The sequence below is a fragment of the Gymnodraco acuticeps genome, unplaced genomic scaffold, assembly GCF_902827175.1.
Source record: "Gymnodraco acuticeps unplaced genomic scaffold, fGymAcu1.1, whole genome shotgun sequence".
Lineage (NCBI taxonomy): Eukaryota > Metazoa > Chordata > Actinopteri > Perciformes > Bathydraconidae > Gymnodraco > Gymnodraco acuticeps.
This window is the reverse complement of record NW_022990943.1, coordinates 822,929-967,107: the sequence shown is the minus strand read 5'-3', so window position 1 is coordinate 967,107 and position 144,179 is coordinate 822,929. Positions and strand designations below refer to the sequence as shown.

The 144,179-nt window shown below is 41.6% G+C and overlaps 2 protein-coding genes across 4 annotated transcripts; both read right to left on the bottom strand.

Moving 5' to 3' along the window:
* Positions 1 to 41,169: 41,169 nt before the first annotated feature.
* Positions 41,170 to 103,021, bottom strand: LOC117558516 (calpain-2 catalytic subunit-like). 2 transcript variants are annotated; one of them, XM_034234763.1, is made up of 21 exons: positions 102,719 to 103,021; positions 67,411 to 67,480; positions 67,205 to 67,323; positions 66,801 to 66,934; positions 66,538 to 66,712; positions 65,772 to 65,846; positions 53,902 to 53,987; positions 53,342 to 53,416; positions 52,989 to 53,149; positions 51,867 to 52,024; positions 50,106 to 50,117; positions 49,797 to 50,005; positions 49,672 to 49,711; positions 49,475 to 49,549; positions 48,396 to 48,453; positions 48,182 to 48,243; positions 46,004 to 46,072; positions 45,792 to 45,870; positions 42,353 to 42,469; positions 42,191 to 42,243; positions 41,170 to 41,750 (listed from the first exon to the last, which is right to left on the bottom strand). In XM_034234763.1, exons 1-21 carry the CDS (start codon positions 103,016 to 103,018, stop codon positions 41,724 to 41,726), a joined length of 2,154 nt encoding a protein of 717 aa, XP_034090654.1. In that variant the 5' UTR covers positions 103,019 to 103,021; the 3' UTR covers positions 41,170 to 41,723. The 2 variants fall into 2 exon arrangements, 1 of the variants encoding a protein (XP_034090654.1); XR_004570842.1 differs by lacking the exons at positions 41,170 to 41,750; positions 42,191 to 42,243; positions 48,182 to 48,243.
* A 2,919-nt stretch (positions 103,022 to 105,940) lies between these two features.
* On the bottom strand, positions 105,941 to 110,307 carry LOC117558522. 2 transcript variants are annotated; one of them, XM_034234773.1, is made up of 3 exons: positions 107,437 to 110,307; positions 107,249 to 107,328; positions 105,941 to 106,594 (listed from the first exon to the last, which is right to left on the bottom strand). In XM_034234773.1, the coding sequence occupies exon 1, from the start codon at positions 109,570 to 109,572 to the stop codon at positions 107,797 to 107,799; it is 1,776 nt and encodes a 591-aa protein (XP_034090664.1). In that variant the 5' UTR covers positions 109,573 to 110,307; the 3' UTR covers positions 105,941 to 106,594; positions 107,249 to 107,328; positions 107,437 to 107,796. The 2 variants fall into 2 exon arrangements, with proteins under 2 accessions (XP_034090664.1, XP_034090663.1); XM_034234772.1 differs by having other exon boundaries at positions 107,249 to 110,307.
* Between the last annotated feature and the right edge of the window lie 33,872 nt (positions 110,308 to 144,179).

The window sequence follows — 144,179 nt, the reverse complement described above, 5'->3', positions numbered from 1 at the left end:
ACAAGTTTCTGAATTAGATCTGTTAGACATTGTACTAATGATTAGGTGTAAATGAATGGCAGTAGTTGTTAGAACGGGGTACAACAATACTGGACTCAAATGCGACGGCTCAGATTTTAATGAAAAAATAAAACGAAGTTTTAACAAAAATTCACTCATGCGAGGACAAAACAAAACTTCTCGATTTCAAACAAACAAAACTCTCCTCTCTGGTTTTAACGCTGGGTCTCTGGACATAGAAGCACACTGAAACAAGACGAACTGGCACAAGACAAAGGGAGACAAGGACTATTTATACATGAGGGAATAGGGACCAGGTGGAAACAATCAGGGGCGGACAGACGCTGACGATGACGGAAAATCACCCAAAGTGAGGAATTAACAGGACCTGAAAGGAAAGACCAGAGGTAAGTACAAAATAAAACAGGAAATGGGAAAACGAGACATGACATGAAATAGGCAGACAAGACATGAAGTAACGAGAAAACCTGACTCTACATAGAAACCTGACTAGACTTGGAATTACATACCTGACTAAACATGAAGTGACAGACATAAAACAAACACGACTAACACAATTGACGAGACACCACAGTACACCCCCCTCTAGGGACTGCTCCGGAAGTCCCAGACCCTCCTGGATGATCCTGATAAAAGTCAGTGATCAAACTCCGATCTACAATGAAGCTTGCAGGGACCCATTGTCTTTCTTCGAGACCGTAACCAACCCAGTCCACGAGGAATTGTTTCCCTCGACCACGGTTACGGACTCCAAGCAGTTTCTTAACAGTGTAGACAGGACCACCATCAACCATCCGGGGAGGCGGTGGGGGCTTAGAGGCGGGCACCAGAGGACTCTCTCTTACAGGCTTGACCTTCCCCACATGAAACGTCGGATGGACCTTGAGCGATCTGGGTAGACGTAAGCGCACAGACACTGGGTTAATCACCTTAGACACCTGGAAAGGACCCACGAACCTTGGGGCTAGCTTTCTGGACATGACATGAAGGGGTAAGTCTTTGGTAGCCAGCCAAACGCTTTGTCCAGGCCTATAGGATGGAGCAGGTCTGCGATGCCAATCCACCACCTTCTTCATCTGGCTGGCACTGCACAGGAGAGCACGACGAGCACCTGCCCAGATCCGGCGGCACCGACGGACCATGGCGTGTGCCGACGGGACCGTGACCTCACCTTCATTGGCAGGGAACAAGGGTGGCTGATACCCATAAACACACTGGAAAGGAGTAAGTCTAGTAGCTGCGGTGGGCAGTGTGTTGTGAGCATACTCGACCCACACCAGGTGCTTGCTCCACGATGCCTGGTTCTGGGAAACGAGACACCGCAAACAGGTCTCCAGCTCCTGGTTGATCCGCTCTGATTGGCCATTGGACTGCGGGTGGTAACCCGAAGACAAGCTGACGGTGGCACCCAGGAGATGGCAGAACTCCTTCCAAAAACCTGAGATGAACTGGGGGCCTCGGTCCGATACAATGTCCCTGGGAAAACCATGAATGCGGAAAACTTCACGTAACATGACCTCTGCCATTTCTTTGGCAGAGGGGAGCTTGGGTAATGCAATGAAATGTGCCATCTTACTGAATCTTTCCACCACCGTCAGGATGGTGGTGTTTCCCTCGGAAACGGGTAATCCAGTGACGAAGTCCATGGAGAGGTGTGACCATGGACGATGTGGAACAGGAAAAGGCTGCAGCAGACCCATCTGAGCTTGTTTGGAGGTCTTGTTTCTGGCACAAACGGTGCAGGCTGCCACATACTCTGCCACCTGTTTCTCCATAGCCGGCCACCAGAAACGTTGCTTTATCATAAAGATTGTGCGTTTAACCCCCGGATGACAGGTGAGCAAAGACGTGTGAGCCCAGTGAATTACCTGGGAGCGAACTGAAACAGGTACAAACAACCTATTTTGCGGGCAACCACTAGGAGCCGGGCTCTAACCATGTGCTTGCTTCACCACAGATTATTTTTGCCATGACACTGCCCCAACCACACAATGAAGTGGAAGGATGCTTTCAGGTCTTTTGGAAGCAGGTTCAGGCTCGTACATGCGTGACAAAGCATCTGGTTTCACATTTTGAGAGCCTGGTCTGTATGACAAGGTGAAATTAAAGCGACTAAAAAACAATGACCATCTAGCCTGGCGTGGGTTTAGTCTTTTGGATTTTCTAATGAATTCCAGGTTCTTGTGATCAGTCCATACTATAAATGGTTGTTCCGCCCCTTCTAACCAATGACGCCAGTCTTCTAAGGCTATCTTTACTGCCAAAAGTTCCTTGTTCCCCACATCGTAATTCCTCTCTGCGTCTGTCAACTTCTTTGACAAGAAAGCACAAGGATGGAGCTTGTTGTCCAGAGCAGATCTTTGGGAGAGCACCGCTCCGACGCCTTCGTTCGAGGCATCCACCTCCACAATGAATTGACTCTGCGGGTCAGGCACTGTGAGGATTGGAGCGGTTGTGAACAACGTCTTAAGTCTTTGAAAGGCTTTCTCCGCCTCAGTGTTCCACTTAAAAACAACATGAGAAGAGGTTAGTGCATGTAATGGCGCCACAATGGTGCTAAAGTTTCTTATGAACCTTCTGTAGAAATTGGCAAAGCCTAAGAATTGTTGGATCTGTTTCCTGTTTGTGGGAGTTGGCCAATCTTCCACAGCACTAACCTTTACTGGATCCATCTGAACATGGTTAGCGGTGACGATATAACCCAGGAAGGAGACCGTCTTGACATGAAACTCACATTTCTCAGCTTTGCAGTACAGTTGATTCTCCAACAGTTTCTGGAGTACTTGGCGGACATGTTGAATGTGAGTTTCCTCATCCGGTGAGAAAATTAAGATGTCGTCAAGGTAGACAAAGACAAACTTGTTGAGAAAGTTCCTCAACACATCATTGATCATACCCTGAAAAACACCTGGAGCATTGCATAAACCAAAAGGCATAACAAGATATTCGTAGTGGCCACTCGAGTGTTGAACCCTGTTTTCCACTCATCCCCCTCCAGAATTCTGACGAGATGATAGGCGTTTCTGAGGTCCAGTTTGGTGAATACTTGGGCATCCTGCAACAGTTCAAACGCTGTAGACATTAGTGGAAGGGGGTATCTATTCTTGACCGTTATTGCATTGAGTGGACTATAGTCTATGCATGGACGGAGGGAACCATCTTTCTTGCCCACAAAGAAAAAGCCTGCAGCCGCAGGTGATGATGACGGTCTAATGAGTCCAGACTTAAGGGAAGAGTCAATATACGTCTTCATGGCCCCTCTTTCTGGTGCAGAGATGGAGTAAAGCCGACCTCTAGGGATCGGAGCTCCAGGCAAAAGGTCAATAGGGCAGTCATAAGGTCGATGAGGTGGTAGCGAAGTAGCCTTACGGCCCGTCTACACTACAGGCATCGAAAAAGCTTGAAGCTGGGCGTGTCTGAGGCTTGGCCATTTCTCGCGCCCAAGGCGACCAACAACCAATCACATGAATCTCCCGCCCCCGACATACAAAGCAATAGCAATGTTAAAACGAAGTAAACTGGATATAAAATCCCCAAACAGGCGAAAACCTACCAGTTTCACCCACTGTCTCTGCCACCTCCCTCCATGCCTGGTTCCTCCGGTTTGTATCCCGGTAAATAGTTCTGGTCGGAAAGAACCGGGTGATTTGCTACCGTAATTTCTCGTTTGGAATATGAGGAAATGAACTGCGGTCTGGCTCTCCCAGCTTGCACGCGGTTTGATTGGCTTGCGCTTGTACTGGCGGGAATTGCAAAAACGGGATTTGATTGGCTGACGCCAGCTTCGAGCAAGCATCGAGCCTCAAAAGTTGAACATTGTTCAACTTTTGACGCCGATAGACGCTCGCGATGCTTGCAACGCCTTGCCATGCTACCCACAATGCAGTTCGGCGAAGTTTGAAAATATCCTACGTCACTCCATTCAAATGAATGGGCAAAGCGTTGAAAGCATTTTTTGACGCCTGTAGTGTAGACGGGCCGTTAGTCTTGTCAAAAACCTCTTTTAAGTCCAGATAACATGCAGGCACTCTGGACAGGTCAGCATACTCTGACTTGATGTCAGTGGTAACTCTATTGGGGATGTCTGTCTGATTAACAGACTGTCTGGAGTTCCCAGGGGAGGCTAAGCAGGTTACTTTACAATCAGAGCCCCAGTTCTTAATGTTTCCCGACCGCCAGTCAATATTCGGATTGTGCCTGAGGAGCCATGGAAGTCCCAAAACTATAGGGTGAAGTGCAGAGTCAAATAAGTGGAATCTTAATGTTTCTGTGTGAATGTTGTAGGAGCAAACACAATAGTGTTGGCTTAAAGCCCACCTCTGCTCCGCGCCGTCCTTTAGATGAGCCTGGTCAGATTGATAAAAGAGGGAGTTCAACACACCGGCATAAAAGTTATAACAATAATCTGATTTTAATGGTAAAAAACACCAATACAAGTTTACAGAGTACTCCGGACTCCCAGTTCTACTGCCGTGCGATACAGGTATCGGGACCAGCCAGTCAGAAACAGGGGGCCTTTTGCATGACTACACAACAGTATATATGGATATATTTTTGAGGTGGACAGCCACTTCTTATCTTCCACCGGACCCAACTCCTTTAATTTCCCAGGGAAGGTTTCACACAAACTATTCTTTTAAAACAATCAAACATTGTACACAGATATATTGGTGCTTGGGATTATTCCCAGCAAGGACCTTGGAAAAAGAACATGTGTGTGTGTTAGTGAGGGAAAGTGTATGTGTGTGTGTGTGCATGCTGATAAGCAGAGGCGTATGTGTGTGTGTGTTGCTGATATCTGGGTTAAGGAGTTTATGTGTGTGTGCTGCATGCAGACAGGAGGTGTATGTGTGTGTGCCAGGGTCTCTGGGTCATGGAGTGTAAGTAAGAAGGTTTAGATATATAGGATTACTTTAAACAGTCCCAAATAATACATGTTCACTTCAATACAGTTCAAGATAATACCTGTTTACTTTAATACAGTTTAGAACAATATCTGGGTGCTTTAATTATATTCAGTTATATGGGTTACTCTGAATAACAGCTTGCCATCTAAGGCACTGGCATCTACAGGAGAAGTCAAAGGAACAGTAGTAATGCCCAGTCTTTTAACAAGACCCCAGTCCATCAGACTTTTGTCCGCTCCTGAATCCACTAGTACCCCCTGAGTCATGGTGTGGTCACGTAACTGTAATTTTACCTTGGTCAATGAACGTGGAGGAAAGTCAGCTGCAGAAAATCGGCTCACCAGCGCCCTCCGTCGCGCCGATGAGCCTGTCCTTTTAACGGGCAGGAAGATGCAGCATGGCCATGTTGTCCACAGTAGAAGCAGCATCCTTCACGGAAACGGCGCTGTCGTTCCTCTGCCGTGATCCTGGCTCCGCCCAGCTGCATTGGTTCCTCGGATGATGTTGTCAGAGGTGTATTGTTTATCCATGGGCGTTGTGGGGCAGATGGGCGCACGCTGGTCCTTAACTTTTCACTGTTCCTTTCATTAAGTCTAATATCAATGCGGGTAGACATTGCAATGATAGAGTTAAGATCTGTTGGTAGCTCCAGGGGTGCTAATTGATCCTTAATAGAATCCTTTAATCCATTCATAAAGGCATCAATAAGGGCTGGGGTGTTCCACCCGCTATCTGCTGCTAAAGTGCGAAATTGTATCGCATAATCTGCCACTCTTGTGGATCCCTGTTTAATCTGCATTAACACTCAGCTGGCCTCTCTGGCTGGTGAAGAGTGATCAAAAACACGCTTTAGAGTCTCTGAGAACATGTTCACTGACTGGCACACTGGAGAATTAGAGGACCATTCGGCCGTAGCCCAGGCGGCAGCTCGCCCGGTTAAATGGGACAGCATAAAGGCTACTCTAGCTTGGTCTGAGATAAAGGCTGAGGGGTTATGGGTGAAATGCAGTTCACACTGTACCAGAAAGGGGCGACAGTCCCCAGAGTCCCCGGAAAACTTTTCTGGAGATGCAAGGCGAAGCGACGTTCCAGAAGAGGGAATGTGGTCTGCAGCAGCACCAGCGGATGCAACGGATGGGCTTGGCATAGTAGCAGACCGTGTAGATGATCCAGCTTCGAGCTGGGCAAGAGCTCTGTGCACTTGAACCGCCAGGTGATTAACTTGATTCGTTACAGCCTCCTGGAATTCTGCTTGGCGATCAGTGAGGTTACCAACTCCTCTGTTAATGGAGACCAGCTGTGCAGCATGGTGAGCAAGCTCTGCTCTCTGTCCTTCGACATTCGCTTTAATTCTTTCTGAGTCGGCTGAGTCCATGTTGGCCAGTTCGTTCTGTTAGAACGGGGTACAAAAATACTGGACTCAAATGCGACGGCTCAGATTTTAATGAAAAAATAAAACAAAGTTTTAACAAAAATTCACTCATGCGAGGACAAAACAAAACTTCTCGATTTCAAACAAACAAAACTCTCCTCTCTGGTTTTAACGCTGGGTCTCTGGACATGGAAGCACACTGAAACAAGACGAACTGGCACAAGACAAAGGGAGACAAGGACTATTTATACATGAGGGAATAGGGACCAGGTGGAAACAATCAGGGGCGGGACGGACGCTGACGATGACGGAAAATCACCCAAAGTGAGGAATTAACAGGACCTGAAAGGAAAGACCAGAGGTAAGTACAAAATAAAACAGGAAATGGGAAAACGAGACATGACATGAAATAGGCAGACAAGACATGAAGTAACAAGAAAACCTGACTCTACATAGAAACCTGACTAGACTTGGAATTACATACCTGACTAAACATGAAGTGACAGACATAAAACAAACACGACTAACACAATTGACGAGACACCACAGTAGTAGTACTATAAGGAAGTGAGTTTTGTACCAAGTCGCAGGAAATGTGGGAAACAGCTGTTCCGATGAAAAGTTAGAGATATCTTGAACATTATAGTTGTAATCGTGAATTAATAAATGATGGCGCTCCATATATGACAGATTTTTGTAGACAAAGGATACTGGCCTATGCTGACATATAAAAGTCTCTGCAGAGCACGACACATGGCCAAAAAGACTGAGATCAAATTACCTTTGACCCTGACCGACAGTGTTACTTGAGAAAGGCACTGTCAATGACTGACTCTCGGGTGAACCTGACCAAACTTCCCTTTACAACCTGACAGTGTGAGTGTGAATGTGAGTGTATATCTGCATGTGATCAGTGTAACTGCATGATTTAAAACAATGACTAATCAAGCATGCTTTTGGACTAACACATTATTCTGGGGCTCTGTGGGAAATGAGAGGTTTCCTAACATTCCAACAGAATTGGAAAACCGCATTTGTGACCCGTTTCTAATCTACTTGATATTTCACTCCCACAAGAGGTGGCGGTTTGCAAAATGTGAAGCTCAAACTATAACATGAAGATTCTGTTTCTTTTAGGACTGAAAGATGGAGAGAAACACTTAATTTCACTGGAGTGTTTACTGTGGGAAATGATGGATGTACATTTGTGAATGATGTTTGGTATTTTCTTATAATCAATGGTTACCTGAAGGTTTTCTTCCCATACAGGATTTTGTTACACATGAGTTCATGTGTAAAAAGGGGGAGTGTAAACTTCACAATCTACATTTTTCATTTAGGGACTGAAAGGAACCTGCTGCCCCAACTCGAATGTTCAATCTGACCATTGATTGACGGTTTTAGAATTAACCTGCTCCATATCTGGGGATAAGATACTGTTTGATGGATGTTGACATGTTTCTAATATTGATTGAGTTATAACAGGTAACACAGATGCAGAATCAGTGGCCAAGGGGCTACTGTGAGAGATGTAATTCCAGAATGGAATACTGAAGAAGTTGACCTGTGAGTAATGTTTCAACAGGTATAAAAATAACTGAGGTTTGAAATGTAGAAAGAACATATTACAGTTAAAACTAAAACATAGTAATGTAATGAGACAGAATTTAATTTAGACAACATCATGTAACTAGCCTGGTAAAGAAGTAAAAGCCATAGACTTTATTGTTTAGGTCATTATGGGGATATACATTTCATCTAAATTCATAATAGAAAGACATTTGATGACAGTTTGTTGGAATTCTGTATTCATTTTTTCAGCTTGGTAATATCTAAGCACTGACAGGTAAAAGCAGTATCACCAGGAAATCATTCACTTTGGTAGTATCGTGATTTTGGTTGTTTTTGAATCCATAACATTAGTGTGTTTCTTTACCAGAAACATTAGCAGTTCATATTATATTTGGATTTTAAATAGGATCTCAAGGATTTCATTTAAAAATAACACAGATGCTTGTCAGAAATTCAGAGCTATTGAAATATGTTATTTAGTTCACCTAAAGATGTTGGGGTTTTATTTAGTTGGCACAGTCCAAGTATTAAGATTCTGAAGCTGCACTGGCAGATAGGAGGTCTAAAATTAATTTAGAAAACCTGTTCACAGACGGCTGTTGTTTTAAGACACCCCACCAACAGGCTCCAAGCGGCCTACGCAGTGGTGGGTCAAACAGCTGAGGGCCCAGGAGCCCTGAGCGTAGGCTTAAGGGATAGGTATCAGATTTCTCCACACAGGTCGCTGACGCCAAAGGGGGACCCAGGAGGCCGACACAGCGGAGTTCGTCTGGCTGAAGGTCATCAGGCCAAAGTGGCTCAACCCCAGGGTCTCCGGCCCCGACCGAGTGACCCAGCGGATCTCTCATGCCGTCCGCCTAGGAGGAAAGGGGGACAGCTCGTACCACTGGAGCCAGTGTGCGGCAGGGAAACCACCTGCTAGGACAGTGGACGACATCAGGACGGACTTGGTCCTCAGCGAAGAGGTCGACTCGGAAGCAGCCATCAGTGGACTGGAGGAGCAGGATCCTGAAGACATCCCTACAGCAGACGACTCGGAAGCGGCTGTCAGCGGGCTGGGGGACTTGTCGAGGCAGCAGAGGAGTCTACTTCTCTCTGATCAGTTCCACCCGTGAAGGGAAAGCCGCATCTCCCCCTCCCTATCAGCTGCCCTTGTTGGCGTATTCCTCTGAGGGGGGGGGGCTGATGATTCACCACACAAGGAGACTGCTTTCTAGCACTCAGGTTGCCCCACTAATGATTCCTTCACTGCCATGGAAAGTTGTGTTCTGTTCCCAAAGGTTTCAAGTACTCTAGGTCTCAGTTTCTGATAGATTCATACAATGTTGGGGGACGAACACAGTGGAAAAGAATGACAGTGGTTATGTTTCGAAATGCCTTGTGTAAGTTTATCTCTGGAGAAAGAGATAAAAAGGGGGAATTGTGAGAAAATTGAAGTAACTTCATACCGCGAAAAGTTTAATACAGCGTATTTTTGGTATATTCATTTTAATGTCCCTTGATATATAAGAAGTGTGTTTTTATATATTCATGTGTGTACTTAATTACTTTGTATTTAATAGTAGCAGTTTATATGAACAAAAAGCTGGAGAGAGGAGAAGTGGAGGGGACAGAGACATATGCTATAGACAGCAGAGAGTAGAATGTGTGTGTGTTGCAGTAGCCATAGGCTGTATAATAACTGCTCAATTATACTGGTGCTTGTGTTTTTATTAGGGCTGTCAAACGATTAACATTTTTAATCAGATTAATCACAGCTTAAAAATTAATTAATCATGATTAATCACCATTCGAACTATGTCCAAAATATGCCATTTATTTATGTAGGCCTATATTGTTGTGGGAATGGAAAGATAAATGAAAGAAGTCGGATATATCCATTTAACATACAGTAGCCTATCTATGTTTATTATAACATTGTTCTGCGTGTCAAAATGAAAGACAACCCACACACCTATCAATCATCAAACCGTGGGGTCTTAATTCATTACGTGTTGATTTTTTAATCAACGTGGGAGTACTTCAGGAAAGTCGACAGAGACAGGGGGGGTGGGCGGCTAGTGGAGTACTTCGTGACCACAGAGTGTGATAGTTGTGATCAGCTGTTTTAGCGCAGTTCTCCAGTGAAGGGGGGGAGTCTCCCTCCGCAGCCGGTTGGCGTAGTTTTGGCACAATTCCGTTGTACAGACCGACGTTAACAGCAGCCCTGTCTGTGCACACGGAGACCGACTCTGTCGTCCGGTGATCTAACCGCCTTCTGGAAAAGCTTCACAAGTACGTCGGTACGCAAATGCGCTTTGTGACACAAGTGACGGTACGCATTTCAGATTACGCACATAACCTGCGTACCAGTTATGTGCACCCCTGTACTACAACACAATTATTCTCCGTCGGGACTTCCTGCAACACCACCACGCCGTTATCAAAGATGTTCTATTGAGAAGACGATCACTACGTGACAAAAGTTTTCAAAACCGTGGCTACTGAAATCAATCTTACTAACTGCTGTCTGTGCAATTGACTCCGCGCGAGTTGGCAGACTTTATTTTGCTTACTTTAACATCATTTTTCATGGTGGGGCTAAGCCATTTCTTGGTATGGGTGTAGCCTACCCCAGCCATACCCTGGCGCTGCCACTGGTGGCACGTATGGGGCGGGCCATTCTGCACATGCGTTAAATGCGTTAAATATTTTAACGCAATTAATTCAAAAAATTAATTACCGCCGTTAACGCGATAATTTTGACAGCACTAGTTTTTATTGATTTCTTTCCGTTTTATTCTTTCAGGTTGTGAGTACTAAATTGCCACAACATTGTGAAGTAGTTGGCTTAAATGTGCTTAATTACTCTGTGTGAAATAAGGAGCAGGTTTGCATGACAGGAGACTAAAGATGTGGGGAGAGGAAACATTCTTATCTAAACACAGCAGGCCAAGTAGCTGGAACGATACATGTCTAAAATATATGTGTGTGTTTAATTACTTTGTATCAATAATGGTAGTCTGTGTAACAAAAAGTTGGAAATATGAAGAGTAAAACCATTGTATTTGGAGTAAGATGTGAGCAAGGGAATGTCCTTATTTGAAGATAGCTCAGATCTCTGGAATGAGTGTGCGTTACACATGCTAAGGAAAATGAGTGTGCGTTCTCTGTATATGTTTATGTAGGGTTCTGCTGTTTCGCTGTTTGGGAGCAGAGGTAATGTTTTCCTCGTTATTATTGATATTAAGGTAACTGATATGTATTGCTTGTATTAGTCAACTATAAACAAACTATATCTTGGACATATCTTTAAGATACCAAAAGTATGTGAAACTGTGTGTATATTGAACTAATAGGAGAGGGGGCCACATAGAGGGAAGTCTCTGCAAAATGTGTGGGTGTGTAGAGGTTTCCACAAGATGACAAGCTTGTTATAATGGAAGGTTCGTGCGGGACACCCAATGCGTCTGTTTTACCTTAAATGGTAAAAGACTCTTCCTCGGCTGGCTCGCGCTGATGCGCTACGACACGCCATCGTTTTGCATCTCCCAATGAGATGACCTGAAAAGAGGAGCATCTGACCCAGCTCCTCCTGTTTTGTTCTTGTATGTAAGCCTGTTCTGTCTTTGGTTCGTTCTCTCTTCCTTTCATTTCATTTCAAACCTTTATTTAGACAGATAAATCCCATTGAGATCATTGATCTTTTTTCAAGGGAGACCTGCTCAAGTCCACATGAAACATAAAAACATAAATAGAGCAGGTTTCCTCCTGCTGACAAGACAAGTAAGTTGATCTCCCAGCGGGAAGAACCAGAGCCGGAGTAATCCGGATTACTTCATGATTGTGTTGTATTTTACCATTAAAGCAGATTATTGTTTAACCCTTATCCTGGCTGCTTTGAGTTTTCCTTCTTTTAAAACAAACTCATATAGGAACGGCGCGGAGCAGAGGTTTCTGCCCCAACAAGATGAACCTTCAAATGACGTAATGTGGATCGTATAATTTCCAAGTGAAAACTAGTGACCAATAGTATTAGCTTTTTATCTTAATTCTTGCAGAGCATCATTATTCCGTCCGGAACAAACTCGGGGCATAGCGGAGTGTCAAACCTAGTGAAATTACAGTGCGTTCTTCATCAGTAACGCCAGGATATATCCAGAGGCTTGAAGCGTTGAAGTCGGTACAAACCATAGTTCAAGTTGTACAGTCAGTATAGGAACAAAAAAACAAAACAAAAATGCTCCGCTGGATGATCCAAATTATGTAAACTCACCACATCTAGCCGTTGTCTGTATCCTTTCCATCTCGAAGAAATGACTCAACCTCTTCAGGGGTATTGAACACACGTCTTTTCTCGTTGTGCAGCATGTACATCCTGGCAGGGAAAATAAGGCCGAATTGTATTCCCCGGGTACGGAGCTGTTGCTTCACTTCGCCATACTTCATACGCCGCTTCGTCACCTCTGCTGAGAAGAAGGGGAAAAACATGATATGGCGAGTCCCGTATATCACCTTTCCTTTGGCTCGTGCCGCCTGCATCACCCTGACTTTATCCCTAAAGTTTAACAACTTTACGATGAGAGGTCTCGGGGGAAGAGGGGAGTTGGGCTTCGGTCTGCCACCCGGGATTCTGTGAGCTCGCTCGATTACCAACGGTGTTGGGAAGTTTTCGGGACCGAGTACTTCTGGTATCCATTTCTCCAAAAACGATTCCATGTCTCTACCTTCGGAGTTTTCTGGGAGACCAATAACACGTAGATTTGACCTCCTATCGCGATTCTCAAGATCGTCTACTTTCTCGGTGAGTTCTGTAATCACCTTCTCCATCCCGTTCACTGTGTTATGAAGCACCGTCACATTATCCTCTGTCTCACCAATGTGATCCTCGGCCTGTGTTAATCTTCCCGAGTAGGAGCTGAGATCCGTTTTAATTTCCGAGATTGCAGCCAGAATCTCATCATTACGGGTGGTAACGTCTGCTCTTAGGGAGTGGATTGCTTCTAATATTTTGCCGTTAGATTCAGCTGGCTCCACCGACATTGGCATTAGCCGTGTCCATCTTTAGCTTAGCTTGCCTGGTTGTTGGTGGTGTCCTTCGTGTTCTGGAACAATTCGGCTTCAGCTTTGGTATTTTTTGGGGCATATCAGATTGCCATTGCTTTATGTCTCAAACTGTGGGTTTTTATGATTATTTAACTGGTCAGTATTAGGTAAAAGGATGGAATTGATCGGAGAGTCGGGGCTCGTCACCTGTTCAGCCATCCGCCATTACCGGAACCCCCGTTCGCAATAGACCTTTAGCATGTAAGGGCGGTAACACGAGCAATTTGTCCAAACATTTAGCTAAAGTCCACCACATCCAGATGGAGAAATGCACCGTTTTCTACAGCCTTCCCGTTGCCCCATCCACGAGTAACGTTTCCACATCAGGTATGTTATGTTATGCAATTTACACACGGCATCTATTGCACGTCTGTCCGTCCTGGGAGAGGGATCCCTCCTCTGTTGCTCTCCCTGAGGTTTCTCCCATTTTTCCCTTTAAACTGTGGGTTTTCTCCGGAAGTTTTTCCTTGTACGATGTGAGGGTCTAAGGACAGAGGGTGTCGTATTGTCATACTGATATTTTGTACAAACTGTAAAGTCCACTGAGACAAATGTAACATTTGTGATATTGGGCTATATAAATAAACATTGATTGATTGATTGATTGATTATGTATGTTAGCAGCAACACACTGAGTTAACTAAATTATACAAACATGGGTTAATGATTAGAGGTAACTGAGTTATTTATTTTGTTAAAGCTTCAGCTACAATGAAACAACCCACCATCAGTGGTCCAAGCCAAATACAAGCCCAAACCCCGTTCATGTTAGCACTAGCAGCTAGTGGGAGGATGACTGAGGAGAGTCTGAATGCTTGCCACTTGGCCGTGACCACGTTCATAGTGAAAGGCCTACACCCCTTTGCAACAGGTCCTCAACATTAAAGAATATCTAAGTCAGTTTAAGAACCCATTCAACATCATAGTAATATCAGAGACCTGGATCAGTACTGAGAAAGGTGTGGACTTTGAGATGGATGGCTCCGAACTGAATTATACAAACAGAAGGAATAAGAGTGGAGGGGGTGTGGCAATCCATGTGGATAAAGGAATGAACTATAAGGTTGTGGAGAGCATGACAACAGCTGTTGACGATTTGTTTGAATGTGTTACAGTAGAAATTTGTATGGAAAAGTCTAAAAATGTTATTGTGAGTTGTATATACAGAGCTCCTGGAACCTGTATTGACACATTTACAGATAGGGTAGAAAACATGTTTACTAAATCATTACAAACAATGTTTATCTGTGGGGATTACAATATTGACCTGTTGAATCCAAATAAGCATAAAATGACAGAACACTTCATCAATACATTGTAAAGTATGGGTTTGTATCCTAAAATTACCAGACCTAATAGAATCACTTCTCATTCTGCTACATTAATAGACAACATATTCACAAACATTATGGAAAACAATACAGTAGGCGGACTATTATATAGTGACATACCTGTTTTTATTGTCTATCACTGCAGTTCTAAGAAACCGAAAGTCGCCAGCCATTTCAAATACAAAAGATTGAGAACTGAAGATAACATAATTGCATTTAAGAATGATTTACTAAAGCAGAATTGGAGGGTAGTATATGAGAGAGACGATATTGACAAGGCCTATGATGAATTTCTAAACATCTTTAAAGCACTTTGACAAAAACTGTCCTGTGAAACAATGCAGAGAGAGACACAAACAAACTCACAGTGCATGGATCACTAATGGCCTCAACAATGCCTGCAAAAAGAAAAATACACTATATAGACAATTCATAAAATATAGAACTTCAGAAGCAGAAAATAAATATAAAAGATATAAGAATAAATTAACCCATATTCTGAGGATATGTAAAAAAGAATACTATAATAAAATATTAGAGAATAATAAGAATAAAATGAAAGGTTTATGGAAAGTATTAAATAGTGTCATTAGAAATGGAGCAAAAAGCTCTGGTTACCCTGAGTTTTTTGTGGACAAAAATAATGTTATTAATAATACAGAAGATGTGGTTAATGGTTTTAATGAATTATTTGTAAATGTGGGGCCAGATCTGGCAGAAAAAATGTAAACCGTAGAAACAACTAAAGGGGAAGATATGGACCTTTGGAATGAAAACAATAGCTCTTTCTTCCTCACACCAGTCGAAGAAAAAGAAATCATCGATACTGTGCGAAAATGTAAAAGCAAATCCTCGACCGATTGGAATAATATTGATATGATTATAGTAAAAAACATTATTGAAGAAATTGCAGAACCATTGACTCATCTCTTTAACTTGTCTTTTCAATCTGGTATATTCCTAAATAAAATGAAAATAGCAAAACTTATACCATTATATAAAACTGGGGATAAACACCATTACTGTCACGATCACAGGTACAGATCAGAACCCAATAGCACGACTCAGATACAACCAGTGTAGCAATGTTCAGTTTATTCAGGTCAGGGACAGGCAGGGTGAAAACCAGAAAATCCGTCAGACAGGCAACCAAAACCAGACAGGGAGCAGGCAGGAACTCGAGATCCGTAAACAGGCAGGCAGGGGTCAAAAACCGGGCAGGACAAAAATCTAGGCTAGAGCACAACACTCACTGGAGAGCTTGGCGGAAACGACAAGACAATCTGGCAAAGGACAAGTGATAGTGAGGTGGTATAAATACTGTGGAGTGATGAGGGAATGAGTAACAGGTGAGGGGAAGGGCTGGGGAGACCAGGTGAGGGAAGTGAGCTGATTACAAGGGCCTGGAGGAAGGCGGGATCTGAAATGACAGGAGAGTTTAGTTGAGCCACCAAACAAACAATAGAAGTGTCTAACTTGTGACAGAACCCCCCCCTCTATGGACGGCTCCTGACGTCCCACGTGGTTGATCGGGATGAGCCTGGTGAAAGTCAGTAATGAGAGATGGGTCAAAGATACTGCGAGCAGGCACCCATGAACGCTCTTCAGGGCCATAACCCTCCCAGTGTACCAGGTACTGCAACCCTCTACCACGTCGCCGGGACTTGATGAAGCGACGGACAGTGTAAACAGTCTCCCCGTCGATAGTACAGGGTGGTGGTGGGGGTCTAGAGGGGGGCTGAAGAGGGCTCACATTAACTGGTTTGATCTTGGACACATGGAAGGTAGGATGAATCCTCATAGAAGGGGCAGACGCAGGCGAACAGCTGCAGGATTGATGACCCTAGCTATGGGAAATGGGCCTACAAAACGGGGAGACAACTTCTTTGACTCAACTCTGAGAGGGAGATCCCGTGTGGAGAGCCAGACACGTTGCCCTGGGGAGTACTGTGGAGCTGGCTTGCGACGGCGATTGGCGGTCCGTTGATAACGGTCGGAAGAGCGCAGGAGCGCGGAGCGGGCCTTTAACCACATGCGTCGACATCGGCTTACAAACGCCTGTGCAGATGGGACGCTGGCCTCACGTTCCTGTGCCGGGAAAAGGGGTGGCTGGTATCCGCGGGAGCATTGGAATGGAGAAAGACCAGTAGCAGAACTAGGAAGGGTGTTGTGGGCATACTCAACCCATAGAAGCTGTCTCGACCAGGAGGAGGGAGTGGAGGAGGCTAGACAGTGTAAGGCAGTCTCCATCTCCTGGTTAATTCGCTCTGCTTGACCATTGGACTGGGGATGAAATCCGGACGAGAGACTGACACTGGCTCCCAGCAGCCTGCAAAACTCGGACCAAAAACGAGAAGTAAATTGTGGTCCCCGATCAGAGACAACGTCACTGGGGAGACCATGCAGCCTGAACACATGTTGTAGCATGATTTCAGCCGTTTCCTTGGCAGTAGGTAATTTGGTTAATGGAATAAGCAGAGCAGACTTGGAAAACAGGTCTATGACTGTGAGTATGACTGTGTTACCGTCTGAGGGTGGTAGTCCAGTGACAAAATCCAAGGAGATGTGGGACCAGGGACGATGAGGGATAGGCAAGGGATGAAGAAGACCGGAGGGAGCTTGGCGTGAGGTCTTATTTTGGGAGCAGACTAGGCAAGCAGCAATGAATTCCTTGGTATCCTTCTCCATGGAAGACCACCAAAATCGCTGTCGAATCAGGGCTAGGCACCGTCTCACTCCTGAGTGACAAGCCAGGCGAGAATTATGACCCCACTGGAGAACCTGGGTACGGAGAGTGGCAGGAACAAACAGACGGTTAACAGGACAGGCACTTGGGGCTGGGTGTTCAGCATGAGCGCTTGACCTTATCCTCCACCTCCCAGGTCACCAGACCAATGACACATGTAGAAGCGATGATATTGTCAGTATGAGATGGAGAGCTCTCTGGCTGGAACTGGCGAGACAGGGTGTCAGGTTTGATGTTCTTAGAACCAGGTCTGTATGAAAGAGAAAAATCAAAGCGTGTGAAAAACAGAGCCCACCTGGCTTGACGAGAGTTCAGCCGCTTAGCTGAACGGATGTACTCCAAATTGTTGTGGTCAGTCCAGACCACAAAAGTCTGCTCTGCTCCCTCCAACCAGTGTCTCCATTCTTCCAGGGCAAGTTTCACTGCCAACAGTTCTCGATGTCCAATGTCATAATTCCTTTCTGCTGGGGACAGCTTTTGAGAGAATAAGGCACACGGGTGCATCTTCTGATCCTCGGCCGAGCGTTGAGAAAGAACTGCCCCAACTCCAGTGTCCGACGCATCTACCTCTACAGTAAACTGCCGAGTAGAATCTGGAAAAATCTAAATAGGAGCAGAGGTGAAGCGTGACTTTAACTCACCAAAAGCCTCTTCGGCCACCGAGGACCACCGGAAGGGAATGTTCTGAGAGGTGAGAGCTGTGAGAGGAGCGGCCACCAAACTGTAGTTTCGAATAAACCTCCGGTAGAAGTTGGCAAAACCCAGAAAGCGTTGGAGCTCCTTGCGTGTTGAAGGGCGTGGCCAGTCAGTCACCGCCTTGGTCTTTTCAGGATCCATCTTGATGTTTCCGGTGGAGACCACAACTCCCAGGAACGGGACTTCTGTGGTGTGGAACACACACTTCTCGGCCTTGACAAAGAGGTGGTTCTCCAAGAGCCTCTGGAGGACTAGGCGAACATGGACCACATGCTCCTGTTTTGACTTGGAAAAAATCTAAATGTCATCCAGGTATACAAAAACACAGATATTGAGAAGATCCCGCAGAACATCATTCACCAACCCCTGGAAAACTGCAGGTGCATTGGTAAGTCCAAAAGGCATGACTAAATACTCATAATGTCCACTAGGAGTGTTAAATCCCGTCTTCCACACGTCCCCCTCCCTGATTCTCACCAAATGGTATGCGTTACGTAGGTCCAGCTTGGTAAAAATAGTAGCGCCTTGTAACAGTTCAAATGCAGAGGAAACAAGTGGAAGGGGGTACCTGTTCTTGACAGTGATGTTATTGAGTCCTCTGTAGTCAATGCATGGGCGCAGAGTCTTATCCTTCTTACCCACGAAGAAAAAACCTGCACCAGCAGGAGATGATGAAGGCCGGATAAGCCCTGCATCCAAAGAGTCATTGATATACTTCTCCATTGACTTAGTTTCAGGAGCCGATAAAGAAAAAAGTCGACCTCTAGGAGGAGAAGTACCAGGTAACAGGTCAATAGGACAGTCATTAGCACGATGAGGCGGGAGTGAGGTGGCCCGAACCTTGTTAAAGGCCTCTTTAAGGTCCCAGTAATCCTTGGGAACACCGGAAAGGTCTTGACACTCAGAGATAATCGGCTGACTGGAATCAATTGAGGAACTAGATCTTAAGCAGACAGCATGACAATGAGCACTCCACTCTCTAATAGTCCCTGAAGCCCAATCTATATGAGGATTATGCCTCCTTAACCAAGGAAACCCCAAAATGACAGGCTGATGTGGTGCATGGATAAGGTGAAAAGAGTGTTTCGCTGTGATTACCTGACATGCTCATTTGAACTGGAGTTGAACGGTGTGTCACTCTGCAGAGAAGACGACCATCTAGGGCTGTAGCATTGATGGGCTTCTCCAAAACCTCCCGACCAAGTCCCATCTGAAAGGCCAGTGTTATATCCAAAAGACTGGCATCAGCACCAGAGTCAATAAGAACAGCCACAGTGTGCATTTTCCCCAAGCAGCTCAGCTGAGCATGGGTTAGGGGTCGAGAGGGCATTTCTAAATTCATAATTCGGCTCACCAGCGCCCTCTGGATGACTGGTGAGCCCTGCCTTTTACAGGACAAGAGAAGGCAAGATGACCCTCCTGGCCGCAGTAAAGACAGCAGTTGTCCCGCAGGCGACGCTGTCGTTCTGCCTCTGAAAGCCGGGTCCGCCCCAGCTGCATTGGTTCAGAAGAGTTAGAAAATCCTCCTCTCACCTGTTCAGTAGCATGCGCTGACCGGAGAGGCGGAGCGACGGAGAAAACCCTCTCTTTCCTCCGCTCCCGCAGACGGCCGTCAATGCGGATGGAGAGAGCCACCAGCTCATCTAAATCAGCAGGAAGGTCCCGAGCTGCCAGTTCCTTTTTAAGGCGATCCGACAGACCGTTGTAGAAGGCATCGAGAAGTGAAGAAGCATTCCAGTTACTCTCGGCGGCTATGGTACGAAACTCGATGGAGTAATCGGACACAGATCTCCCTCCTTGCGTCAGGTTAAACAGTCCCCGAGCGACCTCTCTTCCGGGTGTAGCGTGATCAAAGACTTTACGCAGTTCATCGGAGAATAAGCTTACAGACGAGCAGGCAGAGGATTGTCTCTCCCATTCGGCGGTACCCCAGTCTTTAGCTTTGCCCGTGAGAAGAGAGACAATATACGCCACCCGGGATCTTTCTGTTGGGAAGGCGGAAGGCTGAAGCTCGAAGGAGAGGGAACATTGGACCAGGAATGGTCTGCACGAACCTGGGGCTCCAGAGTAGCGTTCCGGAAGAGGCAGGCGTGCATCCGATGCCGGAGGACTCTGGATTCGAACAGCGGAAGCTGGAGTTAGTTCCGGACTTTGGACCGTAGCAGGAAGGTTCTGAAGATGATCACGGAGATTCACAAAGGTCAGTTCGTGACGAGCGGCCATCTCCTGCATTGCTTCAGCCATGAAGGTAAGCTGCTGCTCGTGGCGTTGTAACACGATATCGTGCGTAGGCGGTTCTGTCGCTGAGTCGGCTGGGTTCATGTTGGCCAGATTGTACTGTCACGATCACAGGTACAGATCAGAACCCAATAGCACGACTCAGATACAACCAGTGTAGCAATGTTCAGTTTATTCAGGTCAGGGACAGGCAGGGTCAAAACCAGGAAATCCGTCAGACAGGCAACCAAAACCAGACAGGGAGCAGGCAGGAACTCGAGATCCGTAAACAGGCAGGCAGGGGTCAAAAACCGGGCAGGACAAAAATCTAGGCTAGAGCACAACACTCACTGGAGAGCTTGGCGGAAACGACAAGACAATCTGGCAAAGGACAAGTGATAGTGAGGTGGTATAAATACTGTGGAGTGATGAGGGAATGAGTAACAGGTGAGGGGAAGGGCTGGGGAGACCAGGTGAGGGAAGTGAGCTGATTACAAGGGCCTGGAGGAAGGCGGGATCTGAAATGACAGGAGAGTTTAGTTGAGCCACCAAACAAACAATAATAGAAGTGTCTAACTTGTGACAATTACACAAATTACAGACCTGTTTCATTGCTCTCTCAGTTATCCAAAATCCTTGAAAAGCTTTTTACAAAAAGACTTGACAGTTTCATGGAAACACATCAGCTTTTGGATGACAGTCAATATGGATTCAGGAAAGAAAGATCAACATCTATGGCACTAATGGAATTAAGTGAGGAAATAGCAAACTGCATGGACAATAAAAAACAAGCAGTGGGAATATTTATAGACTTACAAAAAGCATTTGACACCATAGATCACAATATTTTACTGATAAAACTGGAACGGTATGTCATCAGAGGGGTGGGATTAAACTGGGTGAGAGATTATTTAAGCAACAGACAACAATTTGTTGAAATTGGTGAACATAAATCAGAATACATGAACATAACTTGTGGAGTACCTCAAGGGTCCGTGTTGGGTCCAAAGTTGTTCATAATATACATCAATGACATTTGCAGAGTATCAAATATATTGAAATGTATTTTATTTGCAGATGACACTAATATTTTTTGTTCCGGTGACAATTTGAAAAAGCTAATGGAAGTGATAACAGCATAAATTATTAAAGTAAAACATTGGTTTGACACAAACAAATTATCATTAAATATAAGCAAAACAAAGATTATGTTATTTGGAAAACATAAAACAAATCCACAGATACAATAATACTAGATAACATACACATAGAAAGAGTATATGAAATTAAGTTCCTTGGTGTGGTTTTAGACCACAAAATCAGCTGGAAACCTCATATCACTCATGTAAAAGCAAAACTGGCTAAAACTATCGCAATATTGGGAAAAGCCGGATACATTCTGGACCACAACTCATTGCATACTCTATATAATACACTAATATTGCTGATATCTGATTTACTGTGTGGAGATTTGGGGAAACACGTAGAAAACCAACCTACAGCCGTTATGCACATTACAAAAAAGGGCTATAAGAGTTATCAATAATGTTGGATATCTTGAACACACTAATGTATTATTTTTGAAGTCACACATATTGAAGTTCATTGATCTGGTTACATTTAAAACGGCACAAATCATGTACAGAGCCAGACATAATCTACTTCCTAGGAAATTAAAAACATTGTTCGTAGACAGAGAGGGTGGGTATCATTTGAGAGGAAATCTACATTTTAAACAACTCAAGGTCAGAACAACTCTGAGAAGTATGAGTTTAACAATCTGTGGGGTGATTTTATGGAATGGTTTGGAGCAGGAGTTAAAACAAAGCACAAGCATAATTCAGTTTGAAAGGATGTACAGAAACACTTTTTTGGAAAAAATATGAGAATGAAGAAAGGTGATTGAAGATGAGAAATTATTGTATATGTATGTATAAATGTAAATGTATGTAGGAATAACTTGCATAATGATTTAAAGGACAATCATTGATCAAGTAAGGGGTGGGAATTAATAAGCATTTGCTTCCTCCTACTCCCTTTTGGACACATATGATTTATTATTATTATTAATATGAAGACTTTTTTTTCTTTTTTTGTTGAATATACAAATATTACCATGAATGTGGATAAATACTGTATTATAACAATACAGTATTCTGTTTTTCACATTTGTTATTTGTTATTTTTTAATCTGTTCGAAATAAAGACTGAAAGAAACAGTGGATTCCAAGGGCTTCAGGTAACAGTTTGTCAAAATTGAGTTGTATTAATTATTAGGATAAAGTAGTAGTATAAAAGGGTTGTATGTTATTCGCATCACTCTAAACACAATAAATCAATAATAGACTGATTCATTTTTTTGTAACAAAATAAGTTACCATAGCTATGCAGATGACACACAAATTTACGTAACAATTTCACCAGGAGACTATGCTCCAATTTAAACACTGAGTAAGTGCATTGAACACATCAATGACTGGATGTGTCAGAACTTTCTCCAATTAAACAAAGATAAAACTGAGGTAATGGTTTTTGGAGCCAAGGCAGAACGTATAAAAGTTAGCGCTGAGCTTCAGTCTGCAATGTTCAAAACAACAGATAAAGCCAGAAATCTAGGTGTAGTCATGGACTCTGACCTGAGTTTCAACAGTCACATTAAAACAGTTACTAAATCAGCCTACTATCACCTAAAGAATATATCTAGGATTAAAAGACTAATGTCACAGCAGGATTTGGAAAAACTTGTTCATGTTTTTATCTTCAGTAGACTGGACTACTGCAATGGTGTCTTCACAGGTCTCACTAACAAATCTATTAGGAAGCTGCAGCTGATTCAGAACGCCGCTGCTCGAGTCCTCACTAACACTAAGAAAGTGGATCACATCACTCCTGTTCTGAAGTCTTTACACTGGCTTCCTGTGTGTCAAAGAATAGATTTCAAAATACTGCTGCTGGTTTATAAAGCACTGAATGGTTTAGGCCCAAAATACATTTCTGACCTCCTGCTAAATTATGAACCATCCAGATCTCTCAGGTCTTCAGGGACTGGTCAGCTTTCTGTCCCCAGAGTCAGAACTAAACATGGTAAAGCAGCGTTCAGTTATTATGCTCCAAATATCTGGAACAAACTCCCAGAAACCTGCAGGTCCGCTACAACTCTGACTACTTTTAAATCCAGGCTGAAGACTTTTCTTTTTGTCGCTGCTTTTAATTGAACTATTCATATCTTAGACTGCACTGTAACTTTTATCCATGTACTTTTTTCTTTTAATGTTTAATTGACTGCCATGTATTTTTTTCTTTTAATGTTTATTTTATTAGCTTTTCTTTTTAATGACTGATTTTAAATGCCATTTTCTTAATCTCTTTCATTTTTTGTAAAGCACTTTGAATTGCCTTGTGTTGAAAAGTGCTATATAAATAAACTTGCCTTGCCTTGCCTTGCCTTGAACACTTTCTATATGTAAATTCTTCAAAATACAAAGTTGTGCTTTTCTTACACACAGTATAAATAATAGTAGACAAAGAAACATTCCTTATATGCCTTTAATCCAAAAGCATTTTTACTTCCTTTACTGCAGGGAAATGTGCAAGGCACCTCAGTGACACATTAATTCCTACCTGGTATGGTATAGAAAAGGCCAATGTGATCAGTGAGATAAAGGACGTGCCAAAGCTTGCCATCCCATCCGATGGGTGGACCAGTCTCAGTCAGGAGCACTACCTCACTATAACAGTGCACTACACAATCCAGGGCATCTTAAAACAGAAGGTCCTCCACACAAGAGCAGTGTACAAATCACAAACAGGTGAAGTAGTTGCAGAGGAGATCTCTGACATCCTGGAAGATTTAGCGATAGAACCAAGCAAGATTGTAGCTGTGACTGTTGACAATGCTAGTAATATGGATGTTGCCAAGAAGAAGCTGCACATCCTAAAAATAGGATGCTTTGCGCATACCTTATACAGTGGCTGCTATTGATAAATGGGCAGCCAGAATCAGAGCAGTGGTTGTCTGGTTCAAGAGATCCTCGATGTCAGCTACCATCTTGAAGGAAAAGCAGCAGCTCCTTGGTAAGAAACTATTATTTAGAAATTCCCAAATGTAACAATTTAATTCAATTTTCAAATGTATGTATGTATGTATGTATGTATGTATGTATGTATGTATGTATGTATGTATGTATGTATGTATGTATGTATGTATGTATGTATGTATGTATGTATGTATGTATGTATGTATGTATGTATGTATGTATGTATGTATGTATGTATGTATGTATGTACAGATGAAGCACTCCAGATCAGACTCAGATGGGTGTGTCCTAGTCAAAAGCCCAGCGGATGCCAGTGGCTGGCGGTGTTGCCAAATTGCTAGAGGGCGTTGCCCAATTTCCCCATTTGTTCAATTACAGGATTTAACCATAAGATGGCGCTTCATTCACAAAATACACAAAGACAACTGGGTGTTGATGAACTTAGTCTGTTTGCAATGATAAAAATAATAATAATGAGAAACTATGAAATAAGAAATGAATAAAACTAAAATGTAATTATCATATCATATATTATAATGTATTGTATTATTAAGTAATATCATACATTAACCCCATTATAGCAGATGCCACATTGAATGGATGAACACATGTATGCATCAATAATTACAACAGAGTATTTCTAAATACAAGTTGTAAAAATACTTATATGTATTTAATATTAACCCTTTGGAGTCGACCGTCACGCCGGCGTGATCAGATCACATGACCTGTTCAAGCCGGTGCCGCATAAAAACAACAGTCCGGACAACATTGCCGTGTGTTTCTGTCAAAAGTACTGGCTTGAAACTATATCCCAGTCTTTGTTTCATGCAAAAAGACCCAGTAAACACGGAGATACGATGATATAAAGTTAATACATTTCAAAAGTATGAAAAATGGAAGCACATATTTTAATATCTTCGCCGTAATTGATCATTTTACGAAACGGAAAATACTGGAAACTGTAGATCCTGCTCAACAGGATGTATATGTGTATTTCTATCGAAAGTACTGGCTTGAAACTATATGCCAGTCTTTGTTTCATGCAAAAAGACCCAATAAACACGGACATACGATGATATCAAGTTAATACAGATATATTTCAGAAGTATGAATAATGGAAGCACATATTTTAATATCTTCGCCATATTTGATAATTTTACGAAACGGAAAATACTGGAAACTGTAGATTCTGCTCAACAGGATGTATTTACCAGGGAGGGGGTGAGGTAATCAGGTAAACGGAGTGATACGAAACGAGACGAAGAGAGACGGCGGGAGACTGCGATTGAAGTAAAGTGACAGACAAACATTGAGAATTTAGATATAGTTAGATAGATTTAGAGTTTTGAAGATTCAACTATGATGAAGAGAACTCTGAACGTGAGTCAAGCTTTAAGCTTGTTTTTTGACATGGAGGAGGAGGAACCTGTGATGTTGCCCTCTGTGTCGTATTGACAGAAACCTCTTTGAAGCGCGGCACAGATAAAGACAGAAAAAACTGATGTTTGTACATAATGTGTATATATATATTTGTATTATATTTATAATAACACTTTTGCCTTATCAGAATGAAATCCCATGCTACCTCAAGCAAACTTTCACATTATCATAGTGACATCCCATGTATATATTTCCAGCTTTTAAATGGTTTCGTTGTGTATGTTTGTGTTACATATGAAAAATAATATCATTTTCAAAATCTGTTTTTACGTTTTTTTTTGTGATTTTGGGTCCAAAATGTTCATATAGTAGAAGATCACTGCTCTAAACAAAGTCAAAAATCCTACATCCAAACGAAATAAATATAATTAATTATGATGAATACTGGGATGAGGATCAGCACCTCCAAATCTGAGGCCATGGTTCTCAGCAGGAAACCGATGGACTGTCCACTCCAGGTAGGGAATGAGTCCTTACCCCAAGTGAAGGAGTTCAAGTATCTCGGGGTCTTGTTCTCGAGTGAGGGAACAATGGAGCGTGAGATGGGCCGGAGAATCGGAGCAGCGGGAGCGGTACTGCAGTCGCTTTACCGCACCGTTGTGACGAAAAGGGAGCTGAGCCAGAAGGCAAAGCTCTCGGTCTTCCGGGCCATTTTCGTTCCTACCCTCACCTATGGTCATGAAGGATGGGTCATGACCGAAAGAACGAGATCGCGGATACAAGCGGCCGAGATGGGTTTTCTCCGCAGGGTGGCTGGTGTCTCCCTTAGGGATAAGGTGAGAAGTTCGGTCATCAGGGAGGGACTCGGAGTTGAGCCGCTCCTCCTTCGCGTCGAAAGGAGCCAGTTGAGGTGGTTCGGGCACCTAGTTAGGATGCCACCTGGGCGCCTCCCTAGGGAGGTGTTCCAGGCACGTCCAGCTGGGAAGAGACCAAGGGGTAGACCTAGGACCAGGTGGAGGGATTATATCTCTTCGCTGGCCTGGGAGCGCCTTGGGATCCCCCAGTCAGAGCTGGTTGATGTCGCCAGGGAAAAGAAAGTTTGGGGCTCTCTGCTGGAACTGCTACCCCCGCGACCCGACCACGGATAAGCGGGAGAAGATGGATGGATGGATGGATGGATGATGAATACGTTAAGTCTTGTTCATTGTTTTTCACTTTTATTAAATGTTTGATATTTCCGGTGGAAATGGTGGACTATCGGACATTCAAAATGCAGCATATTTTCACTCTTACACACATATATTATCCTTTTACATACATACATTTTCACTCTTACACACATATATTCTCCTTTTACATACATACATTTTCACTCTTACACATATATATTCTCCTTTTACATACATACATTTTTACTCTCACACACGTATATATTTACACTCACACATTCATACATTTTGCTCTCATATTATCATATTTCAATGCACACATTCATATATTGTCACTCACACATTCATGCATTTTGTTCTCATGCGAAATCTACTAAAACAAAGTACGTCATGGTAGTGGTCAGCTGTTAAACACAAAAGTGTATCTTAAGGGCTGTAAATATAATAAGCCTGTTGTCAATTTTAGACACAGGCTTATTATATTTACAGCCCTTAATAACATTCATTTTCTGGACTCAATGTGTGTCTTGGCCGTTTTCTTTGTTCCAAGCAAACGAGTGCTTTTTGTTTTGAAATCACTTCCGCGAGTTTCGCGGGCCGCCCCCCTCGCTCCACTGACCATTAGACCATTTAGGAAGGTAACAAGCAAAAGGGCAAAAACGCCTCTCAGACGCTCTTCCGTTTACTTTTTTAATAAAGAAAAACAAATGGTCCGTAGATACACGGACTCATATAGCCTATGTATGTATACTGTAAGGAGAATGTATGTGCGTGAGAGGACCAGTATGAATTACGGGATAGAAATATGCAAACACAAACCTACAGACTGGGGGATGGGAGATCACAGGAGTGTGGGGGGGGGGGGGGGGGGGGGAGCTGTGGAATGTGACCCTTGGGAGAATTCCTCCACACATTCCGATGGCCAATTCGTTTTAAACAAAGAGTTCGCAACACAGGACAGCATAGGCAACATGGGGGGTGAGGGCTGGTGAACGGTCTGGGTCAATGTTTGTAAACACAATCCCCAGGATGTGTCCTAATCAGGAGCCGGGTAAATGAGAGACTGAGGAGCCCCCGAAAAACAGATCCCGAAATAGCTCGTCCTCGTTTCCGCAGCAGATAGGCCTACAGTATGGTGTCCGTTATGTCAGTTATTTTAAATAAAACGTTGAAAACTGAACTTGAAAATGGTTTCCTCTTTTTATTTTATTTATCATTTTCGGGACGGGGAGACGTGTGTGATTAAAAATTAATTTGCAGAAATGTAAAGTGATCTAACTAAATTCTATTCATATTCTTGACGGGAAGAGCAGTGTAAATGGGTGGCCATATGCATTTGAAAAGCAATATAAATCACACAGTTATTATACAATAGGCTATAAAAGCACCATCGATAACCATTACCTTTATCCAATTCAAACTTTGGACGGGAAAAAAGGAAGGTGTACATGGTTGGGCTATACTGTAGGCCCAGGGGCGGCGGGTGCTGTAGGCTAGGGAAGGCTAAGCCTTCCCAAATATTTGTGTAACTGCATCCTGGTAATATACAAATATAATGTCTTTGACATTAGCGCTGCTATGCAGCCACCTGTGCCCTGTACTACGAAGCCAGTTCAACAGACCCTGGATATGCTTGAGTTATCTTAACTAACCCTAACAAACGAGATCTCGCTAAACGGTCCTACGGCGCTGGTTATCAACTCGGTAAATCAAGCCAGGGTTTCTCTCTCCAGCTGAGAATGCGTTCACGTGAAAGGGGCGGGGTTAGCTACATTTGACCAATCACAAACAGGGACAAGTGTACTGACAGCGCAACATCATACTTCATTAATGAAAAGTAAACTAATATTAGACAAATATGAACATCCATGATGACTTAAACATATAATCCAGGATACAAGCCACATAGTTGCACCTGCAAGGAGAATACAGAACAACTCGTTAAAAAATAAACTACCGAGTGTTTGAAAGCGTACAACAGTTTTATGATACTGCCCCATCTAAAACACTTTATTACATTTGAGTTGAGTGTTTCGTCAACTTAATGTGTTGCTTAAAATAATACGTCTGCATACAGTATATGTGACAATGTAACTAAGTGTTGCACGGCCAGATACGGCTCGAGAAGCTGACTCAGATAAGGAAATATTGTGATATCGATGTGAGATCGATGATCTGATTGATGATGTGATGTCAGTGTGATATGAATGATAAGTGCGACACGTCGGCGTCTTCTCTGCATACGGCAGTTTAAACTGCATTTCCTTTTTCCTGTAATATGACTTGATAGATTTAAACTCCGCACACTGAGCTCTGATCGGTCAGCAGATGGTGCTTTCACTGAGTTGATCTCTTTTCTATAGACGCCGGAGGAGGGCAGCGTAAAATGAAAAAAAAAGTTATTTAGCCTTCCCAAACCTGAGCCTCACGCGCCGCCTATGTGTAGGCCTACTGTATACATACAAAGGCCATTCAAGCTAGAGTTCTTCTGGAAATGTTCACATCAGGCACCTTCAAGTTAAACAATACTAAACAATTAACACAGTAGGCCTAAATTATGTGGATTAAACCACATTTATTTCGTTAAAAATAAACGAAATATGATTTTGTTTGAATGATTCAATGTCATCAGGCACCTTCAAGTTAAACAATCAGGTGCACACTTTAATGTGCCGCCACCTCCGGACTCGGCTTGACTCGGTTTTAAGAATGCACAAATGTGTTTAATCGTTTATGTCAGATATGTACTAAGTAGCCTAAATACATTTGTTCCTGCTCAAGATTAGATTCAACTTTATTGTTATTGCACATATTGCAGGTACTGAGACAACGAAATGCAGTTTAGCTTCTAACCAGGGGTTCGACAAGCAGCGAAAAAGTAATGTGCACAATACTACAGTAAACAATTAACACAGTAAATTATGTGGATTAAACCACATTTATTTCTTTAAAAATAAACGAAATATGATTTTGTATGAATGATTAAATGTAGGGTGAATTGCCCTAATGTGGGACATTTTTGCATTTCAGACTTCGGGAATATATTGCGATATGAAGCCGATACAATAAATCAAAATCCAGTACCATTCCGAAATCCCCAGTAATATTAGACACTAATAATACAGTAAACTATTAACACTGTACATATTATTGTTTGCCCGTGGGATTAGGATGATCGGTAGTGAGACCCGTGCTGCATTTTCCTCCGGTCGGATGTGATATAAAAACAAAGCGATTACTTTTGTTGTTGTAAACTCACGTGGATTAAATTGAGTGCATTAATTTCAACTCGCTAACATATGATACATTAAATGATCGTGAGGATGATGATTGCAAATCGTTTGTTTGAGCCTGGATGCATTTCCTGATCTAAAAACATAGCGATGGTTTTGTACTTACGCCAACGTGAATTAAACATTAAATAAAAACATGGGGATGTTTAGTAAATGATTACATGTCTCTTATTTAGCACAGAATATGATCCTATCCGTGACATATGGATCTTAACAAATATCCGCTATATCAGATACCTGTAGATCAGCTGTTTATTTCACATGAGTTCCAGTGTGGCAGCTTTTTAATCACGGCTCCCCCTGGTGGATCCATTATCCATTGCAGCTGGTTTCATTATAATTAAATGTATTTATCAAGGGAGCGTTTCAAGTCCTGCGGGGGGGTTTTCCTTTTCAGCAGGGGCCCACCCCGTGCCGATCACGGACCCGCACGGCTAGGCGTCTGAAATGGAGCGCTCCATCTGTATGTATGTATGTATCAGTAGCGTGGCGTGGGGAAAAATGTAGGGGAAGCCCATTTTTTGGGTCGGGGGGTGGTCAATAACGTAACCAGATGAGTGATTACAGCGCCCGGTATCATTTGACACACATTTGTATCACACAGATGCAGGACTTGCACACGCCTGTTATCTAACCGACAGGTCCGCACGCACTCTCCAGCTGAAACTCTCTCCTTATTAATTTAAGCATTTTACTTATTAATGTATGCAGACAATCACACAATCTATGTGATTTTTGGATTTACCGTGCCTCTCAATTGCCCGTGACAGGTTGGCAAGGTCGATGAATCCTGAAGTTGCCCAAGGATTGTTCAGGGAGCACGAATCCTTGTCAAAAAGAAGACATGGCCAGCAAATTAGACGCTGAAGTTTAGCGCTTCCAGTTAGCCACTCCGTGCGGACATAATTGTCCTCATTGAACGTCCGATTCTCTCCCTTTTTCCTCTGCGTACACACAGCTCGAGTGCGGGCATTGGCCTGTCATCTGATTTAATTTGTAGTTGCTGCTGTAGCGGAAGTTTAGTAAAGTTATGTTTGATTAAGTACGCCAAATCTCCTTCCTCCATAATGCTTCATTTGCTTGATAATTTCTAACGGCGGTGATGACAGTTACAGTATTAAAACTGATGTTGATGTGATTTGATTGGATGGCAGTGTCCAATCAAATCGCCAGCCGCCAGCCGCCTCTGAAGGGAAGCAAGAGGCGGCTAGCTTCCCTTGGCATGGCCCTGACCAATCACAGGTTGGCAGGGGCATCACGTGGGCCTCATCTGATTGGTCAATCCCTCCATTTTTTTTCACCAAGGGAAGCTAGATTCGGCTGGCCTCCTCTCGCAACAGGGAGTGCAATCTACTGTTTCACCATAACATCTAGAGGGGCGCTGTTTGTTTCACTCTTTGTAAAATACTCAATGAGAATGGGGGAGAGACGGGCCGGCAGCAACACACAGCAAAGGAGAATTATCGAAACAAAACAAAGTGTTTGTATTTATTTATTTAAATTATAACTACAATCCGAAAAAACAGGGGAAGCCTGGCTTCCCTTGGCCTCCGGGAGAAAACGCCACTGGTATGTATGTATGTATGTATGTATGTATGTATGTATGTATGTATGTATGTATGTTGTTTTTGTTTCAGGCCTTCCACAAGATTCCTTGATCCTGGATGTCAAGACCAGGTGGAATTCCCTCTATTGATGATGATAGAGAGATGTGTGGAGCAGTTTCCAGCGATCCAGGCTGCAGCCTTGGATCCACGACCGCGAAAGGCTATGACAAAGGACAACCTGGCCCGCCTGAAGGATGAGTACTTTCATAAGGCTGAGGAGTTTGTCAAGCTCATGAAGATCCTGTATACATCCACACTTTGTGTGTCATGAAAAAGATGCCACCTGTGGACAAATGATACCCTTCCTCCAAAAACTTGAGGACCACTTCACTTTGAAACATGAGGACACAACCTTTGTTTCAAGCATCAAAGAGAAGGTATGGGGAAACCTCTCCGGACGATATCAGGGGGAGGATATTCAAGCCTTTCTGCATGAGGCCACAGCAATGGACCCCAGATTTAAAGCAAGGCTGGTGAGTGATGCCACCTGGGACAGGCTAAGGAGGAAGGCAACTGTTGAGGCCAATGTGACAGAAGCAACACCATGGCAGACAGACACAGAGCAGGAGGAGCAGTCTGAGGCTGCGTCTCAGGTCGACTATTTTCATTTCCTCGGTCGTCGGTCCTCTGTATCACCGGAAGTTGATTTGTCCACGCCATCTTGAGTAGCGTCCCATGTAGGGTTGGGTACCAAAATCCGGTTCCGGTTCGGAACCGTGTCCAACATTTCGATTCCATCGGTATCGTTTAGAAATGTTAGTTTCGGTTCTGCTTATCGATTCCTAAGGAAATGCATCTCGCCACTTTCTGTACAGTTAGACGGGGGCGGGGCGTGTAGCGAGCACAGTGTCAGGTTTGGGAAGCAAAACTCGGTTCAGACTAGTAAGAACAAATAACAATTGTTCGGTACCAGGATTTATAAGAGTTGTGAGGACAGGAGGACCGCAGCTCTCTCTCTCTGCTCCGGGTCAGCTGATCGCTGCACGGTGCAGCTCAGCGTCTCTCTCTCTCTCTCTCTCTCTCTCTCTCTCTCTCTCTCTCTCTCTCTCTCTCTCTCTCTCTCTCTCTCTCTCTCTCTCTCTCTCTCTCTCTCTCTCTCTCTCTCTCTCTCACACACAGCGGCTCCGCTTCCCGTTTAACAGCCTCATCTTTGACAACCTTTCTTATGTTATTTCTCTAACACGTAATGAAGGTTATTAAGCGTTTTAGCTCCTTTGTTATTAATATTGACCGCCATTTCCTTTATGAAGTAAAGCATACTCCCTGTCTGTGTCCTCGCGCTGTCCTCACATCCCCGGACCCCCAGACTCGGAGGAGCACAGGGATGTCAGTATTGTTTATGAAGTAGGGTATAGAAAATACATTATTGAAATGAAAATACAATGTATGTACTTTTACAAACTGTGAGTAGCTGGGCAGCTGCAGCATGTGTATTGCAGGACATGTGTTGGACACACAGACTGTGTGGTTGGACTCTGTCTCACAGGCAGGTTGCAGTGTAACATCAGAGGAGACTGGGCTAATTGTATATTCTCAAACTGCACCACTTATAACTAACTAAACAATGCAGAGATTATTTTTAATATAATTGTATTCAATAACCGTAACAAAATGAAACAGTATTACGTGATTTGTAAATAGGAATACAGATATGACTTAATGTTTTCATAAATATATTTTTCTGCCAGTGAAAATGGAATGGGACTTATTTTTACCCTCTCAAAGAACCGGAATCGAGAACCGAAAAGAACCGGAATCGAAAAGCAGAACCGGAATCAGAACCGGAATCGTTAAAATTCAAACGATACCCAACCCTAGTCCCATGGCTCTTATTTCTGCCGGAGGAGCGAGGATCAAGGTGCGATAATGGAGGAGCGATAACCGAGGAACCACCAGACCATCCTCCGATTAAATCCTCAGATACTCGCCCCGCCCCCTTACTGTGTATCACTCACTGATTGGACGATGCAGCGCATGCACTGATCTGATGCTTCTTGACATGAGAGCAGTTTCCCAGCGGAGTGAAGAAAACACATGAAACTCACGAGAGTCACTCCTCAGTTTATACCGTGTTTTGTTTAAATTAATGTATCATTTAGTGACAAATATGTGATATATCTGAACAACAAAGTGGTCAAAAATCATTTTATTCATTTATTGGAAACATATCTTCCCTTCTAAAAGGGTTCAATTAATAATCTTTTTTCTCAAAGTAATGATAAACCTGTGAGTTGGATGTAAAAAAGTCCGAATCAATATAGATGTTTTTTATTTTAAAGAAAATTCAGATTGAACATAATAAAAAACTGTAAATTATAGTGTCTGTCCAAAAATTATTTTTTACTTATAGTGAAAACTACCCTTGGATGATGGTAAGGTAGACTAAAAGCTTTAGGAATCCAAAGTAAAACATATAATAAGTACCCTGTATCAAGATTGATGCAAAAACAAGTGACATTTGACCTTTTTAGACAGATTTAGCAAAAAAAACTCCACCCCTGAGGTGATTTGGGTGGAAATGGGGATTTTACCGTTTCTCTGGAACCCATTGGTCGATTTTGGTGATTGACATCTCTTTCTGACCGTTAGAGCCAATAGAATCACACACAGTCTAAAACAAAAAGGTGGGGGCTTCGTGCACCCACCAGAGTGAAGCTGTCTCTAGGTCTGACTTCCAGAAACGGAAAAGCAGGTTTATTGCTTATGGATTATCAGAAATAATTTAAAAGGGACACAGACACATTGGATTAACCTATGGATTAACTTTTTATCGTTTTAATGCCATTAAAGACCACTTTTGACCAGACTACGACACAGGTGAGCCATGTTAGCGTTTTTAGCTACCTAGCGCCACATGTTTTGATGTCTGTTCTTGTTATTATCTCCAATAGTTCGTATAATTGAGTGATAATGAGGGTACCCTTCGATTCTGTGTCACCTCACGATGTGAAACGATGGGTTGAATGTGCAGCAAAGATAAATAATAAGGTTTTGTGAGTTAATTTCGGTGAAGTCATCTGTTAGCATTTTTCGCTCGTTGCTAATTCAGAGGCTCAGCGTTAGCATTATGTTTTTAAAAAAAATAAAAATAAAAATGATCAGTTTGATGAGTTTCTTCCCGTTACTTAGATATAATACATTCATAGTTTATTAAATGAACATGCCCTCAGACACTGTTTCCTGCAAGATGTTGCGGCAGTACCCCGGTACCCAACCCAGTCTCACGGCATTTCGTGTTCACCAACACGATTTTTAATCTATTGATTCGTGTTCACCAACACGATTTGCCCTTTTTTTTCGTGTTGCACAGCACGATTTTAAAAGCAATGTATTTCTACTGCCTGCAGCACGTCTTTTTCTCTCCGGTCGGGTCGAGGAAGACCGGAAGCTGTGTGGTTCATAAAAACATGTTCTTACTCAATATCAAGCCACAGTTATTGCTTTTATTTGAAATCGTATAATTTCGGACTTTTGTTGCCGTCTGTGAGGAAAATAAATGGGGCTCAGAGCCTCAGAATACGGAAATCTGTATTTTTAAATATTTGTTTCCTTCTAATTCAATATTCTTTTCAAAATAACACACTGTTATTTACTCACCAATAACACACAATTATCCTTGCTTTTATTTATTGGTTTAATTCCATAATCTCTGGCTTTATTGGCGTCCGTCAGGAACTGAATTTCAAAATAAAAATAACCGGAAACAGACGTAGGCCTATAAGGGACATTTCGAGCATCATTGCGATTGTCAACATTTCTGAGTTTAGGATGGCCGAAGACACTACACTACCCATAATCCCCAGCTATCGTTTAGGACTACAGTCCCGTAAGGTTACGCATAGCGTCAAACAGCTGTGTGAAATGGAACTAAACCACGCCAGACTATCCAAAACTGGAATCGAACGCCCCCCCAGAACTACACATGCTGGCTATTGTGTTTCGCAAAATGTTCTATGGGACGTCTCTACTGAACGTTTTCGTTTTTCCCACAATTAGAAGTTGCCAGTATTAAACACATTGGTGTTATCAAATGTAAAACATATAATTAATAAATGGGTGAAAATCGCTTGTGTCCATAATGCGCAGCATTAATACCCACATGACAGCTCATTGTTACTTTGTAATTCTACTCCACTACAATTCAGAGGTTAACCTGGTATTTTTACTCCACTGCATTTATTTGAGTTACTTTGCAGATTCTGATTAATTATGTGAAATATAAACAACCCTTAAATCAGACTTTAGTTACACCTGAGTAAAATTCAGGTAAGGTGATTGTCAAGTGCCAACAATCAGGAGAGATATTTGATAGTTGGTGCTTGAGAAGATTAAACATGTATCTGCAATTGACATGAATGGAAACGAGTAATAAAGTATATTCATTACTCGTTATTCTCTACTAATAGTTAATTAAAGACTGTATATTATGGCTATTTTGAACATCCCTTTCAAGATTTTCAAAGGTGTATTGACATATCATATACACAACTACGGTGTAGTTATGCAATGAATGAAACACTTGGGTCACAGGTTCCTCAACAGTGCATTACAAGACATCTATCAATATGTGTGTACCTCCACCATTAAACTGTCATATTCTGCACATTTATTATTCTATCTACATACATAAGAGTATAATTCATATGTATAATATCAGTTAAAATAAGTGCTTCAACATAGTTAACATTGCAGGAAAGCAATATATTAGACGTTAAGTACTTTGTCAGGCTTAATATTTATCTGTAGATAGATACCCCCAAAGTTTTTTTCTTATTTAAAAGAAGACCTTAATCTGTTATTTAATGTTTAAATAAAGGTTAATTCGTTTTTCTGTTTTGCACCTCCTCCTATTAATATCTTTGTACATTCTGCACTAAACTGTTTTATTGTAGAGATCACTTATAGTATCTTCTTGATTTTTTATATTCTATATTTATACTTTCCCCCTATGAAAGTATGTACTCTTAATATTTTTAATAAATAAAACACAATAATTCAATAACGTGCTTTAACCACTAGGCGGTGCACACAAGGTACACACAGCCATAATAACTTTGTATTATTAGTGTAGGACACTTTTGTTTTCTGAAAATGTGTAGTTGTATGCATGCTTTCACATAATTTTACAGCATATTGCTATACTATTTCAGACTCAGTATTTACATTCTTACATTCAAAGAAAATCAGTAATATCTTTAAAAACTACAGTCCTTTTATATCAGCTGTGCACCGTTATGGTGTAAATATAACCTATCTGTGAATTAGATCAAATGTAAAAGTCAGCCGAATTAGTGTTGATACTGCAAGGAGACGTATTGTGTGAAGAGAAATTGAAGATGTTGTTTAATTGTTGAATATATTTATGATCCACGTCAAGTATTCAGTTTCGGCGGCATTTTCTCAGTTTTTCCAAAGGTCTTCTCATCAGGGCTCTATAAATAAAGAACTACGGCAGATCTGTAATATACAATGCAGCCGAACCGTGTATTACAATGCCGTTATGTGATGACTTTCAAAGAGAAAAGCAAGAGCGCTCGGAATTAAGTATTATTTTATTCTTTTAAAATGTTTTCCGGATTTCATATCATATAAACAAAAAATCCCAGCATGCATTGCGGCTAAAACATCCAATAAACAAGCTTAAAACCATAGCTGAGGATCTTGGGTAATCGCTCGAAATGCCTACGTCTGTTTCCGGTTATTTTTATTTTGAAATTCAGTTCCTGACGGACGCCAAAAAAGCCTGAGATTATGGAATTAAACCAATAAATAAAAGCAAGGATAATTGTGTGTTATTGGTGAGTAAATAACAGTGTGTTATTTTGAAAAGAATAACAAATTAGAAGGAACAAAAGATTTAAAAAATACAGATTTCAGTATCCTGAGGCTCTGAGCCCCATTTATTTTCCTCACAGACGGCAACAAAAGTCCGAAATTACACGATTTCAAATAAAAGCAATAACTGTGGCTTGATATTGAGTAAGAACATGCTTTTATGAACCACACAGCTTCCGGTCTTCCTCGACCCGACCGGAGAAAAAGACGTGCTGCAGGCAGTAGAAATACATTGCTTTTAAAATCGTGCTGTGCAACACGAAAAAAAGGGGCAAATCGTGTTGGTGAACACGAATCAATAGATAAAAAATCGTGTTGGTGAACACGAAATGCCGTGAGACTGGGTTGCGGTAACGGGGTCTCTTGGGCTTAACAGGTTAAAACATTGTTATTTCTTTTGATGTGAAATATTATGTATTTAATTTAAATAAAAAGCAATGCTAATTTTGTTCACAATTTGTTTAATTAATTTACCTCTTTTTTTCCCCCAAAAGAACCGATAAGCATACCGTTAAAAGACCGGACCGATAAGCGGTATCGATAAAAGTAGTAGTACCGTTAAAAGCTTAACGATAGCCATCCCTACCTCTGTATGTAGAAGAAGGCGCCTGTAATCAGCATCCATGTCCTTGCACAATAATTCAAACACCCTCAAATTCAGGGCATGGGCTTTGATGAACATGGTTAATGAACCTTATTGCATCATTCAGGACCGTGTAGAGTTCAGAGGACCTGTTCTTGCTTGTCAGAATCTTGCGGTGTATCATGCAGTGAGTTGCCTCGCATTCCGGTGCCACTTCTTTCACCCTGGCAGTGAACCCCGATAACCGGCCAGTCATCGCAGCAGCCCAATCAGTGCAGACCGCGACACAAAACGCCTTTTGCAGCATGCACCTGTATGCCCCACCAATCCAGTCTGCCTGCAATGTATTCATTAACCACTCTGAATATTTCGGAGGCGGTGGTTGAGCTTGGAAGTGAAAGACAACAGAGCAAATCTTCCTGCACCTCGTCTTGATGCACATAGCGCACATAAACTAACACAACTGCCTTATTTTCCACATCAGTGGATTCGTCCACTTGAATTGCGTACCATTGAGATGCTTTTATTCTGTCCAACAATTGCCCTTCAATATCCTCTGCAATATCATCGATCCTCCTGGCAACAGTATTGTCCGAGAGTGGAACATGTCCTACCATCCCAGCTGCTTTTTCTCCAAAAAGTTCACGGCAGATGTCTTTGGCAGCGGGCAGTATCAGCTCCTCTCCTATTGTAAAGGGCTTTTTAGCTTTGGCTATTCGGTGAGCAACCAGATATGAAGCCCTTGTTGCAGCGACGCTCGTTGATGTTGTGGACTTTAACACTTGCTTCTGCCCATCCAACTCGCGTTTTTTTCCTTTAAAAAAACTCAACTGGTTTGTCAATCAGAAAAGGATGTTTGGTTGTCAAGTCCTGTTGAAGTTTTGATGGCTTCATTGCTTCATTACAAAGCATTTCGGCACACACAACACACCATTTTTTTATCTTTTTGGTAGCATTTTCGGGTTGTGCCTCACCATCTCTTTTATTGGAATAGCCCGCAAAGAAGCGGTTCATGGAAGTTTACTGAGGTCCACTCATCTCTGCACCTGCGCTCACCTCTACACTCACTGACACCAGCACCCTGACACTGACAGCGCTGTCCAGTCCGGTCGGGTGCTTGTGTCCGGAATAGTTCGCTTGACAGATCATTAGTTCCGGCGGAACTGATCCGTCAAGCGATCACAGGGCTTCCGAATCCGTGCATGGTTCGTTTTTTGGTTTTTCCGTTTCACAACCGAATAAGAAAAACTAAAAAACAGTTCTGTTTTTTAGTTTTTCTGTTTTAAAACCAAAACGTAAAAACAAAGTTATTCTGTTTTTAAACCAACACGGGAAAACAGATAAAGCAACGCTTTGGTTTTGTTTGTATGGTTTATGAATAATCCAGAGAATGCTGCGAAAACGAGGAGAAGGAGATTAAACTTCTTTTGGGAACACCCACATATACCTATGGAGTTGGCCAGATGTGTGTAAATTACTGTTCATGGTCAGTTGAAAACAAATGCCGTTGTTGGACACACACAAACACACCGAACATACACACACACAGCGGAACTGAGCAGAGCACATACACACACACACACACATCATGCGCCTTTGTGACCGGACATTTCCTTCAACGACGACTGCAGAGGGATGTAGATTCGGCTGTTTTTTCCCCATAATGACCGCCTCGCTGCACATTATCCCTTGCATACACTTTGGAAATAAACATTCTGGTCACCTCAACATCAAGGATCTTATCAATTAAACTCCTTCTGAATCAAACCGTCACAGTAGCATACTGATCCCTCGTAAAATAGAAAAAAACATGTTACTTTACCAGCAGAGAGAAAATGGATTATTAAATTATTAATATGACTAATAAAGAGCAGTTTGATTATTAAGTATTATTCTGTTGATGGATGTCATTACATTTGGTGAAAAGCACATAATGACTTGTTTAAGACTCGGTTTATCAAAGTTTAGGACTTGGACTTGACTTGAACTTGCCCATCCTGACTTGAGACTTGACTCGGACTTGAGCGTAAAGACTTGAGACTTAATTGTGACTTGAGTGCAAAGACTTAGTCCCACCTCTGGTATCAAGTGCTGTGTGCCTTTGAGCAAGCCCTGCGTTGTAATATGACATATGTTTTGAGTTTGTGTATAAGTTTGCTTACATTTTGGTAGAGCCCCCCTGGAGAAAAATGCACCAGCCGCCACTGCCTGTGCCCCATTATCATCATCTCCCTGTGTATTTAGTTCGTCTTTGTACCTCCGAGTCAAGCGTTCGAGCGCTTTTTATTCCCAGTGTTTAGTGTTTGTGTACCTGCTTTGCCTACTTCTCGTGTGTTGTGGTTGCCTGTCTGAGTGATCCGGCATGTACCGACGTTTTGCAAAAACGACTGCCTTTGTCTCTGAGAGCTGTTGAGTCTGTTGCCTGTGTTCACTGCAGTCATTACATAACTGTTACAAAATCCAATTTACCCCGGGCATATATACAATTTTCAGATTCTGATTAAACTATATGTTGGATGTATTTCTTCTTCATCTGAAAATCTCCTTCCAGCCTATCAATTCCTGTCAATATCTTGTTGCAAATGTTCCTGAACAAGTAGATAGATTTGTGAGAGAAACAAACCGCACACTAATGGACTAAGCCCAGTAGGACTCAACATGTATTTCTGTTTGTGCAGTGAGTGGTTTGTACCCTGTGCTGTCATCAGCCACCAGAGGGCAGAAGTGCAACAGTAATCTGTGAACTTTTGGGTGGGAGAACAGGTAATAACCCAGACACAACATTCTCCCACATCCCTCTAGGAGGCGCTACATAAAACTAATCCAGAGCAATGACAGTCAAGTTTCACAAAGACAGCAAGCTAACAGTGTCAGTAACACTCTTTCTTCATACAACGAACATCTCTGTACCTGTACATTTTATATATTATACCTTAAATACACGTTTCAACATGTAAATATCATCTTTGTTTAAAAAAAAGAGCTTGCTTTATAAACTGTATTGTCCATCTACCTCATTGGTTAACTCTGTTGTGGGGTCAACTGCTTGTTTGTTTAGCGTCCGAGAAGATAACTTCTCATACTTCTCAATGGGCCCTTTGCTGAATGATCCAATTATTTGTATGCAGTTCAATTGAATAATCACTTTACACAATTTTTTTGTATTGTTCCTGTAACTGTCAAGTCATCAAATGCAACTGTATATTTAAATCAGTAAGCTGGACCAATGACAAAAAAGCTCTTTCTTTTCTTTAATGGTTTTGAAATGTCATTAGAAGTAAAACAGTTCTTATGCAATACAAATACAGGAAAATCCAAATTTTTATCCAAGACAAATGAAATTTGCAGATGACCGACAGTGAGCATGCTAAACGAGGCCAGCCCGAAACCCATTCCAACACTTTACACATATTCTCACAGAATTGACATCTTTATTGTTTGATTAAAGTTGTCAAAAATGGGTAAAGGATTTTGCAGTTAAAAAGTACTTAATATTATGTCATATAATATCCAAAAAGTGATTAGACAAACGCTTGTAAGATTTCATTATAATTCTAATAAAACTACAAAAATAAGTTCAGTAACTAAGTCTGTTATTATTATAACTTTCCATCTTATTATCACATCTTACATTAAGTCTACGTGGTGCTACAGATTCATGTTATAGGATTGGTTATTTAGCGTTTTTCTCATTAATGTGTATTGCAATGCAACATTGTTAGAGTAGTAAAAAAAGAATGCCCTTTAGCTAAACTAAAGTATTTATTATGTATTGGCTCATTATGTAATATGACAAATCAAAGAAAACACTTTGAAATAACTACTCCTGTATTTCTTGAAGAATTGTTCCGTCCATCTCCCTTGTTGGGTTAAGTGTACATGGAAATGTACATCCACTGAAAATACAGAACAGACATGTTTTGCTATAATGAATCATTATGAAGTAAATGTTGATTGTTGGCTGCATTATCAGAATTAAAATCAGAATTAGAAAACAATTTATTTATTGACATTTACATTTATATAAGTCAGAATGTGTAATAAAAAGACAAAATAGAGTAAATATATTCATATAAACCTGAGTAGTAAAATCCAATAAAAGACTAAATAAAATGGAATACAAATGTAAGAATAATGACACCATCAGCATTTCACTTGGTTTCTTCACTACATTTGGGGTATTAACAAAAGTTGGTCTATTGCCACTTTTAATAACATTATGTCCATTTTTATCCGAGACAAATATGTATTTCTTCTGTCTTCTAGTCTATCCCAAAAATGGTGGTATGTAAAACAATCTTAAATGACCTTCTAAAAGAAGAATACATTTCATTACCTCCGACTCCTGAAGAGTGATGGCTTGTCCCCCAGACAATTGTTTAAAGATTTCTGTTGAGTAATACACGCTTCGTAAATCAATTGTCATAAGTCATATGTATTCTAAATATTTCTTCATCAACATGTTTAGAAAGCAAGAATGGATGTCTCCGGTACTTACTGTACATGCATTCGAAGCGGAGGATGAGACTGATGAAGCTCTCCAGAGTCAGGTGTCCAGTGGAGGCTCCGTAGCGCAGCGCCATCAAACTCAGCATGTCATCCTTGACATTAATGCCTGTTCAACATACACACAGCAAGATGTAGAAGGAGTTTTGGCATTTAGTTATTTTGAGGATATTCAACCCAGTCTCATAAAAAAACGTGTAATAACTACGTTGGTCCACAACGTAGGACGTAGTATTTCTACAAAAACGCCTCTGAAATGGTAAGATCCCTACGTCTTTTTTCACCATTCATTCCAATGGCTGGCGTCTATGTCACGTGATCTTCACATTTCTCCCTGCAGAAAAAAAAAACATGGCCGAACTTACTCTCGGTGTAAAATGCCTATTTTAAAGTTAGTTTGGCCATTAAAATGCGTTTTGATGTCATTTGATGCGAGAAATATGAGTTGTTATTTCAGATTATGTGTGCAGTGGATGTACATGATCTTTAGTTTGCTAGTTATTACGAAGATTACCTCAGGAAATTGTGTCGATACAACGTTTTCATTGTTACCAAGGTGGTTGCTAGGGACGCTACTATCGATATTGTTTCTGTTATGTTGTGTAACAGTTTAATGGTGTAATCTTTATTGCTACCCCCTTCCCCGTCAATGTATAGTGTTGGTCCACAGCGCAAACGTATTAGTTTAACAAAATCCGCATCTAAAGATACGTTATTTTCCCCTGTGCAATTCCAGTCTCACATCTCACATCACATCGTCATAAACAAATACCGGAAACAGACCGAAAACACTTTATTCCGAGTGTGCTTGCTTTTCTCTTTGAAAGTCATCACATAACGGCATTGTAATACACGGTTTGGCTGCATTACATATTACATATCTGCCGTAGTTCTCTATTTATAGAGCCTTGATGAGAAGACTTCTAGACAAACATGAGGAACTGCCGCCAACACTGAAAACGTGACATGGATCATAAATATATCAGGAATTAAAAACATCTTACATTTCTTTTCACACAATACGTCTCCTTGCAGTATCAACACTAATCCGGCTGACTTTTATATTTGATCCAATTGGTAGATAGGCTGTATTTACACCATAAAGGTGCACAGCTGATATAAAGGGACACCTAGTGGTTAAAGCATGTTATTGAATTTCATTATTTGTATTATTAGATATTAATAGGATCCCTATAAAGTATATTCATTACTCGTTATTCTCTACTAATAGATAATTAAAGACTGTATATAATGACTATTTTGCACATCCCTTTCAAGATTTCAAGATTTTCTAAGGTTTATTGACATATCATATTCACAAACGGTGTAGTTATGCAATGAATGAAAAACTTTGTGTATACCTCCAGCAATGTTAACTATGTTGAAGCCCTTATTTTAACTGATATTATACATATGTATTATACTCTTATAAGATGTATGTAGATAGTATAAAAAATGTGCAGAATACGACAGTTTAATGGTGGAGGTATACACACATATTGATAGATGTCACTGTTGAGGAACATGCGACCAAAGTTTTTCATCTCCGGCCTTGTCAGGTATTGAACAATCAATAAATAAAGAACACAGAATTATTAAATATAAAACACAGAATTTGTGTGATTATAGTAAATGATTTACAAATAAACACCACTGCCTATTTACAACTGTTACACATGCTGATGTAATGCAAATGTTTCCAACTTGGGATCAATAAAGTATATCTTATCTTAAGATGATCGATGGCTACTGCCATATTTGAAAAATGTGCCTCTGAACCTTGACAAGTGCATGTTTCAGGCTCATCAATTAACAACAGGAGGGGTCACAAACATAAGACCAGCTGTTAAATAAAGCTCTTCTGACCTTAGCTGGCATGTGGGTATATATATTAATGCTGCCCATTATGGGCACAAGCAATTTTCACCCATTTATTAATTATATGTTTTAAATTTGAGTGTTCCTATCCCCTAAACCTCCAGGGATGTACACAGTTTAATACTGCCAACTTCTTATTATGGGAAATATGAAAACGTCTTTTAAAACTACAACTCCCAGTAGAGACGTACCATAGATAGAGAACATGTTGCGAAACACAATAGCCAGCATGTGTAGTTCTGGGGACGGGGTGGGGGAGGGGGGGACGCGGTGGACCCGTTCAAATCCAGTTTTGGACAGTCTGCCGTGGGTCCATCCCATTTCAAGTGCTGTGGTCGACGCTCGGCGTAACCCTCGGAGCACACTCTCCAATCACAGAGCTTGAGGACTATCACGGGGTTTGTCAAGCGAAGCGGAGAGAATACTTACTTCCCGGGGTAATATTCTCTAAAGCAAATTAGCTGCTCCGACCCTCAGTCCTGACGGACTCCAACGTGTGTTTATTAATCAAACAAATAAATAAACACAAGGATAATTATGTGTTATTGTTGAGTAAATGGAGAATTGCACAGGGGAAAATAACGTATCTATGCCACAATTTTAGATGCGGATTTTGTTAAACTAATACGTTTAGGCTGTGGACCAACACTATACATTGACGGGGAAGGGGGTAGCAATAAAGATAACACCATTAAACAGTTACACAACATAACAGAAATAATATCGATAGCAGCATCCCTAGCAACCACCTTGGTGACAATGAAAACGTTGTATAGACACAATTTCCTGAAGTAATCTTCGTAATAACTAGCAAACTAAAGATCATGTACATCCACTGCACACATAATCTGAAATAATAACTCATATTTCTCGCATCAAATGACATCAAAACGCATTTTAATGGCCAAACTAACTTTAAAATAGGCATTTTACACCGAGAATTAAACGAAGTTCGCCCATGTTTTTTTTTTCTGCAGGGAGAAATGTGAAGATCACGTGACATAGACGCCAGCCATTGGAATGAATGGTGAAAAAAACGTAGGGATCTTACAATTTCAGAGAAGTTTTTGTAGAAATACTACGTCCTACGTTGTGGACCAACGTAGTTATTACACGTTTTTTTGTGAGACTGGGTTGGGATATTACATGTTTTGCACAAGCCACATTTTCACTTGCACTACTTGACCACACTGAATAAATTGAAACGTTGACTTTAATTAAATATGGAAAATAAAAACCATTAGGTTCAAGATGATATTATTGCTTCCAACTGACCTAATACAATTATGTGGAACCCGTTGATGTAATACATTTAATTAAAGTCAACTTTTACTTTGAACAGGTTTGCCCTTGTTTGTATCATTTATTTTGTCTTTTCCCAGCAATTCTTTCAAGAAATAGCAATTATGATTGAAAAACATACACTCCTGCACACTGCCCTTTTTTCATGCTTTAATATTAATGTTTCTGTAGAGACTTTTAACCGATTATTTATCATTAATAACAGAGGAAGGTCTGTCTATCGAATGAATTTTCGAATTTAAGCTTTGTACCTAAAGCTAGGAAAGCGTTCCTCAGCTCGTTCATTGACAGTGTTCCAGTTCGTGAAACGTCAGTGCGGAAGAAAATGTCCTGGTAAAAGAAGAAAGCACCATCAATGATCATCCCATATCTGTATTTAAATGTCCTACGGTAGAATAAAGAGACTACTATATAGCAATTCCAAAATATATTATACCATTTTTTTTTACAACACTCCTTTTACCTTGTACATGAGGACCTTCTTCCACAGACGAACAAATTCCTCCCCATTCAGTTTGCCGGTGATTGATGTCTAAACAAACAGTAAAGGTCACCTACAGTATCATGCCATTTTTAGGCATTAGCATAGGTCTCAGATATATAAAAATGTATAAAAAACATGTCTATGAAGGGGGCGGGGCTTATGCCTGTTCATGCGGGACCCGGAAGATAAAATAAATGCTGCGGTGATGAAATGCCAAAACCACATCCAGGATAATTTCTGAAACAGTATTGAGCTCAAAGGCTTTCTCTCTTGCAGGTTTACCACAAGGTGAGTTCCTTTATATTTCCTGCTTCTTCACACATGCAGGGGCGGATCTAGACAAATATTCATGGGGTGGCAAGAGGGTGGCAGGAGAATTTCAGGGGTGGCATCCCCTGCTGATTTAATCACAGTCATATCAATCAATGTTGACGTGGAAAGCCACAATATTAATATTTTAACTCAATAACATTAGGTGACATTATTGTGGCACATCAGTAAAGCCTTACATAGAAATATATAAGGTGGCAGACATCATTTAGTGAATTTTAACTGAACAATAACTGAATGAGTTTGTTTCACTCTTAGACCAGCAGGGGTACCAAATCTATGCAGACTGCTGCAATAAGTACAATAATTAACTGTCTCATCGATGTTTGTCTGAATTAATATGATACTATTAACAATCATATTACTCCTATCAGCTGTCAATCACTGTTATGATTCACATATTCATTTATTATTGAATAAACTATATTTTTTGGAGGAGTTAATGATGAATGTTCCTCAAGATGCTTGCTCACCCTCCTTCAAATTTGAAAGACAAGTAATTATATCATGTATCAAAATTCAAAATATTCAAAGGAACAGTTCAGCGCCCCACGACTTTACTGCAAACAGTTACAACACTACAACATCAGAAAGAACAAACATTAAAGAAGTGACTAACTGCATCAGTTAGGGTTAAAAAAACAAAACGTGTATTCAGCTAAAACATACAGTACATCGCTGCAGTTATTATCCAGTGGAAATTCCTTACCTACTCGCCTAGTTATATGAAAGTGGTTACTTTTTTTTGGCTGGGCAGCGTAGTTTTACACACCGTCTTATTTGACTTTCTCAAAGAAATAAATATATACACACATACAAGGTCATCATCTTAACATGCTTTGTTATGCTCATCGAGTCATCCGTGAGCAGAGCATCAAGTTGGTATGCCTATAACAGCTGAATGAGGCGATTACCATTTTGTTCAGCAAAACGCCTCACAAACTTATTAAGATCAACAGCTTTAGTGCGTTTTGATTCAATGCTGAGTACAGCCAAACTGACAGTCTCTTCTCTGTCATTGTATACCGCAAATACCTCATTCCTTCAGTACTTGGGTCCGAATGCTTCTCGTTTTGCGCCCTCCCCCTGTTCAAATGAAATAGCCACCAATCATATTTCCAAGCTCGCGCCAGGGGGGTTACAAGACTCGCCTCTTGTACTGCATTCACTTGCACTCGGACATTAGAGGTTTTCTCTCATAAATGTCCGATGAGCCACAACTTTTCTTTCAAAACATAGATGCCAACTGGGGTGACAGCTGGGGCGGCAAGGCTATTTTTTAGGGTGGCGGTTGCCACCCCGGTAGATCCACCCCTGCACACATGTGCTCTCCAGTACAGCTTAGCTCTGAGTGTTGGCATGCTTGCAAATGTAAACAAAGACCATATTACATCCAAAACACGTCGGGCATTGATTCTGATAGCGAGTTTCTAATAGGGCCGTGGGTCCACCACGTTGGTGCCATCCGATATGAGGTAAATAATATCAATGGCAAATCTGGATCAGCTCGTTGTAGCCCCGTTTTCAGAGATTTGCACACGGAGGAAAAGAGAGAGGGTTTTATTTTCTGACACTATGTGAGTTCCCTGACACGCCGGGGACACATATGTATAAAAGACATAAAAAGGTGCATTTTGCATGATAGGTCCCCTTTAAGGTATTAAGAGCTGTAGCCTATATGATGTTTCATGTTTTAGCCTTTTATTTAATATGTTTATTAGAGGTAAATAAAAAAAAGTATACATCTTTACTTTATTATTAATTTAAATTAATTTGGTATCAATACCGAAATCAACATCAATGTTATCAAATGCATCAACAGGATACATCCATCAGAGCGACCATGCTGCGACAGGCATCAATGGTAAAGCCTCCAGATTTCAAATCTCCTAAAGAAGAAGAGCATCATTAGGCATGGTTACTATGGCCTTTACTCTGCAATAGCAGTGCCCATTTCACTTTAGATAATGACCATACTGTATATTAAGACTCTTGTTTTGTTTTTTTATAAAACCTGCTCATATGATTTTACAGTTCAAACCTTTCAGCACGTTTTCATTCAGAAGCCTCTGCAGCTGCTCAGCATCCACCTCTTCGTACTGGAAATGGATGAAAGCAAGATTAAATAGACTGATGTAAACTTGTCCAAATATTTTGTAAGTGAGTATGCTGTTAGCCACAAGCTAAAAGAAAACAAGATAGACCTGTCCATACGTCCAGCTAGCGAATACTGTTACCGTATTTGGCTAACATTTGTCTTGCTGCAATCACAAAAATCAGGCTAAATCAGCAGGACATGTTAGCCTCTTAGCTAAAGGCCAAATCATTCAGTTGCTTTTGCTGCTGTGGTGCAAATTACATTATCCGCCATGTCAGCAAAAGAAGTGTTCAGTTAGCATGTGCTTTGACTACACGTATGCTGACGTTTAGTTCCACAGTCCAGTACCGTTCGTGTTGCAAGTTCCTTAAGCTGGTTTGCCAAGAAGAAGATAACAAAACGAACGATTGTTTTCAAAACAATGTCGGACAGCGTAATCTTCTCTGGTCCCCTCCCCAATCTGATCAATGACGACATGTATAGCCGCATGTCAGAAATGATCACACTCCTGTAACATGCTGCAGACTGAGGTTAGGACCGCCCACTTTATTAGCATATGGACACAGAAATACATAAATAAATAAATGTAAGTGACCGTAAATGTAGAAATATATTAAAGATATATAATAACGTGTGTTCTGTTTTATTTTGAACTTTATTTATACATTCATGTATTTATTTCCATATTTATTTATTTGTGTATTTATTTCCTCATTTATTTATTTGTGTATTTATTTCCACATTTATTTATTTCCGTATTTATTTATTTCCGTATTTATTTATTTATTCCTGTATTTCTTCATACATTTATTTACACATTTATTTATTTATACTTATGTCATGTTCCGTCCTCCATACACCTGATGAATGGACCTATGTGGACTGTTTAATCAAAACAATGAGCTGAAAAACACAAAAATGCTAAAAGGGAACTGCAGTAATCACATGTTCAAAGAATTAATCAATGACAATTCAATTTTTCAATTAGGTATTTAGCTAGGCAGTGAGAATGAAAATATTACCTTGTCGGAGTTTTGGCGGAAAAAGGATATCTTGTTCTCGTCGTCCTGTTCATTTTTGACTTGTTTGATGTTGAACTTAAATAAAGATAAAGTGCAAGAGATGAATTTTACCCCAAATGACATTTATAAAAAGTTATAGTTAAGGACATAGAATCAGAATAATAAACAACAATGGAATATCATTATATCTTACACACCCTTTCAGTTGGCTCATCTTGAGGGTCACCAGAGTTCTCACTGTCAGGAAATAATTAGATTTAGCAGGTTTTATTGTTTGATGTACAAAGAGAGTTGGTTAATGGTAGTAGAGAGAGGGACTTACTAGACCATGGCCTCTGCCTTGGACATGATGGTCAGGATGAAGGAGGCCTTCTCATTGGCATTGAAGGTGGACGGTACGATGAGGTACTCACCAGGCCTCAGCATCAGGAACTCCATCACCTCACGTGCATTAATGTAGGTTTTACTTTGGGCAACTGGTGCGTGGCTACTGAAGAAGGAGGCTGGGAACTTCCCCTTCTGCGCCTTGCACTGTAGTCATAAATAAAGAGGGTTAACCCTAACCCTCTTTAAATCAGTCACATGAGCTGCAAAATGTGGACGGAGGTTTAAAAAGGGAAACATTTCTTACCTTGTCTTTCACCTTGAGGGAAATCAGTAGAGTTCATGTTGGCGACAAAAAGGAATTCATTTAATATATTAGCGTCAAATGTTCAATTAAATTATTGTATTTTTCTAACAAGCATATGCATTCACACACATAGAAAGCAGACACTGCCTAAGCCTTAGATCTACCTCACTAACCAACTCTTGTGTAACCCACAAACAGGTTGTATGGACTTTTACTGTTGTCCTCAGGTTACTGTGGTTACATTTGATTTACTGTGACCCTCTGATTCCTTTGACCAGGCATGTGCACACATAGACATCAAAGTGGGCTTGAGCCCCTGCCCTTTTTCTTCCTCCAGAGAAAGTGCCTTTTTTGTATTTTTTATAAATGAATATATATCTACTGCTGTTTGCTGTGCGCAAACATTTCCAAAAATATATTGATTGAATACAAAATGAAAAGATCAGGTCGGGAGATTAGACTGTGAAGTTCCGATGCTCTCTCTCTACCCTCCCTCCATGTCTCGCGCACAGAGGTGTGGACCTCGGCAGTCCCTTCAGACAGACAGGTAGCAGCACCTCCCACTTTACCATGTATTCTTGGCTTGTTTGAAGGTGAGTGGTGATGAACAAATTACTAAACGGCCAATGCCTCAAGTTTACAGCTAATTAGCTAAAAGAAAATAACAAATATAATTAACTAAGGTAGGCTACTAGCTAATGGATAAGTTAGCTCAAGGTTTAGGCGATGTATCATGGGCATACAGGCTAATGTACTGTACTTAAGGGGAGACACAGGTGAATACAGTAAAATGTGTATCTAATTATTAGATACACATTTTTTGCATATCAATGTGGCGATTGTGATGACGTTATTATCGCCACATTGATATGCAAATTAGGCGTTAACTAGGCCTAATTAAAATGCGCTAATTTGCATGCAGTTACCAGGACATTACAGGTGAAAAGGATAAAACTAAAAAACACATCACCTCACAACTTCCCCAGATAGTTACGTACGTCAAGTCAGTATTTTCCCCTTAAATGTTATGTTTAAATGCAGATTAGCTTTAAATCTATAGATGATTTCAGACATGGTAAAACGAACACCATTTATGTGTTTCTTGGAAGTTTTCTTTCCATTAGAGTGAAAGAAAACATGGAAGCAAAATAGACCAAAATGTACAGTACATGAGAAAACGATCTTTTAGCCGTAATGTCCTTAAACAGTAACTTCATCATTTTGATTGTTGGCTGCTCATTTAATAACTATTAATTGTACTAGTTTGTTGTCTGCTCTTGTGCTTAGTGAATACTAAAGAAGACCATTGTCTCTGTGTTAGCTGATTATTTTGTAGAATTCTGTTTAGTATTAAACAATTGCGTGAGTGTGAGGGTATTAAAATAAATTGGTCAGTAAGTCAGAGATGCGCAACTATATTTAACTTTTGGTTTTAAAATATTTTTTTATAAATGATTATGGGAAGTGCTCTTTTTCTCACTTGAGCACCCGCCCCACAAAATGTCTGTGCACGTCCCTGCCTTTGACTTTCATTGAGATGTTCTATCAATTGATAAACGTTGAAAGTATTCTAAACCTGATTAAGATATTTATTCCTTTACTCATTAATTCTCTCTATGGACGCTCTATGGACTTCAGCAAGACGTTATTGTTGTTTTCACTTAATCTGACAACCTCAGCTGCCTTCCAAATCTACTGATTGTATATCCATAATAGTCCTTGTACTTTGACAACAAAAGCAAAAGGAACAACAGTATTTACCTCAAATACACAGAGACCAATGTGGAGGCTTTGAACCAGGTGTCTGTTTCTCTTGTCAGGCTTTTGCATGAGAGACACCAGCACATTTTTCTCTCCATTGTTCTCCGGACTTTGACCGCCAATGTTGACCCGATACTGTGGATTGGTCCAGTAACTGTCTGCAAGACAAAGAGAGTATTGAGAATTATTTTATTTTTATTTTTTTTGTACTTTGTTATAATTATTCATTTGAGTGAGAAAAAAAAAGGAAAAAAATAAAATATATATATATATTATTGTTGTATGTTTTTGTTTCTGACATGTTCAATACATTGACAAAAAAAAAGAAAAAAGTATGATTTATTTGCATGTATAATTTTGTAAATAGTCTGATATGTGGTTTGATATATTATCAAGATAACATTAAAACCTTTTAGAGTTTACTGATGAACAAAAAAATGGAGTAACAAGGCAAATTGAAGTTTAAATGGTCAACTATCTATTACTGAATCTACATTATCATAGCTTGTGGAAACAAAGAAATGTGAATTGTTTGGTTATTCTGTGCTTTACAAGATTCTAAGTCAAGCTTTCCCATGAAGAACAGAACATAACTCTTTATTTATCACACACAAATTGAAATGTGATCCCTGCATTTGAACCAATCTAGTAATAGGACTGGACATATATTGTACAGTGCTCAGGGAGCAGTAGGGACGGTCTGGTGCATTGCTCAAAAGGCACCACAGGGGGGTGGTTGTGCTGGATGTGTTGGGGGGCATGTCTCTTCTACCTGGGGAACCCAGAGTGTCTTGCAGCGCCACTGCCGGCGACCCTCTGATTCCCAGCCAAGCCATTATTGATTCAGGTACTGCCGCCCCAGAATGCTCCAATGCTCTTACATAAAAGTTAGGGTTGGGGCTAAGATTAAGACTAACCCTAGTCTTGTTTAGTCACTTCCTAGACAAAAGGGACATTAAAAAAAACTAAGTAGGAAAAAGGAGTGTGACCTCTGTTGTCAAATTATGTTATCTGGTGATTTGACAGGTGTCATTTCCTAGTCCTTTAAAGAGTAATCGATCACATAATATGGCACATTTTATCCAGCCTTATTCATTGTAAGTCCAGATATTCTTTAAGTACTTCTATTATTCATGCATCCTCCAGCAGTTGTTCCTGCAACCCATCGGCCATCATTCATGTAGGTCTTCCAGTGACAGGACGAGTTTCCATCAAGGTAGTCTGGACTCAGGGAGCAGATGTCCAGATCTGTGTAGAACTCACACAAGTCTTCCAGGCTCATCCTGTGGAGATTCATTTGACATGATATATTTGCCCTCTGGATATGATGCTGGAATTATGAAACCCTAACCTGACATATTTTCAATAGCTACAGATTAATTATCTTTCTTTCCAAAGTGTTTTGAAGTAGTTGCTATTGTATATTAAAATCCAGGTGCATAGAAAGGTTTCAACATTCAATTGAATTGGCTTACCAAAACTCTCCATCATCAGCCACTGAAAGGCACATTTCCCGATCTTTGGAACTCACGGTTTGCCACAGAGGAGACCTTAAAGAGGGACAATATTGTATTTCAGTTGATTCTAGACATTCAGGGGCATGTTATTACAGAAACATAATATGTCCTGGAGATTAGAACATTAGGCCTCTCCCCATGTTCTGTTTATATGCAAATACAGTGGCACAGTACAAAGCTTAGGTTTTAAATGACAGAACTACTTTATAATATCCATAACCAAATGACCGTTTCAAGTCCTTAATAGGTTTCCTATGGGAATGTACAGAAAAGGTAACATAAGTGATTTGATATAAAAATAAAAAAGGATCCTGGCTCTCACGCTTCATTCTTGAAAGACATTTTTAATCCTTCTAAATACTACCTTTAGGAATGTACCATAAAGGCCATTGCATTGCGTATATTCCAATACAGAAAAAGACCCATGGCTGCTGCCAATCTTTATTTATATTATCATATGGAAAACAATCTCAATATGTCTTCAAATAAGAGCCATGTCTCTCTGAAGTTGTTCTCACCGATCGCTCCAGTCTCTGTTCCACTCTCCTGTGCCCCAGGGGTTCCACAAACGCACCAGGTTTATTTGTTTCCCTCGGCTCATCATCTGAACAGTCATCATGGCAGACAGCACCACAATTATGTAACGTATGCTCATCAAAATGCAATAAATGATTTCAAATGATTCATGCAAAGGCAGTAAGAGCTTAAAATCCTATTTAATAGCTGTTGTTTATGTTATCTTGTGCAATGTCTTACACTGTAAAAATAAACCTGTAAAAAAACGGTAAAAAGTCTGGCAGCTGTGATTCCAAACACTTACCGTCAAATTACAGTGTACCCTAATTACAATCATTTAAAAATAGCGTAAATTCACAGTAAATATAATTAATTTCCTTTACAGAGAAACACTGTTATTTTACAGGTATCTTCCCTTATTTATTACGGACATAATTTAGAGCATGTAAATACTGTTATTTTACAGTTTTATCCTAAATTATTACGGTCAAACACCTTCAATAAAGTGACAGAACTTAAAGTTCAGCAGTGAAACACTGTTATTTTACAGGTTTATCTGCTCTTCATACAGTCAATAACCTTTAATAAAAGTACAGCACTAAAACTTCTACGGGCAAAAAACCCGTAAAAAAACGGTCAAATGACTGGCAGCAGCAGGCTGCCAAACAAAAACCATAAAATTAAAGTAAAAATACTTTAACTGAAATAAAGTGCAAAAGCAATTAATATACAGGAATTGTCCTTAAAGATTTTACAGGAAAACACTTTCCTCTCTTTTCAAAATCCATTGTCTTAAAATGTTACATTCAAATACCTTAAATAAAGTTCTGATGAGAAAAACAGTTTTTTACATTTTTTTTTTTATTAGATTTGTATGATCAAACACTAAAATAAATACAGAACTTAAAGTTCTACAGGGAGAATACTGTTATTTTACAGCTTTTTTCTAACATTTTCCAATCGAACAGGTTCAACAAAATGACATCACAAAATGTTCTGTAGGAAACAATTACTCTGAAAACTTAAAATATAAAAATATTTGTAGAATTATAGTACAACTAATGAATACAGCATTTCATATTTAAACATCTACTTATAAACAGTATAAACAAAAAGTAAGTTTAATTTTTTAAGATTACTTTGAAACATTCTCAACTGAAAATAACAGGAATTACAAAATGGTTCACATTGTCAATTTGTAGGAGCAGTGTGCAGGATTTAGTAAGTCTAACATTGTAGGTTCCAACCAATGGATAACTTGTTCACTCACCCTCCTATCCCAAGTTTGTAGGAGAATGTATGTTGGCTGCAAAAAACTTGAGGCCCAATCATGTTTCCTCTGTCCATTCTGCGCTACTGTAGACGTGGCAGTGCAACCTAGAGGACAAAAATATCAGAATCAGAAACAGGTTTATTGCCAGGTAGGTTCACACGTATCAGGAATTTGACTAGGTGTCGTGGTGCATACAAATAAAAAAATAAAATAAAAAAAGTACTATATTAAGAACACTAATACAAATATAGTAAGATAGCAATACAATAAAGCAGAATGCAATAAATTATAGAATATAAAATATGTGCAGTAAGCAATATTTAAACATTGCATTATTTACCATCCTGTGATCTCCATTATGTAATGCATAGAGTCTGCGTTGTGGCTGAGGTAAAGTGTCAGTGGGGGGGGGCGGGCCTTGTTGAGGTGGCGAGAGGTTTTTGCGGCTCCAGACAAAAAAATGTTTTGGAAAAAGGAGCAAAATGGCTCTTTTGGTCAAAAAGGTTGCAGACCCCTGGTATAGGCAGATGTATCAGGGGCGTGGCCTTTTTAGAATAACCAGGAAATACACATTTCGATCGCTTCTTCTGTCGTTTACATAGATCTGTTGGTATATTTGGCTCCATAGGAACACTTTGATGCACATTCAGTATCAGTGTGTGAGATTGTAGTTGCGATGCCGATATGCGGACGCGTACAGCGAGGACTACAAAAAGACACATGAGGTGACTGTCACTGGGGATGTGTGTTCAAAACATTGCAAGCTTGAATAAATCATTAAAACCATTTATTTTTGCCAGACTTATTACTGAATATCATTCTTAATGTGATACCAAGTCCATCTGAGACCGGTGTATACCTTCAGACAGCCTACAAGGGAACCACACGTTGTTTACTCACAGTTTGAAAGCAGCGTGGAGAAGTCTTCAGCTGTGGAGCTGTGATCCGCCCAGGATAAACTGTGATACGACTTATGTGGCTTGTTCTTGTTGTCAGTCTTATATTTGTATCATGTATCGTTATTAATATGATGTTGATTTGATTTGAGACCCGTTTATACTTTCATACCGTCTGTTAGTGAAACATACAGTCTGTCTGAGTTGTTTACACCCATCTCCAACGCAGCGTGGAGAGCTGTGGTAAACAGTGATCCGCTCAGATTAAACTGTGATACGACTTCTGTGGCTATCAACCAGCGATCATGTTTAAACCCCAAGGTCCCCGTCGGCAGGGACCCTGTTTTTTTTTTCACGACACTGTGTCTCAGGGGATCTTAATATTTAAGAACCTATTAATGTGTTATACCAGATTAACGGCAATAATCTCAGCTAACTGACGATACAAACCATTGTTACCAAAACAAAACACAAGTCTCATAAGAAGCATCTAAATGACCCCTTAGCGAAAAATGCTAACGGACATTGGCACAGAACTCAAGATAAAAGTACCCTTATTACTTATCGTAGCTACACATACAAGATATCCGATTAAAGCTGAGGTTCCACAGATTATTTAGATATAGTATCATCACTGAGTGATCCGAACTCGCGACAGGGGAAGCAAACACAGACATCACAACACGTACCTTTACGGAGCTTCTAGGAAGATCGTCTCACCGTAGCTGTCAATCTGATCAAAAGACGTGTTCAATGGCATTAAAACGAGAAAAAACGCGACTAAATCGGTTAATCCATAGGTTTTTAACGTCTCTGTATAAAAAATTGTTTTCATTTATAATCCATAATTCCATTTTTATGTAAAAATCGCAGAGCAAAAGTTAGCTGCTAATGGTAGCTACCAGAGTGGCTGCTGCTTCCGTTCTTGGCCATGCAGCAGTCTAATACACACATTACCAAATAAGGACTAGGTGGGAGTTCCCCTCGATTCCATTGGCTTTTACGGTCAGAAAGAGATGTCACATGTCAAAATCCAGCAAGGGGGGCCAGAGATATGGAAAATCCACCCAAATGGCCCCAGAAGAGGTTTTTTTGTGCTAAATCTGTCTTAAAAAGGTCAAATATCACTTGTTTTGCATCAATCTTGATACAGGGTACTTATTATATGTTGTACTTTGGATTCCTAAAGCTTTTAGTCTACTAACCCATCATCCAAGGTTAGTTTTCACTATAAGTACAAAATATTTCTTGGACGGACACTATAATTTACAGTTTTTTACCATGTTCTATCTGAATTTTCTTTAAAATAAAAAACATTTATATTTATTCTGACTTTTCTACATCCAACTCACAGGTTTATCATTACTTTGAGAAAAAATATTATTAATTGAACCCTTTTAGAAGGGAAGATATGGTCATTTGTTCTGGGAATGTCATTTTCGAGCCTGAAACCTGAAAAACAGGCTCGGGGTTTAGACTACAAACATGTATCCCTTATCAAAACGGTATTCTGCACATTGCCGCACTTATCCAGATCAAATTTGACTGTTTACTCGTTTTGCAAAGATAGAAGCAGAAATGTCATTGCTACATTTGCAGGGATATTTAGAATTTAAAATGCTGCTTGATCGTTAATTTTGTTCTCGGCAAACAATATTATGAATCCTCTATTCAAAAATATTATTCAGTGTCCATCGACATGAAAATAACAAAAAAGTTCATGCTGGACTCAAACCCGAGTCCCAATAGTAAAAATCCCTCGTGCCATGCGCGTTATGAGTGAGCCACGGATCAATACGATGTATAATATCATCACAGGTTATTTTCTCACATTAACATTGTTAAAAGAGTCAGAGCAATTCAACCCGACCATCTTTTATAATGTGAGCGAATGTATGTACACTTTAAGCCATATAATATAAATATTATAGTAGGCATTTGCTTTGAAATAGTATACTGACTGAGCATCATTAAGACCCACCGAGATCAGATATCCTAGTTCATCAGCCTGCGAGCCTACATTACGTTGTGATAAGTGGTCATTTTACGTATTATTCTAGAACACACTAAGTTCACATATGCAAATCAGGCCATGTGTTTCGTTATGTAGTAGCTATAATCATCACCTGTCATGGAAATACAACAATAACAAGGAATTAATATTAATATTACCAAGTTACACAGAAATAGATAAAACACATGAGAACAAAGACCACATAGATAAACGCATAAACGTTAAGTTAGAAACGAAAACATGTTAACAACAGTGTGAAAAAGTATGAATGTGTTTCTAGTTCTCAACGTAGCCTATGTGTGAGTACCCTCGTCATTCGGTGTCGCTGTATCGAAATGTAACCAAGTAAACAGTCACATCTTATCTGGATAAGTGCGGCAAAGTGGAGAATACCGTTTTGATAAGGGATCAATGTGTGTAGTCTTTAATATTAAAGATGATCGCTGGTTGATAACCACAGAACTCATATCACAGTTTAATCTGAGCGGATCACTGTTTACCACAGCTCTCCACGCTGCGTGTAAACAACTCAGACAGACTGTATGTTTCACTAACAGACGGTATGAAAGTATAAACGGGTCTCAAATCAACTCGACATCATATTAATAACGATACATGATACACATATAAGACTGACAACAAGAACAAGCCACAGAAGTCGTATCACAGTTTATCCTGGGCGGAGCTCTCCACAGCTGAAGACTTCTCCACGCTGCTTTCAAACTGTGAGTAAACAACGTGTGCTTCCCTTGTAGGCTGTCTGAAGGTATACACCGGTCTCAGATTGACTTGGTATCACATTAAGAATGATATTCAGTAATAAGTCTGGCAAAAATAAATGGTTTAAATGATTTATTCAAGCTTGCAATGTTTTGAACACACATCCCCAGTCACCTCGTGTGTTTTTTTGTAGTCCTCGCTGTACGCGTCCGCATATCGGCATCGCAACCACAACCTCACACACTGGTACTGAATGTGCATCAAAGTGTTCCTATGGAGCCAAATATACCAAAAGATGTATGTAAACGACAGAAGAAGCGATCGAAATGTGTATTTCCTGGTTATTCGACAAAGGCCACGCCCCTGATACATCTGCCTATACCGTTATATAATATCACCAGTTGTTCGGCCCACATCTTATTCGGTAACAGCGGCAGCAGTGCAATAAGCTGTAAGCTAACGTTAGCAGCCACCTTGATAACCTGTAAAGCCCGATTGTCCCGCCGGTGGGACATCATGCAAGAAACAGCATCTCAGGACTTCTTAAAATGTAACAACCTATTAATGATGCTTAACCACTTAACGATAAGAAATTCAGCTTACTAACGATATTAACCATTTTTAACTAAACGAAACACAAGTATAACACCAAGCAAATCAGCACTTAGTGAAAACAGCTAACGGGGCTAACGCTACTTTAGCACATAACTGGCAAAAGCGATCTTTTCTACTTAATGCTATCTGCACAAACGTAACATATGAAAGCTGAGATTCCACAGATTCCCTTAAAGTATATGTCTCATCACTCAAAACTCACTGAACTAGAAGAAGAAACATAACCTTAAATACACAATTAAACATTCACAAACTAAGGATTATCTAAATACATGTTTAACTCCATTACAGTTGCAGGACTCACCAGATCTCAAGTCTTCTGTTCTCTGTTGACTAGTGATGTGTCGGTCGCGAACGAGCCGGCTCTTTTAAGTGAACGACGCGAGCCGGCTCGGCCCACGAACGAGCCATTTTTTTATTTTTTTTGTTAAGTAATACAAGACAGAATGATATGATGATCTCCGCGCTACAGCTGCTCCGTGCATGCATGCAGTGACATGTAATATCCAAGGATTAGAGACTGTTGGATGCTGCTGTTTTGAGCATTGCAATATATTTATTTTCACTATGTTATTTATTTATGATTATCCTTAGGCTCAGCAAAGATTTGATGTCAGCTGTTGCTGTCTTTTTTTCTATAGTTAATAGTTACTGAAATGGAGCCCTGCTGTTTTGTCAGGGCCTTTTCTTTAAATATAATTTAAAAAGTCGATACAGTAGCCCCTTTTTTTAAATGTCTATGCTTAAGTTTTTATAGGTGTTGCTATCTGCTTTGTGTAGCGTGGTTCTACAAGCAAGTCAGTGCATTCATTGGGTGGTATCAGAGAGTTACAAGGGTCTGTAAATGCAATGAAAACATTTGGCCACAGCAAATCATTTATATTAAACATGTAATTTTTACTTTTGAATACTTCAGTACAAAGGATGTATTGAATAATTTAAGTGATATATGTGTACACATATAAATCATTAGTCAAAACAGGGCTACATTTGATTTAATTATAAAAGGTATAATATGTGGTAAACTGAAGAGCCGTTTGTGAGCCGAAAGAGCCGGCTCTTCTTGGTGAGCCGAGCCAAATGATCCGGCTCTTCTTCCCATCACTACTGTTGACGTCCCGATGCTCATATTTAACTTGTAGATGTAAAACTATCCCGATATTAGTCCATAAACTCGTGAGCAGACATACAGACAGCTGTAGCTTCGCAGGAGAGCCGCTCAAACTGACGTGGAAGTTTCAAATTGGATTGACAGGCGCCGACAGTGCTCATTGGCAGGTTTTTTCGATGACGTTTATATTAACCAATCAGGAGTGTTGTGGACTCATTCCAATCCTACTTGTCTTGTCTGCTGTTGTATGGCTGGATTCCATTTCAAGTGCCGTAGTTTTTATTTACATTTTACGTTTTTTTTATTTGACACTTTGTTTTTACAGTTACCTATACTAGTATACTATGAAAACTACTTTATTTACACAAAATCATTTTTGGGTATTTCTGCAATATATTACATTTTTTGTGAAGATTTATACATTTATTTAACATTTTAGAGATGTTTAATATGGAAGCAAACAAGAGACAGAAGTATTTGAATTTGATCAGACACCGAATTTATAGCATTAAAAATAATTACTTTGAAAATCATGTATCTGATTTTTTTTTTGCTCCGAATGTACCTATGTGAAATAAAAATGTAAAAACTCAAGTTAAAAAAATTCGAATGTTCAAATTCAGATCCCAAAAATTCAAGTGAAAAACATTTGACGTCAAATATTTCTGTGTTTAAAATTCGATGTCAAAAAATTCGGTGTATAAAATTCGACGTCAAAAATTGCGATGCAGCCTCATCCGGGCTACTCAGACAGGATAAGCAATCGAGTCCGAATGCAATCAAACCGACTTCTGGCCTATCAGAGCCAAGCGGCAAACCCCGGGACAGTGCGGTGAAGCCCAATGCTGCAAACTGTAGGCGATGGATGCAGATGGGAGCAATTCCCGTAGACCCTATGTTAAAATGTCCAACTTAACATCAGAAAATGAACATGTTTCTAGCCTGGATCCACAAAAACATATTCTGTATATAGTTAGATTCCCCCTTCATGACAACGGGACTGCTGCTCCTAGCTCCTCTGTCTCACTGTTAGCTCCGTGATGCTACAGGGGCTCAGCGCATGAGGAGAACACTACTTGAACTCGGCCGTGTTTGTTGTGTTGGCTCCTGGTGGACTATTCGTCAAGCAAATATAAGATTTATCTGCGGTTGAAACAGACCGTCCATGAATGCAGTTTATTCGGTAAGTCAACACTGCGTACTTTATGTTATGTTACTGGTGTTTTTATTAAGCTAACATTAATGAATGTTTAGAGTTGGGTTAGCATTTGAGCAATCGTAGCTCCATCTGTGCTAACGATGCTATGCGTAGCATCCAAGAGTGTATAACATTAAGTGGGATGCTACTGTATACCAAAAGGCTTCTGTGCGAGGTTGCTAAAATAAGGTCATCCTTGTACGTTAGATAGTTAGTTTGCTAGTTAGGTTACTGTATGCATTGTTAAGGTTAATTTAAATTTGCTATGCTCTACTATAGCATAAAATAGACTAGCTAACATCAACGTATTGTTGAAGAGAGGCTTAGTGTATATTAAATCATCCTCACAATGAAATGTGTGTATCTTTAAAATATGAACGTCACATTTCAAGATGGTCCAGAAATAACGCTCCCTTAGATATTATAATATGGTTTGTTGAACTGGAGTTATTTATTGCAGCTAACCGCCTATCCGACGAACGACCCAAACATTGTTGTTTTTAATATTATTACCAATGCCTCTTTTAATTGTATTATCATCACACTTGAGAAACAGCCTTATCGTGGCTGTACAACGGAACATGTAACTTAATTCCTGCATTTAAGGACGATGAATAGCGTAGTCAATGCTTTAGTGACAAGGAAATTATGTTTAAATAGTAGATATGACGTTATCTGTGACTTCAGTGGAAATGAAGCTTATCCATTGCATTGCATTTGTTCAATAGGTTTGTGTCTTACCCTTACGTGTGTGATACATATGAATATGGCATTTGAAAACAAATTAATTTGACTGACTCATGAAAAACTCATCCAAAGTAACAGTAAAATAAATAGGACCTACACAATAATGCTCAATCAAACTGATACAGTATAAGGACTGTGATATCCAGCAATTTCTTAAGTATAACAATAAGATTATGACCTGTTTTTAAAAGAAGATAAAAAGTAGTTTGCATGTAAAGAAGTCTGTAAGCCACGCATGTAACTTTACATCTGTTTGTTCAAAGTGTCCTCAAGGTGATCCAGATAGGCTGGACCAGAGGAGGAGAGACAGATCTGGACTCCTAGCAGCAGAGAACTTCAGCACGGATTCCAAGGTACACCTTTTTCATACTTTGCAAAAAATGCATAAAGTAATGACTCTAATACACTGATATACATGCCATTAAACATGACTGAATACTAGATCACCTACACATCAGTGATGTTGAGTGTACTTTCTTAGAAAAAGGTTACATTTACATTTTACCATGCAACATCACTTTTTTGTTCAACTTTCACATTTCAATGTATTTAAGGCACATATTATTGAACATAGTGAGAACTGCGACCCTTTGTCTTTCAGTGAGACAACCGGACAGAGCAAGCTTCTACAGTTGCACTAAGTTTTGATAACAGTTCAATATTATTTGAATAATACATTTATTTCAATGTTGATGAATTTAGAATGGTTTATTCATAATCTGATTATCTTTGTAGTACACTGTTGGATTTAAAAAACACATTCAAATAAGAAAATCATTATATTTATGAACAAACAAACACACCTCTTTCTTAAATAACACACTTGCTCTGCAATAATATGTTTTTTGATATTTCTGTTAGGAAAGGACAGGCCTGAGAGACAGGACTGCTTCACCATTTTCTCTTTCTCTGAGGGTCCAGAAGAACATCCAAGAGGGAAAGGAGAAGCTGATGTGATAAAAGTCAGCTGATCAAATGCATTTGCCTCACTTTATGAGCTTCACAATACTTGTGCCTTGTACCGCCGAGTTTGCAACGTCATAAATAAATGGTGCCAATCTTCAGTCAGATGTGAATGTGTAATTTAACATTTTCAGTAAGAATAACGGACAAAAGGAGTGCAAATACAATTTATTGAAATGTGAACTAAAAGTTATCAAGCATGAACCATCACCATTTTTTTTTTAAATAAAAACGAAATAATATACATAAGTTACACTCAATGTTAATCTGTTAATTGACAGGCTAGGCCTGTGCAGGTGGTAACAGCTATGTCCAGCATGGGCTAAGTTCTGTAGGTGCAGCTGGTGCAGGTCCTCCTCCATCAGGTCTGGTCCTCCTCCCTCAGGCCTGCAGGGTCTTTCCCTGCGAGGAGGACTCCTCGCAGGGAAAGACCCTCAGCCCTCTCTGGCCAAACCAACAGACAGGACGTTCATAAAGCTGAGGTTTACCCCAAAGTCTCTAATCATCCTGTGAATATGAGAGGGGAACAAATAGTGTAATAGATGCTTTGGACGATAAGAAATATAAAGTTAACTGTTGAGTTGCTCAGTTTTTTAGATTGACAGGGTTTAATAACACAAACAAAAGGAGAGAAATAAAGATTGGTCTTTCAATAAATTGTGTTGATTTTGTCTTTTGAATTGTTTGTCTGACGTCAAGTAGCTAGAACTGTTACTTATAGTTTTAATGATACAGTCTGGTTATAATGTGTGGAGGAGGCATCACAGGTAAGAGCACCATTTGTTGTGTTCCATCCACAACAAATTGATGTGTGTATTTATTTATCTACTATTTCTTGAATCATTACTGTCAGTCCAAAACAAGAGATTTTGTTTTGGTAACATTTAAAAAAAAAAACATCTCTTTTCCACTACACTATCTTGAATACTTTAGTTTTTACGTCACTACATTTATCTAACAGCTTTAACATTGTAAAGGTGTCACTTCGGACTCTGGGTAATTATGACAGCATGTCCTACTATTTTGAGACTTTGAACAAACCAGACCTTAATCTATTAATGTAGAAAATAGTCAGCACATTAAACCATTATGAAATTAATCATTAGTTAGCTCATTGTTCAAAATGAGCTCCAACTACAACAGTTAAGTCAACTCGTGCATCGGTAATAACAATAAATCAAATGATATAATATAATAGTATAACTTGTGTCTACTTTAAATACTTTAACAACACTTTCCTAATTATACTAGCATACTTTACATTAACATGTTTAAATGCAGGGCTTTTGTAAGAGTGTATTTCGTATAGTGTAGCATGGTCTACTTGACTTATCTAACCGAAGTGATCGTTACGTTACTTTGCAAACCGTCACCCCCCCCCCCCCCCCCCCCCCCCCCCCCCCCCCCCCCCCACACACACACACACACGATAACGTGATTCACTTCAATTAATGATAACTACGGAGCTTGCTAACAGCAAGGCACAAGGCTACTTCACTCATTTAGCTAGCTAATGTAAGATACAAATGCTGTCGAGCAAGTAAAATAAAGAGCACAAACTGACTACTTACCCGAGCGGCAAGCCCCGCTGTTCTCCGTCATTTTTCTCCCGGGTTGTTGTGATCACATGACTGACAAAGCCGTGCTCTGATAGGCCAGAAGTCGGTTTGATTGCATTAGGGCTCGATTGCTTATCCTGTCTGAGTAGCCCGGATGATGCTGCATCGCAATTTTGGACATCGAATTTTATACACCGAATTTTTTTACGTCGAATTTTTTTCACTTGAATTTTTGGGATCTGAATTTGATCATTCGAATTTTTTTCACTTGAATTTTTACATTTTTATTTCACATAGGTAAATTCGGAGCAAAAACATTCAGATACATGATTTTCAAAGTAATTATTTTCAATGCTATAAATTCGGTGTCTAATAAAATTCAAATACTTCTGTCTCTTGTTTGCTTCCATAGTTTTATAATAAGATTTCTTTTTATTCTACAACAGTATAGAATACAGTTATTTTTACATTAAATTTAAGGTTTTACTGAAAGTTGCCTTCATTTTACATGCAGTAAAATGATGTGTATTTTTATGAGTTTTTACATAGAATTCAATGTAATTTAACATTCAAGACAATTAAACAATGGAATTATCCTGTAAACAAACGATAATTTCTCATCAAACCAATTTACAGAATAAAACCTTTATTTATTTTTAAATAAAAGTAATTTATTGTATTGTTATGGTATTTACACTTAATATAGAAAAACAAGAGGTCTGTAAAATAATATAGTACATTTTTTTTTTTTTTACAGTGTACGTTTATTTCCTTACCTGTTTCACACCCGTAACAGTGTAGGCATGGCCTTGGACCAATCCATTCGGTAAAACGGCGTTGGCAGATGTTTCCTACAAGCCAAAAACATTTATCATTGATGAAGTTAATGGATTGTACACAAGTGAAAACTCGTCCAAACAGAACTGAATTACTAATTCTTACAGTAGTTTAGAAATAATTTGACTGTGAATAATTAAATAAAGGTTAGCTAAATGTAAAATTACAGAGAAAAAAAAGATGTTGTTAGGCCAAAGAAATATTTTTTAAAAGTTGGAATATAAAGTTACAGAGAAGATCTACTTTCATGTATGTACAGCCAACAGCCATGACATAAAGAATATAAATGGGAGGCAAGTCTTGACCATTGATACTAGACTTCAAAATGGCGGCCATTCATTTGAATGAAAAATGCTCCATACTGTAAGTGCATACAAATTGCCAAAAGGTGTTGCTTTTCCTCAAGGTACGTTACTTACTGCTCATGATTAGCAGTATTTTCTATGCCAAAACCTGTTCCGTCTATAGACTTTACATTGGTATGATGTCTTGCAAATAAAGCGCTACTATAGGCTCTTGGAATGTTTAGCTAATATAATCTATCAACCAAAGTAGGGTTATAAATGAAGAACCACAAAACCCAAATGTTCATGGGATATGAGTAAACATTTTGAAGTTATGGCAAAATTGCAGCTAAACTTCTGCTACAACATAGTTGAATAATATCCAGCCAGTGATGGTTTTGTGTGGTAAATGTGTCCTTACCCCCTGAGCTGTACCACAGCCCATTAGAGACTTGGTTTGGCTAGCTCTGCATATCAGCTCCCACAGGTTTGTGGGGGGGTTTGACAGCGCGATCGACATGTGAACACCACCAGTGAAGTCCATCATTGCCTCGGCAGGAGTTCCAGCATTCATGTCAGTATAGGAACCACATACTCTACAACATGGATTTGAAAATATTGTTACAGATGCTCCAATTCATGCTGAGATACAAAAAATGTTGAGAAACAATGTCATTGTCATACTTGGCATAGGCTTTCTCCATCAAAGCAGGCCAAAACTCATTTTGGTCTTTGGAGCGGACAAAGATCAGTCTGCCATCAATTGTTGGTAGCTTGTCATCAATGATGACGTCAACCCATCTTCCAAATCTCCAAAACTGATTGGTTAAACCAAGACGGAAAGAAAGATCCATTCAATACCAAGTAACTATTTAAAGTAAAACATCACATTGTGTGTCTCATCATTTCAGTTCTGTGTCAATGCACAGTCATTAATTATTTTCTCTAAAATATTCCTTTTACTCATTGCACACTTTTCTTCAAAAGTGCGGTCCACAAGAGTTTGGGAATTGTCTTTTGGCATATTAAGTTTGATTACAATCATAGTTCAATGAAAAAAATAAGAAAGATTTGTTGTGAGTATTTACCCTGAAGTGGAACATCCCGCAGTATTTCCCATTGAATGTTTGCTCAAGAGGGACGACTTTACAGAGGATGTCATTTTGGAAGGTCAGTGCTCCAATAGAGGCCAGAAACCAGCAGTTTTCTGGTTAAAAAAACATATTGAGCCAATGAGTTGTTGAGACAAGAAAGCATATTATTAGAAAAATCAAGACTGAAGAAATGTCTTTACCAACTAGTCCTTGGCCAATGTCAAACCTGGAGACCCCATCAAGTACAAAGGCTGGATAAGGAGCAATTTTCTGAAACACAGGGGGAGTGAACAATGAAAATACATTCACATTTTTATGCAATGAAATTACCAATGATTCTTCATTTAGAGTTAGACATATGAACATGTGAGTATTGTTGACATTACATATCAATACAATTTTTTTTACATATCAATACAGTCCAGCCTGTCCTCCTACAAAAAACGACCATATAGGCCGATTGTTCATGCCCTTATTACGACCCAGAGACACGTTTTAAAGTGTATGTTGTTTCTTACACGACCGTGGTAAGTAGTGATAAGTGGTAAGTGGTGGTCGAGTAAGAAACAACATGCTCCCGGCCCGTTCATTGCAAACGCTCCGGAGGGACGTTTATTCACAAATAACCCTCTCTGGAAAATCCTAAATTGTGGAATAGTTTGGCCATTAAAATGCTTTTTGATTCGATTTCTGGCGAGAAGTGTATATTGTACTCTTAGAATCCACGTCCAGTCGATGTGTAGGATCTATAGTTTGATAGATATTACGAAGATGATTTGAAGTCTCGCCAGGATAACGTGTATGCAGCTTCCATGTAAAGTTAGCGTGGGTGAAAACAGTTTTTCCGTTCTCGAAGTTTTCATAATAAAACCGGATATATTCCCCTCACTGTCAAATGATTACACAGTGATATCTGCATTACTCATCCACTAAAAAACATCAGTTTATCCTTGTTAATTACACAATATTGATTGGTTTAAATTGTGTACAATGCTTTTGTGTTTTTAACCTTCGATTCAGAGAAACAAATAGTTTTTTCGGAGTTAAGACACTACACTACCCAGAATCCCCAGCTATCGTTTGGGACTACAACATCCGCCTTACTTTACAAACCCCGTGATTAGTCATCAAGCCCTGTGAATGGATGTTGGAGTGGCAGTGCGACAAGGTTACACTGAGCGTCAAACAGCTCTATGAAATGGAATGGAACCACGGCAGACTTTCCAAAACTGGAATTGGACGGGTCCAGCCCCCCCCCCCCCCCCCCCCCCCCCCCCCCCCCCCCCCCCGCGCCTGTCAATCCAATGGTCCTTCTCCAGCTCACTCCCCCATCTATTACCAAGTGCGCAAGTAAAAGCAACCGGATATAAGCACAAACGTCACCACACAAATCCAATGACACGCCCACCACCTATAGTGACTCAAAAAACATGTATCGTAATAAACACATAAATGGCTTCATATGTGGCTCCTACAGTGCCATATGTAGGAGCCACATATGAAGCCATTTCTGTGTTTATTATGATTCTCTTTATCAGACGTTTTCGTATTTCCCACAATTAGAAGTTGCCAGTATTAAACTGTGTACACCCTGGAGGTTTAGAGCAGTGGTTCCCAAACTTTTTTGCCCAAGGCACACCAAAGGACAAGTAAAAATCTCAAGGCACACCTATTGTGCAAAATAGCTCTTATAACACGCGTTATCACTCATATCATGTAAAATATCTGTAAATGTGCATAATTATTTACTAATGCCAAATAAAATGTGACAAAGACAACTATATTACTGATTAAATATTTATTAACGAAATATTTCAGAAATTAATTTGAAACTTTATAAAATTAGGCTTCATCAAAGCAGCAACACACTCATTTAAACCAGACAGGTCACAACATTAAAAATGAGGCAAAGGAAACTCAGCAGAAATTCAGCACAGAGAACTGTCAATGCAAGGAAGCTGCACTGCATGGTCCTGAACTACAAATTATAAATGTAACATTTCAGCAATCAGCATTGAAACATGTGCTATTGGAAATATTTTTGCCGACTTACAAATTAGTGAGATACATGTGCATGTCGGGGCGCGCAGAATTGTTTAATCCTTGGTGGCACTGAGGAGAGGGCCACTCGCAAGTCCTGTTCAACAGAGAGCCGTGACATCCTGTTGTTCTTCATGTAAATCAGAGTAGAGAACGCCAACAGCAGAAATGGGGTCGTTACTAAAAAAAAGTAATATATTACACTACTTCGTTACTATCTACATAAAGTAACTCGTTACTTTACTCACCGAGCACGTACGAACTGCGCATGCGTGAGTGTCAATAACTTTCCTTACCAGCAGGCGGCGGTAGTGTGTATTTGTCATTCAAAACAGGCAACAACCGGAAGACAGAGAAGAAGCACAGACTGCGTGATATAAACAAACAACAAATAGCGTGTGCGGTAGCTTTACCTTAGCATGTGTTCTTTGCAGGTGTTTGTTGAGGTTTGACCACGTGGTGTTTCCAGCAGTGGATAACAGCTTCTGGCCTGGACACAGTTTGCACCTCACCGTCACATTCCTGTCTATTCTTCGGACAAACTCAAAATAATGGGCATACCTCCACCCCTCGAAAGTTATCGCTGACTCAGCCATGTTTATGCAGCACTGCACGTGGAGATGTGGACGCGCAAGTCGCGCAGATTACGTACATATAAACCTACAAAGTACTGATATAGTAAATTAAAAAATAATTATTTTTGTGTAGTTGTATATTGCAATAATAACGTATGGTTGTCACAAAATCCCACGGCACACCCGGACTTGCCTCACGGCACACCAGTGTGCCGCGGCACACCGTTTGGGAACCACTGGTTTAGAGGATACGAAACAGTGGTCTTATGAAATTTAAAACATATAATTAATAAATGGGTGAATTAATATACCCACATGGTATGCTAAGGTCAGAAGAGCTTTATTTAACAGCTGGTCTTATGTCTGTGACCCCTCCTGTTGTTCATTGATAAGCCTGAAACATGCACTTGTCAAGGTTCAGAGGCACATTTTGCAAATATGGCAGTAGCCATCGATCATCTTAAGATAAGATAAGATAAGATATACTTTATTGATCCCAAGTTGGGAAATGTTTTTGTTACAGCAGCATGTACTACTTTATTCTACTCCACTACAATTCAGAGGTTAACCTGGCATTTTTACTCCACTACATTTATTTGAGTTACTTTGCAGATTCTGATTAATGATGTCAAATATAAAAAAACCTTAAATCAGACTTTAGTTACACCTGAGTCAAATTCAGGGAAGGTGATTGTCAAGTGCCAAAATGAACTATGCAATATATTGGACGTTAAGTACTTTGTCAGACTTCATATTTATCTGTGGATAACCCCAACGTTTTTTTCTTATTCAAAAGAAGACCTTAACTTAAAGTATTCTTTAATGTTTAAATAAAGCCATATTAGTTTGTCTGTTTTGCACCTCCTCCTGTTAATATCTTTGGACGTCCTGCACTAAACTGTTTTATTGTAAAGACACTACAGTATCTTCTTGATATTTTCTATTCTATATTTCTATCATGCCTTCTACTTTCCCCCAATTTTGTATGTAGGCTACTCTTAATATTTAAATGTTTTCATCAAATAAAACTTATTCAACAACACAATTCAATAACGTGCTTTAACCACTAGGCGGTGCAGGTTAAAAAACCAGTGGTGTAGTTAATAAAACATAATATCAAACATAATATCTTCCTCTCTGAAGAACCAGCACCTTACCGTGGTAGAGAGGTTTGTGTGCCCTGATGAACCAGGGGGCTGTGTTGTCTGGACCCCCAGGCAAGGGGCCAGACTAAGATTGGTTCAAAAGACCTCATGAAAGAAAAACCAAGAAGTGAGGATACCCGGCCCGGAGGAAGCCCGTGGTCCCCTACTGGAGCCAGGCCCAGAAGGAGGACTCGTCGGCGAGCGTCTGGTGGCCGGGCTTGCCACGGAACCCGGCCGGGCACAGCCCGAAAAGGCAACGTGGGCAACACCTCCGCTTCTCCGTCCCGCGGGCCCACCACCTACGGGAAACAGCGATGGGGTCGGTTGCGCTGCCAGAAGGGTGACAGTGAAAGCAGAGGGTCTCGACGGACCAGACCCGGGTGACATAAGCTGGCTTTGGGGACGTGGAACGTCACCTTTCTGGGGGGGAAGGAGCCGGAGCTTGTGCGGGAGGTGGAACGTTGCCAGTTGGATCTGGTTGGGCTCACCTCTACGCACAGCGTCGGCTCTGGAACCTTACTTCTGGATAGGGGTTGGACTCTATTCTTCTCCGGAGTTGCTCAAGGTGTGAGGCGCCGGGCGGGTGTGGGGATACTCACTGTTAGGGATTACTTTTGTCTTTACTCCTAAACATTTAACCTTATTTTGTGTGTTGACATGTACGACCATCCCTGCTTCTAATCTCCCGTAAGGAATGTGTTGATGCAGTCGTATGTTGATAATAGGTTTTACAGCTTGACCTACAGAGCATAGGGAGGTTTTGCGAGTGTGAGAACGCTAGCTTCTAAGATCCAGAGATGGGAGAGACATCTCCTGTGTCTGCAGATGTGTTTACGCCATGGTTTACGCCCATCCCCAATATGTGGATTTGACTCTCTGTAAACTAGTTAAAAGGTCTACCAAGATGCGAGGCTGATCAGATTTGACATGGCAAACCACCCGTGCAGTCAGAACCTTTGACTGTGTGACTTGTGATGTGAATTTCTCCGGCCAATGCTTGTATTAAATATCAGTGTTTGACATCAGAACTCCTGCTCGTCCCGTGTCTCCTTCATGAGTCGGTGACTCCCACTGCATTGCTACACAGAAGTTTCCTCCACAAATTGGCGTTGTCGGCAGGATACCAACAAATCTTCAGAAACTGGTAAGTGTAATTTCAAATCCACATTTGGACATTGCCTTACCAGAATCTGTGATTGACGGTATCCTAAAATTATCTGTGAAGCTGAGCGGCTGTATTTCATTTTTGGTTAATGAACATTTGGGGATAAAAAAAAACAGGGAATCAGTGTCTGGGGATTTTTATCCTGGCTGATTTCCTCTGTGTATGCTGCTCGGGATGGAAGTACCATACAAGCACGCACAGCTCATGTTCAGAGTGACCTTAAAGAAAGGCATCAGTAAAGTGGAACTTCTGTTTGAAAGCAATGTAAAGATTTGTATTGAACAAATCGCCGAATTCTGGGGGTTTCAGTGGCCAACACAACAGTTAAAAATAAGCAGCCCGAGATATTTCTCCCCATTGCCTCTGTCAGCACGGCTGCAGAAGCAGCCGCGGGTGTGTGTGTAAATATCCCCCCGTGTCTGGGTGGCTGCAGCTGAGAGGAAGAAAGTCACAGCCTTTTGTCTATATCTTTAACTCACACCACCGCCGTCTCTGTTAAAAACGAGATGGTCTAAAAGCACTCGTTGTTTGTGACCGTCTTCTACATTGCTGGCAAGGCCGGGGCAGCGCGAGGTGCGTGCATCACCCGATGCGCCACAGCTCTCTACTTTGCTGGAGGAACATTCTCTACATTGCTTGGAAGCGTTCCCTACGTTGCTGGAGCAGCTGGGGTGCAGTCTGGGGTGCATACATACAATTATAGGTTAATTGATCACGGGTGGGCAGTGGCAAGCAAGCGTAGAACAAAACTGTGTTTCATCGTTGTGGTGAACTCGATGGCGGGTGTATAGGCTGGTCGTGTAGGACTACAGTTAACTGTGCTGTTGTTGGAGAGAAAGGGTAGCGGAAAAAAGTCTATGTTCTCCTGGTCGGGGGATCATAGCGCCACTAACTAGTGGTGTCGCAAGAGGATAAGCTAGTTATCGCTTTTGGACGGTCTTCAGGCACGATCTTAGCACTTGTACAAGGGTGGATGCGCGAGTCAAGGTGCTCCATTTCTATAATTCCCTACCCCCTCTGAAACCTCTTAATTCGGACTAAATTCAGCTGAATGAACTTTGCTGTCACGCTGGTATTTATTGCGAGTTCATGTTTGTTTGTCCAAATTGCAGTGTTGATTTTCTTGTACTAACCATAAAAATGTCCACACCCGAGCCAGTTGTTAAAGCTAAACCACACATGGGGCGAAGCCTGCGAGCTAGTTCAGGCAGTCAACTCGAGCACTTATGCTGCATTCATACATAACTCCCCCTTGCCACTCTACAACCAACCAAACAGAGTCTCCTTAATATGCCGCTCTATTTAACCTGCCAGATCTCTCTCCATGCATTGCTTGCTGCTGCTATTGCTGCAGCTACCTCTACGTCGCTGCTGCTTGCCTGCTGCGTTCACTTGCTATTGCTGCGTTCACTTGCTATTGCTGCGTTCATTTGCTATTGCTGCGTGCATGTTCCTGCTGCTGTGTGTCATGTTGCTGCTGCTTGCCTGCCGGTGCTGTCTTTGCGAATGTCTATTGCAATCTCCGACTCTGGAACCGAATCATCATACGCAAGAAGCCGTAAGAAATGCCTCATTCCCGAAACACAGGCTAGCTCAGAGCATGGTTCAGACGCCGCTGGAACGAGCCACAGCTCCCACACGACACACATTCAGGTGTCCCTTCCGTCCTCATCTGGAGTAGCTTTTAATATCCTTTGGGCCAGAGGAAGTCCCGAGTTCTACGCCAGCTCCGGTAACAACCCCTCTCTTGTGTGTCAGTTAAGAGTCGCACTTTCTCTCGGTCGGTGGGTATTTAAACACCAAAAAAGGCAGGAGCAAGCTGACTCCGGCATTTCCAAAGTACCTGCCATCCTGTCCAACCTTCTCGAATTAAAATCAGCGCTTGAAGCCTTCAATTGCACGATATATTCCCGTGAACAAACTCGATTTCCTCTACCTGCAATGTAAACAAATGTTTCTACTTCCGCGTTCAACCACGTTGTGCCGCTGACGTCACACTCCCGAGGATTCTGGGAATTGGAGTCCCAGATCCGGCCACGAGTTCTAGCTTCCTGCCCCCTGCAGCAGCAATTTCTTAGGAATCGCATCTCGGCAGGTATATAATACTATTCTGCATAAGCAATGTTTTATTATGGAAATATTTGGCCTGCAGTAAGTCATATTTGATGCAATTATACAGAAGTTGTGTGTATAAGTATGTATACTAGGCCTACTATAAATCAATGAAATTAAAAACGGAAATAAATTAATAATTTCCATCACGTGAATATGAAGGGAAGCTCGATACATTTTTGACCATCATTTTAGACTTCAATCTCCTACAGTGTCGTTTCTATGAATACCATGAATCATTATCTGCCAAGCGGCCATGTACATTTAATCACCTACCAAGAAGAGTTTTTCCTCACAGGAATTAAGCTCTACCTGCAATATCTGCCCCTCGCTGGGTGTGCCTCAGGAGGCTTCATGCTGCAAATCGTTTCCAAGCTCTTTCTAATCACAGATGTTCGTCAAATGACCTTATCACAGGCTTAAATCAAGGTTTCTTAGCAGGTTATGCTGGCTCCCAGGGACCCATGTCTGTTGAAACCTGCACTCAAGACTGAAGTTTGCACTGAAGGAGCTAGGAGTATTGCACGTGCTGCTATTTAAACGTTTAAAAACACGACAGGCCCCTAGCCTAGTGCTAGGAGGAATTATTCTAGCAACGTTTCTTTATTGAGCCGTTAGTTCCTCACGATTATTCTGTTAAAAGTATTATTACTACTAAATATTTTTCCCGTTTCTTCGCTCTGTAGATGACATGGCAGGGAAAGCAGACATCCCATATGCCTTCTGTGGCATATATATTTTAAGGTTTTACAACCAAATGTGCATTTGGTTGCCATAGTAGCCCACGTTTCTTTGACACCTCATCAGAAGCATTATGCTGGATTCTCTGCAACACCTGTAAGCACCCCTTGGTGTCCATCTTTTAACCATTTCCTAGTTGTTAACTTTCCCAGATAAAACTTTTCAACAGCTAGGCCTACCTCTTTCAGAACAGGAACTGGAAGCCCTTCCACACGTCTAGAATTTTCGGTATCATTCTCGATAGTGTGCTGATGCAAGCTTCACTGCCACCAGACAAGCTGTCCCGCATCAGAACAGCCATAATTACAATTCATGTTATTTATTTAGCGCCTTTCCAAATGTTCAAAGTGCTCTATGTTATACTACATATTAGACTTGTAATACATTCAATACTGATTACTGCCTTCAATTATGGTCTCCCACTGGTAGTCTCTCTAAAAGAGATGTTTTATATTTATAAGGAACAAGCGCTAGCCTTTCTGTTCAAACCTTAAGGCACCATAGTCTTAGGTCACGTTCACACCTGCTTGGTTAGTACTATTGAATTGGTCCCTGTAGTGTTAACCCCTTGATGCGGTTTGTTGGATTGGTGTGGAAGCAGTCCGATACCTCTGCTCCGCCTAAAAGAGATGGTCTCGGGTCGCTTGCTAGTAAACTCTGGAGAGGTTCATTGCTGGTGTGGCGTAGTCCGCATCAAAACATGGGAAACAACTATTTGCGCGTCATCGCTTGTTTTGCTATCTATGCTGTGTGCAACATCCAGTAACCTATAGGGTCATGCATTCATTCTGGTGACTGCTTACCTCACTGGTCCCCTGTGTACAGAGAAAAGGCAGTGGTACAATCTCATCAGAGCCACCTGTCATCGGTGACACCTCACTGCTTGACGTCTCATTATGTGTTACAATGCTTTTAATGCACGTTGTCTGATTTATAATCCTATGCGCCGGCCGCAGAGTCTGTTGATGTACTCTCCAGATTAACAGCAGTATGAAAATAACCTGCCAATGCTCCATGATGCAGGCTACTGTAGAAATTGCTGGGATCTGCATTTTATCCGCTTAATGTCCCGCCAATTGTTGAAAAAGCATCTCCGTACAATGACTTTAGTTTACAGTTCATAGTCTGTTTGAGGTTGCCTGGGTGAATGCAAACCCAACCTTCTGCAAATGAAACGATGTAATACACTTGCGTCTGGTGTAAAGACGCGGACTATTCGGCATGAATGCAATCTTAGAGATGGCTATTGCTCAGATCTTTGGTCCTTAGCCCCTCTGCGACAAGTGGAAGGTTATGTTCATTCTTTTATAATGACCTTGCGGTGTCCTCAGATCCTCTCTAGTTACTTACAGATGCTGCGCCTTCTGCTGGTTCGGGGGATTTCACAATGAGTGGGTTGCCCCACCGGCTTGCCATGCCCTTCGTTCAACCAAATGACTCTGGATCTACACGTCAAGCCCCTCAAGGATTTCCCATATTCTGCTTCCAACCAAGAGCATGATTCAAAGCATACAATTCAGCTTGGTACTTTATCTTCTTCTGTCCCAACCTCCTCTGTGTACTTATGCAATAGATATAATAGTTGTTCATGCATTAATTGTATTTTCATTAGAATCCTGCAATCTTCAAGTGCTAAGTATTAAGCCATGCTAGAGTTAATTAATTTGCTCCTCAAGGGCCTTAAGAAGGGACGTCCTCCACACAATGATAAAGACTGCCTCTTAACTTTGCACCCGTGCAAAGTTTAATGTCTAAGTTCAGGCAAAGGGGTTTCACTATACATTGATAAACGTCAGATGCAGTTGTTACAGCTTTCTATTGGTTTCTCAAGTGGCGAATATACACAGACCTCTCACCTTTTAATCCTCAGCATAATCTCTCCCTTACTGAATTAACTTTGGAGATCAAATATACACACTTTTTTGAAACATTCAATGTCTGACATTTCTGTTTGGGGAGTCAAGGAACCCCGAATAATCATTGCTAAAACTAACACTGTTTTCTTTGTCCTTTATCTTCCATGCTGAACTTCGCGCATCATTGCCCTCACATGGGTCGGCACCCATGTTTATTCGATGGCTGCAAACCCAACGACGAGGGTTCTCCTCCAAGCTGCGTGATCTCTGCCTAAGCTGCGACCTGCCCCCAAATCGCTATTCCCACTGTTTAAGAATCTGCACAGCCACAACCGCAGCTCTATATCCGCCTACCTCAACCCTGAGTATCCTGGGCCGTCGGTCATCTTCTGCCCACCAGCGCTATATCATGCCTCACATGAATGAGGCTCCTTTCAGCACAAACAACCATGAGCTCTTGCACTACTCGATGATGAGTAACGTTCAAAGATGTATATCTGTAGAATTCTGTTATTGCATACCAGGTGGTTGCTGGGTTAGATTATATTTATTTCAGTATATTCCCCTCATAGCTGCATGCTTGGGGGGGAAAGCTCATTGTCGCTGCCTCAAAGACCTAGACACAGCAGTCTTGATAGGTAGTATATTCCCCTCAAAGCCGCGGTGCTGGGGGGGGGGGTCGGCACTGGTCACTTCCAGGCCTACACATAGCAGTCTCTCTAGGTAGTATATTCCCCTCAAAGCCGTGGTGCTTAAGGGGAATGGCTTTTCGGGCTGTTCCCGGGCCTTCACATAGCAGTCACTAGGTAGTATATTCCCCTCAAAGCCGCGGTGCTTAAGGGGGATGGCTTTTCGGGCTGTTCCCGGGCCTTCACATAGCAGTCACTAGGTAGTATATTCCCCTTAAAGCCGCGGTGCTTAAGGGGGATGGCTTTTCGGGCTGTTCCCGGGCCTTCACATAGCAGTTTCATTAGGTAGCTATAGTATATTCCTCTCAAAGCCGCTGTGCTCAGGGAAGAATCGGCTCTGGGCTATTCCTCAGGCCTACACATAGCAGTCTCACTTAGTAGTATATTCCCCTTAAAGCCGCTGTGCTTAGGGGGAATGGCCACATGGCAGCTCGCCAGGCCCTCTACTTATCAGTCTTACATCACCAGCGTCAGGCTCGGGCTACGCAGTTTTGGGGGATAGTATCTAATCTCCACGCAGTTTTGGGCGTTAGTTATTTAATCATCACTCATCGTGCTATGTATATCTATGGAGTGATGATGCCCGAGCCTAGTCGCCAAACTCAACTATATGCTGCTTCTAATAAACATGTTAAAGGAACACGTGAGTTGTCTGACTGAAATGGGGCGAAGCCTGCGAGCTAGTTCAGGCAGTCAACTCGAGCACTTATGCTGCATTCATACATAATGCCCCCTTGCCACTCTACAACCAACCAAACAGAGTCTCCTTAATATGCCGCTCTATTTAACCTGCCAGATCTCTCTCCATGCATTGCTTGCTGCTGCTATTGCTGCAGCTGCCTCTACGTCGCTGCTGCTTGCCTGCCCCACCACCACCCCAGCTTCCACCCCAGATTCCACCTGTAGGCTCGGGGGTTAGTTATTTAATCATCACTCATCGTGCTATGTATATCTATGGAGTGATGATGCCCGAGCCTAGTCGCCAAACTCAACTATATGCTGCTTCTAATAAACATGTTAAAGGAACACGTGAGTTGTCTGACTGAAACACACACACACACACACAATAAAGGACAGACTCAAGCTAGACCAGTGCACCCTCCACAATTCATAACAGACAACCAGAACTACACACACACGTTTTCCCCAAATATGCCGTCCGGGATAGTCGGCAGAGCTGTAGGCTGGAATCATGTGATGCCTTTTACAGCGCTGATGTACACATTTTCACAGCGGAACAATCAGAGAGGGAAAACCCTGTTTGAATGGCCATACACAGGCACTTTTGACATAAGTGTGCTGTGGCAAGCGTTTCAAATTGTAGATGATGATCCAAATCCCTCTTGGGACACAGTGTACATTACATAATGTGTGAGAGCGTGGATGTCTGTGGGAGACAGAAAAGGATTTCATGACAAAAAGAGTGAAAGTGGAGGTGACTGCGAGTGGGGCTCCAGTGAGCTCAGAACGCTGATTGATAATGTTTCCAAATGTGTTGCGGGTTGTCACTTGCTTAGCTTAGAAGCCACTTTTGACGTCAGAGCAGAGAACATGTCCAAAATAAAAGAGAGGCATGGCAAAGATGTAGCGGCCATAGCTAAAGCTGTAATGTTTGACTGGCTTAAGCGCCAGGGCAAAGCTCCCCTCCCGTCCCAAGTGATTAGCATCTTGGCAGACGCAGGGGTCCCACTGACACAGAGCATGGTCAAAGAGCACACTGTAACTCTCTGCCCCAAAGTGATCCCCACCACAGACACAAATGAACCAAATCCTATTGCCAGAAACTCAGATAACAACTTGCTAATGACAGCTGCAGCTATCATGAACGACAGACAGGAAAAAAGAGAGACAGTTAGCAAAACAGAGAAACCCCCAAAAACCAATGCACTGCCACGTCTGCAGTCGCACAGATCATTGGGCAGCTAGATGCCCCAACAGGTGGGGAGCACAGCAGCACACACACAACTTGCCTGCTCTGCCCCCACCCCCGCGGCCCGCACTACTGCCTCCTCCAACTCCCCAAGCACCCCCACCGCTGTCCAACAGCCAGTTTCCACCCTATGACAGGCAGGCCCAGCAGGGGCAGTATGCCGCAGCACAGGGTGCCTATAATCCACAATAGGGAGGCCATGGAGGAACAGGATCAGAAACACAGAATTTCCCCATTCAAGCAGCAACTATTCGCCTTTCCACTAACCCAAAGATCCAATGATGCCGGTTGAGGTTAATGGCACAACTGTTGACATTTTGGTTGACAGTGGTGCCACATTATCAGCAGTACGAACAAAGGAGCAAGTGTGTAAAGCAACTAACAGTTTTGTTACCACTGTAGGCGTTTCCGGCGTTCCACTGGCAGAGCCTATTTCAGAGAACTAATATTTCAGTTGATGGATCACAGGTGCAACACTCTTTCATTATCTCAGATGGCAGCCCAATTAACCTAATGGGCAGATACCTACTGTGTACGCTACAAGCAACCATACATTGCACACCAGACGGACTGTATTGGACAATTCCGGACAGCAGAGTATATCAGGCTGTTCAATTCATACACTCATCTCAAAACAATCTTTATTGTTGGTCATTTCCAGATTTCCAAATGCTTTCTATTTTTTCCACAGAGGGAATTCAAAACATTGGGGATCCTGGTTTACACCTCCAGCCCCTGGAATACACCCATTTTGCCAATCCCGAAGCACAATCGTCCTGATGAGTGGCGTTTTGTCCAAGATTTGCAGGCTATTAATGCCATTGTCATTCCAACAGCACCCATTGTGCCTGACACCAATTCAATCCTTGCTTCTTTGCCTCCAGACTCCACACATTACACAGTCATTGATCTTTGTTCAGCATTTTTCTCTATTCCATTGCATCCAGAAAGCCAGTATCTGTTTGCATTTACATTCAGAGGTAAACAAATCACATACACGCGCCTCCCACAGGGGTTTGTTGAATCGCCTACTGTGTACGCAGTAGGGATGCCAGTGATTATTCGATTATTCGAATATTCGTTACAATCTCTATAATCGAATATTATTTTTAAAAATCGATTTTATTTATATACATTTTTATTATTATTTATGTTTTTTTTTTTTTTCTGGCTTAGTTTCAACCAAAATATAGACTAATGCAAATAATAGTAATAGTATTAATAATTGTAAATGGCCATTGGTCACACCACCAGTTTGTTTTACTGTAAACTTGGAGGAAGCCTGCGTGCAGAGCAGACTGCTGCTGCAGCACGCTACACACCGACCCCGCCCCCACCCCCCCTCTCCCTCACACGTGCGACTAAAGATGAACAAAGCGGCAGGTAAAAAGAGTTCCTCCTCGTGGAACTACTTCGAACTTACAAGTCCAAAGGAAGTTAAATGCAAGCTCTGCGAAAAGACGTTGGTCTATCACAGCTTAACCTCAACCGGTCGCATTTGAGTGCGAAGCACGCCAAAGAGGTTACAGAGAAAGACGCAGCACAGCCGGCCATTACCAACTTCACTTCAAGGCCACGTCGTTGTGATGACATGCGTGCAGGTGAAATAACTGCACTAATCACCAATATGATAGTGAAGGACATGCTGCCAATACGTTTCGTGGAAGGAGGGGGTTTCCTTAAGCTTATGGCAAGCGTGGAACCAGAGTACAGGGTCCCGGGCCGTACTACAATGACCAAACGTATAGAAAAGCTTTACAAAGATAAGACAGAAGCTCTGCGCAGAAGCTTGTCAACTGTCTCAAAGGTGTCGATAACCAACGACGGTTGGACAGCACTCACAACAGAATCGTACGTTACCATAACCTGCCATTACATCGACAGTGAATGGGAGATGAAGAGTGCGGTTCTACAGACCCGTGCAACGCCGGAACGGCACACGGCAGAGAATTTGGCCGAGGGGCTCCGCAGTGCTACCGAGTCCTGGGGGATACTGGAGAAAGTGACTGCGTGTGTACATGACAACGCGAGCAATGTCACTCTCGCCAATAATGAGTACTTGGATTGGGATTCAAGTCCATGTTATGCCCATACACTCCAACTTGCAATCAATGATGGATTCAAGCTGAAGGCCATCCATCATATTGTCGCCGGTGCCAGTCGACTTGTGTCACATTTCCACCACAGCACAGTAGCAACACAGGCGCTGTGTCAGAAACAGGTTTCTTTGTTTCTTTGTTTCTTTGTTTGCACCCCCTTTCTTTTTCCTTTTCTTTTTTATGGAAGTAACAAAAATGATAGAACTTGCATAAAAACACATTTTTGCTTCTTTTGTTTTACTTAAACCTGTGAGGTGACAAAGCTAATTCTGATTATGTTTCAGGTTGATCAAACACTGCCAGTTCACCGCCTGATACAGTACTGTCGTACAAGGTGGAATTCCATCTACGACATGTTTGATCGCCTGCTGGAGCAGCGCTGGGCTGTTGCTGCGGTTCTTTCTGAGCGAAGTGTCACAACTCTGTCAGACGCTAGGACCCTTGACCTGGCCGATGACAGCTGGATCGTGATGGAAGAGATGCTGCCGGTGTTGCGCTCTCTGAAATGCGCTACTACTGCCCTGTGTGGAGAGTCAGGGGTTTCCAGCTCCATGATTTATCCTGTCACAACAACTTTGCTGACCAAACACCTGCCTGTTGCTCCAGAAGAGTCTAAAAAGGTTGTGGAGTACAAGCAAACCGTGTCTGTGTCACTGAAACGGCGACTGAAACCCGACGAAGTGGAGAGTGCCAAGAACTTTCCGTTCATCGCATCGTTTCTTGACCCGTGGCATAAACATCTGAAGTTTGCTAACGATGCGCTCAGGGATGCTGTCAAGGCCAGAGTCAAGGAGCTGCTTTCAGCCTTAGGAGCAGACGCCATACCAGAGATCACCGAGGAGGACTCCTCTGAGACTGAGTCTGAGTCAGCGAGGGGGTCTTCAGCGGGGGGGGGTCTGCAGCGAGGGGGTCTTCAGCCAGGGTCGGTGTCATGGGGGGTCATTCGCGGGCCATGCCCCCCCAAATGAGTCACTGTGCCCCCCCAACGCAGGGTGGGCAAGCCTTGCCACTTTGCCGGGTTTTTTTCTTTTAATCATATAAGTGAAAAAGTTTCCACTAAAGGTTTGTTGTGTGAAATACATCAGAAATAAAGAATACAAATATAAAACACAGCCTGAGGTGTGCTCACTGCTGCTCGATTACACCAATCGAGCAGCAGTGAGCACACCTCAGGCTGTGTTTTATATTTGTAAATTTTTGTACATTTTTGTAAATTTTCTAGAAATCTAGATCGCAAAAATAATTAAACAAGCGAGTACCTGTTTTTCCTGGCCAAGGACAGGTTCCTTGAACACAACACGAGCGTAACGTGTCTTCACATGGTATATGTCTCGTCTGAAAGGAGTGCTGACAGAGAGCACCGGAACGCCGCTCCAGCCCTTCAAATATTGCAATACCCAGTGCTTGAATTGGAATGAAAAAGGTGCCAGTACTCTAAAATCAGCAACTTTTTCAAGTCAATTTTATATATACAGCCCACAAACAAGAATTTGGCTACTATAATGCTGGTGGGTTTGTCTCTTTACTACTGTATATTTTAGAAAGGTTCACTGTACTTAACATTTTTTATGATAGGCAGCGGATATGGCTAAAGCTCAGTAAGGTCAATATTAACTGAAAATATAGCAATCAAAGTCTAGATCTTCTGCTGAAGACACATGAAGCAGAGACCTTTCAGGTGAGAGCCCCTCTGGTGGTGTTCAACATTAATGACAAGGAAACAAAGCTCTGGTCAGAAGCATTTTTTATAAAAAGTTTTAACAAAATTAAGTATTTCTGTACATTTTGAATGCAATCTAACTTTCCAACTCAGAAAACGAAAAACGAAAAAGTGCCAAAAGTCTTCTCACATGGCTGAGCTGCTTTGCAATATACGTCACCACTGAAGAATACAAATATGTATAAAGTAAACTATGATGCAATCTAACTTTCCAACTCAGAAAAATGATAAAGAGCATGAACAAAGAACATGTAAAAACAAATGCAAAATTTGCACAATCTAAAATGAGAAACTGTAACTGCAAGTAACAAAGTTTGAGCCATGGTAAAGAGTTACATTGAACACCAAGCTGATCAGATAACTCCCTGGTTGGTCTGAAGTCCTTCTATCTCCAGGATCTGTACAAATCGGCACATTATGCCAAAAGTCTTCTCACTGGGTGAGCTGCTTTGCAATATACTTCACATTGTTAGAAAAGGCTCCAGAAGGCCTTGGGGACATCAGTATCAGGGGCTGGAGCTGGACAGGCTCTTTCATCAGCACTTCTCCTTCCCTTTGCCAGCCAGGACCTCACATACTGTTCCGGATTGAACTGTCCTAGTGATGGCCCATTACATTTAATGAAAACCAGGCTGGACAGTCGGCTGACAGAGAGAGCATTCCTTTTTGCAGTAAGGATATCGTTCATGCAGCTGAATGCCCGCTCACACTCACTAGTGGAGACAGCGATGGTTCGGACTGCTTTCAGTAGAGGCTCCATGGCAGCAGGTGTATGGGATGCCCTGGTTTCCTTGTATTCGCGAAAGCCCTGAACAGTCTCTCTTCTGTCCACTTTCAGCACTTCGCACAAACGTAGCACCTCTACGTCCCCATACTGTACGTCTAACTCCTCTTCAGGCCAACTTCCAGGATGGATAACTTTCATGTCCTGGATTAGCTGATTGTCCCGGGCCTCCCGGCCATGTAATGGGATTTCTCTTGTGCTGACATGAGAGGAGGTTGTGGAAGTCATTCTGTGTCTCAGATTCTCTACCATACTGCGGAAAAACTGACCTGCATGAATCTGTACAAGCCTGCCATTCTCACGCAGGGCAACACCCTTGAAGGACTTCTCAGCTAGAGCTGTATGAACTGTAGTCATGTGTGGGCCAGGCATGGTGACCATGGATTCAAAAACTCGTATTTCTCGAGTTAAGAGCCTATCTGCTGTAGGCAGTGTCATCTCTCTTTTTTGGAGTTGCCGAGAGAGGTCGCTGAGCTCTGTGAGCGCATCGTACATCAGTCCCAGATTGCTGACAAACGTTGCAGATGTGAGCACATCATCCAGGCCCTTGTACTTTGCTCTGTCTCTGGAATCCCATCTCGTGTCGTTTGCAGCATTTGTGAAGTGATCATGAAGCACTCGGTAGTTTTCCCAGACTGCTCTGACGCTCCTTTCACTTGAAGCCACCCAGCGGATGGACAAAACACGCCCTATCACCAGGAGACGCTGTCCGACTGCTTGCGCACACTGCGCTAACTGCCTCTGATTTTTGGGGGAGGCATGGAACAAGGAATAGAGTTTGTCAAAAAAGATCTGGAAATGATTGAGCCCTGAGACCTCCTTGACCACATCCCCAACTGCCAGCTCTAGACGATGATTGGAGCAGTGCCACACAAACAGGCTTGGGAATTTACTACACAACTGGGTAGCAATGCCTGTTCTCTTCCCTAGCATGACTGAAGCCCCATCACATGCAAAAGAAACGAAACACTGACCTAAAAAGTCCTCGTTAAAATCTCTTCCAAGACACTCCATTAACGCCTTTGTGATGTCATCAGCCGTTGTTCCATCCAACTCGATCAGCTCCCAAAAAAACGTTTCGGGCTCAGCATCAGCTAATGCTGAGCGTAGACACACAACAAGCACCGTTTTACCACTAATAGTGGTAGATTCATCGACCAAAACACAGAGTTTTCTTTGGTTTTCTGTAATGTCTTTTGCCATTTTTTTTCTTCAGCTCATGAGCTATGTGGTCGATGATTTCGCCACAGGTTTTATTGGAGTGCAAAACCCTGCCCACGTTCAGCCCATTCAGTTTCTGTACATTCAAATCAATTGGCATGTCTGTGAATGGCCGGCTATGTTTGCCAATTTTATATGCCGTTCGAAAAACTCTGATAGTGGTGTCTAATTCAGATTTATGCATAGACTGCACTTGATGTTGAATAGTTTCACGTGAAGCAGATGTAAGGATGTCAGCAGCTTTTACATGGGCTTGTGATTCTTTATGTTCTTTGATTTTTTTTCTCAGGCTAGCTTGTTGTTTGCCCTTGTCAACACCGAAATGAGACACTGCACACTCACCCCATTCAGTTGACAGTTTCAGTCCTTGTCCAGTGTGTATTCCCAAAGATTTGACATGATCTCTGCATATCCGACATCCTAGCTTCTTATCTTTAAGAAGGAGCCATGCATTGGTCTTGCAAAAATATTGCACCTGGTCCGTTGTCCAGCAGTCAGGTGCATCGCTTTGCCCGGTGTTGGTGGTGGCAGTTGCGCCAGCAGCAGCTAACGTTAGAGGCTCTGGAGGAGGCGGCGGAGCTAGTGCTAATGCTAATGCACTAGAACTTGGAGCAGGAGGATCAACCAAAGAAAGCTCCCCATCAGACACAATTTCCAACACAGGCACAGCATTCTCTGTATTTGAAGTTTCTTCCGGCGACAACCGCTGTCTTTTTGCACTTTTATTAATCCACGCTAACATTTTAGAAATGCTAATTTGTGACGTGACTTGCTTTCCTTCTCTCGGGGGCGTGCCTGCTCTGTTCTATCACTCTACATAGCCACCCACTGGGTGGGAGTTGCACTGCATAAACACAACACACGTGCATCTAGGTATGTAAATTGTAAAGTATTAAAACATGGTTTTACTAACAGTTTTCAGTATGTTGTTACTTCGGCATTATTATTATTATTATTTTGAAACGTGTATTACTATTAAATCACGGTCAAATAGGTTAATTTTGACATAGTCGTTTCCACCACAGTATTTACATGGAGAAGATAAGCCCCGCCCCCTCTCCAGCACGTTCTGTTTGAATGACAGGAGTAAACAGCTGACAGCCGCTGTGAAACTCCAGCGGTTAGAGCGATGAGAATGTCCGTTCGGCACCTCATGACGCATCTACTGAGTACCGGGCGGCTGTATATATATATATGGATGTATAATAAGAACGGCGGGAGAGTGTTGAGTACTGGCACGGTGCATGAGTACCGGAGTACCGCCAGCATGCCGGTACTGAGCAAGAAGTGCCGGTACTCCATGGGTCAGAACCAGAAGTGCCGGTACTGCGTACCGGTGAGTACCGGCCCAATTCCAGCACTGGCAATACCCATAAGGAGCCGTACACATGCCGCAGTGTTTGCGTGGCTGTGTCTTTAGTTGTAAGCACAGTGGCGATCTGTTGTTATTAGCATCTGGTTAGCTCGCTATGCTAACGAATTTAAAGAGCTTTTCTACAACCAGGTGGAAGAGAGCTCTCTCCTGAGAGGCTCAAATAACCTCAGCTCAGTGAAGTTAAGGCACACCTTGATATGATCATTATAGTTATTAAATATACAAATATTTACATTTGTTGCTTGCGACCTTTGTTTTGTTATCATTACGTGGCTGTGTGTTTAGATGAAAGCCCAGTGGCGATCTGTTCATCTGTTACACTGATTATACAGTAATTATCGAAAATAATATGATATACAGTACAGTACAAGTAGCCTACTTCTTGGTCTCTGTGTTTCATTCAAGCTCGGCTCTGTGTGTGTGTGGCACGAGTGCATTTTGTGAGCGCGCGAGCGGTAACGTGGAATGTTGTTGTTAGCATCTGGTTAGCTAGCTATGCTAACGGATATAAGGAGCTGTTTCTACACCAAGGTGGAGGAGAGTCCTCTCCTGTCAGACTGAGAGGATCGTATAACCTCAGCTCAGTGAGGTAAGGACTCTCTCAGTGTTTAGATAGTTAACTTTAGTGTAGGTTAACTTATCTTAGTGGGTCTCAAACGGTTTGGTCACCATTTATGTAAACAAGTATTTGCGAGGAACACCTTTTTATATGATCATTATAGTTATTAAAAAATAAGAGAATAAATGAAAAACGGGTATGAAATACTATAGGACAGTAACACAAGAATACAGTTTAAAAGGGGAGTGATTAGTAAAATATCCATAAAGAAAAAGTAAATCTGTTTACAGTTCTGTTTCATATGGATGTTGAGAGATCCATAGATCTCTTCACTTTGCTCTCAAAGTGCACCAGATTGATGCATTTAACTTCAATATTTTAAAACAAATCTTCCCGGGGGAGCATTCCCCCCGGACCCCCCTAGAAGAGGTTAGGTCCACCCCCACCTAAAACATGTTTACATGGATAGGATACTAAATACATTTGCACACTTTTATATGGTGGCCTATGTCCATATGTTTCTGTTTTGGTGGTCGTGCCACAACCGTGCATGTATGCACAAGTCATAGGTGCGCTATAAATAGCACTACACCCCTGTAATGTGTGTGAAAGACAAGAGCATGTTTTTTTTTAATTGAAGTTGCGTTGGTGTTTGTGTGTTGGTTGTTGACGGCAGTGTGTGCCCCCCATTGGTAAATTATTGCCCCCCCATTCGATTTGTTCTAGAGCCGACCCTGTCTTCAGCAAGGGGGTCTGCAGCGACCAAGAGACCACGATACGACAACAAGTCAGCAATGCTAACATTGTTTGGAGAAGAATACCACGCGGAGGAACCTGTAACGCCTGAAATGGAGTTAAGCCACTACTGCAGGGGTCGGCAACAGGCGGACCGCGGTCCGGATCCGGACCCAGACGCCGACCTATACGGACCTGGAGCTATAATCAATACATTAATAGGGGATTTTTCGGCACCTCCCGCTTTTTTAACGCTGATTTTGGTGACTTGTGTAATTCGTGGAGAACCGAAGAGTTTTCGTTTTGGGGGTGGGGGAGTCCGTCCGTCAGTCCGACTGACGGACAACTTCTCACTTCAAAAAAGAAGAAGAAATCTAGATCGCAAAAATAATTAAACAAGCGAGTACCTGTTTTTCCTGGCCAAGGACAGGTTCCTTGAACACAACACGAGCGTAACGTGTCTTCACATGGTATATGTCTCGTCTGAAAGGAGTGCTGACAGAGAGCACCGGAACGCCGCTCCAGCCCTTCAAATATTGCAATACCCATAAGGAGCCGTACACATGCCGCAGTGTTTGCGTGGCTGTGTCTTTAGTTGTAAGCACAGTGGCGATCTGTTGTTATTAGCATCTGGTTAGCTCGCTATGCTAACGAATTTAAAGAGCTTTTCTACAACCAGGTGGAAGAGAGCTCTCTCCTGAGAGGCTCAAATAACCTTAGCTCAGTGAAGTTAAGGCACACCTTGATATGATCATTATAGTTATTAATGAGACATTAGAGACTAAATGAAAAACAGGTATAAAATACTATATGACAGTAACAAAAAAGTTGTTAAAAATAACAAGAATAGAGTTTAAAAGGGGAGTGATTTGTAAAATATCCAAAAAGAAAAATATGCTTACAGTTCTGTTTCATATGGGTGTTTAGAGATGTATCCATAGATCTCTTAATGTTGCTCTCAAAGTGCACCAGATTGATGCTTTTAACTTCAATATTTAAAAATGATATATATCTCCCTAGAGGAGGTTAGGTCCCCCCCACTTAAATCATGTTCACATGAATAGGATACTAAATACATTTGCACACATCTTGTGTCCATATCTTTCTGTTTTGGTGGTCATGCCACACCGTGCACATGCATGCATACGTGAGTAAGATATCTGGATTAAGAGGTTGCCTTTTCTTTGCACAGCATGAAAGAAAGGCGAAATGAATGGGCTGTGATTTTAGTTTTTTTAAGCAGAGGTTGAGTTCAATAATTTGTACGGCCCTCGGAGGATGTTGTAAAAATTGAAAGGAAAAAGGTTCCCCACCCCTGCTGTAAATAATAATAAAAACCCTTGATTTTTAACTTAACATCTCTGTCTCCTATTGATCTGAGTATATTATAAAGAATAGCAGTTAATTGAAGCATTATAGCACAGGCCTTTGTCAGATGGTATATTACGCTGTTTTTTTTCTGCTTCGAATAGTTCTCTCTTTTTTCACCATACCTCTGTTTGCATCACTGTAACCAATGAGCACCTGCATGTGTATGAGAATAGCCCTGACACCATTTCAGCCCAGATTTACAAACTCCTGGCAGGACAAGCTCCAGCTCAATTCTCACACTGAACAAAACAAAGTAAGTGAGGGACTGCAATATAAGACGGAAAGAAAGAGAAACTTTAAAACTGTTCAATTGTTATGATGTAAAGACTGATATTATTCTATAATCGTCTGAAACTGTTAAGTCATGATGTGAAACGGTTAACAAAGAAAAAGGGACACTCAAGCTGCTGCTACACTTTATTTTATTTATCTAAAATTAAGCACTTTTAAGATGCACATATTTTCAAAAGCTATTTTATTTATTTTCTCTATTTTATTTGTAAATGCAGCTCGAGAGGAACATTACACATATCCACAGTATTTACTGTATATCTGTATAGTTCAATGTTAATTGACAATAAATATTGTTGTTTTTGAATTGTACTTTCTTTATTTGATTGGCAGTCAGTTGTTGATTACATGCAGACGTTGATAAAGCTACAGGTCACTTCAATATATATCACACTAATTCATAAAGCAAGTTAGACATTTTGATGTTCCGGACCTTTGCATGGGGAGATTTTCTCTAACTGGACCTCGTTGAATTTTAGTTGAAGACCCCTGCACTACTGTGATGAAAAGTGCATCCCTCCCCATTTGGATCCCCTCGATTGGTGGAGAGTAAATGAGACGAAGTACGAAAGGTTGGCACAACTTGCGAGGTCATATTTGTGTGTGCCGGCCACGTCTGTGCCCTCGGAAAGGGTTTTCTCGGCGGCAGCACTAATCCTTAACCGGCTGCGCTCTCGGCTACACCCTGACCACGTTGACCAGCTCATCTTTTTGAACAAGAACAACTAAATAGTAAGACGTTTTGTTGTTGCAAGTGAAGCTTTAATTTGTATTATTTGGAGCCTAATTTCTATAGCCTAAAAGACTCACTCGCTACTGTTTGTTAGAATGTTCAATACAATAGGCCTATTGTTATTTATAGACTATAATGCCATTTTGATTTATTATTTCGATGCATAAGCAAGTGATGCTATTGTTTTTGTTGACTGATTACTGCATTAATATTTTATTCGTGATTGTTAACTAGGCTATGAAGGTGAAATTGTACGGCCTATTGTTCTAGTGCCTGCCATTGCCTTTTTTTGAAGATGCGAGATGCACGCACACACAATAGGCTATTTATTGAATGTATTTCAATGCTGCTATTATTAATACAGGCTACATGATGGTGGTTTATTTTTTGTTATTTTCTAAAGTGCCTGCCATTGCCTTTATTTTAAGATGCGCGATGCACGCACAATTTATTTATTGCAATGCTGCTATTATTAATACAAGCTGTAGCCTGTATTTAATAATGGCTGCCGATTAATCGATTTTGATCATGGTCAGTTTCTGGCAACCCTAGTACGCAGAAGCTGTTAAAAGAGACCTGGACACTTTGGTCCTTACAGGGGGTAGCACCCTCCTTCAGTATGCTGATGACCTGTTGATTGCGTCCCCTAACAAAGACGCCTGTCGCATCGACTCCATTCTGCTCATGAAAAGACTTTCTGAATGCGGACACAGAGCATCCCTGGCCAAGTTGCAATACTGCCAGACTGAGGTCACGTATTTGGGTCACATTCTGAGAGATGGACACCGCCTCCTCTCACCTGCGAGAGTCTGCCTTTTGAACAAAGTGCCACCACCTCGCACAAAGAAGGAGATCCTTCTTGGGCATGGCAAACTACTGCAGACATTGGATATACGAGTACGCTGCTATGGACTCCGTCCTGCGTGCTGCCACTCTGCAGGCCGCCCCTAACATTGTTCAATGGTCTGAGGACATGCACAAAGCTTTTCAGGACTTAAAGCAGGCCCTCACATCGGCTCCGGCCCTGGGTCTCCCTGATTACCATCAACCTTTTCATCTACACGTCCATGAAAAGGGGGGCTTTGCAACAGGCATTTTGGTACAGAAGCATGGCTCTAATTTTCGGCCTGTGGCATACTATTCGTCTCGACTTTCCCCTGTGGTACTTGGTATGCCTTCATGCCTGCGAGCAGTAGCCGCAGTTGCAATAGTTATCAAGCAATCCTCTCCCATTGTACTGGCCAGTGACTGTGTAGTTCATGTCCCACATGCAGTTTTGCACATTCTGAACACCTCTGCTACTCAGCATATGACAGCAGCTAGGCGCTCTGGTTATGAGGCGGTCATTCTTTCAAGCCCGCACATCACTCTCAGGCGCTCCCCTCCTCTGAACCCAGCCACACTGGTCCCAATACCAGACTTTGATCTAACACATGACTGCATCACGACCATTGATCTGTCTTTTTCCCCCAGAACTGATATGTTGCAAACTCCTATCCCAAATTCAGATATGATTCTGTACACAGACGGGTCTGCCTGCAGACCGTCTGACACATTACACTTATCTGGCTATGCTGTTGTGAACGACTGGGAAGTCTTAGAAAGCCGAGCGTTGCCCAATGGCACGTCGGCAGAGTTGTATGCTCTACTCAGAGCGTGCATTTTGGCTAAAGATAAAGTTGCGACCATTTTCACAGACTCCAGGTATGCTTTCGGTGTATGCCACGATTTTGGAATCTTGTGGAAAATGCGCGGTTTCTTAACATCAGCTGGTAAGCCTATTCAACATCATGCGTTAGTGGCTCAACTGTTAGACGCTATCCTGCTCCCTGCACAGCTAGCAGTAGTTTAATGTGCTGCTCACAAATTCTGATGATCCTATTTCGCGCGGAAATGCGTTAGCCGACACCGCGGCTAAACAAGCGGCCATTTCCTCCTCCTCCATGGTGCTCCAATGTCCCTCCACACAACCCGCAGAACCCATTTGTTTGCCTTCCTTTAATGATGTCGCGGACATGCAAGCCCGCGCTGATGCTAGGGAGAAAGACTTATGGCTGCGCAGAAGTTGTACACTTGATGCAGAGTCCCGCTTGTGGCTCCACCCAGATGGCCGAATGGTCTGCCCCCGTTCGTTCCTCCATGTTTTGGCACATGTTGCACATGGCTCTACACATGTAGGAAAAGGAGGGATGAATGGGATTATACAATCACAATGGTGTGCCCCAGGCATCACACTAGTGACACAGGCCCTAGTAGATAGATGCATGAGATGCCAGCATACGAGAAGGAAAAGCGGCCCAGTCCAACACGAACACTTGGTACCCCCGTCGGGGCCCTTTGTAAATATGCAAATTGTCTTCTCACACATGCCACCATGCCAAGGTTGCAAATATCTTTTGGTAATAGTGTGCCAGTTCTCCAAATGGGTAGAGGCCTACCCAACCAGAAAAGAAGACGCTAGAACAGTTGTAAAGTGTCTTCTCAAAGATGTTATTCCTAGATTTGGTGTGCCCACAGGAATTAACAGTGACAGAGGTCCAGCATTCGTTTCTAAGATAACCCAGAGTCTAGCTACAGTGTTAGGGTTCAGATGGCAGTTGCACGTTTCCTATCACCCACAGAGCTCAGGCCAGGTTGAGAGAATGAACTTGACCATAAAGGAGAAACTCACCAAGACAATGTTGACCACAGGATTGAAATGGGTAGATGCGCTACCACTAGTCCTGTGCTCCATCAGAAGCACACCAAATGCTACGACAGGGCTTAGTCCCCACGAAGTATTAATGGGAAGGGTAATGTCCACAGGGTCCAGCCCCCCAGTAACACCCCATAAACGTACTCTTTTGTGGACAGATGATTACATGACTAACTATGTGAAATATCTAATCGACATGTTGAGAAAGTTTCACAGGAGGTGGCTGACAGGCTCCCTCAGCCTGGAGAGGAGCCCACCCACCCTTTTCAGATTGGTGATAATGTGCTAATCAAGTCTCTTGAAAAAGATGTTTCGTCTCCCAGGTGGAAAGGTCCTTTCCAGGTGTTAGTAGTGACCAGAACAGCCTTAAAAGTCCAAGGTAGGACAGAGTGGATCCACACTTCACGATGCCGTCTCTCTCCTCCACTGATCAGTGGGGAGGTTCAGGGTGTTGGCGTGTGAGGGCGGTCCTCATACTCCTCGTTCTGGGTCTGCTGTACCTGGCCAAGGCAGCCCTGATAGATGAAGCTGAGGCAGTCCCGACGACGGGTGGCGAGGGCTCTCGCCCCTCAGAGGGAGAGTATAAGGTGCTCTTATCCAAGGGGGCAGACAGGTTGACCACTCAGGGCCCAGACCCTGAAGGCCAAACCACACCAACGGGTACATCATTGCCTAGCGACAAAATCAGGTTGTTTCCAAACACCACACAAACATTCAGTAAGGTGCGAGAGAGAAAAGAGAGAAAAAGAGAGAGAAGAAGGAGGAAAGTGGGCCCCGAGATAAGGCCACTCCCTTTTCCTGCTATTTTCATTCACAAGACAGGATCACAGAATATTTCCTTTGAATGTCCGATTACAAAATGTAACTCAAATGACTGTGTTGTTGTGTTTCCTATGTTTCTAAGCAAAGGCTTGTGGGCGTGGAACGTCTATCCAGAGACGGGGTACCAGCGGTTCCAGGTCTCACAGCGGATGGTAAGAATAACACTCAACACCATTGCAAATGTACCCCAATAAATGTGGTGTTTCACTAAAGAACAGTTAAAGAATGATCCTATGTGTACCACATGGACACCCAATTACAAAGGTCCCAGTACAGGGCAACACACTCTCACTCCCTAAGCGTCCAGGAGTGACGTTTGGTCAGTGTCCGTGGCGTCCAGTTGTGACGCTCCTAGGCTCCTTCAGCGTCATAAAGGGACGCAAATAGCTTTCAACTGATTGCAATGTATTCCCATCTGCGGCGGGATTTGACGCTCATGGAAGCACGGCATTCGTTTGTGTCGGCTGCCCTTAAAGGCAATGTTGAGCGTCCATTCCCATTGGATAACGGAGAATTGTACACCCGGAAGTAAGTATTCCTCTTACTGTCGATTGATTTTACAGTGATGTGTGCACTACTCATCGACTAAAAAACACCAGATTATCCTTGTTAATTACACAACATTGATTGGTTTAAATTGTGTGCAATGCTTTTGTATTTTTCCCCTTCGATTCGGAGAAACATATATTTTTTCTGAGTAAAGGATGGCAGAAGACACTACACTACCCAGAATCCCCAGCTATCGTTTGGACTACACCATGTGCCCTGTTTGACAAACCTCGTGATAGTCCTCAAGCTCTGTGATTGGAGAGTGTGCTCCGAGGGTTACGCCGATTCTCGAACAGCACTTGAAATGGGATGGAACCAAGGCAGACTGTCCAAAACTGGATTTGAACGGGTCCACCGCGTCCCCCCCCTCCCCCCCCCCCCCTCCCCCCACCCCCTCCCCCACCCCGTCCCCAGAACTACACATACTGGCTATTCTGTTTCGCAACATGTTCTCTATCTATGGCACGTCTCTACTGGGAGTTGTAGTTTTAAAAGACGTTTTCGTATTTCCCATAATAAGAAGTTGCCGGTATTAAACTGTGTACATTTAGGGGATAGGAAACACTCAAATTTAAAACATATAATTAATAAATGGGTGAAAATTGCTTGTGCCCATAATGGGCAGCATTAATATATATACACACATGCCAGCTAAGGTCAGAAGAGCTTTATTTAACAGCTGGTCTTATGTTTGTGACCCCTGTTGTTAATTGATAACATTACATTACATTAATTGATAAGCCTGAAACATGCACTTGTCAAGGTTCAGAGGCAAATTTTGCAAATATGGCAGTAGCCATCGATCAGCTTAAGATAATATATACTTTATTGATCCCAAGTTGGAACATTTGCGTTACATCAGCATGTGTAACAGTTGTAAATATGCAGTGGTGTTTATTGGTAAATCATTTAGTATAATCACACAAATTCTGTGTTTTATATTTAACAATTCTGTGTTCTTTATTGATTGATTGTTCAATACCTGACAAGGTCGGAGATGAAATATCTACATACATCTTATAAGAGTATAATACATATGTATAATATCAGTTAAAATAAGTGCTTCAACATAGTTAACATTGCTGGAGGTATGCACAAATATTGATAGATGTCTTGTAATGCACTATTGAGGAACCTGCGACCCAAGTTTTTCATTCAATGCAGAACTACACCATAGTTGAAATCTTGAAAAGGGATGTGCAAAATAGTCATTATATACAGTCTTTAATTAACTATTAGTAGAGAATAACGAGTAATGAATATACTTTATAGGGATCCTATTAATATCTAATAATAAAAATAATGAAATTCAATAACATGCTTTAACCACTAGGTGTCCCTTTATATCGGCTGTGCACCTTTATGGTGTAAATACAGCCTATCTACCAATTGGATCAAATATAAAAGTCAGCCGAATTAGTGTTGATACTGCAAGGAGACGTATTGTGTGAAAAGAAATGTAAGATGTTGTTTAATGGCTGATATATTTATGATCCACGTCACGTTTTCAGTTCCTCATGTTTGTCTAGAAGTCTTCTCATCAGGGCTCTATAAATACAGAACTACGGCAGATATGTAATATTTAATGCAGCCGAACCGTGTATTACAATGCCGTTATGTGATGACTTTCAAAGAGAAAAGCAAGCACACTCGGAATAAAGTATTATTTTATTTTTTTTTAAATGTTTTCGGTCTGTTTCCGGTATTTGTTAATGACGATGTGCTGTGAGATGTGAGACTGGAATTGCACAGGGGAAAATAACGTAGGCTATCTTTAGATGCGGATTTTGTTAAACTAATATGTTTGCGCTGTGGACCAACACTATACATTGACGGAGAAGGTGGTAGCAATAAAGATAACACCATTAAACAGTTACACAACATAACAGAAATAATATCGATAGCAGCGTCCCTAGCAACCACCTTGGTAACAATGAAAACGTCGCGATATCCTGAAGTAATCTTCGTAATAACTAGAAAACTAAAGATCATGTACATCCACTGCACACATAATCTGAAATAACAACTCATATTTCTCGCATCAAATGACATCAAAACGCATTTTAATGGCCAAACTAACTTTAAAATAGGCATTTTCCACCGAGAATAAAACGAAGTTCGGCCATGTTTTCTTTTTCTGCAGGGAGAAATTTGAAGATCACGTGACATAGACGCCAGCCATTGGAATGAATGGTGAAACAAAACGGGGTTTGTCAAACAGAGCACATGGTGTAGTCCAAACGATAGCAGGGGATTCTGGGTAGTGTAGTGTCTTCTGCCATCCTTTACTCCGAAAAAATATTTGTTTCTTCGAATCGAAGGGGGAAAATACAAAAGCATTGCACACAATTTATACCAATCAATGTTGTGTAATTAACAAGGATAATCTGGTGTTTTTTAGTCGATGAGTAGTGCAGATATCACTGTAAAATCAATCGACAGTAAGAGGAATACTTACTTCCGGGTGTACAATTCTCCGTTATCCAATGGGAATGGACGCTCACATTGCCTTTAAGGGCAGCCGACACAAACGAATGCCGTGCTTCCATGAGCGTCAAATCCCGCCGCAGATGGGAATACATTGCAATCAGTTGAAAGCTATTTGCGTCCCTTTATGACGCTGAAGGAGCCTAGGAGCGTCACAACTGGACGCCACCGACACTGACCAAACGTCGCTCCTGGACGCTTAGGGAGTGAGAGTGTGTTGCCAATATATGAACTGCAGTGTGTGGCACTTCCGTATTGGCGTCCGGGCTATTCCCCAGAGTTTGCCTCTTGGTAACAACGTATGGTAACAACGGACATTAAATACGTGGAGGGCCGGCCCCCAGCAGCGCCGACCGGCACACAGGGAGGAGCCAGCAGAGGAGATATAACAGCTGGAGAGGTGGAGCTCGCTCTCTTTCCTTTGCTCACAAGAGCCAGAACACAGCTGTTTTTCTGACTGAACAATATCCTGTTTGTAACATTACCGTGCCATATTTTTAATTAAAGTAACCATTTGAACCTTCTCAGAGACTCCATTTAGTCTCCCTGGCAACATGTGTGAGGAAGGTGTTGCTCTGGGCTATATCATGCAATTGAAAGTGAAACTTAACCTCCCTCCATTGCGGAGATATTCCCGCGAGAGTGCGGAAAACTGAAATGTATTTATTTCAAATGTGAAATTTTACCAATATACTCACAGACCACCAGTGATCCGCAGACCACACTTTGAGAAGCACTGATCTATCTAACACCTCTCCTCCATCCACCCCCCACAATGAATATCGACCAATCACGTACTTGTTGATTTGCGGGACCAGCGTTGCAGTCGGGAAGAAAAGCATTGTGGAGCGGCACCTCACCACTTCATAAGGAGTTTGACCGTGGTTTTCCTTCTGGCAGAATCTACACAACACATCCGCCCCATTGAACAGAGCCTAGTCATGCCAGCCTATACAACACATGATGAGGGGCAGAGTTGTACTGTGTGTGTGTGTTGCAACTTGCATATATATTTCTTGCACTTGACGCACACACACGCATGAGGTAATTTCTACTGGGGGAAAAATGTTTATTATTATTTATTTTTTTAACGCAAGCCACCCTCGCCACGGAGGAGCACACAGCCTCTGTGAGCGAGCGAGACAGAGAGAGCTAGAGCGAGAGAGCGCACCAGTTACGGGGATTGTTGTTGTTAGCATCTGTTGCTAGCTCAGAGCTAACGGATATTAGAAGCTTTTTTTACAACAAGGAGAGGGAGAGCTCTCCTGTCAGACTGAGAGGCGGATAACTACATCTCAGGTGATGTAAGGGACTCTGAGTGTTTGGATATTAACTTTAGTCTAAGTTATCTAAGTGGTTCTCAAATTATTTGGTCATCTATGTAAACAAATATTTCCAATGCACACCTTTATCTATTTAATATAGTTGTACAAAATAAAATAAGAAATCATTCCAATGTGTAGTATAGGACAATACAAAAAAAAGATACAGTTTAAAAGGAGAGTGATTAGTGAAATAGAAACGATGCTAACTAGGTAACATAAGATAAGATAAGATAAAAGAGAGGAGTTTATAAAATAAACAAGTTTAAATGATTTGTTATTGGTTGTGATCATATTTTAAAGAATTTTGGATTATTGAAATGTATACAGCTCTCTTTCATATGAGTGTTAAGAGCTGTATCCATGAATTCATTTTTTGCTCAAAGTGCACCAGATTGAAGCATTTAACTTCAACATTTAATTTTTTTTAAAAACGGGTCCCACAGACCCAAACAGCACACAAAGGTTAAAGGCAGTGGTGTAGTGGGGATCTTTTTACTGGGGGGACGCTATTTTAATTAGATCATCCCAAACAATGCCACACAAGTGCGCACGCGTGCACTCACAAAACGGGCAAACAGGTCCACAGAAACTACCGGTATGCTTAGTCCTACTTTAGTTACTGTACTGCAAAAAGCAGACGGCGCTGCGCTCAACACACACACAGACTCAAAACCATGGACACACTGGCACATAAATTACATAAACAATGTATAGGCCTAAATTGCATAAACTACAGTATTGCTAACTAAGCAGACAGCGCTGCTTCTCTCTCTCTCTCTCTATCTCCACTTTCAAAATCTATTTAAAACTCATAACAAACAAACAAAATTCCCAAAGTTGTCCTGAAATTAACTTATTAAATAAACAAAACGAAAAATATAGCCTACTTATGCACAACATTTAATCTGGACTTGAAATTATTCTGATTAGGCCTAGCCTACATTGCAAATAAGCAGACAGCGCTGCTTTACACACACACACACACACCACACACACACACACACACACACACACACACACACACACACACACACACACACACACCATGTATACATCACTTCAGGGGACATTACATTGACTTTCATGCATTTCCTGGAGACTTATCCTAACCTTAACCATAACCAACACATGCCTAACCCTAACCCTTAACCCTAACCCTTAACCTAACCAAGTCTTCACCCTAAAATTAATGATTCCCCTCATGGGGACCTCCATTTTGTCCCCATAAGGGAGGCGAGTCCCCAAACGTGACTGTAAACAGATTTAGGTCCCCACAAGTATAGTAATGCTAGGCCACACACGCACGCACGCACACACACACACACACACACACACACCCACACACACACACACACACACACACACACACCACACACCACACACACACACACACACACACACACACACACACACACACACACACACCTTGGGTTTTGAAGACTGATAAATCCGAAATGGATGAACAAACTTGGCAGCCCAGTTTCCCAGCTTTGCAGTCTATCCACGGCCTCTTGTTTCCTCCGCCACATCTCCTCCGTCCATACCTCTGGGAAAGGTGAGCTTGAGCTAGCTCGGGGAATGTTGCTAGTGTATGGGCATAGCTATGTCTCATAATTATTTGTGTGAACATAAAAATAATTTGTGTGTAAATATGTGATTTGTAAATGTAAAACACCATCCACAAATGCATTTAAAAGATTTGCAAACTCACAAATAAATGTGTAAGTGTAAATATTTTCACAAATAAAAAAAAGATCTGTGATTATCTCTTTAACATTGACAACTTTCGATCAGGCATTTGTGAATCCATTTTGTATTTGCCGACCAAAAATACGCTTGCGGATCTCAAATCTCTGCTCGTGGATCTCACATTTCTGCTTGTGGATCGTCTTTTTACACACGGAATTTTGAGACATATTTTCCGCCGGTCTCTTCTAAAATCTACTCGTGTCACTCGGTGATTTTCGGAAACCACGTGATGGCCTGCTGATGACGACATTTCCGCATGATTTCAAAGTAAGAGCATGATGGTTTGTTTAATGCTCTGTTTTTATATTATAATGAACAGCGGAACGTTAGATGCATTCTTTATCACCATCATCATCATCATCATCATGTTATAGTGATACAGTTAGTTTGTGTTAGTTTATTGGATCAATATAGCATATATCGAGCACATGCATTGATGTTGAAGTACAGGCTATAGCCTACGCCACTTTCGGGTCCAGGGGGAGCAGCTGGCAGCGAAGCAGCCCAGAGATAACTCTTTCTTCATTGTTTGTTGTGTATTCAGTCAAGCGGGTCAAAGTACAAAGCACTTCACATCTTATTAATCGGCCTAATTTTACCTTACCATTGCAGTAATAAAGTAATCTGTAGAAAAGCACCGTATTTAGGTCAGCCTTCATAGTAAGGCTACATTAAATGTTATAATATTCATCGTGTCCTTTCTACTATATATGCATATATTACTGTCTATTGCTTTCATTTGTATTTAATGTTATTGTGTTTATACTTGTTTCCACACATTTCACAATTTGGGATGAATGAAGTATCTATATATGATATCCATCTATCTATCTGTCCGTCTATCTACAGTATCTATCTATCTATCTATCTATCTATCTATCTATCTATCTATCTATCTATCTATCTATCTATCTATCTATCTATCTATCTATCTATCTATCTATCTATCTATCTATCTATCTATCTGTCTGTCTGTCTGTCTGTCTGTCTGTCTATCTGTCTGTCTGTCTGTCTATCTACCTATCCATCTATCTACCTGTCTATCTGTCTGTCTGCCTGTCTGCCTACCTACCTACCTATACCTGCCTGCCTACCTACCTACTAGTTGTTTTGTTTGGAAAGGTTTTGTCATTGTATTGCTCTTTACCGGCACCTGCAGAGTACAGGACTTTACATTGTACTTACAATTTTACATTGTAACTTTGACCCGCTTGACTGAATACCCTGAATACACAACAAACAATGAAGACATAGTTTTATCTGGGCTGCTTCGCTGCCAGCTGCTCCCCCCGGGACCCGAAAGTGGCGTATAGCCTGTACTTCTTCAACATCAACGAAAGTGCTCGATATATGCTGTATTGAACCAATAAACTAACTGTATCACTATAACATGATGATGATGGTGATGGTGATAAAGAATGCATCTAACGTTCCGCTGTTCATTATAATAAAAAAACAGAGCATTAAACAAACCATCATGCTCTTACTTTGAAATCATGCGGAAATGTCGTCATCAGCAGGCCATCATGTGGTTTCCGAAAATAACCGAGTGACACGAGTAGATTTTAGCCGAGACCGGCGGAAAATATGTCTCAAAATTCTGTGTGTGTAAAAAGACGATCCACAAGCAGAAATGTGAGATCCGCGAGCAGAGATTTGAGATCCGCAAGCGCATTTTTGGTCGGCAAATACAAAATGGATTCACAAATGCCTGATCGAAAGTTGTAAATGTTAAAGAGATATTCACAGATCTTTTTTTTATTTGTGAAAATATTTTGCGTATTTGCAGATCCGTTTTACACTTGCACATTTATTTGTGAGTTTGCAAATCTTTTAAATGCATTTGTGGATGGTGTTTTACATTTACAAATCACATATTTACACACAAATAATTGTTATGTTCACACAAATAATTACGAGACATATCTATGCCCATACTAGCGCAGCTAACGTTAACGTTAGTGCTAGCATTATCCTCTTCTGATGATGTAGTACTAGTAGTAGCTTCACTTGTAGCTTCGGTGCTGCTAGCCTCTTTCTTCTTGTGAATTATATTCTTTTTAGAAAAGAAGTCAAGTAAAACATGTTAGCCTGCCATTATAGAGCTTTTTCATTAGCATTCTTGAGGGAAAGAGCTGCCGCAAAATCGGCGGGCGGCGAGCTGGCTCGCCGTGGGTGTGTCAGTGACACACCCCCAGCTCGCCGCGGGATCACGAATCATAATTTTTTAAGGAAATCGTTTTTATTTTTTATTATAATTACTGTGAAATGTATTATGTTTTTGTCATTGTTACAACAAATACACACTTGCAACTGATAACACTGGCAATAATTTTATATTTGACTATTAAAAAAAGATCATGCTCCAAATAAGTGGGGGTACGGTGTACCCCCGCGTCCAACGCCCACTACACCACTGGTTAAAGGTAAGCATATAATAATGTTAAAATGTGCTAAATATATACACTGCAAAAACAAAAAACAAAACAAAAAAAAGAGGAGTAAAAGTAGCTCACGACTTGTTTTATTTTTTTAAAGTAGCTCTCATCCTAAAAAAGGTTGGAGACCCCTGAACCAGAGACTTAGTGAACTAATGAACTAGTTGAAGAAAGCACATACAACTAGTCAACTAGTAAAGTCAAAATAAACTCCTACTATTTACGTGAGTATTTTGGTATACACTAGCTAAAAGCACTGTAGGAAACTGCCGGCTTCTGTTGAGCTCTTCCAAAACACTCACCGCTGGTCTCAGCCACACCACTCGCTTCAGGTCAGAAGGCTTCAGTATCCCTTCGCCAATAGATTTCCGGTCGGGGGGGAAGATGTCGTCGATGTACCGCACTCCTCGAATGTTGCAATACTGTTCCAGCTGCTGGTAGTCTTGGTTTAAAAACCTCTCAGGGTTGGCAAAGCAACCATAACCGTCCTGCCTTTGACGGGCCTCCATAATGTTCAGACACACACCGGGGGGAGGCATCGCTGCAGTGTTCAGGCTTTGGTGAGGAAAATGGGAAGCAGAATCATTTTGACATGCAATCATTTTGTATACGCATTTAAGAGATGGGAAAGAGGTTTAAGAAAAAACAGCATCGGGTGAAATGAATTGACCATACTGATCTCAGCTTTCTCATTTGCTGTCTAACATCTTCCACATTCATTCAGTCAGGTTGAGATTAACACCCAAACAAATGTTTCGAAGAATCACATTTACATACTCAGAGGTCAAAATGAGTAAAAATGTTATCACATTGCAAGTACTGTGAATTACATGTATGCTTAGAACAGGAATAACAAGTAATGTAATGTGACATTTAAAAAACTAATTATAAAAAGGGATACGATAATAGGAATGTTTCTAAAAATGCATTAAAATAAAAAGTCAATTCTGGACGAAGTGGCATGTTAACATCACGATGAATGACAACTGCAAATTAAAACACGTTTTTACACACCTTAAAACTATAAAACAGAAGACAAATGGTGTGACATTCTATCAAATGTACAATTAATAAGCAAATAATAGGCCTATAAGGTTTGCCTTATTTGTAAATACCAGTATTTTAAAATCTGTATTTTAGAGTAAATATGATTTGCAGTTAAGTTAGTTCCCCATATAGAAACATTGCATTACATTTCTTTCTCTACTTTTTATTTTATTTGTCACACATCTGTATCAGTGTCACACTTACCCTTGAGCATATCACATTTAATTAAATAATACAAATGTTGTGTAATGTATGAAGCACATTACACTGGTAGTACTAGTTTTAGAATTATATATCCAGGAGGTCACTAAACATCCTCATAATATATCACTGCACAGTATAGTGCAGCACTATTTCTCAACGTTGTCACAGTCCTAAGATTTGAAATAGAACATTTTAACATGCCTGATTTCCTGCACCAAAATGCATTGCTCTATATGGCTATATCATTGGCATTCGAACATCTTACCTCAAAGGCAGGAGAGAGGAAGTGGATCTGCAGGTCAAAGCCGGAGAGGTTTTGTCTCCTTTAAAACAGCCTGTGAACACCTGATGCTATCCGAGCTGGCAAGCTTTGATTTTCTTGAAACTGCAGAAGCTAATATACATATCGTGAAACCTGACCTTATCTCCATAGCGGACCTTTACAGTGGTTGTCAATGATTAGCAAAAATAATACAGCGTCACTGTCACAGTCTGCTCCATCATTCACCAGTAGTTTTCCATTCACCTGTCTCACCTGTTAACCACACACACGTTTTTGCTCACTCTCTTTCTCTAGCCCTAGACTTTTGGGGGCCCTAAGCGAGCTTTGGCTTGGGGGCCCCCCTCACTCTAGCGCGTTCTCACTACACACAACACGGAACCAACTTTTGTCTTATGATGTTAGAATAGGCACACATATTGTATAAATGAGCATGTAAACACCATGGATATAACCTCGAGGGGGGTCCGGGGGCATGCTCCCCCGGGAATATTTGTTTTTAAATATTGAAGTTAAAAGTATCAATCTGGTGCACTTTGAGAAAAAAATTAAGAGATCTATGGATACATCTCTCAACACCCATATGAAACAGAACTGTAAGCAGATTTTTCTTTATGGATATTTTACAAATCACTTAAACTGTATTCTTGTTTTGTCATATAGTATTTCATAACTATTTTTCATTTATTCTCTCTGGTAGTCCATCTCATAATGTTAGAATAGAAACTAGCTGTCAATAGGAATATCATTCAGAATAATTATAATTTCTTGCAAAAATCTGTCACAAAAAGCGGTTTAAATTCAGGTGTTGTTATGGCAACGTCAGTGGCCAATCGGCCACATTTACTGCTGCAAATACGTTCAAACCATAGACTGTATATATAAATGGACGTAGGGTCCGTGAAGTCACCCATAGGATTCTGCAGAGTTGCCGAGAAGCCCTTAGTAGGCGGAGTCGGCCACTAATGGCTCGACAGTGACGTCAGAGTTCAACTCCCGCCTGTTCCAGCCTGCTCCAAATAAGGGCAAAGAGGCGGAGCCAAGGCGGGACCTGCTGCCACCGAGCTGGAAGTTCCAGAGCTAGCTGAAGCTACCAAGCTAAGCTAAATCATGCTCTGCACACTTCCGTCGCATTTTACGTTTCTAAGGTAAGCGGACATGAAACTATTCAGCAAAACTATAAATAATAATCTAAGTTATTGAGTTTTTAGCATAATACTTCAGAATCTTAAAACCCCTTAACGTTTGTATGCAATTGTGCTAAATTCAACACTGGAATCAAGCAAATATTAATATGTTTGCATGACATTAGTTATTTATATTTTGATATCACTTAATTACACGTTTAATACATTTAAGTCAAGCTAAGGTACATGTGATGGTAGCTAGTTAGTGCTCTTACCTGTGAGGCCTCCTCCAAACAGCATAATAACCAGACTGTATCATTAAAACTAAGTACCAGTTCTAGATCCTTGACTTTAGACAAACAATTCAAAAGACAAAATGTATTTAAAGACCAATCTTTATTTGAATGTGCCTCTTAACCTGAGATATTAGTTATACAGTAATAGTATTGACAATCTAAAAAAACTGAAAACTCAACAGTCAACTTTATGTTTCTTATTGTCCAAAGCATTTATTATTTTCATTTATCCCCTCTCATATTCAGTGTGGACGGATTGAGACAGCGTGGTGTCCAGAGAGCTGCAGAGACTTCAGGGAGAAACCTCCGTGTGATGGACGTCCTGTCTGTTGGTTTGGAGAGGACTGAGGGTCTTTCCTCTGCGAGGAGGACCAGGCCTGATGGAGGAGCCCATGCTGGGCATAGCTGATACCAACTGCACAGGCCTAGTCTGTCACTTTATTTGACTAAATGTGTTTACTTATACATTTCATAGGTTTACACCTTCTGTCCATATGTGCTTTTTATTTAAAACATGTTTGATTAAGTTTTGGTTCACATTTCAATAAATTGTATTTGTATTTGCACTCCTTTTGTCCATTATTCTTACTGAAAATGTTAGATTACACATTCACATCTGACTGAAGATTGGCCCGATTTATTTGTGACATTGCAAACTCTGCGGTACAAGGCACAGGTGATGTGAAGCTCATAAAGTGAGGCAAATAGAAATAATCAGCTGATGGAGTGTAGATGTGGAAATAGTGTGACGACCCCTCCACACCGCGTGGGGTGCCGTCTGGTTGTGTGTGTGTTTTGTGTGTGATTGCAGGTTCCAGCTACAGCTGTTTGATGAGGCGCACCTGCCGGATGAGCTACACCTGTTGAAACAGGATATAGGAGGAGCCCAGCCGGTTACGTTTCTCTCACTCCTCTGGGCACTCTCTCTGCGCCAGCTTCGGGGACCTGATGCTGGTGTTTTAGTTTGTGGTGTTTAAACTAATAAACTATATTATTCTTACCTCTCGTCTCGCCTCCCTGCTTTATGTTACAGCCCACGAGCCGGGTTGTAACAATAGGTGCATTTCATCAGCTGACTGTGTTTTCACAATAAAAGTAGTTTCTTAGTGAATGTCCTGTACTGGTCTTAAAATCTCATAACATCAGCTTTTAGTGTTCCTCTTGGATGTTCTTCTTGACCCTCAGAGAAGGAGAAAATGTCCTGTCTTTCAGGCATGTCCTTTCCTAACAAAAATGATAGGAAACATAAAACATATTATTGCAGAACAAGTGTGTTATTTATGAAAGTGGTGTGTTTGTGTGTTTAGGGGCTGTAGATATAATTATTTTGTAATTGTAATGATTTTTTTTTATTTCAACAGTGAGCTACAAAGACGATCAGATTATGAATGAACAGTATGAAGCTCATCAACATTGAAATATTTCAAATGTTATTATCAAAATAATATTTAACTGTTATCAAAACGTAGTGCAACTGTAGAAGCTTGCTCTGTTTCACTGAAAGAATAACTTTTACCACGTTTTTTCAGACAATATTGAGAGATAAATAGTAGCAGTTCTCACTATGTGTTAAATATCTTTGCCTTCAATACATTAAATTAGAAAGCTGAAAAAAACATATTTCTATAGCCTTTATTTATACAGGTGTAGATCTCATTGAGACACAAGGTCTCATTTTCACACAATCATATTGCTTGTTAACATCTAAATGTAACCTTTTGCATGGAAAAACCCCTCAACTTAACTGATGTGTAGGTGATCTAGTATTTAGTATTGTTTAATGGAACGTATATCAGTGTATTCAAGTCAATACTTCATTTATTTAAACAAATATCTTTCTTGATTCTTTGTACAGTATGAAAAATAGAGTCTTTGTACCCGTGCTGAAGTTCACTGCTGTGAGGAGTCCAGTTCTGTCTCTCACTCTCTGGTCCAGCCTGTCTGCATCACCTAGACACCTTAAACAAACAGATATATATATATATATATATATATTGTTATGACCGGCTCGTAGGTCACAACGGAAAGATGACAAGACGTACATGAGTTTCCAAAAGCCACGTCACATTTATTGCGATTGTTCAGTATAATGTACAATATGGATAGACGAGGGGAAAGGATCGCCGTGTTACTCCTCCTGCGGCCGGCTTGGAGAGAGTCAGGACCGCCATGTGACTCCGGGCAGCTGGGCTTAATAGCACCTCGGCGCCGGCCAGGTGTCCGCGATCGTGCTGATTGGCCTCTTCAGCTCCACCCCACCGTAAGACCTGTAACACACCTTGCACACAGGCTCTGGGGCCGTCATACCCCCCCCCCCATAAAATCAGGGTCCCCATCGGAACCCTGGTACCTACACACAAACACCCCACAAAGAACATGGCGCCCACAACAACAAAGAAAAACAAACAAGTCAGTGACTAGTTCAGCTAACTATAACGCGTTACATTTTTTTTCCCCTTTTTTTTTTTTTCTTTTCTTTTTTTCTTTCCCGCCATGCTCCGGAACCTGGAAGACACCCCGACCTGGTAAACCGGTTCGCCAGCAAAATACGTGACACTCTCCTGAAGCGAATACCCCTGAGCACGACCTCTCACCTCACCACCATGAAGAACACTCTCCCTTAGACCCTCCAGCGACGCATCAGGACGCTGTTCCTCCACCAGCTCAGCGTGAGAAACCGACCAGGGAATCTCGAGACACGTCACCCCATGCTGCGGTGAGGCCTCATCGATTTCAGCTGTGCTCCTGACCTCTGTCTGCCCACGTTTCATTCCCCGTGTCACAGTGCATGCTTTAAACACGTCAGGGTACTCAGTTTCGCTCTTGTCTGGCTTAATAACCTGGGGCACTGGCGCCATAATAGCTGGAGGTGCCCCATCAGCCCACACACGACTACCTGCAATGTCGTTACCCAGTATCATCGTGACCCCATCTATGGGCAGAGCGGGCCGCACGCCAACCGCTACTTCACCTTGAAACAGATCCGAACACAGCATCATTTTATGGAGAGGCACCCGAAGAACATTTAATCCGATTCCAAGTGTCGGAATGAACAACCCCATGTATGTGTCCTCTGAAAATGGTAAGGCAGATGCCAAAATGAACGAATCAAATGATCCCGTGTCTCGTAATATTTTTACCCGCACCTTCTCATTGTTCCCCACCAGATAAACAAACCCCTCAGTCATGAAAGGCAAATAAGACTGTCGTTCTGGGCTAGACTCCTGTGGTTTCAACTCACCGTCTAAACGCCCAGTCACCTGCTCAGCGAAAGGTGCCACGAACATTGCTGGCCTGGGACTACCACTAGTCCCTTCCTGCTCAGCTTTAGCCCTAAATGCATTGCAGTCTTTTCTCCAGTGCCCTCGCTCATGACAGTAATGACACACATTGTCAGGCTTACGTGCACCACGTACATACCCACTGACCTGCCCAGCAGGTCTCACTGGACGACCAGACCACGCTCCCACACCCAAGGAATTTCCATCGTGACTGCCTTGTACGGCAGCACCTCCACCAACGTGTGTCAAAACATAGTCATCTGCTAATGCAGCAGCTTCAGCAGCTGTCCTGACTGCGTGCTCACTGATATACACCGCAATGTGCTCCGGTACAGAATTTTTGAATTGCTCCAAAATAACGAGATCCCTCAACGCCCCGTGAGAATCAACGTCAGTTGCCGCACACCAGCGATCGAAATGGGTGGAAATATCCCGAGCAAACTCAAGGTGAGATTTATCACCTCTCTTCCAATTCCTAAACCGCTGACGATAAGCTTCAGGCACCAGCTCGTAAGCCCTGAGAACGGCAGATTTAACTAAATCATAGTGCAAATAGTCACTGACACTTAAAGATGAATAAGCCTCCTGAGCCCACCCCGTTAACACACACTGTAACAATAACACGCGAGTGGCCTCAGACCACCCCCTTACACCTGCGAGACGTTCAAACATTGAAAACATTTTTTCCGGATCCTTCTCATTAAACCTGGGAACCAACTTCAAATCATTTAAGTCATCCACTGACCTCCCTGGGGCCCCGCTTTGACTAGCTGAATAATCAGGAAACAGGACATCAGCCGCTACTTTGCCCTCTCTAATTAATTCCAGTTTCTCCCTCTGAAACTCCAACTTAGCCTGCTCAGTTTCCTGCCTCAATTTCTCCAAGGACACCGCTCTTTCCAGCTCAATGCCCTGTCGCATCTTCTCCACGGCCAACTCCTTTTCCGCGTAATCTGAGTAACTCCTTCTGTTGCTCGAAACTCAAAACTGCACTTTGACCCACCATTTATTTTGTGCGTATCAAACACTTTACTTTTCAACAAACAAGCCCTCAAATTCGCTTTTCACCGACTCTTTCACTCTTTTATCGCCAACTTCAAACCCATAATACTGAGCTACGTTCACCAATTGATCCTTGGTGCACTGATCCAAGAAACCTTCAGAAGGTGCAGCCACAAACGCCCCCACAACATCCTCCATATCTACCCAATAATAGCTATTTACACAGAGGAAATGCAATTTTCTTAGCCCACCTGTGCACACAGTAGGAATGAGCAGCCCCGCTAGCTGACTTCCTAACCACAAACTTACTACATAACTCCCCCCCTAGTCTTCATGAGGCGTAGCGGTGGGTACTTATGCACTTAAAGCCCGCTGGACCGAGAGAGGCGACCAGATAATCGGCAACCCCCCTGAACCACGGAAGTGCTCTCGAGCAAGTTTAGGGAAAAGGGAAAGTGAAGCTCTAACCGCCGTACCTCAACACTATTTAAAGCCCCCCCCAGACGAAACCCAAAAGGGAAACGCCTCTTGAACCTACCAGGGGAAACACTCCTACAGGTATTGTATATACAGGCGGGACCACTACCTCCTATTTTTCAGCGAATATTTAAGAGAACAGATCACTGCTATCGGACAAAAACACACTCTCATCAAATCCCACAAACCTGGGGACCATACGCGTTCCAAAATAAGCATAGGCACCAGTAGAGTGCATCCACAACACCATATAAGGCCACATACATCACTGTCCTCAGAGGGAATCCCCTCAAAAACTCAGGCTACCAAACTAGCCACGAACACAGGCTAATTCAGGCACAGCTAACGCCAAAACAATCCAACCAACTCCCGGTTCATACTCACGATAGACGAGCTCCCAGTTGTTATGACCGGCTCGTAGGCCACACGGAAAGATGACAAGACGTACACAAGTTTTCAAAAGCCACGGCACATTTATTGCGATTGTTCAGTATAATGTACAATATGGATAGACGAGGGGAGAGGATCGCCGTGTTACTCCTCCTGCGGCTGGCTTGGAGAGTCAGGGCCGCCATGTGACTCCGAGCAGCTGGGCTTAATAGCACCTCGGCGCCGGCCAGGTGTCCACGATCGCGCTGATTGGCCTCTTTCAGCTCCACCCCACCGTAAGACCTGTAACACACCTTGCACACAGGCTCTGGGGCCGTCACAATATGTAAAGTACCATGTGTACAAACAATATAACTGATTATCTTCTGTTGAACATGTTGGATTGTGTATTGTCCGAGTCAGGGTCCTTTTTATTTTACTGTAACTTTGGAAGTTGTGTTACCAATGCTTACTGTTTATTTGATACCAAGCCTTAACATTCATTACGTAGCTGATTCAAATCATAAACACATCAATAAGTACTCGAATTTCACTTACTGCAAAAACCGCATTCATGCACCATCTGTTTCAACCGCAGAGCGAGTCACAATAGTCTGATATATAAGCATGAAGAACAAACAACCACGGCCGGCTACAAGTTGTGTTCCCTGGATGAACTGAGCAGGCAGAGTCCCTGTAGCTAGCTTCACGGAGCAGGTAGCAGAGAGACAAGAAGCTAGCAGCAGTAGTCACTTGACAGAGCTGTCACTCAATGTGACCACGCCCTAATATATGCATAACTTTAAGGCTTAATATTAATTAAACAGATGAGTTGAGAAAAAATTGACCCCCCACACAGTAGTCATGACGGGGAAATCTAACTATACAGAGAATATGGTTTTTTTGAACCACGATGTAAACATGTTTATTTCTGCTGTAAAGTTGGGCATTTTAACATGGGGGTCTATGGAAATTGCTCCCTTCTGCAGCCTGCTCCTATTGGCCACTAGATGAACTGCAGTGTGTGGCACTTCCGTATTGGCGTCCCGGCTCTTCCCCAGAGTTTGCCGCTTGGTTCAAACATGCTGTTGACACGTAAAGCAGTGGCAACTATGCCACCATTTCAGCTGACTTTTTCTCAGAAATACTGTCACATAACATCCATATATTTCAGTGCTAGGTTGATGCTTAGCTAAGCTAACTATGAAACACTTTAACTGACAGGACTCAGGATCAACTGTGTACTGTAAGGTAGCTTCTAGCTTCATGTCGAACAGTAAGTCAACATTTCCCAGAGAGCTTTTCTTTGAAATCACCAGGGTAACGCTAAAAACATTACATTTAGATTGTATGACAAAGTGTTTATTTAATATATCTGGCTAGCTATAGCTACTTGCTAATGGTTTAGCTTACCGATTCAAAGTAACGTCAACGTAGCTGTAATTTATGCTTTGCTTACATGTTCACATAACTTGGAAGTTTACTGACATTTACATACCTTGGGGGGGGGTGCTAGTGGATCGCCGGAGCTGTATTAGATTAACATTAACATGCTTATTGTAGTTGTAAGTGCACTGCCTTGCGGCCTGTAGCACCATCCTTGATGGAGCATATGTGTGGGCTGGACCTGTATTTTACAGGAAAGGAGTGAGCAGAGGGTTGAGTTGTCGATTCTTGTTCAGTTTTCTATGACTATCTGCCTCACCCTCTCTGACTTTCAGTTGCACGCTACTAAAGAGACGCGCTACCATGAAAACCAAACAATGGTCTAGCTGTATTAAAGTCTGAGTGGAAACAGTCCTGAGTAAATCTGATTTTGTCAGAAATCGGGAGAAATGCGGGAGAAATATGACCCCGGGAGGAAACCGGGAGAGGGCAGTGAAATCGGGAGTCTCCCGCGAAAATCGGAAGGGTTGGCAAGTATGGTTCCGACCCTGCCTGTCCCTGACCTGCCTGTTCCCTGATCCTGCCTGTGCTTGGACTATCCTGCCTTGCCTGCTGTCTGACCCTGCCTGTACCTATGTTGACCGCCTCGCCTGCTCCCTGACCCTCTGCCCGGCCCTGACTCACCTTCTGCCTGCTGTCCTCTGGTTCATTTGCCTGCACATCATCCGGCTGTTACTGTTCTGATGGTATCCCTATGCTCTGGTATTATTACCAATAAAGTACATTACCAATACTCCTTGGTTTCTCGAGTGCTGCATTTGAGTCCTTCATAAGATTGTGACAGTCACATTAATAGTAGGTTGCAGTAAAATTCCGCTGCAGGCGTTTACAAAAGTATACTGGGATCAAGGTCCCCTTCTTTATTATATTGCCCATTCATTGCAAAACATAAATTAACCAACATTTACGACTTGATAGGTGCCAATATATCAATAAAATAATATATTTGTTTCAGGAGTCATATACCAAAACTGAAAGCCGTTAGATCTAATCAAGATTGGCAACGGCCTTACCTCACCTCCTCTTAGACAGTTTATTAACATACGCACAACTGCAACTAGGGTAACAAGAGAGGAGATTGCATTATTCCATTCAGAAAAAGTTCTTTCAGTCAGTCTTCATTTTCTGTTAAAGCTGCTCAGCAATGGAACTCAATCCCACCTCCAATCAGAGACCAGACCACATTCACTTTATTTAAATCCCAACTCAAAACCTGGTTAGTGAGGAATCAGCTCTGCCAACACTGACCCAATCTTCTGCTCCTTACAATCCACCGCCTGTGTTTTAACATGTTCTTTTGTTTTGTTTTATTTGTTTTGTTTTAATGTTCTGTATTTCAAATAGTTTTATTTAAGTATCCCAGTAATGACTGTTGCATGTTTTAAATGTATTGTATTTACTTGTTTAAAATTAAATGTGTTTTAGGTTGACTTTTAAAATCTGTCCAGGGACTACAGATGAAAAATAGCCTCTTGGCTAACTCTGGCACGTTTACAGAAATGTTACTTAATGTGCACTGTCCCTGTTAAATAAATGAATAAATAAAAAAAATAACAGTATAAACTTTATATCAGTCTACTACTGAAACTGTCAGAAATTATTTAATATTTAGTTTGAACAGTCGCTCAGCTTTAGAGTGGAAAATAAGTATCCAATTTATGATCACTTTAAAACCAACTCCTACATAGGGAAAGCGCTCTGTTTAATATGAATTGGGGTATATTTTAAGAGACAAATCTTTCATGCGTGCGGATACAAAAATAGGTCACTATCAATTTTTCACTTTGTTTACTGTTACTTTGTCTGCATTATGTCTTGCTGAGATAAAGCTTGATGTGTGTCTTTATTTTTCTGCTTGACATCAAATATTGTCATAACAATGTAATATGAGTGTAATATGGCTGTTATATAGGTGTAATTATACCATTTGTACTCTAGTCTTTATTCGATCATTTCAACAGATACATTTGTTTTGAGGCATTACAAAGAAATAATACAAATAAACAGATAAAAAGGTGTTTGATATGGTTGGGATAACAATGTAATATAGGAGTTATAAGTGTGAAGTGCGGGTAAACGAGTGTTGTAACAGTGTAAAATGTATGCAATATGGGTGTAATATAGGTGTAACTATACAATTTGTATTCTACTCTTTATTTCAACATTCCGACAGATATATTTTTGTTTTTAGACCTATGCTAAAAAAACTATAATAAGGATGCTTGGAAAAAAAGGTGTAATATGGTTGTGAAAATGTTTTAATATGGCGATAATAACCATAAGAATGGTTGAACAATGGGTGCAATAACAGTGTAATGGGTGTTATTATACAACTTTTATTCTGCTCTTTACTCTGCTTTCCATGCCTCGTGTTTTACTAGCTGAGGTATTGGTTAAGCATAAGGGCCTTTTGAGATTCATATATTACATTACTTACTTTGTATCCTGCTGCTGGATTTCTGAACCTACACTTATATGTCAATGTGTGGTTATAAGTTGATTTTAGGGGTCGACCGATTATCGAGGCCTTTTTTGAATCAAATTGCCGATACAATTTTGGCTCTGATGCGGCCGTTTCCCTGGCTGCACTCACCACTGTTCACGAGCAATGTCCCGCCCACAGCGCTATCTGATAGGCTATTACTGAAGTGTCAATCAACACTGAAGATTTTCCGGGCTGCAGCCAGCCAGAGAGGCGGGACCTTCTCAGATTACAGGCAGACACAGACAGTAGTGATGGGAATTCCGGCTCTTCTTGGTGAGCCGGATCATTTGGCTCGGCTCACCAAGAAGAGCCGGCTCTTTCGGCTCCCAAACGGCTCTTCAGTTTACCACATATTATACCTTTTATAATTAAATCAAATGTAGCCCTGTTTTGACTAATGAATGATTTATATGTGTACACATATATCATTTAAATTATTCAATACATCCTTTGTACTGAAGTATTCAAAAGTAAAAATGACATGTGTAATATAAATGATTTGCTGTGGCCAAATGTTTTCATTGCATTTACAGACCCTTGTAACTCTGATACCACCCAATGAATGCACTGACTTGCTTGTAGAACCACACTACACAAAACAGATAGCAACACCTATAACTTAAGCATAGACATTTAAAAAAAGGGGCTACTGTATGGACATTTTAAAATTATATTTAAAGAAAAGGCCCTAACAAAACAGCAGGGCTCTATTTCAGTAACTATTAACTATAGAAAAAAAGACAGCAGCAGCTTACATCAAATCTTTGCTGAGCCTAAGGATAATCATAAATAAATAACATAGTGAAAATAAATATATTGCAATGCTCAAAACAGCAGCATCCAACAGTCTCTAATCATAAAAAAATATAATACAAATAAATGTATTGCAATGCTCAAAACAGCAGCGGAGTCACTGTGACACGCTGGGACGACTGGGACTGTGACGGCTGCTAGTGGAGCCTCGCAGCAACTCTGCTTTCTGCACCACAATCTGGTGCTGCTGAATTGGGACTACTAAATGAGTGAGACTCAAATATCAGAAGTTCAGTACAAGTTGTAGTAGTTTTTATTTTATTTTTACTTCATTTACTTTACTCAGGGTCACAGAGAGGAAACCAGTGTTAAGATGTTGAAAAGTTCATTAAACATAAAAAGGCATTTCAAAGAAGTTGTGTTATTCTACATTTTGACACCAAGATTTTCTGATTTTACTGCAAATGTATATCGGTTCCAAATATCGGTTATCGGTCTCCTTGATTACTAATAATCGGTATCGGTATCGGCCTTGAAAAAGCCATATCGGTCGATCCCTAGTTGATTTATATTTTGGATTTGTTATTAATTTCAGTCTGTAAAGTACTACTTACAAAAGCTGTCAGAAAACGTAGAGGAGTAAAAAGTCATATATATATCATTCTGAAATGGACCAATCTGCATGATAACTATACTTTTACCTTTGGTACTTCAAGTACAAGCTGACGCTAATACTGTTTTACTTTTACTTGAGTAACCTTTTGAATGCAGGAGTTTTACTTGTAACAGAGTACTCTTGTATTTCTACTTCAACTCAAGTACAAGATCTGAGTACTTCTCCCACCTCTGGGAATTAGTTTAACTTAACAATAGCATTGTTAATTTCCTTTTGGTAAATCTGTCCCTGTTAATTACATCAATGCAAATCTTATCTCCCTCTTTAATAAAGTCGATACACTTCCACAGAAGTAACATGGAAGGTTTGATTAGTACTGATAACACAGTTAACACAACAAAGGTGATTAATAATTTAACCTGTATTAATATATTATGACCAATAGGTTGATAAATAATTTACATTAGTTGATGATATTAATATGACTGATAATCCATAATTCCATTTTTATGTAAAAATTGGAGAATAAAAATTAGCTGCTAATGGTAGCCACCAGAGTGTATGCAGCTTCCGGTTTTGGCTACGTGTCACTCTCACTCCTTATTTGGTAACGTGTGTGTGTATGTGGAATTTCACCCTCGATTCCATTGGCTCTAGCGGTTAAAAGAGATGTCAATCATCAAAATCGATCTTTTTGCTAAATCTCTCTAAAAAGGTCACATTTCACTTGTTTTGCATCAATCTTGATACAGGGTACTTATTATATGTTATAGCTTGGATTCCTAAAGCTTTTAGTCTACCATCCTATCATTCAAGGGTGGTTTTCACTATAAGTAATCTTTTTTTTTGGACGGACACTATCATTTAATTTTTTTTACTGTGTTCAATCTGAATTTACTTTAAAATAAAAACATATATATTGATTCTGACACTTTTACATCCAACTCAAAGATGTAACCTTGCTTTGAGAAAAAAGATTATTAATTTACCCCTTTTATAAGTGAAGATAGAAGGGTCATTTGTTCTGGGAATGTCATTTTCGACCCTGAGACCTGAAAAACAGGCTCAGGACTTAACAGGTTAAATATTACACATCTGCCGTAGCTCTCTATTTATAGAGCCTTGATTAGAAGACTTCTGGACAAACTGGAAGAAATGCAGCCGAAACAGAATATGTGACGTGGATCATGAATATATATCAGCAATTAAACAACATCTTCAATTTCTCTTCACACAATACGTCTCCTTGCGGTATCAACACTAATTCGGCTGTATGTACACCATAACGGTGCACAGCTGATAGAAAAGGACTTGTAGTTTTTGAAAATATTACTGATTTTCTTTGAATATAAGAATGTAAATACTGAGTTGAGAGAATAATAAGGGGTTTTGGGTGATGGGAGACACATCTATGGAATCAGAATTTCAATAGCTTACCATTAAATTATGGATATACCTTTTTGTTTGTGATGTTTTACAAATCAGATATTAATGTGTAGAACTACAATATGTGAAATATGATAGCAATATCCTGTACAATTATGTGAAAACATGAATAAAACTACACAACCTCAGATGTTATACATACATAAGTGTCCTACACTAATAATACAAAGTTATTATGGCATTGTATGCTGTGTGTTATTTGTAACATCTTCAGAAACTACTTTTCCAACTGTTCTCATTCATAACACTCCGTTCGATGTCTCACTATGGGATGCGCCTCAACGCATATGCATCAGAAGCATCAATCTCATTACGCCAATCCTGATTGGCTGGTGATCTTGACGACTACGTCAGGGAATCCACCCACCCTTTAAGTAGCTTGCGCTACGTCGCAGCGTCATCCAAACACCTCTTCTCGCTTCGGAGCACATCTCAAAAATATCAGTAGCTGGGCTAGCTTAACTGTCCACAGACTGAACCACAAGCTAACCTTCGGTCGCCGGACGCTTGCCGGCTACTTTTGCTTCGCACAAAGATTTGATTTATTAACACACCAGTTAATACTAAAATCTGCCCCGCCGTTTTTTTTCCCCTAAATAACGGTAAGGTTTTTTTTGTTGTTTTTTTTCAAACGGTAACATACCTGTTACTGGTTTGTCCCTCCACGTCGACACCCCGGCGAGCGAGGATGAACCCTTCTCTCCCTCACACCAGAGGAGACGGAGGCTCGGAGGCTTCGAGCACGGACTCACACCAGATCTGCTCGTCCTGCCTTGGGCTGGAACATGCCCGAAAGGCTATCGATGCCCCCGGTTCGTGCGGACACTGTGCCCGCTTCACCACTAAGAGCCTCCGCCGACGGCTAGCGCGCCAAGCTAGCCTGTCGGGACAAGACCCCTTCATGCCTGTTGATTTGCCGGCCGGCAATCGAGGCATGGTGGCGACCGCCGCGGGAGTCGAGCCCCGCGCTGTGTCAAGCTGGGGCTCAACGGCGCCGGCGGCAGCCGCGGGAATGGAGCCCCGCGCTGTGACAAGCTGGGGCTCCCAACTGGACCTCACCGTGGTTCCTCCCGTGGAGGATGTCCTGGAGCTGGATTACATGGAGGAAGATGAAGAGGATACCTCTGAGTTCCTCTTATCCGACTCAGACGAAGATGACATCTTCGTCCCATCTGCTCAGGCTGCCAAGCCGGAGGCGGTGTCCGCACCCCCAGACGAAAGCGTGCCAACTTCGCCCCGCCTCAGCATGGACTTGCAGGCTGTGTGCCAACACGCTGCGTCCAGGCTGGACATCCCCTAGCCTGAAGTAGCCAAGGAGACCTCCAGATCTCGCTATGAGGGGAAGAACTTGCCCCAAGCCGCGAGGATGACGACGCAGCTTCTCCCAGTCTTTCCAGAGCTGCTGGACGAGGTGTCTGTCTCGTGGAGAGATCGCCCTTTCAGCAGCAAGGCCCCAATCCAGGGAGCCTCCTCTTTGGACTTTGAGGGCATGGAGAAGCTCGGCTTGCTCCGCATGCCGCCTATGGAGCCGCTTGTGGCAGCCCACCTCCAACCGCGGCTGTCTTCGGCACCTAGCAGGAACCCCACGCTGCCGACAAAAGCAGACCGTTTCCAGTCAGCAATGACCGAACGGGCTTACAAAGCGGCAGCTTTGTCCGTCAGGGCGCTCAATGTCTCGTCAATGCTGACCGCTTACCAGGCGGAGCTCTGTGAGGACATGACGAACAAACCTAAACCTGCCGTGTGGGACGAAATCACAGCGATCACGGACATTTGCCTCCGTGTGCAGCGCTGTGCAGTCCAAGCCACAGGCAAATCGCTGGGGATGATGGTGGTGCAGAAGAGAGCCAGGTGGCTTAACCTGATGAACCTTCCGGACCGGGAAAAAGAGGACCTCTTGGACATGCCAATTGTCCCCGAGGGCATATTTGGCACCGCTCTGGCTTCAATGCAGCAGCGGTGTGAGGCCAAAAAGAAGGAGAATGAGGCTTTCCAGCTTTGTCTTCCCCGAAACGTCCAGCCGCCGCCTCCAACGCCCCCGCGACCGACCTTCACTCAGGTTGCCTCACGTCCTTCCCATTTCAAGATCCCGAAACGGCAAAAGCCACAGCTCGCCCCGGGTCTCCCGCCAAGACACGAGGCAAAGACGAGCTGGCCAAGAAAGTCCCCGGTTCCGGCAGCAGCCGCACAGGCACAGCCGGCCCAGACCTTCGGCCATCAGGTGAGGAAAAATAAGAGAGCAGCCTGACAGCCTTCCCTCCTCTCCTCGGTGAAAGAGCTGGAAGTTCCCTGTTTTCCAGCCCCAGAACGTGTTCCACACGTGTTCAATGCTCATGTGTTTCCGGGGTGCAACCACGCCCCCATCTTCCCGCCGCCTCGAGTGATGTCAGAACGTCATCCTCAAGTTTGCGCCATGAGGGAGATAGACTTCACGTCAAAGACAGCAGGTTCTGCTGCTCGTTCAAGTCACACAAACACATGTCCTTGTTTTCTAATAAAAAAAATTTCACTGTCGTTTCCAGGCTTAAAGCCAAGGGCGCAATCAAAAATAATGAAAAGAAAAACAATAAACAGTCAGGTGACTGCTCCGCTTCTGAATGCGGACGGTAACCGAGTCTGTGAACGCATCATCGCCGCGCGCATGCGCAGTGTCGACCGAGGTTGTCAGCCTGGGAAACCACCGTGTTCAGACACTAGAGGGCCCCATAACACAACCAATTAAAACTGCGGTCACAGACGTGCACGCAGTTGTGGGCGGGCCTTCGCATCCGAGCGCCTGTAGGGGAGGGTCGCCGGTCGTCCCGGCGTCAAGCAGACGCGCGCGTGTCCTCCGAAATGAGCCGTTCGTCATTTCTCAAACGTTCGTGTCCCGGACTCCCAGATCTTCTGGCAGCGACCGGGAAACGTATGTGGGCTCGCCGCCTCGAAGGAAATCACATTTCTGTAACGGCCCGTCCACACAGCGGCTTGCGTTGAAGCTTCCAACGCTTCTGCCCATTCGCTTTGAATGGGGTGACGTCACTTTTAGCCGAACTGCATTTTGGGAAGCGACGTGGAGCGTTGCTGGCGTTGCTGGCTTCAAAAGTTGAGCAATGTTCAACTTTTGACGCCTCGATGGAGGCGTCAGCCAATCGAATCATATGCCAGTAAAAGCTGTAGCCAATCAAACCGCGTGCTTGTGTGTCTGGGGCGGGAGATTCATGTGATTGGTTGTTGGTCGAGTGTCAGACACGCCCGCCGGCATGCGTCAACGCACGCCGCTGTGTGGACGGGCCTTAACCGTGGCGTGCGGTGCAGTGGGTTGTGCAGACGTTCTGCCCTTGACCGTTTGTTTACTCAATAAACGCATCTCCTCTGGATATTAGGCCATGTATGTTCCATACCAGTGGAGTGTGCTTTTTGTTATTGTGTTTATTGATCAAAAAACAAACCTTCAATACAGCTGTTATGTGGTCAAGGTAAGTAAAGTAATGATTGAAGCTGTGTATTGGTTAATATTAGCGTATGACTTAAAATGTAGTCTTAACATATGTATTGTACTGTATTACAGGATGAAAGTCATCAGATATAATTGTAAATAGCATGCTATGTAATTTAAAAGATCCTGTTAGCAGGGCAGTGGTGTTTGTTGTCGGCAGGAAAGAGGTCTCCATTCCATTTCTAGTAAGACATGTAGGTGATTAGGTAAGGTGTGGGTGAGAAGAGAAATGAAGACTGTTTGTATGTGAAATGAAAAAAAAAATGTATTTGTGCTTGAAATAGTGTATGCAATTAGGTATATAGTATCATCACTGAGTGATCCGAACTCGGACAGGGGAAGCAAACACAGACATCACAACACGTACCTTTACGTAGCTTCTAGGGGAGATGTCTCACCGTAGCTGTCAATCTGATCAAAAGACGTGTTCAATGGCATTAAAACGAGAAAAAACGCGGCTGAATCGGTTAATCCATAGGTTTTTAACGTCTCTGTATAACAAAATTATTTCATTTATAATCCATAATTCCATTTTTATGTAAAAATCGCAGAGCAAAAGTTAGCTGCTAATGGTAGCCACTAGAGTGGCTGCTGCTTCCGGTCTTGGATATGCGGCAGTCCAGCGCAGTCTAACACACACACATTACCAAATAAGGAGTGAGAGTGACGCGTAGCCAAAACCGGAAGCTGCATACTCTGGTAGCTACCATTAGCAGCTAACTTTGGTGCTCCGATTTTTGCATAAAAATGGAATTATGTATTATAAACAATTGCTTCAAAGACACATATACATTATCAACCTATGGATCAACCGATTCAGCAGTGTTTTTTCTCGTTTTAATGCCATTGAACACGTATTTTGATCAGATTGACAGCTACGGTGAGACAATCTCCCGTGTTGTGATGTCTGCTTCCCCTGTTGCGAGATCGGATCGCTTAGATACTATACTTAAATAATCTGTGGAGTCTCAGCTTTAATCGGATATATTGTATGTTGTTAACTGTGTTCTTATTCTCAGCGTCCAGGAAAGAGAAGCTTAAAAAGGAGACTAAATGGAGTCTCTGGAGGTTCAAAATTGGTACTTTAATAATAAAAAGGCGCGGTAAAGTCACAAACAGGATATTGTTCGACAGGAGAGAAAGTCTGCAGCTTCCTCTCCCAGCTGCTGGCCGTGCAGAAGAGAGCTTACAAGCATTCGTCCTTCCCGCTTGCTCGCTGTTCGCACCTCCTCTCTGTGAGCTGTAGTGACGTAAGGGACTTCCCCCCTCGTTCGTCTGTGTCCGATATCGCGTTAAACAGAGGATTTCGACATTCATTGCTTACTTCCACATGCCTTTTCTCCTCCTTATCTCTTTCATAACTTTATATGTAATACATGTTAACGGCGTCAATAGCCACTTTAATGATACTAATGGGCGGTAGTCTCGGATGTCGTCATGAAGGATTTTCAGAATAAAAGCTTTACAACTGGTTGTGCACAAGAACTTCTGGTTTTTCAGTATAAAACAGCATTTAAACTGACGGTATGTTTAAGGTACATTATGCTATCAAAACATTGATTTTAATTTCTAACAGTCCCTCCTTACACACCTAAAAGGTGTGTATAATACTGAAATAAATGAGTTCTTCATCTGAACTCTGCATAGTACATAACTCATATATCAAAAACATACAATCAAAATGGAATGATTCGAATAGCCTAAACTTTACAAAAATACAAAAATACCTTGACTGTATTCAAACATAAAAGTTTTACCTTGTGCATAACTTCTAGTGTTAACATTCAATATCGTTCTTCAAAATAGCAGCAATGGCTTGGTATCAGAACATTTCTTCCTCCCTCCTTTCACAGAAACCGTTCCCATACCACGCTCAGTGTTAAGGCACTTGTTTTTACAAAGTGAAAAGAAACGACCCATTTCAGAATAGCAATGATTTATAAAACATGGGATCCATCATATTAGAACAGTGAAAAATAATAAAAATGAAATAAACTATCTTGGACCAGTGTAATGTAATAATAAAAATATACCATCTTGGAATAGTATATTATAAATTGAAATGGATTCACTCCATTTTAGCATTTTATTTTGCTCACTTCTTCACATGATATCATTTAAAGAATCACATTGGCTGGACATTCATTGAACAACCTGGTCTCAGAACATCCATATCAATTAACATCATTCAAACTAACTCATCATTTTCATTCATCTGTATACAGGGGTGGATCGTCCTGTTCTACTAGCATTTGTAACTGTCCCCCATGAGAAATGTACCCTCCCTCCTTTCATATCATTTAAGGTATGAAAGTAATATGTTCTCTAGAAGAGGCCGTTGTAATCAATCGGTATTTTAGGACATGGAATTAGTGCAACATCTAGGCCTCCCCTGGGCGCCCCTATGCTATCCTTGTACCCTGGAGCCTAAACTCCCCCTGGGACTGGTCTCTTAGCCCTACTGGCTTTGGGGTGTTTCGCCATGTTGATTAAAAACATCACTGGCTGTGCTAGTGCACAGGTCCCAGCCCAATCCTGTGACAAGACTGAGTACAAGGTTTCAGTTCCAGAGTACCACCAAACATCTACTCTGGGGTACGGCATTTTAGACGGTCATTTCTGGGAGAAGATTTTGGCCAGTTACAACAGTTGTAGAATTTCATCACTTAAAAGTCCCTACTTCAGTAGCTTTGGGTGCTCTGTTCTAATGCAGTGATAAAGTCCCTGAAATGGTGTGAAAACCGGTGGAATATCACTAACGCATTACACTAATTTATTTTCAATTCTGGTCTACTTAAATAACTATGCTGACCACCTTTAACAGTGTGTGGAACCTTGGGTGCCCGAGCATGTGATAATTACTCCCTCCTTCAACAAGGACTTTAAAAACAGAAGTCATTTCATTAATGGTTTGTAGTTCAATTCAGGAATTTTCACTCATGGCCAGTGTTGGAACTAACGCGTTACTGTAACGCCGTTATTTTTGGCAGTAACTAGTACTCTAACGCATTACTTTTTAAATTCAGTAACTCAGTTACCGTTACTACATGGTGCGTTACTCCGTTAGTTTTTTTATATAGTCAACAGCCAGGCGAACAGAGATGAGAACTGTACTTAAGTACAGTACTTGAGTAAATGTACTTAGATACTTCCTGTGTCACATGCGGAGACGGGCAGTGGGCGTATTTGTGTTGTTTACTAACAAGACTAACATGGCGGCGGCGGAGCTCAAGTCTAGTTTCTCCACCTGGAGATATTCTCACTATTTCACTTATGTCGAGCACAAAGAAATGAACGTTTTAGTTAAATGTAAGTTGTGTCCTGGCGGGTCAAAGAGCCTATCTACTGCCCAAACCAGTAATTCAAATATCTTAAAACATCTGCAAAAACAACATGCTGGGACGAAACTAGTAGCCAAGACCACAGAGACTCAGCCGACGCCACTCCACCTCCACCTAAGCAACAGCGGCTGGATTTTAACCAAGGGACTGCTAGCCAGGGAAAAGTTGATAAAGCCATTGCACAGTATGTTGTAGAACACATGCAGGCTATTGCTACGGTGGAGTCACCCGCTTTCAGGGAGCTAGTTAGCATGATAGCATGTCCGGGCGGCACACAGCATATGGGACGGAAAACTTTTTCCAACTACCTGGAGAAAGAATATACAAAAATGGAAAGCCAGCTAATATCGATGCAATCCAGATTGCATATAATGCATGTCAAGTTGATCAACAGATTGTATTATTCTCCAATGCAATAACAGTACTGAAATGAAGGCTAAGGGCATTAATGGGAGCCCTTTTTTTAAGTAACTAAAACGTTACTTTTCACAGTAACGCATTACTTTTTGGTGTAAGTAACTAGTAAAGTAACTGAGTTGCTTTTTAAATGAAGTAACTAGTAATGGTAACTAGTTACTGGTTTTCAGTAACTAGCACAACGCTGCTCATGGCAGATATGTTTCTCCTTTTAAATAACATCTCTAAATGTCAGGTCATCACTGATTAAATGGAGGAGCATTAGGAGGTGGTGGCACTTGTCTTTTAAAACTCATACTCTGGTGCCGTGCATTCCCTCTGAAGCTGCAAGTAAGATTTAAAACATCTGCAGGGTGGGTTGAGCAACCCCTTCTCCCTGAACGATATTTATTGTCGAAAATATGCACCATTAAAATGAGTGATCCAAGGCCCCGCATGTATTACTCCCAATTATACTAGTTTTTTCAAAATTAAAATCTTCAATCGCTCTTTGCCTAGTGTCTTTTTAAAACTCTACATCTTGGACGACAAACAAATGTTGTTTCCACCTTAACAGTTCTCCTATGGTAATAACCATGCTACAATTGTGAAACCAATACTCTAGATTGGAATACTTTCTTTGGCTTGGTTCCAGCTCTACCTTTAACATTTTCCATTCAAATAAAGATTTGCCTGCTATCTATATTGTAACAAATTAAATCTTCCCCAAATTCTCACATGAATAAGAATCTCTATAAGAATAATTTGTTTATTATGATGAAAAGATTGAATAATATGTTCCACCCTCAGTGTGTTTTTAGGATTATTTTCTAATAAGTGTGTTTATGTGTAAACTCACTCACTTCTGTGTTCCTTCTCTCCCCCTCTGGTCGTCAAGCCACGACCAGAGGGGGAGAGAAGGAACACAGGAGTGAGGGCACGTTCTGCTGGCCCATGCCAACTCCTCTGGTTCTGTCTCCTCCTCCATCCTGTCTTCTCCTCAGTCCATCCGCACTTGGATCTTCCCGCTGTAATTCTTTTCAGTGGCCCAACTGCTTTGCATTTCATCTCCTCCTTTTCAGTCTCTACACTGTTGCATGGAGTGGTGTATTCTGCTCTCATGTCCCACACTCTGCTCTTGTGCCAAATCTCGCGGCTCAGTTTGGAACTTCATGTCCTGTTTGAGGGACCGATGAGAGTTTGCCTCTTTGTCAGCATGCTGGTTTGGTTCTGGATGCCTCAGGTGGAGATGGTTCTGGATGCCCCAGGTCGTTGTTGGTTCAGCTCGGGTTGTCTGTCTGTTTGATGGAGGAGGAGGAGTCTCCTGTGGTGAGGTCATTTGTCTGAAGATGAGGTCGTAGCGTTCTGACAGGCAGAGAGAGAGAGAGAGAGAGACAGAGACAGAGACAGAGACAGAGACAGAGACAGAGACAGAGACAGAGACAGAGACAGAGAGAGAGAGAGAGAGAGAGAGAGAGAGAGAGAGAGAGAGAGAGAGAGAGAGAGATAGAGAGAGAGAGAGAGAGAGAGAGAGAGAGAGAGAGAGAGAGATCTCGGGCCGCATTACCTATAGTTAATTCTAACACACTGAGGTAAAATATATCCAATCCTTTCCACTCTATTTTCCTAATCTTACTATCTGTCTTAGATGTTAAATGTCATCTAAACCCAATTAAAGTCTACTAATGGTTGTGCCATATCCCTAAACATTGTTTCCACCCACTGTAACATGGTTACTCCAAATAACTGTTTCAGGAAACCATTTTCTTCTATAAATTAAAAATACCTACATGTTTCAAGCACCACATATTTCACACACTATAAAAGAACGTCCCCATATTTTCTCCATCACTTTAAATCTCACTGTTATTTAGAACATAAGTAACTTTTGTGACTGGACATATCTGCAATGTCGCCACAATCTGCTGGGGAATTTTGTTCATAGAGTTTGTACGTACAAAGCTGTACTTGTGGGTTAGTAGCCTGTTTCTACTGTAATCATTTTCAATAATTGTGCTCAGGTCACTGATTGGTTGTCCATAAACTTAACAGGGGTGTTTCTGGCACAGACTAAAACATGGATCCAGTGTATTTGGAGATTCCCCTAATCTGTAAATTCCCATCACTGATTATCCCGATCACTTAAACCCATCTCATCATTTGATACAAGAACTGCATATATGGGGGGTGAATCATCTTGATTGTAACCGCCTCACCTTTGGGACCGAGTATTTCTAAATCCTCCTCTTGTTGCTCAGCTGATCTTTTGGCTCTGGGGATAAGTGAAAGTCTCTGAAACACAGCTGGAGTTTTGTTAGTGATGTGGGCATTATCTATGAGTGGACTAATGGATCCATGTCTTACTTGATATTGTACTCTCCATCCAACCAGAAAGGTGCCAAGTGTAATGAGCACAATCAACAATGCTATTCTGACTCTTATCCCGAGGGGACCCCACAATTGGTTTGGCTTTGTTCTTGACATCATCTCTATTTTCTCCCTGGTTGTGTCAGTTACAGAATTTAAATAATGAGTACTATAATAACATATACAAAAATGTGACTCTTTTTCAGATGTAAAGCAAAAATAGGTTTTCACTTTAGTGTACAATCTATAAAAATCTATAGACAATTCGTCTTTTGAGCTGTTTCTATCTTTATCTTATTTATATTTATTGTTTTGTTCCAGCTCTACCAAATCAGTCCTAACTCCCAATAACGTTCTGGAAGTTGCCAGTGAAGGGTGACAATGTGTGAGGTGGTGTCAATTTGCTCCTTTGTCTTTACCTTTAAACCGGAGCGCGTGTGAATTTCGTTACAACTTCTCACTGTTCCGTCCACCGGGGATCAGCTCACTGTCTTTTGTGAACTTTCACCCTCACCCAATCACCTGGCCGAACAGGAGTCTCTTCTGGTGTCTCGTCTTGTATCTCTGTAGCTTTCTTAGCCTGTGTAGACAAAACTTGGATAATATTACTCGGAGTTCTGACATATTCATTACTTTTATTCGTCTAATATCTAAAACTGGACCACTCCCTCCTTGGAGGAGGCCCAAGCGTCGGCATATCTTTTGTCGTTATGAGACCTATTATTAACTACATGTTATTATTTATTAACTACAACGTCATTGAAATCAACATATCTGTATAATCATGACACTCCCTCCTTTGAGCAGAACATGCTCAATTAATATTGCAATGATTACCCTATTCTGAACAGGACATGTGAAACCCATAACGTTGCATTAAATAAATATAACTTCTCCGTGTACCCATAAGGCGTACAAAATATAGTATGATGTATGGCTTTCTGATGGTATAAAAAACATATTTACTAAAATCTGCCATTAGCACAAAAAATGGTTTACTTGTTGCAATAATGGCTTTTGTCCTGGTATTATGCATCATTGTGGCTACGAAAAACAATACCCCTGGTGTCGCTAATGCGTCTCAATATTAGAGGATTGTTTGATACTGCTGAACAAAGATATGATAAAATAATGTTTCTCTAAACTAGAGAGAAAATGCGAACTATTCTCACAGAGGGTGACATGCATGAAGGGCTGGTGCCCCTTACTCAAAATGAGATAGTGCCTTATGCACTACATTATAAATCAGTAAAGTTACTCAAGAATAAATAAATAAAAACTGATTCTTGAAACTGTTGTAAAATCCCTACAACTTCTTCATCCAAGCTCTCAATCAGTGTTATGTTATTTAATCTGCAGCTCATTGCCTTAAAATAGATACTTCAGGCCGATTATAAAATTGTGTTTATGAGAAAAAATGTAATCTGACTCCATAAATCACATAATTGTTTGACTAAAAAACTACACTTCCACTAACAATAAATGAAGTTCCCCTTTAAACACAGCCCCGGTCTTCTGACGGGGTCTATCTATGTACTGGCTGGAAAATGTTGTGCCAGTCTCTGTCGCTCTGTCACTGTTCTCCCGCTAACAGTCACTCTCTAGTTCTGCTGGGTTCTTGTTGACTTCTTCACTGGTTTGAGACAAGCGACCCTATCGGACACCTCCCTTTGTAGCCAGACCTCACCACAGCAGAATCGAGTTTCTGTTTTTAGGTCTCAACAGCTCCACGTCAGGTGTATCGCCGCCCCTTGAACTGCAGTCGGTGTAAACAGGAGGATTTGGTATGGATCCTCCATATTGGGCGAGTACTAGGTTTCCGTCTTCATATTTTTGAGTGGAAACCCCATCGTCTTGACCTCACTAGCTGTGTAGACACAATAGTTTTCTGTGTGGGGGAACAACATCACTCGTAATCTCTATCCTTCTCATAATTACAAAAATAGTCTGCCAAATGTTCTATGTTTTCATCTTCTACTAATCTGTGGATGCTTTATGTGTAAATGCAATATGCTACTCACTATCTCTTTAAATAACATTCAACTTCTCCCTCCTGTGTTGACAGATATGGCTCAATGTAGCTGGGTTTCAAAATACCCTTGGGCTGAGGATGCATCACCTGTTGGTCTGGCCCTCTGAGCTTCCTCATTGCTGTGATTGATACCAGGGTGTCAGTGGCATTTGGGTCATGTTTGGCACCCCTGTTCGTCTTTGACATCTCTGGGACCCCCTGCCTCCGTTGTCATCATGGAAACCTACCCGGGGTAACTGCATGGAGGGCCGTTGTTTGGTGCAATGTTCTGCGGACACTCTCTGGACCAATGTGTCAGCTGACCACATTTGTAGCAGCCTTCATCTGTTCTTCGTCTTGATCGTGGCTCTCCTCTCCATTGTCCCTTTTGTTGATGCTGTATAGGAGTGTATGCCTGTGCTTGCGGCTGTACTTGGGTAGGATGATATGCAGGTGTTTGCTGTTGCCAAAATTGTGTGGGAAGATATTCTGGTACTTGCAGCATCCTGTGTTGCGGACAATATCTGGCCCAATGTGAGAACTGACCACATATGGAGCATCCTTCACCTTGGAAATCTTGTCCTGTTGATCGATTACTTCCTTGGAAACGCCCTCCTTCTCTGCCTTCCTCGGAAACCTCCTCCCCCTCTTTGTTGATTCTGCACCTGAATCTCTGGCACTTCCTGAGCTTGAATTGTTGGAGGTGTCTGACCTGCCTTCTCTGGTTCTATGGCCATCCCTGATGTAGCTGCCATTTGCCTTGCCGCTTTCTTGTTTTTATTGGCTTCGGTATCTTTCTCAGCTATTTGCATCTTCAAGAGTCTCAGTTGTAGTGCTTCCATTTTCATGGTCAATTACAGCTTTTCTATGGGCTTTCGTTGGTGCTGGTTGATCATCAGCTGGATACAGTCCTCTCGTTTGCCATTGTTGCAACAGTTTCTCCATTTGGCTCCATGTCTTTCTTCTAAGATTTGGAGCTGTTAAAGCATCTGATCTGATTTGTATCCTTCCCTTGATATCTGCAGTTGAGCCTGGCTCTGCGTCTAGTCCCAGCTTAGTTTGTTTTGGTGACATGCTCTCTTCCTATTCGAATGAATATTATTATGTTATCAAAGATTAAGCACCAATCCTCTGACTAGCACCGTCGTTCCTGATAAGTAATATCCTGTCATCCTTTAAATCTGGGCTTTTTTAAGTTTTTTTTAAATTTTATTTATATATATATATATATATATATATATATATATAAAGAAAGTTAATTAAAAGATAAAAATTACGCACATTTTAAAATCGGAAAAGCTAAAATAAAAATGGTACAGTGTATGGTTTTGACTTTGAAATATGAAAATTCGAAATCTGGTGAAAATCTAAATCTACTGTGTACAGTGACCAAAGTGTATGAAATTATGTAAATGTCCTAACTTGTGTTAGCTTCAATACATTTGTTTGCTTATTTGAAAAAGTATTATGTAAAGTTTCTTATCTTATAATTAGAAACCACTTGCAATTCTATCTCGGCGATGAAACATGTGTTTATTTATAACACTTAAAATTAAACTTCAAAATGCTATTGAGTGCTATCTATGTAATAATTCTGTACTACCAGCAGAGTGCGCTATTGTAATTTCCAGCTTAATCCACTAGGGATTACTGTTGCAAAACTAACCTCTATTCAACAAGAAAAGCTTATTTTTCTTCTTAAAAATGTAAAGAGAATTACACTAGGGAAGAACATTACACTATGGTAAAACAACACAGCACATAAACGCCAAAACACTTTGCAAACTGGACTATTTAAAAAAACGTCAATTCACACTTCCAAGCAGAAAATAAACTTCCAAAATCAGATCCCCACAAATACCAAACTTCCCACGGTAAAATAACCTGTCTATTTTATAGTTCCAACTCTGCAAAGAAATATGATTTATCCTTCTCAAGATGGAGTGCCTAGCCTCATGTGAGTAGGACTGAGTACTTTCAAATTAGCATTTCACGAAATGGCGACTGCCATTGCTCATTGTAAACACGAGGACAAGACAAGATGGCAACTGATTTTCCAACCTTTGACCTGAAGAACAAAGGGATTTGAAAACACCTCGTGGCTCTCAGAGCGGAGTTGAAATAATGAGGGTGATCTTTTAATTCTAGAAAATTCAACACAAAACAACACTGCAGTTTAAAATAACATTTCTATGTAATTTACAATTATAAATGGGCCTCATACCCTTACGTCACAGCCCTCAACCTGTGTACGTAATGTTTTGACTTTAAGAGCCAGTATGGTTATCTCCTCTGTTTAAACACGCTATCATGGGACAAAGTAAGACGCTAATCAAACACAATCAGCAGAATATCGTCTATCTAACGCACGAATGTCGCACTTCTTGTCGTAATCCAGACGCAATGTCTGTTTGAAAACAGAAAAAACAACCACTGAAAGCTTAAAACTTTTCAGGCCTTTTCCTAGAAAATGACTTTTTTTAAAAGAACGCCTCACACTGTAATTAAAACACTCACTCCACTTTGTTCTTGTCTCAAACAGTCCCCAGTTTAATGGCCTAAAACCATTCACGTTTACATTAAGACGTAACAAGAAACACTTGAAATGATTAGCCTTTTGCCAACATGTAATAACAGACAAACGAATAGCATGCAGGGTTAAATATAAGAAAAATAAGTAATTTGAACTCACCCTGCTTGTGAAAATGCAACGCCACGTGTTATGGAATTCTTATTGTTATAAATTTGGTTGTTTTAACATTAATTTCCCAGCTATTTTCAGGAACCGGAAGCAGCCGTCCAACACACAGTCATAAGATTGTCCTGCATAAACTATTGAAGAATTTTGATGTAACAGGTTTCTCCTTACCGTGGTTTGAGCTCTCTGTGTGTCGAACGAGACAACAGCGGCCGGACAACAGCCGCGTGTATAATCTCTCCCGGTGCAACGAAAATTCCGTCAGTAAGCCACCAATTGTTAACTGTGTTCTTATTCTCAACGTCCAGGAAAGAGAAGCTTAAAAAGGAGACTAAATGGAGTCTCTGGAGGTTCAAAATTGGTACTTTAATAATAAAAAGGCGCGGTAAAGTCACAAACAGGATATTGTTCGACAGGAGAGAAAGTCTGCAGCTTCCTCTCCCAGCTGCTGGCCGTGCAGAAGAGAGCTTACAAGCATTCGTCCTTCCCGCTTGCTCGCTGTTCGCACCTCCTCTCTGTGAGCTGTAGTGACGTAAGGGACTTCCCCCCTCGTTCGTCTGTGTCCGATATCGCGTTAAACAGAGGATTTCGACATTCATTGCTTACTTCCACATGCCTTTTCTCCTCCTTATCTCTTTCATAACTTTATATGTAATACATGTTAACGGCGTCAATAGCCACTTTAATGATACTAATGGGCGGTAGTCTCGGATGTCGTCATGAAGGATTTTCAGAATAAAAGCTTTACAACTGGTTGTGCACAAGAACTTCTGGTTTTTCAGTATAAAACAGCATTTAAACTGACGGTATGTTTAAGGTACATTATGCTATCAAAACATTGATTTTAATTTCTAACAATGTGCAGATTCGATAAGTAATACGGGTATCTTTATCCGCGTGAGGTAGCATGGACATGCTTCATTAGCTTAACTAGCATTAGCACTGCACACACCCACCGCGTGTTCCAATGAAAAGCATACAACGTCAACACATTTCAGTATAACACACCAATTGATATTACTCACGTTTGACAAAGTGGAGCAGGGTTTCTATGTACCGAGAAGTGGGTAGTTTAATGAGTCTGTTGACGACAAAACCTCCGCGCACACACACAGCCAAGGCAAGCTACCTGAATTAAGTCTCTCCCTAAACCGGAAATGTGACATCCGGTTTGTCCTTCACAATACCGTTTTTCAAAATAAAGGTACATTTAATATTGACGTATCAAATTGATTCAAATGTCTTACACAACACATGTATCGAGACAATAAATGAACTGTTTATATAGCCGATCAACACCGTGTATGTTACTCATTACAGGATAATCACATTACACTAAATCAGACAGGCTGTTCTCCTCTGTTTACATCCTGCTGGTTTAAATTATGTGTTCTATTGTATTGCATAGAAAGATGTGTTACTGTTCAGCTTGTAGTGGAAAGACTGTTTGTAGTCGTAGATAGAAAAACAAAGATGGAAAACATTTCACCATACATTGTTTAGGACTTTTATATGTATTGGGTGTTTATGGTTCATGTGGGAAATTAATAAGCAGAGCTGTTGCTGGTAAATTTGTGTGCCATCATAATAGCAATGTGTATACAGCGTTTCGTGAATATCTGGAAAAAATATGCGAGTAGTTTGGAGTCATTTGAGACATGTAAATCGTCAAAAATGGTACATTCTCTGTTAGCTTACGTTCACCCCGATTGAGCTAGCAACTATTTTATGCGCAATTTAACATGATATTGGATATGGGCTTAACTTGTCCTGGACTGGAATTTTTCCGATCTTTTCCCGAGGAGGTGTTTGCGAAAGTGCGCTGAAATGCATGAATAACACCGTTTTTTCAAAATGGCCGACTATTTTGAAATATGTCCGCAATTCCATCAGTAATGTCTGTGGCAAGATTGGGGTAGTTTGGAGAAACTATATGCGACTATCGCACAATAGGGGGCGCTACTGAGCTGGTGTACAAAAATGTACGTTTTTTTTGTACAGTCTGGAAAAAGACGTGGGTTGTGACGTGTGTTCCAAGTTTTGCGTCCGAAAGTCATTTTAGCGATTTTGTGGCATTTAAATCGTCAAAATTGGTACATGTTCTGTTAGCTTACGAGCTCCCCGTTTGAGCAGTCGACTATTCATTCGCAATTTAGCATCACATTGGATATGGGCTGATCTTGTCCTGGTTTGGAATTTTTCCGATCATTTTCCTAGGAGAAGTATGCGAAAATGCGCTTAAAATGGACATATTTCAAAATGGCCGACTTCATGGGGGGCGGGGATAATGGAAGCCATTTTGAAATATGTCCGCATTTCCATGAGGAATCTCTGTGCCAAGTTTCGGGTAGTTCGAAGAAACTATATTTGACTACCGCACAATAGGGGGCGCTACTGAGCCATATTTGCTAAAACGTACGATTTTTTCAACAGTCTGGAAAAGGTTGTGGGCTGTGACATGCGTTCCGAATTTAAAGGCCGTAACTCATTTTTTCCGCTACTTATGGCTCGGTACTTTTTTTAACCCTTCGATTTGGAGAAAAAACTAAATAGGACACGCCCACATTTTTCATTGGTTGCGACCCTTTAAATCTCAGTTTATACTCACCCTGCCAGTATGTCTATGACAACATATATTTTAGTCCATCGGTTCTTGAGATATAAATTAGTTGTGTTTTTGGCGCCCCCTATTGTCCGAAATCAAATGTTGTTGTTGTGCCTATTCCCCAAGACACACTGAAGCTATCCACCGAAATCTGTGATATTTGGATACATTTTTGATGAATTGCGAGCATTTATATGTAGGCCACACCCTTTTGCTAATACGTTTTGATTGATGTTGGCCACATTTTTCCACACCTCGTGCTCATTTTGTACGGTAATGTGTCTGACCCTCCATTGATGCTGTGCACTAAGTTTGGTTTGGAAAATCAAGAAATTGGAATTTAAGTTAATATTTCTATGTTTTTCACATTATGCTAATTAAAAAAAAATCAAAGTAGGCGGAGCTTCGGGATTTCATGGGGATTTTTAGATAATATGTAGAGCTGCTGCACCCAGATAAGTGTGCAAAATTTCAGATCCGTCAGACTTACGCTGGGACTTTGTAAATTTGTTAGAAAAACTGAATGTTCACAGGTGGCGCTAGAGAGCAAGTTTGAAATCCCAAGTTCCCATCGGCGAAAACACGTGGGTTTGCTATCCTGGCTCCAAGATGGTGGAATGAGCTCCCCATTGACATCAGGACGGCAGATAGCTTGCACATCTTCCGGCGCAAACTGAAAACTCATCTCTTTCGACTCCACTTCGAGCGTTAGAACGATTAACGAAGCACTTTTATACTAATAAAGGACTGGATTACCTAAAGCCAGTTGAGTAGCACTTGAAATGTTTGGCTCTATGAAACCTGATATACTTATATGATTCTGTTTTCTTCAAGGTTGTGTCTTCCTGGTCGAATGTACTTATTGTAAGTCGCTTTGGACAAAAGCGTCAGCTAAATGCAATGTAATGTAATGTAATGAAATTGTTCACGCATCGAATCCAGAATGTCAACATTTTCACCCGTCCTGGCGGCGTTGCCAAATGTCGCTACATGAATAGTGTCGCAAGCCCCTCAAAAACAGGTCGAAAGTGCAGATCAAGGAAAATAAGAATAATAATTTTAAGGATTTCAATAGGTCTTTGCACTTCGTGCTCAGGCCCTAATAAAGACACAGAGAGCAGACGACAGGGAAGTGATCACATCTCCACTCGCTCTGAGAAGCGAAAGGTGGAAGGAGCTCACAAGCTCTGCTTGGGTTTTCAAAACGATATCACGGGGCTACAGACTCCAATTCGCTGTCACCCCCCCTCACTTCTCGGGCATTGTGCATTCACAAGCCCGGGGAGAGTCGGCTCATATTCTAGAGCAGGAGATTCTCTCGCTACTAGAAAAGAAAGCCATATCCATAATACCCTCCGAACAGAGTCAGAGCGGCTTCTATTCCAAATATTTCCTCGTTCCCAAACGGGGAGGGAACGGAATTCGCCCTATCCTATATTTAAGGGCTCTGAACAAGTATCTCAGAAAATACAAATTCCGAATGCTCACTCACACATCTCTGCTGCGTCTCGTACGTCAGGACGATTGGTTCACATCAATCGACCTGAAAGACGCGTATTTTCACATCCCAATATATTATCCACACAGGAAATATCTGAGGTTCACTTTTCAGGGTGTCTGTTACGAGTACAGAGTGCTTCCCTTTGGTCTGTCTCTCAGCCCACGGGTGTTTGTACGATGTACGGAGGCAGCAATAGCCCCGTTAAGGCAACAGGGCATTCGCCTGGCAACCTATTTAGACGACTGACTCCTTCTTGCACAGTCGGAGCAGGAGGTTATTAAGCAGACGAATATCCTCGTGAAACACCTGCTCGACCTGGGTTTCGTAATATACACAGAAAAGAGCATGTTATCCCCAGCCCAGACTGTATTCTTCCTGGGCTTACGTCTAAATTCGGTGCCCTTTACAGCCCGCCTGTCAGCAGAGAGTGAAAGCCTTCAGGGCTTGCCTCGCTCATTTCCAGCCACGCAAATATGTTCTCTTCAGATCATGTCTGCGGATACTCGGGCTCATGGCGTCAGCCATCCTGGTGGTACGACTGGGCCACTTACACATGAGGGATTTTCAGCGCTGGGTAGCTGCCCTCAGACTGGACCCCGTGCATCATGGCGCGCGGAGAGTGATGGTCACTGTGGAATGCGTAATGGCACTGCGCCACTGGCTGCACCCGACTTTTCTAGTACGGGGCGTACCTATGGGTGCTGTCCTATCGCGGAAAGTGGTCACCACAGACGCATGTCTGACGGGCTGGGGGGGTATATACGAAGGTCGACCTGTGAGGGGTCTCTGTAGCAGAGATCTCCAACGGTCACACATAAATTATCTGGAGCTTTTAGCGGTGTTTCTCATCCTGAAACGCTTTCTGCCTTTTCTCAAAGGACATCATGTCCTCGTGAGGACAGACAACACGACCACAATATCGTATATAAACCGTCAAGGGGGTTTGCGTTCTCTCCAGTTACACATGCTGGCACGCAAACTGATATTATGGAGCTGCGGACGTCTCCTCTCTCTGAGAGCAACGCACGTACCGGGAGTGAGGAACCTCGGGGCAGATCTGCTGTCCAGTGGTGCACCACTATGCAGACTGGACTCTACATCCAACAATTGTGAGTCAGCTGTGGGTGTGTTACGGCCGGGCCGCGGTAGATTTGTTCGCGTCAAAAGAAAATGCTCAATGTCAGCTGTTCTTTTCAATGCGCGATCTAAACGCACTGTTAGGCGTGGACGCGCTCGCACACGTTTGGCCTCCGGTCCTTCTGTACGTGTTCCCACCCCTGGCTCTAATACCCCCAACTCTGGCCAGAGTGAGAAAACATCGCCACACACTGATCCTAATAGTTCCGCACTGGCCTGCAATGTACTGGCTGGCGGAGATATATCAGCTGCTGTGCGGGCAGCCGTGGCAGCTCCCGTTACGCAGGGACATACTATCTCAGGCGGAGGGGACGATTTTTCACCCACACCCAGAGCGCCTGGCACTATGGGCCTGGCCCGTGAGTGGTATAATTTGAGTACAGTGGGGCTTCCTCAGAAGGTGATAAACACTATTCAGAGTGCAAGGACTTCCTCCACCAGGTCTCCCTATGACTGTAAGTGGAGGGTGTTTGAGGAGTGGTGCCTTCAAAAGGGACACATCTCTTTTCAATGTCCTGTCGGGGTGATTCTATCATTTCTACAGGACCTGATTGATAAACACAGAGCTTTCTCTACGATTAAAGTGTACCTGGCTGCTATTGCCGCATGCCATGTGGGCTTTGAGGGAAAGACGGCTAGCCAACATCCCTTGGTCTGCCGTTTTATGAAAGGGGCTCGCAGGCTCCTCCCTGTTTCCAGGTCACTGGTGCCCTTATGGGACTTGGCAGTGGTTTTAGATGGGCTCACTCGACCTCCATTTGAACCCCTGGAAGAAGCTGACATAAAACACCTGTCACTAAAGACAGTGTTGTTACTGGCTCTGGCATCTGCCAAGCGAGTCAGTGACATTCACGCGCTTTCTGTACATCCTTCATGCACTCAGTTTGCCCCGGGGCAAACGAGAGTGTTGCTGAAGCCCAACCCTGCCTTTGTGCCCAAGGTGGTTGGCTCATGCACCCCCATTGACCTTGAGGCATTTCCTTCACTATGTTCCTCTGAGGAACAGCGGCCGCATTTGCTGTGCCCAATTTGTGCTTTGCGCACCTATATGGACAGGTCAAAAGAGTTTTGATGCAATGACCAACTCTTTTTATCCTGGGCTAACCCTCATAAGGGCAAGCCCGTTACCAGGCAACGGCTCTCCCACTGGATTGTGGAAGCGATAGCTCTGGCTTATACGAGTCAGGGTTTGCAGGCACCAACGGGCCTGCATGCTCATTCTACTCGTGGACTGGCTACATCCTGGGCTTTGTTCAAGGGTGTTTCCATCCTGGACATTTGTGCAGCAGCGAGCTGGTCTTCACCGCTCACTTTTGTCCGCTTTTACAGACTAGATGTCTCTGCTCCAAGTGTGGCCCGTGCAGTGCTGGGCCCCGTGTTGGGACAGGGTTCTACCTGTTAAGTACTGTTTTGTTTTGGTGATTTTCGAGATAAGCATGTCTAGCAATACGGGAGTCTCAATATCCCATAGTGAGACATTGAACGGAGTGTTATGAATGAGAACTATAGGTTACTAACGTAACCCCAGTTCTCAGAGTAACATGAAGTGAGATGTCTCACCAGACGGCCCTTCTTGCTGAGGCGAAGCGAGAAGAGGTGTGTTAGAGCCATTTTCTGTGTTGACAATGAGTGTATTATTTTCTTATTAATTTAGATCTTAATATATTCTTTCCATTTATGTATTGGTACCGAATTAATTATTCGTAGAAAAACCTTGATTTACTGCGAGCACACCTGTGATATAAGGAAGGGGTGGGACTGAGCGTGAGGAGGAAATTGTCTCCAGCAATGAACGGGGAATCAGAACAGTCTTTGACCTCACGTTACACTGATCGTTTTGTTTATTTTGTTTGTTTAAATATATGGAAGTAAATAAATCGGCCGAGGAAGGCAAAGAAATCAGCGCCTACAGAGCTTTATTTGGATGGTTTTTAACGTGTGAGTCAAGAAGCGGATCCCTGTTGACGTGGCACAGTTTTAGATATGCCACAAGAATGGGCCACGACAAGGTGCTTATTTTTGAATGACGCTGCGACGTAGCGCAAGCTACTTAAAGGGTGGGTGGATTCCCTGACGTAGACGTCAAGATCACCAGCCAATCAGGATTGGCGTAATGAGATTGATGCTTCTGATGCATACGCGTTGAGGCGCATCCCATAGTGAGACATGTTACTCTGAGAACTGGGGTTACGTTAGTAACCTATAGTTTTTTAACCCGCACCGCCTAGTGGTTAAAGCACGTTATTGCATTTTTTTGTTGAATATATTATATTTGATGAAAACATTTAAATATTAAGATACATCGGGGGGAAAGTAGAAGGTCAATGATAGAAATATAGAATAGAAAATATCAAGAAGATACTGTAGTGATCTCTACAATAAAACAGCTAGTGGAGGACGTCCAAAGATATTAATAGGAGTGTAGCGACAGCATGAAAAAAACAAAGTCGCTGAGAGGCTGAGGCCGGGCCTGTTTGATGTTGTATGACACGCTAAAAAAGTACTTGCTGAGATCAAAAGCTCTGTTTCATAGTATTGTAGTTTAATGAAAAAACTCGGTGATCAGACATATACATTGTTATAATCAAAGCAATTGTAATCTTGCGGTCAACAAAAAAGTACAACGGCCCTGTGTCACCCTCTCTTCCACACACACACACCTCACGCAGGTGAACAGGATTATAATGAGTGCCGCCCATATCCATGTGGCCCAAGCCAACCAATCAATAGTGATCAAACAAATATCTTATATTAAAACATAAAGGATTACTAAACACGTTTCATGGCTCCTACACACCAGCCTCTAATTATTAGGATAGTATACGTAATAATTACTAACATTATTCAAATGGGAGACATGTGACAATTATAGCTTAGTAATCAAGTCCATGCAGTTGCAGTTCATGTATGTGTAGTTTTCCTTCTTCTTTTCTGTGTACGAGTCACAAGTCAGTTAGGCCAAAAGGTACCACCACCTAGGTTCAGTCAAAAATAATCCTTGTGTTCTGTCAGTCGAAAAGAGTCAATACTGTGGAAAAGATGTCACTGATGTCGGATGTTCTTCCGTCTCTTACTGCCGTTTCTGCATCTTCTCCACGATGTTCTCGCTTTGATCGCCCCACTCCTTTTTTAACGAGGAGCGCAGCATGTCCTCGTCGTCTATGATTTTGAGTCCTTCGGCCTTGTAGAGCACGTTGGTCCACTTCATCCTGTTCTCCATTTCTTTGTTTGCAGCGGGGGCCTTTCTGAGCAGCCGTTGAATGAGAGGGCTTTTGTTGGGATTTGAGATAAGGCTTCTTCTCATCTTTAAAACGTTTCTTTTTACACTTCTTCTTCGACTCTTGCTCTTGCTGAAAAAACACTCTTCGCAAACTTCTTAAACTTGAGATCCTCTCTTGACATTCCAGCTTGTTCCTCCAATCTGCATTCAGGGAAGTCTGCGCAGAACTGCTGTTGCCAAGGTCCATCCAAATTCACAACTGAGATTCTGTTCACAGATACTTCTGGTTTGTCAAAGTCCATTGCATTCCCACTCACTCCTTCTAGTGGTCCATTCACTGTCCAGCCCAGGATTGTCCTGCTTGCATAGGGTCCGTCATCCACACTGCGTATGACTTCCAATGGTTCCAAGGCCTTAGCAACATTGGTTCATATCAACAGTCCAATCCCTGCATTTATTTCAGGCAAATTAACATTTTTCAGATGAGGCCATCTCTGTAGGTCCGCTTGTCTAGGAATGTTCCCACTGCTGGCAGGCATGCACTCTTGGGTGTAGCTTTGTGGCAGTTCAAAGAAATTGTCATTTTTTAAGCCAGCCACTTCTAGTCCGAACACAATATGGCTATTTACGACCCTTTCTTGGCCCATGGTTCGTAAACTAATCTGCGCCTTCTTTCCAGTTAGGCCAAGCTCGTGCATCAGATCCTCTGTACAAAACACTGCTGTACTTCCTGGGTCCAAGAAAGCATAGGTGGTGACAATCTTGCTGCCCTTCGTTGACTTGACTTGCACTGGAACTATGGGAAGTTTGCAATTGTCATCACCAGCCCCTGTAAGGCCACTTGAAACCAGTGTGCTGTCCACTGATAGCTCTGATGTATTCTTGGCTTGAGCAGGATTGTGTCTTGCTTCATTGGAAGGGATGTGAAGTATGGTTGGATGTTTGAAGCCACATTTTGAACAGGAAATTCGCTTATTGCAATTTCTGCTAATGTGCCCCACGCACAAACAGCCGAAACAGACACCTTTTTCCATCAAGAAGCCTATCTTCTCTTTGTGTGTTCCTTTTTCAAACTGATGGCACGAGTCCAAGGTGTGACCTCCTCCGCAGCACAGACATGTCATCCATTTTGTCAAAATGTGTTCCTTCCATTCAGTATCTGTCTGGGTTTCATTTTCTACAAGGGCTACAGTGGTGGCAAAGCTAGTTTCTACAAAATGTGAGCGAGGCTGTGATCTGTTTAAAGCAGTATTTGTTGTTATGAAGGGAGCATCTTGAATGTTTCCAAATACTGGGTCGGTTAAGATTTTAACTTGTCTCTCAATGAAGTGTGTGATGTCAAAGAATGTTGCTCTGCGGCTGTTCCTCTGCTGCAGCTCACAGGCTAAAGTTCTCCACTTGTCTCTGAATTAGTAAGGTAACTTTCTTATTATGATCATCATATTTGCAGCCATGTCAAGCTCATGCAAATACTGCACCTCTTCCATTGCGTTTGCACACGCTCTAAGGAAGAAGCTGTAGTCTTGCAGAGCCTTAACATCCTCGGTTCTTATAGGAGGCCATGAAAGAGCCTTTTGCAAATATGCAGATGCCACTTTCTGCTAATTTCCAAACTGCTCCTGGATTAGAGCTTTAGCCTTGACATATCCCCTCTCTGGATCCATGTGCTGGCAACTTCGAACAAGTACTTTGGGATGACCCTGAGTGTACTGCTCCAGAAAGTAGAGTCGGTCACTGTAGCTGTTTGTGTTTTTCTCAACACCATTCTCAAAAGCCTTCATAAATGTGTGATATTTTAACGGGTCGCCTTCAAAAACTGGAATCTCTCTCTTTGGCAACAACCCAGTCTCACGGCATTTCGTGTTCACCAACACAATTTTTAATCTATTGATTCGTGTTCACCAACACGATTTGCCCCTTTTTTTCGTGTTGCACAGCACGATTTTAAAAGCAATGTATTTCTACTGCCTGCAGCACGTCTTTTTCTCCGGTCGGGTCGAGGAAGACCGGAAGCTGTGTGGTTCATAAAAACATGTTCTTACTCAATATCAAGCCACAGTTATTGCTTTTATTTGAAATTGTATAATTTCGGACTTTTGTTGCCGTCTGTGAGGAAAATAAATGGGGCTCAGAGCCTCAGAATACGGAAATCTGTATTTTTAAATATTTTTTTCCTTCTAATTCAATATTCTTTTCAAAACAACACACTGTTATTTACTCACCAATAACACACAATTATCCTTGCTTTTATTTATTGGTTTAATTCCATAATCTCGGGCTTTTTTGGCGTCCGTCAGGAACTGAATTTCAAAATAAAAATAACCGGAAACAGACGTAGGCCTATAAGGGACATTTCGAGCATCATTGCGATTGTCAACGTTTCTGAGTTTAGAATGGCCGAAGACACTACACTACCCATAATCCCCAGCTATCGTTTAGGACTACAGTCCCCGTAAGGTTACCCAGAGCGTCAAACAGCTGTGTGAAATGGAATGAAACCACGCCAGACTATCCAAAACTGGAATCGAACGCCCCCCCAGAACTACACATGCTGGCTATTGTGTTTCGCAAAATGTTCTATGGGACGTCTCTACTGAACGTTTTCGTTTTTCCCACAATTAGAAGTTGCCAGTATTAAACACATTGGTGTTATCAAATGTAAAACATATAATTAATAAATGGGTGAAAATCGCTTGTGTCCATAATGCGCAGCATTAATACCCACATGACAGCTCATTGTTACTTTGTAATTCTACTCCACTACAATTCAGAGGTTAACCTGGTATTTTTACTCCGCTGCATTTATTTGAGTTACTTTGCAGATTCTGATTAATTATGTGAAATATAAACAACCCTTAAATCAGACTTTAGTTACACCTGAGTAAAATTCAGGGAAGGTGATTGTCAAGTGCCAACAATCAGGAGAGATATTTGATAGTTGGTGCTTGAGAAGACTAAACATGTATCTGCAATTGACATGAATGGAAACGAGTAATAAAGTATATTCATTACTCGTTATTCTCTACAAATAGTTCATTAAAGACTGTATATTATGGCTATTTTGCACATCCCTTTCAAGATTTTCAAAGGTGTATTGACATATACAACTACGGTGTAGTTATGCAATGAATGAAACACTTTGGTCACAGGTTCCTCAACAGTGCATTACAAGACATCTATCAATCTGTGTGTACCTCCACCATTAAACTGTCATATTCTGCACATTTATTATTATATCTACATACATAAGAGTATAATTCATATGTATAATATCAGTTAAAATAAGTGCTTCAACATAGTTAACATTGCAGGAAAGCAATATATTAGACGTTAAGTACTTTGTCAGGCTTAATATTTATCTGTAGATAGATACCCCCAAAGTTTTTTTCTTATTTAAAAGAAGACCTTAATCTGTTATTTAATGTTTAAATAAAGGTTAATTCGTTTTTCTGTTTTGCACCTCCTCCTATTAATATCTTTGTACATTCTGCACTAAACTGTTTTATTGTAGAGATCACTTATAGTATCTTCTTGATTTTTTATATTCTATATTTATACTTTCCCCCTATGAAAGTATGTACTCTTAATATTTTTTTAATCAAATAAAACACAATAATTCAATAACGTGCTTTAACCACTAGGCGGTGCACACAAGGTACACACAGCCATAATAACTTTGTATTATTAGTGTAGGACACTTTTGTTTTCGTACAACATCTGAAAATGTGTAGTTTTATGCATGCTTTCACATAATTTTACAGCATATTGCTATACTATTTCAGACTCAGTATTTACATTCTTACATTCAAAGAAAATCAGTAATATCTTTAAAAACTACAGTCCTTTTGTATCAGCTGTGCACCGTTATGGTGTAAATATAGCCTATCTGTGAATTAGATCAAATGTAAAAGTCAGCCGAATTAGTGTTGATACTGCAAGGAGACGTATTGTGTGAAGAGAAATTGAAGATGTTGTTTAATTGTTGAATATATTTATGATCCACGTCAAGTATTCAGTTTCGGCGGCATTTTCTCAGTTTTTCCAAAGGTCTTCTCATCAGGGCTCTATAAATAAAGAACTACGGCAGATCTGTAATATACAATGCAGCTGAACCGTTTATTACAATGCCGTTATTGTGATGACTTTCAAAGAGAAAAGCAAGAGCGCTCGGAAATTAAGT

Coding starts and splice junctions, on each gene's coding strand:
- LOC117558516 (XM_034234763.1), bottom strand. CDS start 103,018: ATGATTGCATGTCAAAATGATTCTGCTTCCCATTTTCCTCACCAAAGC. Junction 49,712..49,796: donor AAGGCAGAGGCCATGGTCTA/GTAAGTCCCTCT, acceptor ATTTCCTGACAG/TGAGAACTCTGGTGACCCTC. Junction 49,550..49,671: donor AAGATGAGCCAACTGAAAGG/GTGTGTAAGATA, acceptor TCTTTATTTAAG/TTCAACATCAAACAAGTCAA.
- LOC117558522 (XM_034234772.1), bottom strand. CDS start 109,572: ATGCGACAGGGCATTGAGCTGGAAAGAGCGGTGTCCTTGGAGAAATTG.